Source organism: Lutra lutra, chromosome 17 (assembly GCF_902655055.1).
Source record: "Lutra lutra chromosome 17, mLutLut1.2, whole genome shotgun sequence".
NCBI lineage: Eukaryota > Metazoa > Chordata > Mammalia > Carnivora > Mustelidae > Lutra > Lutra lutra.
Genome location: NC_062294.1, coordinates 54847115 through 54991293, shown reverse-complemented (window position 1 = coordinate 54991293; position 144179 = coordinate 54847115). Strand labels below are relative to the sequence as shown.

At 40.7% G+C, this 144179-nt stretch overlaps 1 protein-coding gene, 1 long non-coding RNA gene and 1 pseudogene across 2 annotated transcripts; 2 read left to right on the top strand and 1 right to left on the bottom strand.

The window, feature by feature from the left end:
* Window positions 1–3195, top strand: part of LOC125088918 (zinc finger protein 107-like) — a 166738-nt pseudogene extending 163543 nt beyond the window's left edge.
* A 24039-nt stretch (window positions 3196–27234) lies between these two features.
* Window positions 27235–41317, top strand: LOC125088576 (zinc finger protein 43-like). The gene is given in 6 exon segments (XM_047709778.1): window positions 27235–27379; window positions 33365–33491; window positions 33978–34073; window positions 38951–39687; window positions 39807–40653; window positions 40904–41317. Coding segments are annotated over 6 exon segments (1920 nt in total). The 5' UTR covers window positions 27235–27364; the 3' UTR covers window positions 41002–41317.
* A 61629-nt stretch (window positions 41318–102946) lies between these two features.
* LOC125088927 (uncharacterized) lies at window positions 102947–136644 on the bottom strand. Its single transcript, XR_007123811.1, has 3 exons — window positions 136492–136644; window positions 134493–134595; window positions 102947–103638 (listed from the first exon to the last, which is right to left on the bottom strand). It is a non-coding gene; the product is annotated as an uncharacterized LOC125088927 (long non-coding RNA).
* Between the last annotated feature and the right edge of the window lie 7535 nt (window positions 136645–144179).

Below are 144179 nucleotides of genomic sequence, written 5' to 3'. Positions count from 1 at the left end.
CTCTCTTCCTCTCTCTCTCTGATAAATAAATAAAATCTTTAAAAAAAAAATATTCCTTCCTTCTGCTGATTTTGGGCTTATATAATGGTACTTTTCATGATTATTTGATATAGAGGAGAGTGATTTGTGTTAGACCCTGACAATACTATAGACTTTTCTATGAAGCTGTGTGGTCAGTATGTTATGTGCCAATTGATGTGTCCACAGAGGAACAAAGTCCTGATGCTTCCTACTCAGCCATAGTGCTGACGTTCTCTGATTGATTTTATGGTTGCTATGTTAGACATCCTCAGTATATTCGTCTGAAAGTAGTAAATGGAACGACTTGACTTTTCTGTTTTTCAATATCTTTCAGCTGTATCTTCACAGGGCACCCTGAACTTCCTGCCAGAGCCATGCAAAGAAGCTTCATTTCAAGATGTATCCGTGGGTCGATACAAACATAGCGTCCTTGAGAAGTTACACCTAATGATAGACTGGGATAATGATCGTAAAGGATATATCCAAATTGAGACTACTGCCCATGATAGTGAAAGATACAAAATACTTGGTAAAACCTTCCTTTTTAAGTCCATTAGTTCTGCAAGGCAGGGTGTTTCGGTCAGCAGGAGCTCCACTCAAACACTCAAACGTCCATATTTATGGATGGAGAATGTGGAACATCTGGAAAGTTACCGGGTCTGTGCTGAACATAATGATTTGAACAATTTTGAAAATAGGATTGGATTGACCATTCATTCAAATATTTCTAAACTTCAGAGATTTCAACATGGAGAAACAACTGCTAAGTGGGATCCATTTGAGAGGTCCTTCACTAAAGACTCAACCCTTCAAAATTCCCAGAGCATTTTCAGTGGAGAGGGAATTGCTCAAGGCAGTGAATCTGAGAAAAAAATTCATCCAGGCTCAAATGTTAATAAACATCTGAGGACTCATTTTGCAGAGAACCATTTCAGGCCTATTAAATGTGGGGAAGACTTTTCTCAAAGATCCATCCTTCTGTCTAACAGTATGCATATAAGAGAGAATCCTAATGAACGTGAAAGAGATTTTAACCAGTCCTCCAGTTCTGGTGATCATCCAAAAATTTATGTGGGAAAAAACCCATCCAGATATAAGAAGCCTGGGACCACGTTTAGTCAGTCATCAGGGACACATATACATAAGACAATCTGTAGTGGAGAGAAACCTTACAAAAGTAAAGAATACAGCACAGACTTTAAATTGCCATCGACCCTTACTCACCATCACGGAATTCATACTGGAGAGAAACCTTACCAATGTCAAGAATGTGGGAAGGCCTTTAAGCACAGCTCAAGTCTTACTCACCATCACAGAATTCATACTGGAGAGAAACCTTACCAATGTCAAGAATGTGGCAAGGCCTTTAACCGCAGCACAAGTTTTATTCAACATCACAGAATTCATACCGGAGAGAAACCTTACCAATGTCAAGAATGTGGGAAGGCCTTTAACAAGTCTTCATACCTTACTCAACATCACAGAATTCATACTGGAGAGAAACCTTACCAATGTCAAGAATGTGGCAAGGCCTTTAACTACAGCTCAAGTCTTACTCAACATCACAGAATTCATACTGGAGAGAAACCTTACCAATGTCAAGAATGTGGCAAGACCTTTAGCAATTCTTCACACCTTACTCAACATCACAGAATTCATACTAGAGAGAAACCTTTCCAATGTCAAGAATGTGGCAAGGCCTTTAACCGGATATCACGTCTTACTGAACATCACAGAATTCATACTGGAGAGAAACCTTACCAATGTGTAGAATGTAGCAAGGCCTTTAATGGGGAATCCAACCTTACTCGACATAACAGGATTCATACTGGAGAGAAACCTTACAAATGTGAAGAATGTGGCAAAGCCTTTAGGCAGCATTCCAAACTTACTCAACATTACAGAATTCATACTGGAGAGAAACCTTACAAATGTGAAGAATGTGGCAAGGCCTTTAGGCAGCAGTCAAACTTTATTGAACATCGCAGAATTCATTTTAGAGAGAAACCTTACAGATTTAAAGGGTGTGGGAAGGCCTTTATCCATCAGTCAGGCCTTACTACACATTACAGAGTTCATACTGAAGAGAAACCTTAGAAATATGTAGAATGTGGCAAGGCCTTTAACCAGATGTCACACCTTACTGAACATCACAGAATTCATACTGGAGAGAAACCTTACCAATGTGTAGAATGTAGCAAGGCCTTTAAGGGGGAATACAACCTTACTGAACATCACAGAATTCATACTGGACAGAAACCTTACCAATGTGAAGAATGTGGCAAGGCCTTTAGGTGGCAGTCAAACCTTATTGAACATCACACAACGCATTTTAGAGAGAAACCTTACAAATGTAAAGAGTGTGGGAAGGTCTTTAAGCAGTGCTCAGTCCTTATTCACCATCACAGAATTCATACGCGAGAGAACACTTACAAATATAAAGAATGTGGGAAGGTCTTCAAGCAGTTCTCAGCCATTGCTCACCATCACGGAATTCATACTGGAGAGAAAAACGTACAAATGTAAAGACTGTGGCAAGGACTTGAGCAGACATTCAAGCCGTAGTCAACACCACAAAATCCATACTGGAGAGAAGCCTTACAAATGTAAAGAATGTGGCAAGACATTGAAGAGGGAATCCAACCTTACTCAACATCACAGAATTCATACTGAAGAGAAACGTTATAATTGTGAAGAATGTGGCAAGGCCTTTATGTTCCATTCAGGCCTTACTTGCCATCAGAGAATTCATGTGGTAAGAAACATTACAAATGTCAAGTATGTGGCAAGGCCCTTAAGTGGCATGCATCCCATTGTGTACATCCCTTAAGTCATACTGGAGAGAAACCTTAGAAATGTAAAGAATGTGGCCAGGGCTTTATCCAGCAGTCACACCTTATGCAACATCACAGAATTCCTCCTGGAACTAGTCCTAACAAATTTGAAGACTGAGAGAATTTGGGAGGACTGCTGTTCTAATTCCACATCAGAGAATTCAATTTGGAGAGTGATTATACACTCGTAATGAATGTGGCAAGACCTTTAAGCAATGCTAAACCCTTGTTCCTTATCCAAGTATGTAGTGGAGGTGATTTTACAAATACAGAAATTCTGCAAACCCTTTCCTGGTGCTCAAGCCTCTCCCAGCATTACAGAATTCATAGTAGAGAGAAATCTTGTAAAGAATGTGGTAAAGCTTTTGGATTGCTCAACACTTAAGTCAGCATCCCAGAGTTCATACTGAGGAGAACTACTAGAAATGGAAAGAACATGGCAGGCCTCTGACTGGACGTCATAACTTGCTCAACATCATTGTTTTCATCCAGGAGCAAAACTGTAATATGTAAAGACAATGGCCAAGCCTTTAACTAGAATTCAGTCCTTACTTGGTATCCCAAAATGCAGTCTTGGGTCAAACTCTACAAACATAATGAATGAGGAAAGACTGTCTCTTACAGTTTAGGAAACATCAGAGAGTTCAGGGAAGAAAAGGAACTTGACAGAGAAAAGTCCATAGAAACGTATTTAATTGAACATCAAATGTCAGTAAATGTCATAGAATTTCCAGAACAAAGCAGTACACCAGTCACTCTCTTCTTAGATTATATCAAAAAAGTCTTTTTTTTTTTTTTAAGATTTTATTTATTTATTTGTCAGGGACAGAGGGAGAGAGAGTGAGCGAGCACAGGGAGGCAGAGAGGTAGGCAGAGGCAGAGGGAGAAGCAGGCTCCCCGCCGAGCAAGGAGCCCGATGTGGGACTGGATCCCAGGACCCTGGGATCATGACCTGAGCCCAACGCAGCCGCTCAACCAACCGAGCCACCCAGGCGTCCCTCAAAAAAGTCTTAATGCAAAATTAGTTAGATAATGTATGTGCTATTATGCTTCAAAAGATAGAAGGGATTTTCACATGAGTATAATTTCAGTGTGTTTGTGTTTCCATTGATCCTATATGAGATTTGTGACTTGCAATTATTCATGCCTTTCTACTCTTAGAACTCTTCAGAATATTCATTTATTCCTAGTGAGTGTGTGAAAGTATGTGGGTCATCGTTGTTGCATCAGGGATATGAGAAGCCCTTCTTCTTTAGGTGGGACTCATGCATATCTAATTTTCCATGGAAGATGAAGGACTGTGTAACATACAATATATGAGGAAAATCTAAATGAATATTCCTCCTGTGGTTATAACATTGATATAGATCCTCATGAAGTAGTTGTTCAGGACATCATTCTCCATTTATTAAAACTAAAAAAAAAAAAAAAAAATTGTGACCATTACCAATTACATGTTTTACTAATTGGTGTTTTTAATGAAAACAAGATGGCAGTCTTCACAGTAGTAATTGTTAGAGAGTATGAGTTGATGGGGTTGAAATGAAGAAATCCTGACAGATATCAGAGAATAGCTAACTTCTGTAAAATGACATACACTCGTACATCCACATTTTTAGAGAATTACCAGAGTCCTGAAAGTGTTTTCGTATGAAATACTAAGCTGGTAAGCAGTTAAAATAGAGTGCTACCAGATGTCTTCTCTAAGCCTCACGGTAATGACAAAATCAAAGCAATGTAGTAGATACAGAACACATAAAGAGAAAATAATCTGGGGCGCCTGGGTGGCTCAGCGGTTTAAGCCGCTGCCTTCGGCTCAGGTCATGATCTCAGGGTCCTGGGATCGAGTCCCACATCGGGCTCTCTGCTCAGCGGGGAGCCTGCTTCCCTCCCTCTCTCTGCCTGCCTCTCTACTTGTGATCTCTCTCTGTCAAATAAATAAAATCTTTAAAAAAAAAAAAAAGAAAAGAAAATAATCTAAGTATTCCCCTCTTTAAAATCATCAAATCACAATGATAGCTAATGAATAAGAAAGCGATGAATAAATCTAAACAGCCAGACTGTAACCCCATACTTGTAGTGATACTTGCTTTAAATATAAAGGACCTAAATTCTTGAATCCAAAGATACAGATTGCCTGAAAGGAAAGAAATACAAGACCCAACCGTATACAGGCTTGAAGAGAATCATTTCAGCTTTAAGAACACTCTGACTGAAAGTGCAGGTGTGAAAACGAATATTCCATGCAAATGGAATAAAAAAGCAGGTTAGCTCTGCTTACATCAGTGAAAATAAACTTTAAGCCAGAGAGTGTAGTAAAACATGGCAAAGCTCATTTAACATAACGGGCTGACTTTGTGCAGTGTTCATAATGATCTATTTTTTGGCAGAATGTCAAAAAAGACTTCCACCATTGTTTTGGTTTTGGAAGGACAGGGCAGTTTTTCTTTATATTCAGTTGCAAATGATAGGCTTCCTATGGGTCACCTTTGCCTTAGTTGTGATAGTGGATTTAGTCCAAGCTGGGGTTTTTTTGGAAATGTACATCTTCCCGTAAGAAACCCTTATATTCTGTTGCTTCAACGTTTCTAGCATTGCTTAGCTATGACCAACAGTTGTATACGTTATATATGCATTTACTAAATATAAAAGGTTCACTCCTTTAATTTTGGAGAAAGGTAGCTAACACGTGTAGTTATGATTTGTTACATTAAAGCTGTAGGTCTGTGTATTCATGTAGAGTCTGTAGTGACAAGACATTTCTCTTTATTGCTTTCTACTCCTTGAGCAAAGAACAGTCTTTTTGTGCATTGGATGGTTGTGTTGATTTGTCAAAATTTAGATACATAGGAGTCACTTAACTTTTAAAGACTAATTTTGTTTGATCTATAGTATTCTTTTATATTTTTCAAATGAATGCTTTTCCTTAAAAAGAATAAAGTAATAAAGGGGTCAATTCAACAAACAGATACAACTTTTATAATTATTTATACACTCAACATAAAAGCACATAACCTGTGAAGCAGCTATTAGCAGACAAGAACAGAGGAAGATACAGCAATACATTAGAAGGGGACCTCGAGATTGCGCCTTCAAGAATGGGTGGATTATCCAGACATCAAATGAGTGAGGGAACATCAGACTTCAATAATAAGAGGCAGGCAGACGTCCAACACTATGCAACAGCATCTGAGAACACATTCTTCTCACAGGTACATGGAGCATTCTCCAGTATAGAGTATATGTTAGACCACACAAGTCTTAATAAGTTTATGATTGAAATGATACCAAGCACCTTTTCCAACCACTATGGTGTGAAACTAGAAGTCAATTAGAAGTACAAAATGAGAAAATTCACAAATATGTGAAAAATAATCAGGCAACTTTACAATAGCCAAAAGAATGGAAGTACCTTGTACATTGCCAGGTGAGTAGATAATGGGAATATTTACAATGTATACTGGATATAATTACAATACACTTGAAAGTTGCTTAGACAATAGCTCTTAAAAATTCTTATCACATGAAAACTTGTAAGTCTCTGAGGTGATAACTTTTGCAATATATGTAAACCCTAGGGCACGTTAAAATATGTATTATATGTCAGTGAGACTGAAAAAACATTAAATAAGCCAATTAGTGGTTTCCTAGCCACAGGCATAAGAGGATAGGGATGGTGATAGTTAGAGTATGAATTCTCTTTAAGAGGAAGTTCAATACAAAATTTGACTATGGTGTGCTTGCACCGATTTGTGAGGTAGTCAAAAACCTCTTTGCACATTTGTTGTACGATTTTATTCATTTGACACTTGGGGGATAAACGGGGGGAGGCCTGGCAGAGGGAGAGGGAGAAGTAGACTCCCCAACGAGTACGGAGCCAGAGGTGGGCCTCAATCCCAGGACTCTGGAATTATGATTGAGCCACCCAGGCACCCCATCTGTTCCACTTGAACATTTTAAATGGGGGAATTCTACACTATGGAAACTGTGTGCAAATAAAACTATTACAAGGAAGCCCAAATAAGACATGCCTGCCTAAGAAGACTTAGTATTATAACCTCTCAAGACTACATAAATTCATCTATTAAACACACACACTTGTAAGAGTTCGACAGGAATTTAGGATTTAACTTTCTTGTGTGCCTTAAGATTTGTGATGATGCAAAAACAATTTTGAAAAGCACACAAGAAGGTTTGTCAACGTACACATACATAATTACTAGTATGAGTTACGTTCAATGCTTTGATGTTGGATGAAGAAAATGTAGAGATGTGAAAATCTCTCAGTTTAAGAATCAGTAGAATGGGTATCTGTGTCATTCTGTGTTTTTAATGTCTATATCTCTATAGATCTCTGTTTTTCTATATATCTCTACATATATAGAAGGAAGGAAAGCTTTCTTTATGAATTGCCTAACCTAAGTGTGACCGATGGCAAGTCTGGTGTCGGCAAGGAAGTCCAGCAGGCTAGAAAGCCAGGAAAGAGCTGATATTGAAGCTGGAGAATCTGAAGACGGTCTGGAGACAGAGTTGGGTCAGTAGGAAAAGCACCTTTGGAAGATACAGCTAATTCCTATGTTCTCCAGAATAGACTGTCTAGTAACTGGTATGGATTTTTTTGCATATAACTTTAATATAAACTCTTTAAAGTAGAAAAAATACAGATAACTTCTAGAAAGAGTTAAACATCATCTTACAATGTTTGACTGAATGTATGAGAGTATACAGCATTTCCAGGCATGAAGCATGTGGAAGCATGCCTTCCACAAAAGACAAAAGCAGAATTATGATGGATGTTACATTTAACAATAAAACTAAGAGCATATCCATTTTTCTTAGATGTTATAAGTAAAAAATTTGTATTAGCCAACGAGTAAATATTTTAATTATCACATAGGATTAAAAGACAATATCTCTGCAATTGAAACATTTTTCTTTTTTTTTTTTTAATATTCCATTTATTTATTTGACAGAAATCAAGTAGGCAGAGCAGCAGGCAGAGGAAGGGGGGAAGCAGGCTCCCTGCTGGGCAGGGAGCCTGATGTGGGGCTCAATCCCAGGATCCTGATATCAGGACCTGAGCTGAAGGCAGACGCTTAACCCAAGGAGCCATTCAGGTGCCCCGAACCTTATTTTTCTTTCTTTTCTTTTTTCTAAAAATTTTTTTTTAATATTTTACTTATTTATTTGACAGACAAAGATTATCAGTAGGCAGAGAGGCAGGCAGAGAGAGAGGAGGAAGCAGGCTCCCTGCTGAGCAGAGAGCCTGATGTAGGGCTGGATCCCAGGACCCTGAGACCATGACCTGAGCTGAAGGCAGAGGCTTAACCCACTGAGCCACCCAGGCGCCCTGTCATAGGATTTTAAAGGCAGTGTCAGTAAGTACTGATGTCAGGTTATGGAATGATTTATTCTATTCCCTATAACACCTCTCTTTGGTATTCAGAATTCAGCAATGCTCTTGTTCATCCTCTAGTGAGTTTTTCAAATGCTGGCAGAGCTAAGTACTCTGCGATTTTCAGGACTTTGCCCTTTACTGGGGTCATTGACCCCATCTGGATTACATTGCGTTTTCTTTAATCCCAGTCTCAACCGAGTAGCCCAATATCCTATGCCTACTAAGCGCTACAGGCTGTCCCTCCTCTTTGATATCCAGAACCTGACTGCCAACTCCGAAAGGAATCTTGGGTGTCAAAACTGAAACACCCCCAAAGCTAACCTTCTCAAGAGCTTTAGGTCATTCCTTCGTGGTGAGAATTGTTCAGGGCACATACACAGCCCGAGGAGAAGGAAGTGAGAACTGACAGGAGATTCTGTGATACCCGGGAGAAATATTCCGAGAGCCAGCCTTCAGTAGAGCAACAAGGAAGGAACCCAGTCAGTGAGAAGAAGCCCACTGTGGAGGACACCTCAGAGGAAGAGAGGTAAAGGGTTTCAAGCTGTAAAAAGAACAGCCTCTGAGTGAAAGTTTTAAAGATAGAAATATTCTTCTCTACCTATGGGTCAGGATGCGTGTAAGGGAGACTTTGAAACCATCCCTACTCTAACATCATTTTCTGATGATTATCAAGAGACCGTTGATGTGAGGAAGTAAGAGGTATTCAAAAAAGGCTTCGCATCGTGGGTTTCACAGAGCAGCTGTTCGGCTCAAACGCACTTTGTGATATTTCCTCTTCTTTAAAAAAGATTGTAGTACCAAGCGCAAGCTCAGCATGCAGTTCCCCCAACTTTCCACCACGCACGAGGCTTCACCCATCTCACTGTATCGGTAACAGTTTCCTTTTGCACCGGTGTGAATGGAGAAAGGTGGTCTGATGATACCAATAACTTCATTTCTCCCCAAAACTGGGTCAAAGGTTGACGTTTCACAGTGTTGGCGTCACGTGGATTGTTTCCTAATGCGAATACTCTGGACGTACTGTGATATCTCACGTCGCGCTTGGACACTGGCGCACACACAGACGAGTGTTGTCTAAGAAATAAGTCATTCTGTTTTCAGGAAATCCAAGTTGTCCTGGGGCAGGTTCCTTTTCCTATTATACTGCAGTAGTTCATCTAACATAATAAAAACCCCAAGTTTTTCTTCAGACTCCATACTGACCGGTAGAGTATTTATACCTAAGAATATTGTGAAAACAAACTAAAAAAATATGAATTTAAAATGTCAAGGTATAAGAGACAAAACTAAGCAGAGATCTAAATTAGTTGAAAACCCAGCTGTCAGGATTTATTCCTGTAGCACAATAGTTAAAGCACTTTGTGTTTGCTACAATACAGCACTCTGCCCATAAGCCATATGCGCATTTTCACATATAAATATGTGAAGTTTAAAATTCTAAAACTTTAAAAACTGGTTAAAATTTTTTTCAGATTTAAAAATTTTTTAAGTTTTTAAAATTGTGTGTCTGTATCATTTTCCTCTACAAATTAAAACTCTGTATGGGCCCATATTAGAGTCATGAAGATTTTTAAAAAGTAACACATGAGGGGCACCTGGGTGGCTGAGTGGGTTACAGCCTCTGCCTTCAGCTCAGGTCTTGATCCCATTGTCCTGGGATCAAGCCCCACATCGGGCTCTCTGTGCAGCAGGGAGCCTGCTTCCCCGTCTCTCTCTGCCTGTTTCTCTGCCTACTTGTGATCTCTCTCTCTCTCTGTCAAATAAATAAATAAAATCTTTAAAAAAACAAAAGTAACACATGAAAAAAATAAATAAAAAAAATTAAAAGTAACACATGTACATTGTTCTTTTCAGTGTTTCATGCACATTCCTATTTAAAGCCTAATATGGTTGAACATTGGAAGCCTTTTAACAAAAGGAAGTGTATTTTTCTAATTTTCTTTGAGTAGGAACTAGTAAGAAGTGCTACTTATTGACTTTCCGCTGCCATGCTCCATTGAATGCCTGCCTCATATTTCCATGGATCTCTGGCAACAAAGATGAATCGCAGGCATCTGGAAGCCAGTAGGATGGCCTTTAAACACTTGACAACAGGAGTAACATTTTTTTATTACAGGGTATAGTGGGAAACCTGAAGAAGTTCTCTCTTCTTCACCATTATACCTTCCTTTTCGCTCCCCTGGGCACAGGTAAGGTCCACAGATCTGATTCTCAAACACCCGACCATAGGCACTCCTTGCTTGTATTTTTCTAAAGGATTCACGCAGGCAATGGCAGGTTTGGCACTGAAAGACATTCTCAAAGATTTTGAATATGAACTGTGTTCTAGCTTCACAGCGTGGGCAGGGGTGTGTCTCTTAGCACCACCTGCCTCCCGAGTGTCTTTCAGGTGCTCATGCTCAGTCCCTGGAACTCCGGGTGGGCAGAGCTCCAAGTGAAGTCTCCCATGTACGTTGAGTTCAATATGGTCCTTTATTGGGTGCTATATACGCTAATCAATGTGATTTTTCCTATGTATGTGGCTCGCAATTTGAGTAGTAAACACATCAGGAAGAAGAAAGATTTGGGACACTGTTCCGCTCCATTTCAAGGAGAACTCGCGGTGCCACGGTTTGCACATGGCTGTTACTCCCTGGTGTTTCACCTTTGGGGCTCATGATCTGGGCCAGTGGCTCCCTGCTTTCCGTGCTGCCCAGACAAAAGAAGCAGGGATCCAGCACATTCCTAGAAATTGGGTTTTGCCCAGACCCTCCCAGGAGACCACAGTCACCCAGAACATCCTTGTCATGCTGGGCACCTTTGTGTCATTGAACACCCTCACCTCTGTCTTCGGGGGTGCAGTGCTCTTGTTCATAACCCCAACTGGTTGATGGGGAACATCTCTGCGCCATCTGCTGCATGTTAACCACCTGTCTGTCCCTTTCTTCTCATGAGCCCTGACTCCAGTCTATCTGGGCTCTGTTGTGACTGGATAAGGAAATCGAGTCCCTTAATATAATTAGAGATGTAAATTCTATGTTTTAACAATGTTAAAATGTTTACACTCATTCATCTCCCACTGAGTCCTACGCTCTACTATTCAGCACGTTACAGGCAAGCAGTGACCGAGACAGACTGAGCTTTGTCCCAATAATTAAAAGTAACATGTAATAGCAATTTTAAAGGAAAAGCCATGTATTTGTTGTGGCCTTGTAGAAATCAAACGATTAATGTGTACAGTGGAAAAGTTCAGAGTCTATGTGCTAATGAATTGTTAGGTGCTAAAACAAATTGCAGATTATAGACATATATTAGAGTGTGTAAATTTCAATGTGACAAATGGGAATTTAGGACAGTGTTATCCACAAGGATGCACATATGAGACGGTCATTCAAGAAATGGAAGAGAACTATGGACCCGTGGAATAATAGGCTGCGGTCCAGCTGGATGACAAATTCAGTTAGGGGCCGCAGAGAAATGGACACTTAGACGCCTTGCACAGTGGATCCTAGAGAGATGGTATTCATTTGAAATGTGAAGTTGTGTAGGAACCTTGGTATATGGAAATTCGTGTGAAAATGGGCATCTATGACCTTAAATGTGGAGGGCAAAAAAGATGTACTTGCTAATCTTTTATCCAGTGTACATGAAAAGTTTATATACACACAGTCTTCGATAAAGGTATTATTGGGGGGGATCTAGCAAAGGTAATTCTTTTTCTTTATTTAGGGATTGTATCAATTGACCATATTGGTATTATGACTTTTAGTGGTTCGCCAGCCTGGTCTTCAATGTGAACAAGTTTATAATGAAGTAGTCAGTCAATTTGGAGTAGGTGATAAATATACATAAAGGATATTCCTCCACTCTTCAGAATTATGTTGATACAGCTCTCTCGGTAATCACATTGTAAGCTGATTCAGAATATTAAGCATTCAAGAAAATAGCTCACTTCGACCTACTGATCTGTCATTTTCTAAAGATTTATATATATTTATACAAATATTTATATACATTATATACATTTCATTTATATACATATAAGATGACATAGAATATATATGATGATATATGTAAAATACATATAGGACAAAATGGTGTATATATATGGAATACATAATAATACATTTATGATCCTGTTTATTTTTTTAAAATATTTTATTTATTTATTTGTCAGAGAGAGAGAGAGTGAGCACAAGCAGGTAGAGGCAGAGAGAGAAAGAGGCTCCCCATTGAGCATGGAGCCCAATGTTGGAATCGATCCCAGGACACCGGGATCATGACCTGAGCAGAAGGCAGCGGCTTAACTGATGGAGCCACCCAGGCGTCCCTATGATCCTGTTTAAATGTGAGTTTGGTGGTTGGTGGAAGTGAGAATTTTTTTTTAAGATTTATTAATTTATTTATTTCACAGAGAGAGACACAGCGAGGGAGAGAACACAAGCAGGGGGAGTGGGAGAGGGAGAAGCAGGCTTCCCACTGAGCAGGGAGCCCGATGCGGGGCTCAATCCCAGGACCCTGGGATCATGACCTGAGCCAAAGGCAGACGCTTAATCGACTGAACCACCCAGGTGCCCCTGAAGGTGAGAATATTTTTAAAAATATTTTTCTCAGTTTCCAATTATCAATTGTAAGTTTCTGTTATGAGCTCATACACCTGCAACCAGTGTTAAGACTGTTAAAAGTGTTTCTCTTTCAACATCCCTGGAGAGCAAAAATGCTGTCATATGAGAGACAGAAGAACATGCTGAAGACTGACCCATGAGGGATGGGCACCAAGCTTGAGGATTTCACTGGATTCTATGTTTCCCTGAGAAATTCTGGAAGTGTAATCTCAGCTCCTCCTTAATCTTCAGACCATGAAGTTGTGCCTAATTCATAAGCAGAAAAAAGCAATCAAAGAACTTGATAGATTCAGTGATGGAAGAATTAAAATGAAATGACAATAATTTCGTTTTTTTCCTTAAGATTTTATTTACGTATTTGTCAGAGAGAGAGCACCAGCTAAGGGAGAGGCAGAAGGAGGGGGAGAAGTAGACTCCCTACTGAGCAGGGATCCTGATATGGGACTCCATCCCAGGACCCTGGTACCCTGAGGTGAGCCAAAGGCAGATGCTTAACTGACCGAGCCACCCAGCCCTTCCAATAGTAATTTCTACTATGTTAATTTGCATGAGTGAAAATCAGTTTGCAAAGTAAAGATTAAGGACACTTGGCAGGAAAATAGAATCTCACAAAATTGATCCCAGGATTAGTAACAATTCTAAAGAGAACAATATCCTTGAAGACCACAAATGTTATAAAAGAGCTTCTTACAACAATGAGACCAGGAAAAGAACGTTTAATGAGCAGATTGAACCATTTAAAAAAATATCAGTGAAGTCATTTCTAATTGAAGAGCACTGAGCACTGAATGGTTACCATGGTTCTTTTTCAATTTTGTAATACGCATTCATTTCCTAATTATTGAAAAAGTATGAAAACTGACGCAATCCTTTGATATTTCAAGGAAATCAATCCACATCTGACCCATCTCCTTCCCAAAGCAACCGCAATCGCCAGGGTATAGGTTAGAGCCATAACTGGGGGCAATGCACATTCTATACACACAGGTACCACGTCTACACACTCAGACATTTAAATACACGATCACATATACTCACACACAGTCTCTTCCCTACTCACACATTGAGTCCCACGTTCACAGGCACCCGTGCAGAAACAGAGACAACACTTACAGACTCCTCCAGCAGCACACACTCATAATGAAACAGCCTTCCAATGACATAAGCTCACAGAGACACTCTGGGGTTCATAAATCTCATTTAGTAACATGAGAGAGTGTATCTCCAGGAAGTATTTGTATATGGAAAAACGGGGTCAAGGATGGTACTCTGGATGCCTGAAAACCAAGGCTCTTTCCACTCTGTATACTCCTTCCAACACAGAAAAACTCCATAGGGACCATATTCACAACATGTGCCATGGAAAGAATAAGGAGCTCTGCTACTTAAGGGCAAGGTGTGTGGCAGGAAGACGAGGAGTGATACAGTGGGATAAATATGAGGGGCATGGGAATCAATGGAGTGCACAGAGTCTGGGGGCTTAGGGTAACAGAGCCACGGGAGAAGGGAGGCCAGGACCTGTGTTAGATTTCTAGGGCTGCTGTAAGAAATTAGCCCAAATGGCTAAACAACCCCCAAAATTCTGTCTCACAGATCTGGGAGCTCTTAGGTGTCTGGAGTCAAGCTGTTGGCAGAGCCACACTTCATTGAGAGAATTGAGTCTTTCCTCTCTCTAACTCCTGGAGACTGCCAGCTATCCTTGATCTTCCTCGGCTAGTAGATGCATCTCTGTCTCTTTCTTCATCATCACACAGTTTTCTGTGTGTGCCTAACCTTCCCTCTTCTCATTAGGACAGCAGTCATTGAATTCGGGTTTACCTGAACCCATGTGAGCTCATTTTCGCTTTACGTCTGCAAACATCCTATTGCCCAAAAGGGTTACAATTACAGTACTGGGGATTAAGACGAGCATATTTATCTGAGGCACTCGATGTAACCCACAACAGGGCAGAAAGGCACTGGGGAGTTAAATGTCACAGAGGGGTTAAAGTGCACAACAGGTTTAAGGTTTGGGTGGCAGTATGCAGGGATATTTAGGATATGAGGCATACGTGTGTTGAGGGAATAAGGGTGAAGGAAATCTTGGGAAGGAAGAGGATAATGGGTGATGAATTAATTGGCAAAAGGGAGTTAAAAATCAAGGTTGGGTAAAAGGCATGCAAACCTTATTGCCTAGGAAGGATTAAAGAACATAGCGGTGGAAGGGAGATAGTTGCTTGTGAATGGAGGACTGTGGTGTTCAGTGCTCCAACCAGAGATGAGCGCTAGGAAAAAGGTTGATGCCTAGGGACCTAATGGACACAGGTATTTAATGTGGGTGGAGGGGATCTTCACAGCTGGGAGACCAGTGGGCATCAGTAGGCTCAAGGGCCCATGGGAAAGTCAGGAGTGTAGGGTTGGGTATAATGGGTGTGGGGTCATGAGGAAACTAAGGGCTCCTGAGAAAGGAGGGCTGAGATATTGAAGGCAGTAGACATAAAAGGCACAATAACTGGACTGAAGTTGTTAAAATGATGTTGTGGGGAGAGGGCCATAAATGACAATGGAGGAGGAGGAGGAAACAATGGAGGATTCAGGGACAATGGAAGGGAGTTTGGACTGTGGGTTCTAGAATGAGGTGAAGAGGGGTTTATTGGTTTATAGGTCTAAAATGCACAAGATGAATGAGGAAGAGCATGAGAAAGCCTAGAAGGGTCATTTGGAGGGAGAGTACTAGGGTTCCTCGATATCTCCAGGTCATGAGAGATTCAGGCCCCCATGGGGGTTAGAGGTAGAGGGTGTAGAGGGATGGAGCAGGGGTTCTGTTGGAGTTCTGTTGGAGGTCACTAATTCCTTCTCCTCCTCATTAATTCCCTGATTTGCATTTGATTCACAATTATCAGTAGTTTCTAATTTCAGCCCATGAGGCAAAAACCTTACGTATATAAAACACTCAGGAAGCTTTTCTTTTTTTCTTTTTTTTTTTTTTAAAGATTTTATTTATTTATTTGACAGAGAGAGATCACAAGTAGACAGAGAGGCAGGCAGACAGAGAGAGAGAGGGAAGCAGGCTCCCTGCTGAGCAGAGAGCAGAGAGCCCGATGCGGGACTTGATCCCAGGACCCTGAGATCATGACCTGAGCCGAAGGCAGCGGCTTAACCCACTGAGCCACCCAGGCGCCCTCAGGAAGCTTTTCTATGGAATATACAGTAAAGGACCATAGGTAAAATTGTGAGTCAACCATGAGAGTCAATATTTTCTCTCTTCTTTGGGGATATTGTGGACAAGGGGTGACCATGGAGAAGGCATGGGTCAACAGAAGGAGATGAACGTTATCAACAAGAAATAATCCTGGAGGTAGAGTACCTGCTAGAGGCTGCAGAGAAAGTCCAGTCCCTCATAAAATCTTGATTTTGACCTTGTTGGACCCTAAACAGAAAACCCAGCCAAGCCCACTGCAATTCAGACCTTCAAGTAGCCTAACATCTTGCCCACGTTGCAAGAGGACTCAATGTTACATGTTTCCCTGTCCTGCTCTACCCATTTTGCACATGTGCACGACACAGCAGTGTGACTCTATCCTCAGTTTCCCCAGCCTTCACCCTTGGTAATGGCTCCTCACTGCTCCTGGGCAGAGAAGTTTCCACCAAATGCTGCCCATGCACACAAAGGACTTGTGACACACACAGCTCCTCTCAAGGCCAAACCCGAAGTCAAGTGCTCCTCCGTTCACCTGCTCAGGTCTCAGAGGATCCGCCTCCAATATCTCAACCAAGCACAGACCCGAGTTCACAGTTCAGGCAAGCTGGGGCCCGAGTCTATGGACAGACCAGTCAGTCTGTCAGCTGACCAACATTGTTATTACACCTACAGTTTTTGATAGCCTCTCTGGTTTCTGCCTCTCCTGGTATCAAAACATCACACAGGCACAGATAGGGAACGAGCTGAACCCTTCAAGGTCCTGAGTCAGGCACCAGCCACAATGCAGAGGACCCCAGAGTAGGTTGGGATCAGGGGCTGGATATCCACCATCACCCTGTGCAATGTGAATGCATAAGGCGCCCATCAGTCCCACCTCTCCAGTGGACCTTTGTCACCCCTAGATTTCTGTTTCCTATTTTGGGCCCTAATATTGTAGACACAGAGCTCAGCTGCCCAAGAATTTCCATTGGGAATAGTCCCTCTGGCTAAAGGTGGCTGCCAGAGCCTAACAGAGATTTGTCAGTTCAGATTCTATGGAAAATGACCTCAGACCACAAAACTGCTCTCCATGGCTCCACTGCCAATCCCTGCTCCTTCCTTCTCAGAACAGCTCTGAGAACAGAGTTTCTGGTGGGTGCATCTCCTGAGGGGCCCGAGCTGGCATTCCCACTGTCCTGAGGTTCAGACTCAGATAAAAGAGAATACAATACTTACAATTTGGTGGTCAGTTTTGCCTTTCTAGTTAAAAAAATACTTCCAAGATAACACTTACCATCCCACCTTCCTTCCGTTCCTGGGATGTCCAGTCATAGTCCATACATTAATTTTTTTTTTAAGATTTTATTTATTTATTTGACAGAGAGAGATCACAAGTAGACGGAGAGGCAGGCAGAGAGAGAGAGAGAGGGAAGCAGGCTTCCCGCCGAGCAGAGAGCCCGACGCGGGACTCGATCCCAGGACCCTGAGATCATGACCTGAGCTGAAGGCAGCGGCCCAACCCACTGAGCCACCCAGGCACCCATAGTCCATACATTAAAACTAAGCACACAAATGCAAATGATTGATGCATCCAATTTCCCTCAGAGCCTCTAATCCACTCTTTCTCTCTCCCAGTCTGCTCTCTCTATATGTGCCATCACATCCAACATTAGTTTTAAGATTACTGATAGTGTATAAGAAAGAAGGAAATTCTACTCCCAGGGTGGTATGCCAGCATCCAAATCCTCCTGGAAATAAATGAGTATAAGGAACCCAATTCCCAAGGCTTTAGAAAGATTAACTTATATAATGTCTGTAAGAGTCCCAGCCCAGTGTCCTGGGCCCAGTGTATCCTGTAGTCACACACCCAGACATCCTATACCTGGAGCATACAGTTGCTGCTCAATAAACATTGTTTTGATGCATGAGCACATACTATTTATCCCAAACAGCTTTCCTCACACACCACTGCCTTACTGAGTACCAGGAAGGAGATCAGCAGAAATTATCTTTATTGGAGGTGCTAGTAATCTTCACTGGGAATGGCAGTATTTGTGTTGACACAGGATGGTGGGATATAAGGGATTCAGGTATACTCTGCTTTTTCTAGCTCAGTGCTACTGGAAATGAAGTTTGTGAACAGTGACTTCCATGGTTATTAAAAATACAAATTAGGGATGTTTGAATAGCTCATTTGGTTAACTGTCTGACTTCGGCACAGGCCATGATGTCAGGGTCCTGGGCTCAAGCCCATGTGTGGCTCCGTGCTCTGTGGGGAGTCTGCTTTTCCCTCTCCCTCTGCCCCTCCCCAACTGGTGTACACACATGTGTGCATGTGCTCTCTCTCAAATAAATTAAATAAAATCTTTTTTAAAAAGGTTTCTGGGGCACCTGGGTGGCTCAGTGGGTTAAAGCCCCTGCCTTCAGCTCAGGTCATGATCTCAGGGTCCTGGGTTCGAGCCCCGCATCGGGCTCTCTGCTCCGCAGGGAGACTGTTTCCTCCTCTCTCTCTCTGCCTGCCTCTCTGTCTACTTGTGATCTCTGTCTGTCAAATAAATAAATAAAAGTCTTAAAAAAAAAAAAAGAAAGATAAACTCTATTTTTAAAAAAAAAGGTTTCTTTTGTTTTAAAAGATTTTTATTTATTTATTTGATAGAGAGAGCGAGAGAGCACATGCAGGCAGAGCAGCAGAGGAAGATGCAGCTCCCCACTGAACAGGGAGTCCGATGTGGGGCTCAATCTCAGGACCCTGGGACCATGACCTGAGCCAAAAGCAGTTGCTTAACCAATTGAAGTACCCAGGTATCCCTTTTTTAGAGATTTTGTTTATTTATTTGAGAGAGACTGAGCCAGAGAGAGTTAGAACATGAGTAAATAAAATCTTCAAAAAAAACCTAAAGAAAACAAAATTAATGCGTTTCATCCAGAACTAGCGATTCAGGAAATATGAGTATGGAACCACAGAATCAGTTTCTAATGGAAATCCCAACTGATTTGTAGATACATGAAACACTGGCAAACACTGTTTAGAAAAGGGGCTGGCATTTGGGAAACATGCACTGATTAAGGCTGAGTTGTTTACTTCCCGCACATAGTCTAATGAAAAAGAGAAAAATAACAATGATGGCAGAGAGGGTATAAAAAGTTACAAAGGTGCTCCCAAGGTCAAGCATGCTTGGGGTCGTAGCTGTTATCTCAGAGAGGATCTAGGTGTGATATTGTTTCTGTGAAAGTGTTGGCCCCTCAGCTTTTGCATGCACAGAATGGCAACCATAATGAGTCCTACACACAAAGTACCTGTGGTACATCTGAATTCTGTACAGAGTAAATCTAGTGTTCTTCACAGGGTATATCGGAACAAGATCCAAAGACTACAATGTTTGTGAAATATTTGTTGTTGTTCTTGTCTCATACACACAGAGGAACTGTGATATTTACCAGTTCATGTAGAATCTGGCACAGGATACTGGAGGGGCCAGTGGAATGTGGGACAGTAGCTTAATACTTCTCCCACCTGGAGTCCTAGGACTGATGATAATGGCCTAGAAGCCACTCTAGAAGCCACAGTTGCCTGTGGAAACTTTGCGATCCTGGTTGCCCTCACATCAGAAGGCTGCTGAAATCTCAAAGAAGCTATAATTAGACAAGCTATAAGGTAGAGAGTATAGGTCAGTGAGTTAGGTGTATGTTAGAAAAGTTATAGTCTGAGAAAGTCTGTAAATGGAAAATAATGTGCATACACCATTAATGCAATGTTTCTTGAACTTTTACTGGGTACACACACATGGGATCCATGGTGCTGTGTTAGGAACGTGTCAGTGAGTTAATCCTCATCATATTTGAGGACGTGGTACTAAGTGTCTCCTATTTTCTCTGAGAACATAGATGCTGAGCCCTGTCTTTCTGTTTCTTTTTCTTCCTTAACACTGATTGTATAAAATAGGAGCTAAATATTGGTTGAAGGTTATACAAAAGCATGAACTGGACCGTAAGAGGACGTTCTCACTGTTGACTAAAAATCAAATTGGCACGAGATAAACAGGAAAATCAAAATTAAATCATACATATGGAGACTCCACACAGAAAAGTTGCAAAGGCTGGCAAAGTAAGGTATATATGTCCTTGAGGAGAAGAGAAGAATGAGGAAAAAGAACAAGGTAGAAGTCTGGGAACTCCAAGGGAAGAAATGCAATTCACAGGAAGAAGAAAAAGAGGAAATATTAGGTAAGCAAATATTCTCTGGGCTGCTCAGAAACAATAGACTATAGAGAATTTTCCTCAAACAAGACTAATTAGGTTCCTCTCTGTCTCTCAAACCTGGTTATATCATAATGTAGTTACCTATGGTGATAGCTGTCATCCTAGGGCAGGTTCTCTCTCTAAATTCTTTTTAGGTAGTGAGGTGGGTGGAAAAGACTTTTGCTGCATCTGCTGGATTTTGATTGGTTTTTAAGTCAAAAAAGTCTTTCTGCCAAAGTGACCCATCATGGAGCAGCCTGGGCTTGCCCCACACAAAATTTAGGATATTTGGTTGATTTAAATAAGCCACACACAGAAGGAAAGAAAAAAAAAAAGGAGAAGGTATGAAATCACATGGAATTAAAAAAAAAAAAGGTTGCCATCATCAAAGTAAAGATTAGAATGTTCCCTTCCATCAACTGAGAGTGAAGGAAATGTTGAGATGTTGGTCAAATGGTGATTGAGTTAGCAGTCAATGGAGCCCTAACTATAATGGAGTCAGAAGGTGTCAGCAGCAGGGCTCTCAACCCTTATCATTCCTAGTCATTGGGAAGGGAAGGTCTTGACCTTACCCCAGTGTGACCTTGGAAGTAGATCATAGTCTACTGTTTCAGCCAGAGGAAGAGTATATATTCACTTCATTTCAACATCAAAAGAACCCTTCCATTAAGACATGGGGCTCAATCCATGCGTGGAGTACCTTGGACGTACAGATTGAGCCATTGGCACCAAAACAGATTTAGGTAATCTCTGTGGGGATTTTCTCTAAAGTGTGCACAAGAGGAATGCCTAAGGTGCTATGGGAGATGGTCATTCACAAGGGCAGTGGTCGAGGTGTCATTTGAGAAATTATATTAACTTGTGACTCTGTTGGGTGTGGTTTAGCGGATGCGCCTGTGAGAAGGTCTTGTATCAGTCTGAGTCCCCTGAAGACCAACTAAGTACACAAAATGGATGCCAAGTAGCACCATCACGGAGGAATTCACCTACATCACGAATAATACCCTTGATATAATCTGTAATATGTCCATCTTGATGTCCCAAGAGTTCCAAGGAGGAGAGAACGATGTGATAGATAAACTGTGGGAAATATAACTATACATCATGTAAAGTCTGAGGCCATGAAGAAAACAGATTAGTAGTTGTATCATGGCAGTTGTTACCAAATGGTGGTAGATACTGTCTGTGATCTACAGTCTTAAATAAGGTGAGGTAGGTAATTATTGGTGGCCAGATAGTACATCATTCATTACATATAGTATTAACACACTAAAAAGCATTATATTCTATTCTATTAAATAGAATTAATTAGAATATTCTAATGACACAAAGATTAAGTTAAGCATTTCAAATTCACTGTGGGATCCTTGTTCAAAATACAGATAATAAGCATTCACGAAGCATTCTTGTTCTTATCTAATGACGTAGGTGTAATAATTCCCATAATTTTCAGGCCTGCAATAATTACCACGAAATGTCAATGTACACTTCTATGCCCTTGAGGAAAGAGTTAGCTAACCGCTCCTGATATCTGGGAAGTTTTCTTTCTTTTCTTTTTTTTTTCTTTCAAAGAGTTATTTATTTATTTATTTATTTATTTATTTATTTATTTATTTATTTGACAGATACAGATCACAAGTAGGCAGAGATGCAGGCACAGAGAGAGAGGGAGAAGCAAGCTCCCTGCTGAGCAGAGATCCTGTTGCGGGGCTCGATCCCAGGACCCCGAGATCATGACCTGAGCCCAAGGCAGAGGCTTAACCCACTGATCCACCCAGGCGCACCCCCCCCTTTTTTTTTAAAGATTTTATTTATTTATTTTGACAGACAGAGATCACAAGTAGGGAGAGAGGCATGCAGAAAGAGAAGGGGAAGCAGGCTCCTTGCTGACCAGAGAGCCTGAAGTGATGTGGGGCTCCATCCCAGGACCCTGGGATCATGACCTGAGCCGAATTCAGAGGCTTTAACCCACTGAGCCACCCAGGCGCCCATGAGAAGTTTTCTTTATTTGAATCACATGAACTAATATTCTCTAATTATGGCTGTTCGTATTAGAAAGATGCATCATTATTTTCATGGATTGCCACTGCTTTGCTTTGCTGTCTTTCTTTCTTTCTTTTTTTTATGTTTTAAGATTTTATTTAAATTCCACTCAGTTAATGCACAATGTTTTCTTAGTTTTGAGTGTATACTATAAGGATTCAACAACTCCATACATCACCCAGTACTCATCAGGACAGATCCACTCCTTAATTACCCTCCCCTATTTATGCCTTCCCCCACCTCACCTACCCTCTGGTAACCCTCAGGTTGTTCTCTCTGGTTCAGCCTCTGTTTCTTGATTTGTCTCTCTTTCTCCCTACACAGTCACTTATTCACTTATTGACTGATTAAATTCCTGGTGTAGATGTGGATTATGGTCACCCTAAAGCGTCTTCTCAGTGCTCTTCTCATTTTTCATTATAATAACAACTGTAATGTGTTCTCTCTCTCTTTTGCTCTCTCTCTCTTTTAAAGATTTTATTTATTTGTTGGAGAGCATGAGACAGAGAGAGGGACTGAGAGGGAAGAGGGTCAGAGGGAGAAGCAGACTCCCTACTGAGCAGAGAGCCCAATGTGGGACTCAATCCTGGGACTCCAGGATCATGACCCAAGCTGAAGGCAGTCGTTTAACCAACTGAGCCACCCAGGCACCCAATGTGTTCTCTGTTTTGCTTTGTTCCCTCCTATCTTTGAGGCCAAGGCAAGCAGTTCCTGTCTCTTTCACCCAACCAAACAGATGATGCTTACTACACAAAACAAATTCATCCCAATCTCTGCCTGGACTCTACAAGAATAGCCTTGTGTAATAGTAACATGTAGGGACAGATAGTGACAAATTTTGGCCCACATCTAGAGACATGTCTACAACCCTGTCACCCTGAAGAAATTATAGAAAATGAGCCCTCACCTTTCAACAACCTTAAAGATTAAAGGACTAAAAATTGGTCACTGGAAAATGATGAGAGATAGAAGCAGAAAAATGTTCACCTTTAACCTTATGGATAGCCTGAATAGTTTTGATAAGGATCAAACCTGTGCTGGTTGGTACAATCTTAAAGGGTCTCACGACTGCATGTACATCTAACCACAGTTAATGCCAAACTGAGTGATAAGCACAAGAGAAATATGGTAGTGGTTTTATGAGTAGAAATTTGAAAAAACATTTATGATTGGTGCACTTGGGTGGCTCAGTGGGTGGAGCATCTGACGTGATTTCTGCTCAGGTCATGATCACAGGGTCCTTGGATCCATTACCCCATGATCCATGTGGCCTGGGCTCAGAATGGAGTCTGGTTGTCCCTCTCCCTCTGTTCCTCTCCAATAACTTTCTCACTCTCTCTCTCTCTCTCTCTCTCCCTGAGAAATAAATAAGATCTTTAAAGAAAAAAAAAAAGATGCATTTGTGATCTAATACTCCCTACATGACACCTCTGTCTTGAGTACTGAGATATAGCCACCAGCTTCATACAGCCAAAATGAAGCTCTTTTGCCCTTGGGTCCTGTCTCATGCTACTTAAATAAACTTACTACGTTGCACCATAAAACATCTCAAGAATTCTTTCCTGATGGCTGTACTCAACAATTCCACAACCATTTTGTTACCAAAAAACCCAAGTTTGGCTGCCAGTTGCCTGAAAAGCCAATTACACGAGGCATGAGTTTTGACTGAAAAGGAATATGAGGTTCGTTCAGGAGGCTGGCCATTTGGGAAGAAGGTGGAGTCTTTTCCAGAAACCAACTCTAATGTTTCTCCCTGGCCCAGAGATTTTTTTAAAAAGATTTTATTTATTTGCCAGAGAGTGAGAGTGTACACACAAGCAGGCAGAGAGGCAGGCAGAGGCAGCCGGAGAAGCAAGCTCCCCACGGAGCAAGGAACCCAATGTGGGACTCGATCCCAGAACCCCGGGATCATGACCAGAGCGGAGGGCAGAGGCCCAACCAACTGAACCACCCAGGCGTCCCTGGCCCAAAGATTTTTAAAGGAACATTAGGGCAGTTAATCAGTAAAAAGGGAGCAGAGCAATCGGTAACACTTTTTGACTGAGTGCAGACTCACAGCTGCTACCTATTAAGGAGGTGTTTGTAGGTGATGTACTGGGACCCCAGAAGGAGCTTGTGCAAGAGAGTTCAGTTCCAAGGCTTTCTAAGGAAAAAATGCATGATCTATAGATATACAAAAGAAAGATTTGATTAATCAATGACACAGGTAAAGGTGCTTGCTAAACTTTGAGGACAACTAGCTTGGGTGGAAGGGCATTGGCATGGCTTTCAAGCAACTTTAAAAAAGGTCCTCTAGGGGGCACCTGGGTGTCTCAGTCGTTAAGCCTCTGCCTTCTGCTCAGGTCAACATCCCAGGGTCCTGAGATCCAGCCCTACATCTGGCTCCCTGCTCAGCAGTAAGCCTGCTCCTCCCTCTCCCCCTCCCACTCCCTCTGCTTGTATTCCTTCTCTCTCTGTCTACGTTAAATAAATAAATAAAGTCTTAAAAAAAAAAAAAGGTCCTTTAGGTTGATTCTGTTACTGCAAATGGAAGGATCTCGTTCTTTTGTGAGGTTGATTATATACCATTAATAAATTAGATGGGGGAACTCTGTCAGGAAGAGAGCTAATGCCAGAGAATCACTCTATGCCATCAAGGGTTGCCTGCCTGGTGTGGCAAACCATTGTTGGACTAACAGTTGCTCTCTCCTTTGTCCTGTGCACATATTTCCCCCTTTCTGAAATTCTAAATCCCTACCCCCTTCTTAGGTCACTGTGCCATCGAAGCATCACTTGCCTATCTTTGAGCCTCCTCTCTCTGAGACGCCCATAATGAAAAAATTACTTTCTTTCTCTCTTATGAATCTGCCTTTCGTCAACTTAAATATTCAACTGGCCAAAGAACTGACAACAGAGGAAGAAAACAGTTTTCCTCTTCTTCGCATTCTGTCGTCAGAAACTGACCTCCATGCTCCGGAGCTGAAACAGAGCAGAAGAAAGTGAAGAAAGCTTTGGGGATAAAGAGGAACAAGAGCTCTATTGTTTTGCCAGCAAGAGAGGCTGCCCTGGGTCAGGGCCTTCAAAACTGCAAGTGCCCCGAAGGGAAGGGGTGGGATTTTGGTAGGGAAATACCTACAGGATCTAGGCGGTTTCAGGAAGAAATGTGTCTGTGGGGTCAGTGTAGTTCATCACCTGGTCAGGGTGGAACCCGGCTCCAGATACAAAAGGCTAAGAAGGAGGGAGAAGAGGGTTGCAGAAGAGAGGAAAAGGATCCTTAGTTTAATATCAAGGCTTGCTGATGTTTTAAGGTAGTCATTTTGATTTTTATTCAACTTCGTGTTTTTACAGGGTTTCGGGTAGTCACCAGGATAACTGAGGGAAGACCGCTTCCTATTTTACCACGAGAAACCACTCAGTATTTTCGAGAATGGGTAAAATAAAGAAAAGGGAGAAAACACCAAATTTTAGGGGCACCTGGGTGGCTCAGTGGGTTAAAGCCTCTGTCTTTGGCTCAGGTCAAGATCTCAGAGTCCTGGGATCGAGCCCCGCATCAAGTTCTCTGCTCAGCGGGGAGCCTGCTTCCTCTTCTCTCTCTGCCTGCCTCTCTGCCTCCTTGTGATCTCTGTCTGTCAAATAAATAAATAAATTCTATAAAAACTTAAAAAAAAACCACCAAATTTCAGGGAGTATGTTGAGGAATTAGAATTCTTATATATTGCTGATGGGATTGAAAAATGTACGTTCCCTTTGGAAAACTGTGTCGCAGGTAGTTACGAAAATAAACATTTACCTACTGAAGGAGCACATTTTCTCACCCCAAAATATATCTCTCTTAGCATAAGGATCTTTCTAGGCTGGGTATTTTAAAGAAAGAGCAGACAGGATTGCCCAGGTGGTTCACTGTTAATCACCTGTCTTCAGCTCAGGTCATGATCCCAGGGTCCTGGTGATGTGGGAAACAGAGGCAGAAGAATAATTATTCAATTTCCTTACCTACTGACAAGCCCTTGAAACAGGCAGAGTGACCCCCACCTTAAGGCTTTGCTCAGGGCAAAGGACAGTCCTAGCCTGACCAACCCCCTACCCCGAACCAGGATCCTGTAAGTCTACTTTAACAATTCTTTTAGTAAACTTTGTTTCTAAACCTCCAGGATAGTGTCCACAATGATTCCCAAGCATATGACTCACTTATAGACATCTAAAGGGTCTCACGAGAAGTTTTTTCTTACTGGTAATGAATAACCTTTTTCCCAGACAATAGCTAGTCCCTCAAGGTCCTAGATACCTTGCTTCGCAGACAAAGGAAAAGCTCTGAAACCTAGTCTGATTATTTTCGTAAGAGATATTTGTATTTCTAAGGGAAAATTCCATTTGTAAGTCTGTCACCCTTTGTGTAGCTAAAAGAGGCAGAAAGTACAAATCTCCAGAAACTCGGATCTATGGAGAATGCATGCAGTAAATCGGAATAACAACCACAGCCTTGATGACCGCTTTTGCCTGGTCACCTCACCAAATGCTTCCCAATAGGATCCTGTGTGGCGACTCAGGACAAGATGATACCCGGTGCCCCTATTTGGATACTTCATCAAGGTTATTTGGTGAAGGTGGAAATAACAGTGTTATGTGAATTAAATGCTCCAGGCAATCCTAGGTGAAGCCAGGGTTGAGGGAAAAGGCTTCCCCTGAAGAGAAGACAGCTGAGTGCTGGCTTTGGCTCAAGCAGAGGTAGCATGGGCTCCTCCCGGTGATTCTAGAAGCATCAGGTCCACACCACACACTCTTCTTCTTTCTTTCTGCTCTAGCAGAAGTTGTGTGTCCCTGGTTGGGGAGGACCCAGGAAAGAGAGAAGGAAAAAGTCAAAAATTGTTCTCCAGGGAGAAATTCCTTGTTTCTGAATAGCTCCTGACACAAAGGACTAGGAAATGGGGCCTTTTCTGCATTACGAAGTCCTACCTGCAGGCGAGCAGTTTACAGGCGAAGAGGCACTCTCTGGTGGTGTTTTTAAAAGCATTTTCTCCTGGTGCTGCTGTGGTTTCTCCTAGAATCTCTCCTGAAGACCAACACCAAAGGAGGAAGTGAAGAAGAAATGGCCCTTTCTCAGGTAAGCCTTGTGTCTGACTTCAGAGGTCTTGTCTTCTTTTTCTCCTGACATTTCTCACATGTAGAAATGGCAAATACCACAGACGAATGGATAAAGAAGATGTGGTATATATACACAATGGAATACTATGCAGCCATCAAAAGAAATGAAATCTTGCCATTTGCGACGACGTGGATGGAACTAGAGGGTATCATGCTTAGCGAAATAAGTCAATCAGAGAAAGACAACTATCATATGATCTCCCTGATATGAGGGAGAGGAGATGCAACATGGGGGGTTAAGGGGGTAGGAGAAGAATAAATGTAACAGATGGGATTGGGAGGGAGACAAACCATAAGTGACTCTTAATCTCACAAAACAAACTGAGGAATGATGGGGGGAGGGGGGTTGGGAGAGGGGGGGTGGGGTTATGGATATTGGGGAGGGTATGTGCTATGGTGAGTGCTGTGAAGTGTGTAAACCTGGCGATTCGCAGACCTGTACCCCTGGGGATAAAAATATATGTTTATAAAAAAAAAATTTAGAAATAGCAAATACCGATTTTTCTGGGACTGGGACCTGGTTCTAAGTAGCCCATTGGTTAGTTAGGGCCTATGGCAATTTGGGGGGCGGGTCATCTCATGAGACTGTCCCTGTTCAGGCAGGTAGTCACTGGGCTTTTTCCCAGTCCAGTGCTCAAGCCCGTTTGCCTAAAAGTGGCCTCAACAAAGAACACACCTTTGCAGGGTTCTTGTCTGTCTGGAGCAGAAGAAAGACTCTCGCACACAAAATGGTAAAGGGATAGTGTATCAAGTGAAGGGGAGAACAGAAAGAGAGCTTTCTAGAGTGAGAGGGGTCCCAAATGGGTTGCCACAGCACTTTTATGGTTGGTCTTTACAGAAAAGTGACCAAGGCACTTAAATCTTCTTGATGTCACCCCCCATAGCACCACGATTACTTCTTCTTTGAATATCTCATCTCTGATGTTTAAAACAAAAAGGTGGTCTGGTTCTGTTCCCTTATCTCTGGTTTCCTTCTGCCTCCTCATTCCTGGGACTTTTGGTGAGCCTGGTCACTTAACCCATGACCTATCCATCCCTACCCAGCCCCGCCAGTCCCTTACTCAACACCAATAGTCGCAGGTCCTTCAGTGTGCCTTAGGCACTCATACCAACTTGTTCCATCACAGCTGATGTTAACTTCTTTAATGGCTTGATGCTTTCTGCCAGACAACCCCCCAGTAATGCTCGTATGTTCCTTCTTACATTCATGAGGGTCTTTGATGGATTTCCTCAGTGATGTGCAGAAACCATCACGTTTCAGCTGGAAATTCCTTAGTTTGTCTTTGCTGGTAGTGTCTGATCAGGAGAACAAAGCAAAAGAAATGTAGAGGAAAATGAAATGTCCTTACAATGTGGAACCCACCAATAAATACTAGAGACAAGCAAAGTGTGACTTTCTTCAAGGAATTCACAGGTGCCTTAGTGTAATGCTTTGCTAGAGGGAAAAGCTACCTCAGGTGGACAATAGCCAGACCTCCAGGATCCTGTAAGTCTTCTTCAATATATGAAAATCCCTTTAAAATTAATTTAAGTAGCGTGGGCACAGGACCTGTAGGTAGAAGCAGCTGCAGGTCGGCCACAGGAAGCTGGTGGTTATATGCTCAGTGTTCGGGGGGCGGGGTAGGTGCACAGAGTATTAGATCACAAATGTTTGTTCGAATTTGTACATGTAAAACTACTTTCGCAAGATTTCTCTGATACTATCATTCAATTTGATATTAATATCGGTGAGATGTACAGGGAGTCAAGAGACCCTTGAAGAATATAGCAAGCAGGGGCACTGGGTGGCTCAGTGGGTTAAAGCCTCTGCCTTCAGCTCTGGTCATGATCCCAGGGTCCTGGGCTCTAGCCCTGCACTGGGCTCTCTGCTCACCAAGGAGCCTGCTCCCCGCCCCCACCTGCCTCTCTTCCTACTTGTGATCTCTGTCAAATAAATAAAATCTTTAAAAAAAAAAAAAGAATGTAGCAAGTTGTATATATTTGATTCGTAGCAGAACTAGGAAGCCTGTGGGTCAGACTTCTGAGTTAAAGGTAAACGTTTTTCTGCTTGTATTCCTCATCATACTTGCCCCATAAATAATAGCTGTTTTATCTGTATCATTCTATGTGTTTGTGTTGATAGTGGCAATAAAAGACAGAGGCAGCATCATCCGCAATGTGATTTGTAAGTCTCACGTGAATGAAAACAGTTCTTGAATTAATCACCGTGACAGTTTTCTACTCTATGACTTTTCACGTGCATATAACTACTTCCTAAATGTGTAAGTGGTGCATGATGTGTAAAAAGATAGATCTTTTCACGTGGATACCTTTTTGCTGCCATCATTCTTGTCCCGTTTGACACCTGCTACGAACATTGGTTTAGAATCCTCCTCTCTGTATATAGACCTGTGTGTCCTTTTCAATGGACTCTCAGCCCCATAACCTGGGTTAAGACATGATCCCTTTGCACATTAGGTAAATGAGGTTTATGCTTCTCCATGAGTGGAGATTTTAGTGTTACAATGAGGTAGAGTTTGAACTGTAGGTCAGTCCATGGGTTCCACGTTGGTCCCTCTGCCTCAGAGTGGGCCAGCCCAAGCACTTCTCTGTGGGCGGCCATCACCTTTTATTGTGTAGTTTCGGTTTTCACCACAGGAGGCTCTGCCTATGGGGTGTTGTGGCTGAAGTAAAAGATGAGGTGACAGGATTAGCTGTTTTGTGTGTGTTGACTTTGAGGAGTTCTTTATAGATCCTGGATATCATCCCTTTGTCTGTATTTTCATTTGGGAATATCTTCTTCCATTCCGAGGGTTGCCTTTTTGTTGTTGTTGACTGATACTCTTTGCTGTGTAGAGGCTTTTGATCTTGATGAAGTCCCCAAAATTCATTTTTGCTTTTGCTTCCTTTGCCTTTGGAGACATGTCTTGAAAGAAGTTGCTGCGGCCGATGTCGAAGAGGTTACTGCCTATGTTCTCTAGGATTCTGATGGATTCCTGCCTCACGTTGAGGTTTTTTTTTATCCATTTCGAGTTTATCTTTGTGTATGGTGTAAGAGAATGGTCGAGTTTCATTCTTCTCTACAGAGCTGTCCAATTTCCCCAGCACCATTTATTGAAGAGACTTTTTTCGACTGTATATTTTTTCCTGCTTTGTCGAAGATTACTTGACCATAGGGTTGAGGGTCCATATCTGGTCTCTCTACTCTGTTCCACTGGTGTATGTGAGACGGATAGAGACTCCTGGCTCTATCCTTTTGGGTCCCTGGCTCCCCTTTTCTCCTGCTAAGGCTAAGAAAGGGACCACTAGCCATCTGGTTTGACTAAGATAATGTAACAAGTCATTGCTCCTGCTAAGACAGAAGAAAAAGACCAGATGCCCAGTCGTGTTTGAATAAGAAAAGAAAGGGAAACAGCCCCCAGAGTGATTTAGCACTCTCCTGAGATGCCTCCACACAGATTATACTTCCACAGGAAAGGGCCATTTGGCATTGAGAGACTGGGAAAGTGCCCTGGCCTTGAGAGACTGAGAACACACCCCACTACCATCTCCCATTGCCTGTAACCATAAAAAGTCACTACCCTGTGGGGTGCTCAGTCTTTGGGAAGGATCCCACTGAGCCCGCTGGCATTAGTAAAGCTGTGTTCTCCCATCTCTCCGTGTGCCGTTTGGGTTTCCTCGGCCACCTCAGATTTTCCACAACATATGTGTCTGTTTTTATGCCAGTACCATGCTGTCTTGGTGATCACAGCTTTGTAGTAAAGCTTGACATCAGGCAACGTGATGCCCCCAGTTTTGTTTTTCTTTTTCAGCATTTCCTTAGCAATTCGGGGTCTCTTCTGATTCCATCTAAATTGTAGGATTGTTTGCTCCAGCTCTTTGCAAAATGCCGATGGAATTTTGATCAGAATGGTATTGAAAGTACAGATTACCCTAGGCAGTATAGACATTTTAACAATGTTTATCTTTACAATCCACGAGCATGGAATGGTCTTCCATCTTTTTGTGTCTGATTCAATTTCTTTCATGAGTGTTCTGTAGTTCCTCGAGTACAGATCCTTGACCTCTTTGGTTAGGTTTATTCCCAGGTATCTTATGGTTCTTGGTGCTACAGTAAATGGAATCGATTCTCTAATTTCCCTTTCTGTATTTTCATTGCTAGTGTATGAGAAAGCAACTGATTTCTGTACATCGATTTTGTATCCTGCCACACTACTGAATTGCTGAATGAGTTCTAGTAGTCTGGGGGTGGAGTCTTTTGGGTTTTCCGTATCAAGTATCATGTCATCTGTGAAGAGAGAGAGTTTGACTTCCTCATTGCCAATTGGGAATACCTTTTACTTCTCTTTGTTTTCTGATTGCTGTTTCTAGGACTTCTAATACTATGTTGAACAAGAGTGGTGAGAGTGGACATCCTTGTGGTGGTTCTGATCGCAAAGGGAAGGCTATCAGCTTCTTCCTATTGAGGATGATATTCAGTGTGGGTTTTGTTTTTTTTTTAAGATTTTATTTATTTATTTGACAGAGAGGGATCACAAGTAGGCAGAGAGGCAGAGAGAGGGGGAAACAGGCTCCCTGCTGAGCAGAGAGCCCGATGCGGGACTCGATCCCAGGACCCCGAGATGATAACCTGAGCCAAGGGCAGAGGCTTAACCCACTGAGCCACCCAGGCACCCCATCACTGTGGGTTTTTCACAGATAGATTTTATGACAATTCTCCAATGAAGACATATAAATGGCTAACAGACACATGAAAAAATGTTCATCATCACTAGCCATCAGGGAGATTCAAATGAAAACCACATTGAGATACCACCTTTCACCAGTTAGAATGGCCAAAATTAACATGACAGTAAACACCAAGTGTTGGAGAGCATGTGGAGAACAGGGAACCCTCTTACACTGTTGGTGGGAATGCAAGTTGGTGCACCCACTTTGGAAAACAGTGTGGTGAGTCCTTAAGAAATGAATAATAGGGCGCCTGGGTGGCTCAGTGGGTTAAGCCTCTGCCTTCGGCTCAGGTCATGATCACAGGGTCGTGGGATCGAGTCCCGCATCGAGCTCTCTGCTCAGCGGAGAGCCTGTTTCCCCCTCTCTCTCTGCCTGCCTCTCTGCCTACTTGTGAGTTCTCTCTCTGTCTGTCAAATAAATAAATAAAATCTTCAAAATAAAAAAAGAAAGGAAAAATAGAGCTCCCCTATGACCCTGCAATTGCATTACTGGGTATTTACCCCTGAGATACAGATATAGTGAAAAGAAGGGCCATCTGTACTCCAATGTTCATAATAGCAGCGGCCACAGTCACCAAACTGTGGAAAGAATTAAGATGCCCTTCAGTGGACAAATGGATAAGGAAGATGTGGTCCATATATACTATGAAGTATTATGCGTCCATCAGAAAGGATGAATACTCAACTTTTGTATCAAAATGGAGGGGAATGGAAGAGGTTATGCTGAGTAAAATAAGTCAAGCAGAGAGAGTCAGTTATCATATGTTTTCGCTTATTTGTGGAGCATGAGAAATAACAGGGAGGATATGGGGAGATGGAAGGGAGAAAGGATTTGGGGGAAATTGGAGGGGGAGATGAACCATGAGAGACTATGGACTCTGAAAAACAATCTGAGGGTTTTGGAAGAGCGAGGAGTGGGAGGTTGAGTGAGCCTGGTGGTGCTTATTAAGGAGTGCACGTATTGTTTGGAGCACTGGGTGTGGTGCATAAAGAATGAATTCTGGAATACTGAAAAGAAATTAAATAAATAAAAATTTTAAAAAATTTAAAAAAAAGGATAAGGTGAAAAGAAAAGGTTAAGTCAAATGTGGGATAAAGCTTGGTGGGGGACAGTCAGGTATGCAGTGAAGGTCAGGTGTTGGGGTCTAGCTGGAGACACTAACTCTTCCTCTTTGATCTTAGGGCCCATCGTGAACTGTATCAGTGGCATTTGGTGACTGTGGTATTTATTGCAGGGACAGCTGGCCTTCAGGGATGTGGCCATAGAATTCTCGGAGGAGGAGTGGGGACGCCTGACCCACACTCAGCGGCAACTGTACAGGGATGTGATGTTGGAGAACTACGGACACCTGCTCTTCTTGGGTGAGAATGACTCTTTCCAGATTTCCCAGATCACACTCAGGGTTTCATTCTCCTTTGAAGACTGTCTCTTGGATGATTCCTCTTTGCATAACTGGAGATCAGATCACTGCACTAAGGAACACAAGTAAGGATTGGTAGGTGTAGTCAAAATCCTCCTGACGATTGCTTTTCAGCTTTAGCCTCCCCTTCCTTCAGGTAACATCATTTCTATAGATCAGCGGCTGTTGAAAGCCTGGCGTGGCATAAAATGGTACTGCCTGCATTTAAACTCCAATTTTCACTCCTTATCGTTGTATCAGCAGTACTTAGAAGTGCAAGTTAGGACGTGACTCTTTGAAAGTCCTTCATGTTCTACAGGGGCTGCTGGTCAACAGTGTTTGGGAAATCATCTTTTAGAATTCTGCAGTGTTCTCTCTTCTCTGCTGAGCGCAGTGTGGACCGAGAGACTCTCCAGCAATATGCGTATTTGGTTTCTCTATTAAACAGGTCTCATTGTGTCAAAGCCTGATTTGGTCTCCTTTTTGGAGCAAAAGAAGGACCCTCGGGATGTGACGAGAAAGAAGACAGTGGTCTTTGATCCAGGTAGGTGGGAATGGATGAAGCAGATGACAGAGGTGAGGTCCAAGTCTGAAGGAGGAAGGTAAACCTTCAAATGTGGTTCCAGTAGCTCTGCTTGAATGAAAATCCGTTGGAGAAGCGCCGTCTTATGTCTCTGACTCTCCCAGAGGGACATCTGTGAGCCAACATCATCATGCTTTTATTTTCTCTAAGGATTCTGCTTCAGCTCCAGTGATGGTCCATCATGTCCACAGGGAGGACCAGGAGACTCTCCTGCGAGTGGGAGGGTCTCCATAGTCTCTTTTTTTTTTTTTTAAGATTTTATTTATTTGACAGATAGAGATCACAAGTAGGCAGAGAGGCAGGCAGAGAGAGCAAGGGAAGCAGGCTCCCTGCTGAGCAGAGAGCCCCATGTGGGGCTCGATCCCAGAACCCTGAGATCATGACCTGAGCCGAAGGCAGAGGCTTTAACCCACTGAGCCACCCAGGTGCCCCGGGTCTCCATAATCTGAGAGCTCTTCCATTGCTTAGAGAGTCTTGGGAAAATCTCCCTATTTCTGAGGGTCTCTATGCTGGGTCTCTTCTATGTTTTGCATCACACATTTGCTTCATGTGAGAAAGTGTGCCTGAGTTGTGGTGGGCATGCTGGGGATTGGTGCGGAAATCCCCGGAACACTGGGGATAGACACCGCCTGGTTTCTGGCTTATGCTTTCCAATGTTATGGAGGCTTTAATCTTAAACATATAAAACTGAGACTCAGTCAGTTCATAGGGTAACAAAGCAGTTCCCTAGGATTAGACAATATAATTCTTTATTTCACTTCAAACGTTCAAATGTTCATTTCTCTTTGTACAAAGGAGAAGTTTCCGTTCCATGTGTTCCATTCCCCAGTGGTGAACTAATGTAATGTCTCTATTTGTTTGCTAGATTTCCTACACAAATGAATGTTATAGGGGATTCAGAACTTGTAGAACCCATAGCCTGAAATAAAGTCTCGATTCTTAGCTTATTAGTAATTGCATCATTTTATAATTTTGTTTCATAATATGAGGTTCCTGTGACTTTGTCATATGTTTTCATTTTATTAGTTGTCTATGAGACTCATCTCTATATATTAGATCAAAAGTCCTGATATGACATAGGCATGTGGTTACAAGAAGTGATGTAGATAGTAAATTTCCCACATTGAAAAAAATGTTTTGTTCGTAAATGGAATTTTACTTCAGGGAAAATCAATCATAAGGCTTTTTTTTTTTTTTAACTATTTTACTCAAAATGTATCTGGATTTAATCCCTAGTGTTTTTATAAAATGATTGTCAGCATATTTTACAACTTCGATGGCCTTTGCTTATTTAGAAAGGGAAGTTATTTGCTTCTCTGCTTCGCTCTAAAGAATGGATTATACCCTTAAATTCTGTGTAAGAAGAGGAGTATATCAGTAACAGATTACATTTTTTGATGTCACTTAAATCCTTATTCATAATATTTTCATTATACCTCTTCATGACTGATTTTAATGAAGATTCCTTACAGTTTTACTGTGAGTGAATGTATACCAAAATTGAAAGTGCCTTTTTTATGGATATACAGAATTAAAATTATAGTTCTATAGAAGGTTTCCTTTAAAATCATTCATATATTTTTTCTGTAGAATTTTTTTAGTTAAAATTGGGCTTATTTTGGTTTTGCATATTCCAAATGTGCTTCCTTTGTATGGGACTTTCCAAAACATCAGTTAGTTTCGGTTTTTGTCTTTTTAATTTTTAATGTATTTTTTTAATAGGATGACAGTTTTCAACCCTTTTGAACAATGGAAATGTAAATCAAATATGAATCAGGGTTATGCCCTTTCCAAATAACATGTGTGTATTTATCTATGTAAATATTACCCATATGTTGTTCGTAACTCATCCTGTGTATTTCTGGTGGTTGTGAATGTTCTAGCATATCTAGGTGAGTTGTTATAATACTAGCATTAATTTCAACATCTCTATTGCTGAATTCATATACTCTTTGCATGAGAAGAACTTTTGGTGAATCAAAAGTAATTCTTTCGGGACGCCTGGGTGGCTCAGTTGGTTAAGCAGCTGCCTTCGGCTCAGGTCATGATCCCAGCGTCCTGGGATCGAGTCCCACATCGGGCTCCTTGCTTGGCAGCGAGCCTGCTTCTCCCTCTGCCTCTGCCTGCCACTCTGTCGCTTCTCTCTCTATGACAAATAAATAAATAAAATCTTTAAAAAAAAAAAAGTAATTCTTTCATTTTTTATACCTCTGTATGTTGTCTAGATATTATATTTTATCTTAATTTTGGTGTTATGCCCTTGATATGCTTTGACACCATTCTCATTAACTTTTCTGTCTTCTGTATGTATTTTCATTCTGGTTACCTTAGAGGTTCCTTAAAACATCTTAGAGATATAAACAAACCATTTTAAACGGATATTGTCAATTTTATAGGAAAGTTTTCTACTTAAAATTCTCCACCCCGAACCTACTTTATGTTACCACTATCAGAAATTCTGTCTTTTTTATTGTGTAGTTAATTAGGTCGATTTATGACTTTTATGCTTTTGTTTAAGAACTTCTATAGCAGAAATACAGGTGACCCATGCTACCTCATTACAGCACTATAGGTTTCTAGAATTGTGTAAATATTTATATTAGCGGGAGTTTTAGGTTGTCATGTGCTTTCCTTTCTTTTTTTTTTTTTTTTAAGACTTTATTGATTTATTTGACAGAGAGTGAGAGGGAACACAAGCTGGGGATGTGGGAGAGGAAGTAGCAGGCCCTGATAGGGGGCTCGATCCCAGGACCCTGGGATCATGACCTGAGCCACAGGCAGATGCCTAGTGACTGAACCACGCAGGCACCCCTGGAATCCTTTTATTTCAAGCAGAAAGACTTCCTTTCACCTTTCTTGGGACAGGTCTGCTGGTCAATCAGAGGGTCTTTTACTTGGCATGACTTTCATTTGCACAGTCAGGCACAACATTTCTGCCAGGTCGATTATTCTTAGTGTGGATTGTTTCCTCTGTGTGTACTTGAATACATGATCGCACTCCCTTCTACTTACACGGTCCACGGACAATTGCAGTAGTAATCTTACAGGAGCTCTCCTATAGAAGATGAGTTGTTTTTGTCATGCTTTTTCAAAATTCTCTTGTCACTTCGGATTTTTTCTTTTAGAGGTTTTATTTATTTGTATGACAGAGAGAGAGAGAACACACAAGCAGGAGGAGTGCCAGGCAAGGGAGAGGGAGAAACAGGCTCACCGCTGAGTGGGTAGCCCTGTGTGGGGCTTGATCCTGACCTGAGGCAAAGGTAGCCCCTGAACCAAACAGGGACCCTTCACATCTGATTTTTGATAGGTCTATTATGTGTCACTGTGTTCCTCTCTTGGCATTTATTGTACTATGAATTCCTGAGATGGTTGGATTTCTCTTCTTTCCACTTATGTGTGCAGTAGAAGCCTTTAGTTCTTCATGTCAACCCTCTGCCCCCTTTCACTCTCCTCTCTTTATGGAGTCCCCTTAATGTACATATCGGTCCACTTAAAGGTCTCTTACGAGTCCCAGACCATGTGTTTTTCGACATCCTTCTTTGATCTTCAAAACAAGGGTCCTTAGATTGTCTGATTCTTTCTTCTGCTTGAGCAAGTCTGTGGGTGACCCAATGGTGTGTTTTTAACTTCCGTCATCGTGTTCTTTAACTCCCTGTTGCTGCTTGGCTGATTGTTATACTTCGTCTCCTTGGGTTTACATTTTGGTCATGACCTGTTTTCTGATCTCATTGAGTTACATACCTGTTTTCTCTTCCTTTCTCCATGCGCATCTTTATGATGGTTAATTCTTTGTCATGCAAGTAAGAGTTCTTTCTTAACTGAGGGTTCGTTTGTGGGATTTATTTTGTTCTCATGATGGGAACACATTTTTCTATTTCTTTTATCACCTTGTGATTTTCTGTTGACGTTTCAGAATTTAAAAAAAAAAAAAAGCCTCTGGGACCAGGTTTTTGAACTTGCTTTGTAGAAAAGAACACAGACAATAGTAATTATGGCATCTGTCACACATAACCTGGACATTTGTCATGTCTAAATTTTTGTAATTTCCCAGATTACCAAAATGCAGTTACTTCTTTACAGCCCATGATACCTTCCTCTCTCTGTTTCCCTTCAGATTATCATCTGTCCATTGTTTGAAGAAATAGTCAACCTTTTGTCTGAGTAGCTACCACACTGCTTCTTCCAATCTTAGTTGGTCTTCTCTTTCAATCTGAACTTGATTTGGTTACAGATCTGTCAATTTTGATCTTTTTTTCCTGAAAACTAAATCTTCCTATTGATACTTTCCTATTCTTGCTAAATTCTGTTTTCTTCATTTCTGTTTTATGTTGAATTTCCTTTCTTCCATGGGTGCCAGGATGGCTTGTGTTTAAGCCTTTGACTTCAGCTCGGGTCATGATCTCAGGGTCCTGGGACTGAATCCTGTTTCAGGCTCCCTGTTCAGCAAGGAATCGACTTGCCCCTCTCCTTTTGGCCCTTACCTCACTCATGCTCTCCCTCTTTGTCTCTCTCTCTCTCATAAGTCTTCAAAAATATTCCTTCCTTCTGCTGATTTTGGGCTCATATAATGCTACTTTTCATGATTATTTGATATAGAGGAGAGTGATTTGTGTTAGACCCTGACAATACTATAGACTTTTCTTTGAAGTTGTGTGGTCAGTATGTTGTGTGCAAATTGATGTGTCCACGGAGGAACAAAGTCCTGATGCTCCCTTCTCAGGCATCTTGCTGATATTCTCTGATTGATTTTATGGTTGCTATGTTAAGACATCCTCAGTATATTCATCTGAAAGTAGTACTTAGATGAATTTTCTTTTCTGTTTTTCAATATCTTTCAGCTGTATCTTCACAGGGCACCCCGAGCTTCCTGCCACAGCCATGCAAAGAAGCTTCATTTGAAAATGTGTCAGTGGGTCGATATAAACATACTGTCCTTGAGAAGTTACACCTAATGATAGACTGGGATAATGATCGTAAAGGATATATCCAAATTGAGACTACTGCCCATGATAGTGAAAGATACAAAATACTTGGTAAAACCTTCCTTTTTAAGTCCATTAGTTCTTCAAGGCAGCGTGTTTCTGTCAGCAGGAGCTCCACTCAAACACTCAAACGTACATATTTATGGATAGAGAATGTGGAACATCTGGAAAGTTACCTAGCCTGTGCTGAACATAATGATTTGAACAATTTTGAAAATAGGATTGGATTGACCATTCATTCAAATATTTCTAAACTTCAGAGATTTCAACATGGAGAAACAACTGCTAAGTGGGATCCATTTGAGAGGTCCTTCACTAAAGACTCAACCCTTCAAAATTCCCAGAGCATTTTCAGTGGAGAGGGAATTGCTCAAGGCAGTGAATCTGAGAAAAAAATTCATCCAGGCTCAAATGTTAATAAACATCTGAGGACTCATTTTGCAGAGAACCATTTCAAGCCTATTAAATGTGGGGAAGACTTTTCTCAAAGATCCATTCTTCTTTCTAACAGTATGCATATAAGAGAGAATCCTAATGAACATGAAAGAGATTTTAACCAGTCCTCCAGTTCTGGTGATCATCCAAAAATTTATGTGGGAAAAAACCCATCCAGATATAAGAAGCCTGGGACCACGTTTAGTCAGTCATCAGGGACACATATACATAAGACAATCTGTAGTGGAGAGAAACCTTACAAAAGTAAAGAATACAGGACTTTAAATTGCCATCGACCCTTACTCACCATCATAGAATTCATACTGGAGAGAAACCTTACCAATGTCAAGAATGTGGGAAGGCCTTTAACCGCAGCTCAAGCCTTACTGAACATCACAGAATTCATACTGGAGAGAAACCTTACCAATGTCAAGAATGTGGCAAGACCTTTAACCGGATGTCACACCTTACTGAACATCACAGAATTCATACCGGAGAGAAACCTTACCAATGTCAAGAATGTGGCAAGGCCTTTAACCACAGCTCAAGCCTTACTCAACATCACAGAATTCATACAGGAGAGAAACCTTACCAATGTCAAGAATGTGGCAAGGCCTTTAACCACAGCTCAAGCCTTACTCAACATCACAGAATTCATACTGGAGAGAAACCTTACCAATGTCAGGAATGTGGGAAGGCCTTTATCCATCAGTCAGGCCTTACTACACATTACAGAGTTCATACTGGAGAGAAACCTTACAAATGTGTAGAATGTAGCAAGGCCTTTAAGCAGGTAGCCAACCTTACTCGACATCACAGAATTCATACTGGAGAAAAACCTTACCAATGTCAAGAATGTGGCAAGGCCTTTAAGCAGATATCACACCTTAATGAACATCACAGAATTCATACTGGAGAGAAACCTTACCAATGTCAAGAATGTGGCAAGGTATTTGTGTCCCATTCAGGCCTTACTCGACATCAGAGAATTCATTCTGGTGAGAAACCTTACAGATGTTAAGTATGTGGCAAGGCCTTTAAGTGGCATGCATCCCTTCGTGTACAACACTTAAGTCATATTGGAGAGAAACCTTAGAAATGTAAAGAATGTGGCCAGGGCTTTATCCAGCAGTCACACCTTATACAACATCACAGAATTCCTCCTGGAACTAGTTCTAACAGTTTTGAAGACTGAGAGAATTTGGGAGGACTGCCGAACTCTAATTCCACATCAGAGAATTCATTTTGGAGAGTGATTATACACAGAAAAAGAATGTGGCAAGACCTTTAGGCAATGCTAAACCCTTGTTCCTTATCCAAGAATGTATAGTGGAGGTGATTTTACACATAGAAAAATACAGCAAACCCTTTCCTAGTGCTCAAGCCTCTCCCAGCATTACAGAATTCATAGTAGAGAGAATCCTTGTAAGTGTAAAGAATGTGGTAAAGCTTTTGGATTGCTCAACACTTAAGTCCGCATCCCAGAGTTCATACTGAGGAGAAATACTGGAAATGGAAAGAACATGGCAGGCCTCTGACTGGATGTCATAACTTGCTCAACATCATTGTTACCATCCAGGAGCAAAACTGTAATATGTAAAGACAGTGGCCAAGCCTTTAACTAGAATTCAGTCCTTACTCGGTATCCCAAAATGCAGTCTCGGGTCAAACTCTACAAACATAATGAATGAGGAAAGACTGTCTCTTACAGTTTAGGAAACATCAGAGAGTTCAGAGAAGAAAAGGAACTTGACAGATAAAAGTCCGTAGAAATGTATTTAGTTGAACATCAAACGCCAATAAATGTCATAGAGTTTCCAGAACAGAGCAGTACACCAGTCACTCTCTTTGTAGATTAATATCAAAAAAATCTTAATGCAAAGCTAGATAACGTATGTTCTATTATGCTTCAAAAGATAAAAGGGATTTTCGCATGGATGTAATTTCAGTGTGTTTGTGTTTCCATTGCCGCTAATGAAATTTGTGACTTGCAATTATTCATGTGCTTCTACTCTGAGAACTCTTCAGAAAATTCATTTATTCTTAGTGACTGTGTGAAAGTACGTGGGTCATTGTTATGGCATCAGGATATGAGATGCCCTTCTTCTTTAGGTGGGACTCATGCATATCTAATTTTCCGTGGAAGATGAAGGACTGTGTAACATACAATATATGAGGAAAATCCAAATGAATATTCCTCTTGTGGTTATAACATTGATATAGGTCATCATGAAGTAGGTGTTCAGAACATCATTCTCCATTTGTTAAAACTAAAAAAAAAATGTGACCGTCATCAATTAAATGCTTTACTAATTGGTCTTTTTAATGAAAACAAGATGGCAGTCCAGTAATAAACTACTGAAATATCTTCACAATAGTAATTTTAGTATAAGTTGATGGGGTTGAAATGAAGAAATTCTGATAGATATCAGAGAAGAGCTAACTTCCATAAAATGACATACACTTGTACATCCACATTTTTAGAGAATTACTGGAGTCCTGAAAGTGCTTAAGTATGCAAAACCAAGCTGGTAAGAAGCTAAAATAGAGTGCTATCAGATGTCTTCTCTAAGCTTCATGGTAATCACAAAGTGAAAATAATGTAGTAGATACACAAGACATAAAGAGAAAATAACATAAGTATTCCCTTATTTAGAATCATCAAATCACAACGATAGCTAGTGAATAAGAAAGTGATGAATAATTCTAAACAGCCAGAAAACAATGACAACAGTAACTCCATACTTGTACTGATACTTGCTTTAAATATAAAGGGCCTAAATTCTTGAATCCAAAGATACAGACTGCCTGAATGGAACGAAATGCAAGACCCAACTGTATACAGTCTTCAAGAGAATCACTTCAGCTTTAAGAACACTCTGACTGGGGACGCCTGGGTCGCTCAGTTGGTTAAGCCCCTGCCTTCGGCTCAGGTCATGATCCCAGTGTCCTGGGATCGAGTCCCACATCGGGCTCCTATCCTAGCTTGGCAGGAAGCCTGCTTCTCCCTCTGCCTCTGCCTGTGCTCGCCTGCGCTGTCTCTCTCTCTCTCTCTCTCTGACAAATAAATAAAATCTTAAAAAAAAAAAGAACACTGACTGAAAGTGCAGTTGTGGAAAAGAATATTTCATGCAGGTGGAAACGAAAAGAAAGTAGGTTAGCTCTGCTTACAATAGTTAAAATAAACTTTAAGTCAGAGAGGGTAGTAAAACACGCGTGTTTTATGGAAAGCTCATTTAACATAATGGGCTCACTTTGTGCGTGTTTTTAATTATGTGGCTTTTGGCAGAAAAAAAGATTTCCCCCATTGTTTTGGTTTTGGAAGAACAGGAATAGTATGATTACGTAAGTTGTGTAATACTTTCCTCTTTTTAGAGATTTTACTTATTTGACAGAGAGATCACAAATAGGCAGAGAGGCAGGCAGGGAGAAGGGTAAATAGGCTCCCTGCTGAGTGGAGAGCCTGTTGTGGGGCTGGATCCTAGGACCCTAAGATCCTGACCTGAGCAGATGGCAGAGGCTTAACCCAGTGCCCCATACTTTACTGTTTCAAAACCAGTACCGTTTTCCATAAATGTTGGCGTTTGTCTAGGTACCTCAATTGTAGCTTGTGAAGGTATATGAACATTGACATGTTAGGAGTTTCCTAAACAAGTAGTTGATTTTCAAAAACCTTTTTCTGTGTTTTGAGGGTTGGGAGAAGAAAAACACTGAATAACAATTTGAGAAAACCTACTGCTGTCAGATTTTCATGTGTGTGTAAAAATATGGTTGCACTGAAAATCTTAGCAACTTACTGTAATAAGTAGCCAATAATTGATCAAAACTAACTTGTAGAGGCTAATCTTTTCCACAGTATTCAGTTGTCTAACCTCCTGCTAGTATACTTTGCATGTGTTTTCATGTGTTATTTAATTTACATTGATACATGCTATTTGAAGTTTTTTTTTTTTTTTAAGATTTTATTTATTTATTTGACAGAGAGAGATCACAAGTAGACGGAGAGGCAGGCAGAGAGAGAGAGAGAGAGAGAGAGAGAGAGGGAAGCAGGCTCCCTGCCGAGCAGAGAGCCCGATGTGGGACTCGATTCCAGGACCCCGAGATCATGACCTGAGCCGAAGGCAGCGGCTTAACCCACTGAGCCACCCAGGCGCCCTGAAGTTTTTTTTTTGTTTGTTTTTGTTTTTTGTTTTTTTTGTTTTTTTTTTTTGACAGTGAGCAGGAGCAGGGGGAGCAGCAGGCAGAAGGAGCGCAGGGAGCCCCACACAGGGTTTGATCCTAGGACCCTGTGATCATGACCTGAGCTGATGGCAGACACTTCACCAACTGAGCCATGCGTGTTATCTGCTATTTAAAATCCCTAAATAAATGACTTGTACTTTTGGGCAGGTTACCATAATGCTCTTCAGTAAGATTTCTGGTATTATTTTTGGGCATTATTGGGTATTATTATTATTATTATTATGGGTGTTATTTTTTTTTTTTTAAGATTTTATTTATTTACTTGATAGAGATCACAAGTAGGCAGAGAGAGAGAGAGAGAGGAGGAAGCAGGCTCCCTGCCGAGCAGAGAGCCCGATGCAGGACTCGATCCCAGGACCCTGGGATCATGACCCGAGCCGAAGGCAGAGGCTTAACCCACTGAGCCACCCAGGCACCCGGGTATTATTTCTTTATATACAGTTGCAAATGATAGGCTCTGTACAGGTCACCTTTGCTTTAGCTGTGATAGTGGATTTAGTTCATGCTGGGTGTTGTGTTTTTTTTTTTGAAATGTACATCTTCCCATTAGAAAACCCTTACATTCTAGTTGGTTCAATGTCTTTAGCATGGCTTACATATGATTAACAGTTGTATATGTTATACATGCATTTACTGAATAGCAAACATTTACTTTAATGTTGGAGAAAGGTAGCCAACACATGTACTTAACAATTTGTTTGTGTTACTTTAAAGCTGTAGGTCTGTCTATTCATGTAGTGTCTGTATTGAGAAGACATTTTTTATTGCTTTCTTTTCCTTGAACTAATAATCATCATTTCATGCATTGGATTGTTGTGTTTATTCTTTCAAATTTGGATACATAGCAGTCACTTACTTTTAAAAACTTATTTTGTGGGGTAGCTGGGTGGCTTAGTTTGGTAAGCAGCTGCCTTAGACTCAGGTCATTATCCCAGGGTCCTAGAATCGAGCCCCATGCCAGACTCCCTGCTCAGCAGAGAGTCTGTTTCTCCCTCTCCCTCTGGCTGCCATTCTGCTTCCGTGTGTTCTCTCTGTATTTCTCTGTCAAATAAATAAATAAAATCTTTTAAAAAAAATTTTGTTTGATCTATAGTAATCTTTTGTACTTTTTCAAATATATATAATCTGTTATTCCTTAAAAAAATAAAAGGTCAATTCAATGAACAGATAGAACTTTTATAATTATTCGTGTATGCAACATAAAAGCGCTTAACACATAAAACAACTATTAACAGACAAGAATAATGGAAGAAACAGCAATACATTAGAAGGGGACTTCAATACTATGCCTTTAGTATGGGTAGATGTATCCAAACAGAAAATAAAGGGACATCAGACTTCAATGATACGAAGCAGACAGACTTCCAACACTGCATCCAATAGTATCAGAAAACACATTCTCACATACACCTGGATCATTCTCCAGTATAGAGTATATGTTGGGCCACAAAACAAGTTTGTGGGTTTTTTAAAAAAACATTTTATTTGACATCGAGACGGTGAGAGAAGGAACACAAGCAGGGGAAGCAGAAGAGGGAAAAGCAGGCTTCCCGCCGGGCAGGGAGCCTGATGTGGGACTCCATCCGGGGACCCTGAAATCATGACCTGAGCTGAAGACAGACACTTAATGACTGAACCTCCCAGAAAAAGCATCTTAATGAATTTATGATTGTAGGGTGCCTGGGTGGCTCAGTTGGTTAAGTGACTGCCTTCGGCTCAGGTCATGATCTCAGGGACCTGGGATCGAGCCCCGCACTGGGCTCTCTGCTCAGCAAGGAGCCTGCTTCCCCGCGCCCCCACCTCTGGCCCCCCGCCTGCCTGTCTGCCTACTTGTGCTCACTCCCTCGCTCTCTGTCAAATAATTAAATAAAATCTTTAAAAAAAGTGTATGATTGAAATCACACCAAGAATCTTTTCCAACCACTGTGGCATGAAACTAGAAGTCAGAAGTACAAAACTAGAAAATTCACAAATATGTGTAAAATAAACATGCAACATTATTCAGAATGGCCAACGTAATGGGAATACCTTGTCCATTGTCAGATGAGTAGATAATGTGATGCATATGTACAATGTATACTGGATGTAATTGATAATACATTTTAAAGTTGCTAAGAGAATAGCTCTTAAAAATTCTTACCACATGAAAACTTGTAACTCGGGTGATAACTATGTTTTGCAATATAAATATATATCAAATCATAATGCACCTTAGAATAATATAATGTTATAAGTTAATTACATCTCAACGAGACTGATAAAAGTGAAATGAGCAAATTAGTGGTTTCCTAGGCACAGGGATAAGACGGTGGGGATGGTGATGGTTAGAGTATGAAGTCTCAAAAAAAAGTACGAAGTCTCTTTAAGATGTAATTCAATGTAAAACTGACCATGGTTTGCTTGTACTGATATGTGAATCAGGTAAAAACCTACTGTTTTGCATTTTATTTTATTTTATTATTATTTTTAAAGATTTTATTTATTTATTTGACAGAGAGAGATCACAAGCAGGCAGAGAGAGAGGAGGAAGCAGGCTCCCTGCCGAGCAGAGAGCCCCATGCGGGACTCGATCCGAGGACTCCGAGATCATGACCTGAGCCGAAGGCAGCGGCTTAACCCACTGAGCCACCCAGGCGCCCCCTGTTTTGCATTTTAAATGGGTAAATTATACAGCATGTTCATTCTATGCAAATAAAGCTGTTTAAAACGAACCTCAAATAAGAAATGCCTATATAAGAAGACCTAGTATTAAATAATTTAACAACAAAAAAAAGACCTAGTATTACAACATCTCAAGACTACTTAAATTGAACTAGTAAATACACATACACATGTACGATTTCAAGGGAGTTATGATTTAACTTTCTCCTGTGTTTTAAATTTTGTGATACTACAAAAACAATTTATTTTTAAAAAATTTTTAAAGACTTTATTTCACAGAGAGAGACACAGTCAGAGAGGGAACACAAGCAGGGGGAGTGGGAGAGGGAGAAGCCCACTTCCTGCAGAGCAGGGAGCCCAATGTGGGGCTCGATCCCAGGACCCTGGGATCATGACCCAAGCCAAGGGCAGATGCTTAACTGAGATGCTTGACTGAGCCACCCAGGCACCCCTAAAAGACTTAAAGTTATAGGGGCGCCTGGGTGGCTCAGTGGGTTAAGCCTCTGCCTTCCTCAGGGTCCTGGGATTGAGCCCTGCATTGGGCTCCCTGCAGCAGGGAGCCTGCTTCCTCCTCTCTCTCTCTCTCTCTCTCTCTCTGCCTGCCTCTCTGCCTACTTGTGATCTCTCTCTCTGTGTGTCAGATAAATAAATAAAATCTTTAAAAAAAAAAGACTTAAAGTTATACAGCTAGAAAATCTGAGTGTATGTTCCTGTAGAGAAGGAGTTATAATGCATATATAACAGTAAAGGATATAACTTCTTTCTCGTTCAGAAGTATTTGAAATATTTGCCCAAAAAAGAAATGTTGCATTGGTAACAACTGTTGGAGCCACACTTGAAACCGCCCATCTGATCACAAAGCAAAAGTTCTAGGCTGAATTGTAAGCATTTTTGTCTCATTTATAATGAATGCTCCAGAACGATTATTCAATATACAACTGGCCTTCAGTTCTATGCATGTAGCGTATATTGTTTGATAGACCTCCAGTTTTTAGGTGTCTAGGTTGATTCTAGTTTTTTTTTTTAAAGATTTTATTTATTTATTTGACAGAGAGAAATCACAAGTAGGCAGAGAAGCAGGCAGAGAGAGAGGAGGAAGCAGGCTCCCTGCTGAGCAGAAAGCCCGATGTGGGGCTCGAACCCAGGACCTAGGATCATGACCTGAGCCGGAGGCAGTGGCTTAATCCACTGAGCCACCCAGGCGCCCCGATTCTAGTTTTTAAAAACAAATTTTTTAGTAAATCAAGTTTGTCATATGATTATAAAGGCAGTGTTGATAATATCTGATTTCAGGTTATGGGATGATTTATTCTATTCCCTCTAACACCTCTATTTGGTATTTAGTAATGTTCTCATTCATTCTCCAAAGAGCATTTTAAAATCTGGAGAAAATTCCCCCTTAGAACTTTGCTTTTTTCAGGACTTTGCTCTCTATTGAGGCCCTTGACCCCATCTGGATTACATGTGCACTTTCTTTAATCCTGGTCTACACAGAGTAGCACAAGTGTGCAACGTCCACTGAGCACTACAGGCTGTCCCTCCTCTTTGATATTTGGAACTTGACTGCCAACTCCAAAAGGAATCTTGGGCATCAACATTGATCCACCCCAAAGCAAACCTTCTCAAAAGCTTTAGGTCATTACGTCTTGGTGAGAATTGTTCAGGGCATGTAAACAGCCCGAGGAGAAAGAAGTGAGAACTGACAGGAGATTCTGTGATACAGGAGAGAAATATTCAGAGATCCAGCCTTCAGTAGAACAAGCAAATAAGGAAACAAGTTGATGAAAAGAAGCCCATTGGGCAGGACACCTCAGAGGTTGAGAAGTAAAGGGTTTCAAGCCGTAAAAGGATGGAATTGTGCCAAGACAGAAAACACCATGGACCGGAGACGTCCCATCACTGAAAACCAGTGGGGAGTCTCCTTCTCCCGCTGCCTGCCGCTCCCCTTGCTTGTGCTCTCTCTCTAGCTCTCAAATAAATAAATAAAATCTTAAAAAAAAAATTCAAACATTTCTCCATCCTATTACAAAAAATGTAAACACAACAACAAAAACTCTCAGAACTACTAATCTACCCTTCCTTTCTATATTTTTCTCTATGTCCATATTTCACTACTATAGATTATGAACATTTTGGTTTTTTAATCAATGGAAACAGAAGATGAAGCAGGTAGGTCTGGCCCAGTATCTACATCTTCATGGTTATTATAGGACACCTAGTGCTTTACCAGCTCGCAGGGTATTATGGGGATGAAATCATATCATATATGTGGGCAGTTGCCCACCATGTTGCCCAACATGTCGCACCATAACTTCCTTGTGAACACAAAATCAGTGCTCAGTCAACACTGCAGTAATCATTGTATATACGTTGTTTTCCAAATAGAGACTTGCTCAGACATTCGTGCATTCACTGGTCTTTCTGTAAACTTTAGTGCAATATAAGCATGTGGTCCTTCAGGATGGTGATGGTGGTCTTTGCTGGGAACCAACAGTAAACTCCCAACTGTGAAAGTAAGTAAAACTCTTTCCCGGGAACTCACCAGGAGTTTTTTGTGTTGACATAAGATGGTGGGTGTGGGGGGCTCAGGTGTGCTGTCCCTGCATTCTCCAGTGTAGCCACTAAACATGGGTCCCCAGGGACAGCATCAGCACTAACGAGTAACTTGTGAAAGATGCCGATTCCCGGACCCCATTCCAAACCTTCAGAATCACCATCTCGTCTATGGAACTTGGAACACCAGGTGATTTCTATGCACATTGAAACGTGAAAGCACATCATTGCTTACCAGCCTGTGTTTACAGTAAGGATCCCACGGTGCGTTTTAAGAACCACCATCACCTGTGGGCTCTGCCAGAGTCTGTCTGTGGGTCAGGGGGAGAGCATCAGTGCTGCTTTAACTACGTGCTCCAAGTGATTCTCAGGGAGACGGGGGAAGCACAAGGATTTGAAGGTGTATCTGTGAGAGCTGAGCTGGCTTTCTGGTGGAGACAAGGTAACAGTCTGTTCTGTCTGCAGTTGGAAGGGGCAGGTCAAGGCAGCCCACATTCCCTGTGCTATGGCAGGATTTGCGGCTGTCTGTGGGAGGCGAGGACATCTGAAACCAAGGAAGGAGAAGCGCACATGCAAATGTCCAAGTGAAAGCTCTTTTTTTCCTGAGTCTTTCCTGTGACAAAGGAGAGAGTGACTTTTTGTGCATTTCGAGATCCTTCTATAAGCTGGTGATAGCAGGTGAGGAGGCTGTGCCGAGGCCTTCAAAGGCAAACAGGTGTGATTTCTCTATGTGATCCCATCCAAGAAAACAATCAAGAGCAGGAGGGAGAGAGGAAAGGGCCGCTTCTCAGGTAGGTCTTGCTTGTGTTGACTTAGCTCAGGGTGAGGTCCCCGTTTCTTACCACAATGCCATGTATTTAGAATTTGCACATTTATTTCTCTACCCTTGGTTGTCCTTCCTAGCAAATTTGTTTGGACTACTATTTATCCTTTTAATGATAGTCAAAGTGAACTCTTAAGGATATTCCTTACATCGCTGGGGCCGTCTCTCCATTTTCCCCAACTGGGCTTTCCAAGCAGCCTGAAGCATTCGTTCCTACCATGAATTCATGACCCGGTACTTTTTTTTTTTTTAAGTTTTTATTTATTTATTTGACAGAGACACAGTGAGAGAGGGAACACAAGCGGGAGCAGCAGGCTTCCTGCCGAGCGGGAACCGGATGAGGGACTCCCATCTCGGGACCCTGGGATCACAACCCCAGCCGAAGGCAGGCACCTAACGACTGAGCCCCTCAGGCGCCCTGACCTGTTCTATAGAAAATATTCCCGCTGTGACAGATCCATAAGGGGATGTGTTGATACCCAAGATCCTCACTTGGGGATGTGTTGGGTTTCAGGATCCCAGTGAAGGGGGAAAATATATATAATATGTAGGTTCTGTCTTTTACTGTTTGAAAAACGTTAAAGATTACAGGACACGAGGGTAATCTGTGCCTTGAATTTCATAACTGCTATAGTTTCACAATTGGAATCCTATTATGATTTTGGGGGAGGTGGTTTGTTTTTTAGTAAATAACATCACAGCAGTGATGAGTCCTACGTGCTTCAGGCCCATAATTGCAATTTTTCTCATTACAGCTGATGTTAACTTTGTTCACCTTGGTCGGGGTCTCTCTGCCAGATTCCCCCAGAAAACGAAACCAAAGTAAACTTTTGTTTACTGGAGATTCTGGCCTGTACACATAAAGGTTCTAAATTTGTCCTGGACCTTTAAGTTTCCATTTTATTCTGCGCAATGTCACACATATTTTCTTTATGACTTTTTTTTTTCCACAAAAGGAAACCAGTATCCTATAATTACTATATGTTCACACGTCTTAAAGTTCTATAGTGTAACTCAGTAATGACATCATTTCAAGGAAATAATCAGGAGTTTCGTGGTGTAAGGAAGGAATTATTCATGATGTTTTATCTCCGCTTTAACATTGCCCTTTCGTGAGGTTATCTGCAACCTTCCCTCCACATTTGTGATAATTCTAGAAACTAAATAGCATAGAATATTGTCACCCACATCTTAGAATCAGATATCTATTCCTTATATATTTTTTAAAGATTTTATTTACTTGACAGATCACAAGTAGGCAGAGAGGCCGGTAGAGAGAGAGGAGGAAGCAGGCTCCCCGCTGAGCAGAGAGCCTGATGCAGGGCTCAATCCCAGGACCCTGGGATCATAATCTGAGCTGAAGGCAGAGGCTTTAACCCACTGAGCCACCCAGGCGCCCCTCTATTCCTTATTTTTGATTCAGTGGTACTTGGAAGCTCCTTAAGCTTAACATTGAAATAACTTCCTAAGTATTCTATTTTTTTTTTAAGATTTTATTTGTTTGAGAGAGAGATCACAAGTAGGCAGAGAGGCAGGGGGTGGGTGGGGGCAGGGTGGGAGCAGGCTCCCTGCTGAGCCAAAATCCCGATGCAGGGCTCAATCCCAGGACACTGAAATCATGACCTGAGCCAAAGGCAGAGGCTCACCCACTGAGCTACCCAGGCGCCCCAAAGCATGAGAATGGGGAAGGTCAGAGGGGGAAGCAGATTCCCCGCTGAGCAGGGAGCCTGATGCAGGACTTGATCCCAGGGCTCCAGGATCACAACCAGAGCCAAAGGCAGTTGTCCATCCAACTGAGCCACCCAGATTCCCTGCCTTCCTAAGTATTCTAAAGAGGCCATTAGAAAATAGCATTTTGAGAAATAATTTTCATCTAATATGCTCTCTTCTCTACTGAGCATAGTACTGGATTTGAAATTGTATATTCTCCATCAAGTCATGTTTTCTTTTCTTATAAACAGGGCTTGCTGACTCCAGACTGTGTCTGGTCAACTTTGGAAAAGGAAAGAGCGTGGGCACATTAAGAGAAAGGAGACAGTGGCCACACACCCAGGTAGGGGGAAATGAATGAAGCAGATGACATAGGTTGGGGGGTGGGGCAAAGGCGAAACCTGAACCTTAAAATATGTTTCAGGATGCTCTGCTTGAAAGGGATGATTCTGGAAGCCTAGGTTTAATTCTCTGGTGCTCACAGAGGGACATCTCCTGTCTCACTCTCTCGACATGTTCCTATATCCTCAAAGGACTTACTTCTCTTCCAATGTCTTCCCTGGCATTCACAGTGAAATCCAAAAGTCTCTCCATGGCCACTAAGGGTTTATGTGATCTGGTTACTATTCCATTGTTTGGATGTGAAAATCTGTGTACATAGGTAGTTCCAAAGTGGAGGCACCAATGTGATTTACTCCTCTCTAATTTTTGGGTGCATTTGTCTCCTGCAGACATACACAAAGTCTGGTACAAAATCAGGAATGTTGGGTAGACTGACCCTCCCTTATCAAATCTTATGCAGAACAGCCCTCCGCATGGAGGCTTCCCACTGACTAGACCCTGTGCTCTGCTTGAGGGGGTGGTAGTGCTGACAGGTGTGCGTCCAACCCTTGGTTTCAGCTCAGGTTTTGATCTCAGGGTCTGGGATCAATCTCCATGTTGGGCTCCGCACTCACTGTGGAGTCTGCGTAAGACTCTCTCTGCCCCCTCTTCAAAATAAATGAATAGATTTTAAAAAGAAAAAGAAAAAAAAAAAGGAAAGATATGTACTTGAGAACCTCAATGTTTATGTTGGTGTCACAGTGAAATGAGTTGGGCTACTCCATTAAGACCTAATTAATGCTGGGCTCAATCAAGGGCAAAGTGCCTGAATCTTTGGGGCTGGGACATTGGAAATGGTAGTTCTAAAAACTACACAGGGAATCCCAATGTGAAGCAAAACCTGAGACCAACTTTTCTAAACATTGCTTGTCATTTTCATGTATCTACAAATCATTTGAGGTTTCCATTAAAAGCAGACTCTGGGGACCCACACTCCGATATCATGAATCCCTAGGTCTGTATGGAGCCCATTAATGTGTACTTTTATTTTTTTAAAGATTTTATTCATTTATTTATTTGACAGAGATCACAAGTAGGCAGAGAGAGCGGGGGAAGCAGCCTCCCTGCTGAGCAGAGAGCCCGATGCCGGGCTCAATCCCAGGACCCTGAGACCATGACCTGGGCTGAAAGCAGAGGCCCAACCCACTGAGCTACCCAGGTGCCCCTAATGTGTATTTTTTTAAGTTAATTTTAAAATTTTTTATAAACATATAATGTATTTTTATCCTCAGGGGTATAGGTCTGTGAATTGCCAGGTTTACACATTTCACAGCAATCACCATAGCACATACCCTCCCCAATGTCCATATCCCCACCACATTCTCCTGAACCCCTCCCCCCAGCAACCCTCAGTCTGTTTTTTGAGATTGAGTCTTTTATGGTTTGTCCCTAATGTGTATTTTTAACAACCATTGAGGTTGCTGTTCCCAGACTTTGTTTCCAGTAGCCCTAATCCAGAGAAAGCAGAAGAGCATAACTGAGTCCCTTATACCAAACCATTCTATGTCCACACAAATACTGCCATTCCCAATGAAGACTGCTAGTAGCTTTCACAAAGACGAGATCTTCTGTGCATCCCCTGCACGTTGGGAAGAGACTAGACAATGCCGTGGTGTCTGACCAAGGCTGTTTGAGATAAATAGTATGTGCTCATTCATGAAAGGAATGTTTATTGAGCATCTACCACATTCTCCAGTTATAGGAGGATGCACTGGGCCCCAGACACTGTGCTGGGAATCTTACATTATACATGTTAATCGTTCTAAAGCCCTGGGAATTGGGTACTATATGATCATTTTCCAAGGAGGATTTTGATCCTAGGTGTGCCTTCTTGGGAGTAGAGATTCTTCCTCTTCTTTTTCATGCTCAGTCATCTTAAAAATAATGTTGGATGCAATGGCACATATATATGGAGAGCAGATGGGAAGACAGGAAGGAAAAGTGGATTCGAGGCTCTGAGGGAAATCTGAAGGGTCAATCATTTGTATTTTTGTATTGGGTTGACTTTAATGTGCAGACTAGGAGTGTACATCCTAGCAGTGGAAGGTGGGATGCCATGTGTTCTCTTGGAAGCAGTGTTTTAACCAGAAAGGTGAATCTGACTTACAAAATTCTAAGTCCTTTGCTCTCCTTTATCTGAGTCTGAGCCTCAGGAAAGTGTGAGTGGCCACTTGGGCCCCCCAGGAGACGGAGAGGACAGGGATTCTGTTTTCTGAACTGTTCTGAGAAGGAAGGATCAGGGACTGGCATAGGAGTGTGGAGGGCAGTTTTGTGGTCTCAGGTTATTATTGGCAGAATTTGAACTAACAGTTTTCTTGGGCTCTGCAAGCCCTGTTTAGGCAGAGGAGCTATCCCCTATGGAAATTCAGGGGCAGCTGAGTTCTGTGCCCACAATATTAGGCCCAAAGTTTGAAACAGGAATCCGGGGCATGAGAAGGTCTGCTGGAGAGGTAGGACTGATGGGTGCCTTAGGTGTTCATATTGCATAGGGGAATCAGGGACGACTAATCCCTGCTCTCCCTCCATTCTGATGTCCTCTGATGTCAGGTGCCTGACTCAGGACCTTGAGGGGTTTGCCTGTGTTCTTTCTCTCTGCACTGTGAAGTTTTGGCCCTAGGAAGGTCAGAGATGGGAGAGGGCATCAAAAACTCAATTATGATAACACCATCAGAGGGAGGACTGGTCTGTGATAGATCTGGTCCCAGCTTCTCTGAAGTGTGATCTCAGATGTGTGGGCTTGGTTGAGATGGGAATCAAGGCCTGTGCTCTGGAGACCCCGACAGGTAAAGGGAGGAGCACATGACTGCAGGTTTTGGCCCTGAGAAGGGCAGTGTGTGCCGCAAGTCCTCCGTGCGCATGTGTAGCACTCGATGGGAAACTTGTGGGGAGCCATGACCAGGAGTGAAATTGGGCAAGTGAGATGGAGTTGTGTTAGTTTCTTGTGCACATGTGTGAAAGTGAGTGAGGAGAGGCACGGAAAGATGTCACACTGAGTCCTGAGCCTACATTGCAAGTGGGTGACACATGTAGGCTACATCAGAAAAGTACTACAGGGGCACCTGGGTGGCTCAGTGGGTTAAGCCTCTGCCTTCGGCTCTGGTCATGATCTCAGGGTCCTGGGATTGAGCCCAATATTGGGCTCTCTGTTCAGCGGGGAATCTGCTTCCCCCTGCCTCTCTGCCTACTTGTGATCTCTATCTGTCAAATAAATAAAATCTTAAAAAAAAAAAAACTCCAAATGAAAGGTGGTAGTGTTTGCTGTTAAAAGATGAAGTGATATGGGCACATTGGTGACTCAGTCAGTTAAGTGTGGGACTCTGAATTTGGCTAAGGTCAAGACTAGTGAGATCAAGCCCCCAGTGTGCGCTCCGTGCAGTCGGCTTGAGACTCTGTTGTTTCCTCTCCATCTGCCACTCCCCCTGCTCATACTCTCTCTCTCTCTCTCTCTCTCTCTCTCAGTAAGTAAATCTTTCAAAAGGAGATAAAGTGATACACATTCAAATTTTCAGGAGGGCATCCTCCACCTGTAGGACCTAGCAATGAGGTTCTTTAGAGGGGATATGGAAGGAAAGCAAGGACATTGATTGGATATACCTAAATCAGTTGCCTTATTTTTGGAAGGTTAGTTGACAGTAATTTTTTGTTCTCAAGTTCATTTTCTTCCATTCCAGTGCACTGGCTGTGAATTAAGTTGTGATTTGTTTACAGAGGCTCCCAAGGCATTAAAGTCACTGGAGTCTAATGGTTTCCCTGTTTAATTTAACAGTGGGATTACCATGGTTGTTGTTGTTGTTATCTATTTGCAAGGTTGGTTCAGCATTTGTCCCCTCATCATAAGAATGCACACTCATGATGGTTCAACAATCTTATGCCCAGAACCCCCCAGTTAAGGCACATGTGTACACATGTGTACATGCATGTGCACACATGTACAAATCAGAGATCCACATTTCATAATGTGTGTGATAGCAGGAGAGTGTTCCATTTAACTATATAAGTGTATAAACAGGAGGTGTTTCAACAAGGGTGTTATATTTACAATTACTGTGGGGTATGCTGTTTTAAGAATGCAGTCGATCAATTTCTACTGGTGTGAAACCACCACGTTCATATTGCATTGGTTAAGGAAAGCAATTTGATTCATAGTAAGTTCGATATGACTATGTAAACATTGAACCAAGTGCAAAATATTTTGGTTTGTGTGTGTGTTATACAATTTCAAGTGAAACCTTACATGCACTCTGAAATTGCACCAGAAAGCAGATACACCTCAAACTGATGAGCTCTTACGTCTGAAGATGAAACTATTACTGATTGGGGGCAATTAGTTAAAAGATTTTTACTTTATTTTATTTAAATATTTTGAACATTTATATGATTTTTATTTTACAGTTGTGCCTATGTGTAGATGTCTTCTATCTCTACTGTAACCAATTTCCACACATTCAGGAGCTAAAAAACAACATGCTGCTGTTTATATGTCTGAATCACAGTGGGCTTGGCTGGGTTTTCTGTTTAAGGTCCAACAAGGTCAAAATCAAGGTTTCATGAGGATTTGGACTTTCTCTGCAGCCTCTCGTGGGGAATCTACTTCCAGGACCATTCAGATTGTTAACAGCATTCATCTCTATCTCCTATTCCTGTTGACCCATGCCTTCTCTAGGGTCACACCTTGTTCATAGTATACCCAAAGGAGAGAGAAAATATTGACTCTCATGGTTGACTCACAATTTTACCTGTTGCCCTTTACTATATATTCCACTGAAAAGCTTACTGAGTGTTGTTTTTTTTTTAAGATTTTATTTATTTATTTGACAGACAAAGATCACTAGCAGGCAGAGAGGCAGGCAGAGAGAGGGGGAAGTGGGCTCCCTGCTGAGCAGAGAGCCCGATGCGATGCGATGCGGGGCTTATTGTTTTATATAAGTAAGCCTGATGGGCTAAAATTAGAAACTGTTGACAATTGTGAATCACACACAAATCAGGGAACTAATGAGGAAGAGAAGGAATTAGTGACCTCCAATAGAACTCCTGGAACTCCATCACCCCTGCTCCACCCATCCCCACCCTCCACCTCCAACCCCTGTGGTGACCTGAATCTCTGCATGACCTGCAGATATCCATGAACCCTAGCACTCTCCCTCCAAATGACCCTTTTAGACTTCCTCATGCTCTTCTACATTCATCTTGTGCATTTTAGACCTGTATACGAATAAACCCCTCTTCACCTAGAGGGGTTCGTTCTAGAACCCTCAGTCCAAACTCCCTTCCATTGTCCCTGAATCCTCCATTTTTTTTCTCCTCCTTTGTCATTTATCACCCTCCCCCCACAACATCATTCTAACAACTTCGGCCCATGTATTATGTCTTTGATGTCCTCAATATCTCTGCCATTATCAGGAATCCTTAGTTTCCTCATGACCCCACAGTCCTTATACCCAACCCTACACTCCCTAACTCTTTCCCATGGGCCCTTGAGCCTACTGATGCCCACTGCTCTCCCAGCTGTGAAGATCCCCTCCACCCACATTAAATACCTCTGTCCATTAGGTCCCTAGGCATCAGCTTTTTTCCCAGCACTCCACTCTGGTTGGAGCACTGAACACCTCAGGCCTCCATTCAAAAGCAACTATCCCCCTTCCACCCCTATGTTCTTTAATCCTTCCTAAGCAATAAGGTTTGCATGCCTTTTACCCAACCTTGCTTTTTAACTCCCTTTGGCCAGTTAACTTATCATCCATTATCCCCTTCCTTCCCATGATTTCCTTCACGCTCTTATTCCCTCAACACACATATGCCTTCTATCATTTTTTTGAGACATTAAAAAAAATTTTTATTCATTTATTTGAGAGACAATGCATGCAAGAGAGCACAAGCAGGGGGAACAGCAGAGGGAGAGGAAGAAGCAAGTTCCCTGCTGAGGGACTGTTTTCCAGGATTCGGGGATTGTGACCTGAGCTGAAGGCAGATGTTTACCTGACTGAGCCACCCAGCTGCCCATGCTTCATATCCTAAATATCCCTGCATACACCCATCCCCAACCTTAAAACCTGTAGTGCACTTTAATCCCTCAGGGACATTTAACTCCCTAGTGCCTTTCAGCTCTGTTGTGGGTTATATAGTTGTATCTCCAACAAATATGCTCAAGTCCTAGTCCTCAGTACCTGTAATTGTAACTTTATTGTGCCATAGGATCTTGGCAGATGTAGTCAAGCTAAAATGAGGTTCTACTAGATTTAGGTAAACCCAAATTCAATGACTGCTGTCCTAATGACAAGAGGGAAATTTAGACACACACAAAACAGTGTGTGATGATGGGGGCAGAGACTGAGCGATGCATCTACCAGCCGAGGAAGGCCAAGGGTAGCTGACCGTCCCCAGAAATTAGGAAAAGAGAAGACTCCATTCTTGAGGAAAAACTGTGGCCCTACCAGTAGGTTGGCTTCAGATTTCTAAGAGCCTCCAGAACTGTGAGACAGAAATTTTAGGGATTGTTTAGCTTCCATAGAAATCCCACAATCACAAACTCTCCATGAACAAACAAAAACTTACCTGTACCCCTGGGGATAAAAATATATGTTTATAAAAAATAAAAAAAAATTTAAAGAAAAGAATGTTGACCAAAAAAAAAACAAACAAAAACTTCCTCTCCCTAAATGACTTTTTTTTTTTAAAGATTTTATTTATTTATTTGTCATAGAGAGAGAAGCGAGAGTGAGCACAGGCAGACAGAGTGGCAGGCAGAGGCAGAGGGAGAAGCAGGCTCGCTGCCAAGCAAGGAGCCCGATGTGGGACTCGATCCCAGGACGCTGGGATCATGACCTGAGCCGAAGGCAGCTGCTTAACCAACTGAGCCACCCAGGCGTCCCCTCTAAATGACTTTTTATAACCTGCTCCAAATTTAATGACTGCTCCATTATAAACTTTGAAAACCATGAGGGTGAACCACTAAAGGTCATAATACGAAGAGGGTCATTTGATATAATCACTAAATAAAGAAAAAGAATTGCCTTTTATAGATCCCCAAATTATGCCTTTATCCAAGACTGTGTGTGTATAAGCTTTTCATATTCACGGGAGATCTTTAAAACATCAGCAAGTACATCTTTCTTTGCCCTCCGTTAACATACATTCAGGTTCATATATGCCCATTTCCACACGAATTTAAATAAACTAAGCTTCCTCCATAACTTGATATTTCAAATGAATACTATCTAAGCTGGATTGTGCAAAGTTTATAAGTTGACCCACCATTTCTCTGCTCCCCCAAACTGAATTTGCCACCCAGGTACACCATAGCCTACTTTATTATTCTGTGCATCCATTGTTTTCTTCAGCCTCTTGAATGACCATCATATGTGCCTCCTTATTGATAAAATTGTCCTAAATTCCCATGCCTACTTAACATCTGGGAAATTTTGATTTGTCACATTGAAAGTTACACACTCAAATATTTCTCTATAATCTACAGATTGTTTTAGCACTTAACATTTCATTAATACATAGACTCTAAACTTTCCACTGTAAAGATTAACAAATTTGAATTATGCAAGTCCACAATAAATACATAGTAATTCCCTTATATTCCCTTAAATTGCTATTAAAGTTCACTTTTAATTATTAGGGCAGGGCCCCATCTGTCTTGGTCACTATTTGCCTGTAATGTGTTGACTTGGTGGAAGATGAATGAATAGACATACACTGTTAAAACATAGGATTTACATCTCTAATTATATTAAGGGACTCGATTTCCTTATCCAGTCACAACAGAGCCCAGATAGACTGGAGTCAGGGCTCATGAGAAGAAAGGGACAAACAGGTGGTTAACATGCAGCAGATGGCGCAGAGATGTTCCCCATCAACCAGTTGGGGTTATGAACAAGAGCACTGCACCCCCGAAGACAGAGGTGAGGGTGTTCAATGACACAAAGGTGCCCAGCATGACAAGGATGTTCTGGGTGACTGTGGTCTCCTGGGAGGGTCTGGGCAAAACCCAATCTCTACGAATGTGCTGGATCCCTGCTTCTTTTGTCTGGGCAGCACGGAAAGCAGGGAGCCACTGGCCCAGATCTTGAGCCCCAAAGGTGAAACACCAGGGAGTAACAGCCATGTGCAAACCGTGGCACCGCGAGTTCTCCTTGAAATGGAGCGGAACAGTGTCCCAAATCTTTCTTCTTCCTGATGTGTTTACTACTCAAATTGCCAGCCACATACATAGGAAAAATCACATTGATTAGCGTATATAGCACCCAATAAAGGAACATGTTGAACTCAACGTACATGGGAGACTTCACTTGGAGCTCTGCCCACCCGGAGTTCCAGGGACTGAGCATGAGCACCTGAAAGACACTCGGGAGGCAGGTGGTGCCAACAGACACACCCCTGCCCACGCTGTGAATATAGAACACAAGTTTGCATCCAAAATCATTAAGAACATTTTTCAAACCCAAACCTGTCATTGTCTGGGTGACTCCTTTACAAAGAATAAGCAAGGAGTTGGCTGTGGTCAGGTGTTTCAGAATCAGATCTGTGGACCTGAAACTGAAAGCCGTTTCAGTGGAAAGAAAAGGAAGATGTAATGGTGAACAAGAGAAAAATTCTTCAGGATTTCAACTATTATAGATATGTTACTCCTAGATTCAAGTGTCTGGAGGCCATCCTACTCCTTTCCAGATGGTAGCTGTTCACCTTTGTCACCAGAGTGTCCTACTGGAAATATGAGGCAGGAGTTCTATGGATCATGTCAGTTGAAAGCCAATAGTTGCATTTCTTCCCAATTCCTACTCAAAGAACATTACAAAAATATACTTCCTTTTGTTAACAGGCTTCCAATCCTTTACCGTACTAGCCTTTATTTTTTTATTTTATTTATTTATTTTTAAAGATTTTATTTATTTATTTGACAGAGAGAGATCACAAGTAGACAGAGAGGCGGGCAGAGAGAGAGAGAGGGAAGCAGGCTTCCCGGTGAGCAGAAAGCCCCCATGCGGGGCTCGATCCCAGGACCCCGAGATCATGACCCGAGCCGAAGGAAGCGGCTTAACCCACTGAGCCACCCAGGCGCCCCATACTAGCCTTTATATAACAATTTGAATGAATCACTGGTATGAACACTATTAATTTTTTAAAAATTATTTATTTACTTGACAGATCACAAGTAGGCAGAGAGGCAGGCAGAGAGAGAGAGGAGGAAGCAGGCTCCCTGCTGAGCAGAGAGCCCGATGCGATGTGGGGCTCCATCCCAGGACCCTGAGACCATGACCTGAGCCAAAGGCAGAGGCTTTAACCCACTGAGCCATCCAGGTGCCCCAAACACTGTTAATTTTTAAAAACAACTCTTTAGTAAGGGCCCATGCATAGTTTTTATTTTCAGAGGAAAACGAAGTAGGCATAGAATGGTTCGCCAATATGTGAAAATGCTCCCACTGCTTAGAGGCAGAGGGCTGAGGTTGTAGCCAAGATGATGTTCTTAGCTACTGTGCTATACTAATAAATTATGACACCTGGCTTTTCAAATAAATTAGATCTATATTTAGTTTTGCTTTCTATACCTTGATTTTTTTAATTTTTAAAAGATTTTATTTATTTATTTGACCGATCACAAGCAGGCAGAGAGGCAGGCAGAGAGAGGAGGAAGCAGGCTCCCCACTGAGCAGAGGGCCCAATGTGGGGCTCAATCCCAGGACCCTGAGATCATGACCTGAGCCCAAGGCAGATGCTTAACCCACTGAGCCACTCAGGCGCCCCATACCTTGATATTTTAATTTAGGTTGATAGTTTGTTTTGTTTCCAAAAAGTATGGTTCTCACAGGTTCGGTTTTTTGTGTGTAAATATTCTCCAGGTCAATATCAATTATGAAAAAAGATTTGGGATTCTTATTATATTAGGTATCTGTTGAGTGTAATAGGACAAAGAATCCCCCCAGTGACCAATCTGGATTTAATGGAAACAGAATGATTCCGTTATTAGACAAGACTTCTTTGCTTGTGTGCTAGTATCAAAGTGCAATATCGGATATCACAGTAAGCAAACAGTAATATCACATTATGAAACAGTTGGCATGATACCCGAACTATGAAACTTCAGTCTTTGACATCCTAATGTGTAGAAATGCATGTATACTATTTTCAGATCCTGTATTTCTCTATGCACACCTGAGTTAAATGAAACTATTACTGACAAAGTGAGGTGTGTGAAATCTCAGGCACAGTAGAAAGTTGTGGAGAAATGCATGTTGAACTTGGGCTTGAAACTAAAATATTTATAAACCAAAGGAGATGTCACAAAATGCATTTGAGCCTGACCGCTGCTCTATAAATCACACAGTGCAAAGTTGGTTTTGCTTTTTTTTTAATACTCTTTACTTCCTCAGTTAAACAGCCTCTCCATAATCATCAGAAAAACCAAAGTTCTAGGAGAGACGGAATCAACGTCTCCCTTGCGTACATCATAACTCATAGTTAAGAAAAAATATCTTATTAGAAACTGTCACTCAGACTGTTCTTGCGTGGGGTTATGTGATTCCAAGAGCACCACCTTGCCCTGGTCAGTATTACAAGGACGGATATATTGCACGCACCCCGCAGTTACCCTGGAAAGTTAGTCTGGGTAAACGGAAGAGATTGATTTAAGAATTTAAGAATCTAAGCTAAGAACTAAGCTAAGATGCTTAATCCTTAAGCATCTTAAGTCAGGTTTCGTTATTACTTGGATCCAGCACCAACAAACACTGCCAGTGAGGAGTGCGATAAATTACGTCGGGAGCCATCAGGGAATGGTGTAGTGTCAAAAGCCCCATTTCTCTCTACCAGCTCAGCTCACGCCTCGAGAATTTTCCTCATTCCATGTAGCTTTTTTTTTTTTAAAATGTCATCATCAATTTTTTTTTTTTAATTTATTTGACAGAGATCATAGGTAGGCAGAGAGGCAGGCAGAGAGAGAGGAAGGAAAGCAGGCTCCCCGCTGTGCAGAGAGCCCGATGCGGGGCTCGATCCCAGGATTCTGGGATCATGACCTGAGCCAAAAGCAGAGGCTTTAACCCACTGAGCCCCCCAGGCGCCCCTCCATGTAGCTTTTGAACTAGGCCACAATCCACCGCAGAATTCCATTTACTCACACGATCACTTACCTAGACTCCCTCACAGACTCTGTCTCACGCTGAAACAGGAAATACATGATGCTTTTCTGCTTTCAGGACAGTGGATTGAGTGTGAGGGTTGTAACCGCTGTTGCACGTGTGACAGGGAGGCAGCCAGACCCTGAGGTTTCGATCTGTGTCTCGATCTCCCGATTTTTTAACCTCACCTCCCTTCAGAACTGTGAGTTATTATTTCACCTGTATTTGCAATGACCATGCAGGCTTGGGGAACTGGGAATCTTTATGGGGAATCCCTGTGGGGAATCTTTATGGGGAGGTGGGGAATCACAACCTTCTATTAGCATCTCTGAAGAGACTATCTTCATGGAGTTTAGGAGAAGCTCACCTTTTGTGTAATCCCTGGATGCAAATAGGCTCTCCTATAGAGGAAGCAGGAAATTCTGAGGTCTAATTCGTGATGGACTGACAATGTAGCAATAAAGTTCATTGGCTGTGGAATCTCTCTTTGCTAAATTGTTATTCTGCCTGAAAATGAATTTTCTACTAATCTGTAGGCACGGAGATATACCATCCCTTAATTTATGAGCAGAGATTTGGAATCTGATAACATACTTGCTAAGGATATTCAATGAGTGAATACAAGTGAAAAAGAACATGAAGCCACTAATGTGCATTAGAAATGATTAGATTCAGGGGCGCCTGGGTGGCTCAGTGGGTTAAGCCGCTGCCTTCGGCTCGGGTCATGATCCCAGGTCCTGGGTTCGAGCCCCGCATCGGGCTTTCTGCTCAGCAGGGAGCCTGCTTCCTCCTCTCTCTCTGCCTGCCTCTCTGCCTACTTGTGATTTCTCTCTGTCAAATAAATAAATAAAATCTTTAAAAAAAAAAAAAAGAAAGAAATGATTAGATTCATGGCACAACTCAATTCCAATGAATTTGAAAGTTAGATGATAAGGAATTTTTGTGGGAAAATGTGATTGAGCAATATTGGCCCCAGTCATACAGGAAGTCTCAATAACAATAACAAGATTTGTAAATAAACAAAAGCATCAACATTGGATGGTTTCCCAGGCAGATTCTCCCCTTTAAAAAAATGTCAGGGATGCCTGGGGGGCTCAGTTGTTTCAGCGGCTGCCTTTAGCTCAGGTCATGACCCTAGGGTCATGGGATCTTGCCCTGCATTGGACACCCTGCTCAGCAGGGAATCTGCTGCTCCCTCTGCCTGCCCCGCACCCCCTACCTCCCCCCCCTCCCCCCGGTTAAGCTTGAGTCCTCTCTCAGAAATAAATCTTTTTAAAAAATGTCAAATAATTCAATTTTCCTCACTCAGTTCAAGATCATTGATAACTACCACACTCCTCTACTCTTGTTGTCAAGGGCACTCATTACTTTTGTAAGAAATGAAGGAATATAAAATTTGAGTATACACCAACTCTTGATATTTCTAATTAACAATTCCAAACTTTGATTCTGGCCCACTATCTAATTATCCTCCATTTCTAAGTGAGGAATTAGAGCTATGATGATGGAGAAACCACACATCCACACATCACGCACAGAGGCAAACTCAGACATGCACGCGTACAAACACTGCCATGTACACATTTATACTTGCAACCATAAGCTATCACGAGCACAATCATCTACACATTTATTACAACCTCATCTTGAGTCATTCACACAACAGCACACACACTCCTATGATCACAGTCCCATTCACATAATCCCATGCTACAACCACAATCATATGTATTATGATAGCATGTTCATATGTGGAAGAATACTAATGCTTCTGGAACTCAGGATTATTGAAAAATGGGACCTTTTGCAACTTTTATACTTTCCTAACCCTCAATCCCTCAGGAACGTGTGTGCAAGTGCACCATTTAAAGAGGTGCAGTGACCATTGTCTCCTCAGGAGAGGTGCCTGGCGGGAAAGCTGGAGTATTTGTGGAACAGTGTAAGTGTAAGAATGTGCAGAGTAAGACACAGGAAGGAGAGCATAGGGATAAATGAGATGCAGGGAGCATGGGGGTATCAGGAGAGAGGATGCAAGGGGAGAGTGCAGACAAAGAATGAGGTTGAAGGTCACAGACAATAAAATCTATTGTGGGTCTAATGTTTGCAAAGAATGCATACTTCTTTGCAACATGTGCAAAGAAGTTAAGGGGTTGGGGGATTGTGGATACAAAGAGCTTGAAAAAAAATGCAGAGTCATGGTAGAAAAGGGGATAACTGGAAGTAATTCAATAGCATGAAAGACCACTGCATCCCCTTCATCTGTGCAAGCTAAGTTTTGCCACATAACCACATCTTCCTCTCTGTGTGGTTTTGTGATTTCACGTGAGAATAATGTTGACCTTTGTAAAGTTTTTCCGGCGAGATAAGCACAACACCAAGCAAAGTGGGTGCAAGACAAGATTCATTAAAGGCACTCTCTGGCGCAACATCAGGGCTCAGGAGGAGGAGAGCCAGGAAAATTGTGACGGGAGGAAGGCGCAACTCTGGGAGCAGAGTGGGGGAAGTCGCCCCTAAGGCAGGGAGGAGGGGGCTTTTAAGGGGTCTCGAGGGGGAGCTCAGGGGTCTTTTGGCAAGTTTCCCTTATTCGGATTTTCGCCTGCTCGTCGGGGTCCCATTGGTCCACCAGGGCCCGCTTGTCAGGGTCCCATTGGTCCATAGGAGGCCGGGGCGGGGGGTCTCAGATTCCTGCTTGGGTCTTTGTTCTCCTGTCCGAGCTCAGGTCTTGTGGCGGGAACTTTCGCCATCTTAAGTAGCCCTTTCTGCCAGCCCAACAACCTTAAAATTAAAAGTTATTTTGCCAGCAAAAATGGGTTTATTTGGGAATAGCAGAGAATTGCAACTAGGGACAAGCAAGCGATGGCAAAACAATAGCTTGCCTGGAGTACAAAGCACGGGAACACCCTTTTCTAGTTTGGAAGGGCTGCCATAAAAAAAAGCCCCCTGGAGTAAAATGGGTTTTGAAGTTGGCTTCTCATTGGCTCCAGTGTTGCCAGGCAAGGAGAATACCTGTCTTCATCCTGCTGGGGAGTCTAGCAGAAAGGCTCCTCCTGTTGACGTCTGCGATCAGAGCGGTAGGGCACGGGAGCGCCCCCTTCTGGCTTCCCCAATCCATTCGGTGAGGCTTCTGGCCTCAGCTTCCGGTAACAGGCAGGTATCCTGACACGTTGCCCCTTTCAGTATCAGAATATTTATTCCCTAACAAGATCATTGTCCTACATAACCACAGTATACTTGTTACACTTTGTACACTACTGCTATTATTTTTGTTTAAAGATTTATCAGGGAGGCCGAGTGAGTGTGCACAAGCAGGGGAGCCCAGAGAGGGGAAGCCAGTGTGGGACTCAATCCCAGGACGTTGAGATCATGACCAGGGCCAAAGGCAGACACTTAACGAACTGAGCCACCCAGGTGTCCCATCACTGTTATTTTATATTCATCTAGTAGAGAGTCCATATACACATTTCCTCCAGTGATGCAATCATGGCTTTCTCCAAGTTTTCATCTCCAAGATTCAAGCATATTACAAGGATTGCATTAGTCATCTTGACCCTTTTGTCTCTAGTTTCTTTCCCCTGGAACAGTTGTCTCCATTTTTAAAAATTTTCATCTGGTATGACATGATTTTGTGGAATGCATCTCAGGATGTCCTGTAGTGTGAATTTCTATTCTCTTCAGAATCCAGTTCCAAGGATGTGTCACACTGAGATACACACAATTGTATAACCCTCTTTGGATGTCACAGCACAGGTGAGTGTTATAGTTACTTCCCATTTTTGGTGATATTTGGTTATAGTAGAGACAGCCCAAGTCTGCAGGGCTTAACAGAAAACTGTCAGATCAAGTTTCCTCTAGAAAAACTCTGAGACCAGGCAGTGGCACCACCTTGGCTCCTCTCCCACTCCCATCCACTACTCTCTCTTTCTGGAACAATTCCAAGAACCCCAGAGTTCAGGGTAGCCCCTGTCCTGCTGGTCCAGAGCTGGTACTCACTATTTCCTGACACCCAGACTCAGAGAGATTACTTTAATTTGGTGAGCCAATTTCTATCTTTTGGGTTAAAACCTGTGCTTCAAGAGTAACTTGCAGCATCTCACCTCCTATTTCTGGGGAGTGTACTGATTGTCTTTCATGGTGAAAGCAAACAAAATACATGAATGCAAGTGAATAATCTATCCAAATCTGTCAAGATCTCTATTCTCTCTTTTTCTCTTCTCATAAAGGCCTTTCTCTATCCCTCTCTTCTTACTTAGTTGTGCTCTCATGCAGGATTATTCTTAGGCTCATTAATACAAGCAAAGAGACACAGAGAATCTTTGTTCCTAGAATTACAAGGCCCAGCATCTAGAAGCCCCTGGGAAAGATGTAATCAACTCCCAGGGTATTTTCAGAATTGGCTCACACAATGTGAAGTTCCTAGCACAGGGCCCCGTGCTGTATGCCCCCTACCGTGCATGTGAGTACATAGTAGGTGTTCTAGAAACATCGATTCTTCTGAAATTTAGATGACACACGATGTTACGTTAGTTTCAGTCATACAACATAGTGATTGTACAAGTCTATATGTTATCTTATGCTCAGCATAAGTGTAACTATTATCTGTCATCCTACAACACTATTATGATATCATTGCCTCGATTCCCTGTGCTGAACCTTTCATCTTCACAACTTTTTCATTCTGTAACTGGAAGACTGCATGTCCTACTCCCTTCACCCATTTTGTAACTCCCCACTCTGTTCCATGCTCGCAATCACCAGTTTGTTCCTAGAGACATTTATTTAATAAATGATTGAATGTTATTTCCCCAAAACAGCCTTGTTCAAAGACTACTATTGTCTCTAGTCCCCTCCCAGGTTACAAAGAGACAACTGAAAACGTGATCTCTCAGGGAAGTCCATACTTGGAACAAATAATATTTGTATTGCAATATGTGAGTTGGTGAAAGAGGTTCTAGCTTTCTCTGCCTTCTCTTACTAAATCATAGCAACTAAAAGTGGGGTCTGAGGGGTCCAGCACCAGAACCATCTGAGGATGTGTACAAGTTCATTAGATCTACTCCCTTAATAAATTTAAGTATGCAGTGCATTACTAAGTATAGTCACCGTGCTGTACATTAGATCTCCATAACTTATGAATGTTTGTACCCTTGACAAACATTTCCCATTTCCCCCCATCTCCCCCACCACAAAAAAAAACAAAACATCTTTTTACAGTGATGGATATGATAATTAGCTTGGTGTCATAATCCTATCATAGTGTGTACATATACAAAAAAATCATTTGGGGGCGCCTCAGTGACTCAGTGTGTTAAGCCTCTGCCTTCGGCTCAGGTCATGGTCTCAGGGTCCTGGGATCAAGCCCCGCATGGGGCTCTCTGCTCAGCAGGGAGCCTGCTTCCCCCTTTCTCTCTGCCTGCCTCTCTGCCTACTTGTGATCGCTCTCTCTGTCAAATAAATAAAATATTTTTAAAAAATCATTTGTATGGCTTACATGTATCCAATTTTTCTGTTCATAGTTCGGTAGAGCTGAAAATAAATTGGTTTCAAAATTGCAACAGGAAAAAATATAAATTCATGGGCCCCACCCTGGATTCTGAATCAGAATTTTTCTTTTTTTGGGAGGGAGGTAAAGATTTATTTATTTGAAAGAGAGAGAGCGCGAGAGAGCAAGAAAGAGAACATGTAAGTGGGGGTAAGGGAGGGAAAGGGGAGTGGCAGAGGGAGGGAGAGAAGCAGAGTCTCTGGTGAGTGTGGAACTGGATGCTTAGGAACCTGAGATTATGACCTGAACTGAAATCAAGAGCCAGATGTTCAACCACCTGGGCCACTCAGGCCCCCCTGAATCATAATTTCTAATTATGGACTCTTATAACTTGTTTTATCAAAATCTCCAAGTGACTAGCGTGCATATTATAGGTTGAGAAGCAGTATATAAATACATGCTTTTCAGTCTTGGTTTCTCTGAGAATCACCTGGGTGGTTTTAAAAATTACCCTCATCTGTGACCATCACTAAAAACATCAGTCTTTGCATCTGCCGTGAAGTCCAGTTTCAATGTTGTTTTAATGTCCCTGGGGCACCTGGTGGCTCAGTCAGTTGAGCATCTGCTTTCGGCTCAGGTCATGATCCCAGGGTCCTGGGACGGAGCCGCTGCTCAGCGAGAAGCTTGCTTGGCCCTCTCCCCACTACCCCTGCTTGTGTTCCCTTTCTCTCCGTCAAATAAAATCTTAAAAAAACAAAACACAAAAAAACTAATGATGTACTATATGGTGACTAGCATAACATAATAAAAAATAATAAAAATAAAAATCGTATCCCCCCCCCAAAAACAAAAACAAAGAGCCTGTAGTGCTTAGTGAGCACTGGCTATTTGGGCTACTCTGTGTAGACCGGGATTCAAGAAACTGTACATGTAATCCAGATGGGGTTAGTGGGCCTCAAGAAAGTGCAAAGTCCTGAAAAATGCAGTGTACTAAAGGGGAATTAGGTCTGCCAGAATTTAAAAAGCTCATTAGAGGATGAACAAGAGCATTACTGAATATAAAATAGAGGTGTTATAGGGAATAGAATAAATCATTCCATAACCTGAAATCCGTTATTATCAACACTGTCCTTAAAATCTTATAACAGGGGCGCCTGGGTGGCTCAGTGGGTTAAGACCTCTGCCTTTGGCTCAGGTCATGGTCCCAGGGTCCTGGGATCGAGCCCCGCATGGGGGCTCTCTGCTCAGCAGGGAGCCTGCTTCCTCCTCTCTCTCTCTCTGCCTGCCTCTCTGCCTACTTGTGATCTCCATCTGTCAAATAAATAAAATCTTTAAAAAAAAATCATATAACAATTTTTAAAGAATTAAATTTGGGGGGCGCCTGGGTGGCTCAGTGGGTTAGGCCTCTGCCTTCAGCTCGGGTCATGATCCCAGGGTCCTGGGATCAAGCCCCGCATCGGGCTCTCTGCTCAGCAGGGAGTCTGCTTCCTCCTCTCTCTCTCTGCCTGCCTACTCGTGATCTCTCTCTCTGTCAAATAAATAAATAAAATCTTTAAAAAAAAAAAAAGAATTAAATTTGGGGGGTACCTGGGTGGCTCAGATGGTTAAGCATCTGCTTTTGGCTCAGGTCATGATCTCCAGATCCTGGGATCGAACCCCATGTTGGGCTCCCAGTTCAGCAGGGAGTCTGCTTCTCCCTCTCCCTCTGTCCCTCCCCTTGCTCATGCTCTCTCTCTCTCTCTTTGTATCTCTTTGTCTCAAATGAATAAATGAAATCTTTTTTAAAAAAGAATTTTTAAAAAACAAAATCAACCTAAATATCCAAAAATTAGAGGTCTGTGAAATAATCCATGCCTCATCCATTGAACTGAAGTCTAGTTAAATATTGAGAAACTGGTTCCTGGGTGGCTTGGCTGATTGATTAGATGTCTGACTCTTGATTTCAGCTCAGGTCATGATCTCAGGGTGCGGAGATCAAGATTGCATCTGGCTCTGCACTGAGTATGAAACCTGCTTGAGATTCTCTCTCTTCCTCTCTCTGTGCCTTTCCCCTCTCCCCTCCCCCGCCCCTTTTGCACTCTCTCTCCCTAAAAAAAAAAAAAAAGGGGAAAGAAAGAAGGAAAAAATGCTTACAATTCAACTGAAAAAATTGAATAGATGTTTGGCTTTTTGATCAGACAGTTTCAAGTGTGATTCCAATATTTGTTACCAATGTAACATTTCTTTTTTGGGTAAATATCTTAAAGACTTCTGAACAAGATGTAAGTTATATCTCCTTCACTTGTATGTAGCCGATATAAATCCCTCTCTACAGAAACATGCATTCACATTTGTCCCTGGCTGTATAATTTTAAATCTCTTATAAATATATGTATTGATACTAAATTAAATGTTTGCATGTCAAGGCACCTGCTTGACTCAGTTGGTTAAGTGTCTGCCTTTGGCTCAGGTCATGATTCCAGGGTCCTGGGATGGAGCCCCACATCATTGGGCTCCCTGCTCAGCGGGGAGTCAGCTTCTCTAGGCTTGTTGGGCTGCTCTCCCCTGCTTGTGGGCTTGCTCTCTGTCTGTCAAATAAATAAATTCTTTAAAAAAAAAAACAAACAAAGGAGTGACTCTTAATCTCACAAAACAAACTGAGGGTTGATGGGGGGAGGGGGGTTGGGAGGGGGGGGTGGGGTTATGGATATTGGGGAGGGTATGTGCTATGGTGAGTGCTGTGAAGTGTGTAAACCTGGCGATTCGCAGACCTGTACCCCTGGGGACAAAAATATATGTTTATAAAAAATAAAATTTAAAATAGTAACAAAAAAAAACAACAAAAAAAAGGAAGTTGGAATGTCATTTTATGTTCATATTGTGTTTTAGATAATGTGCAGCTTTTCTCAATATTTATGTGATATGTTATAGAGATGTTTTATTAGTAGTAAAAACAGAATTAGTATATACTTAAAATGGTCATGTAATCATTTGCTTATTAATCACATGTACATTGTTTAAGGTTTCTTTCATATTAAGAATGCTATATTTGTTTCAAACAGCTTTGTGTATGTTGATTTCCATGGAGTATAGAATGTGAACTGTCATCACTAGTTCAAATGTCTATATATGTAACAATTTGATGGATGCTTTAAGGAATCCTTGAATTGATGCTGTCTTTGATATTTATCACAATACTGAGTCCAAAAAACAAAGGTTTTTTGTTTGTTTTCTTAAAAACAGCTTTATTGGAGAGGCACCTGGGTGGTTCAGTTTGTTAAGTAGCTGCCTTCAGCTCAGGTCATGGTCCCAGTGTTCTGCTTCTCAATCTTCCATGACCCCTCCCCTACTCCCGCCCCCACCTAGTTCGGTCATGTGTGCGCTCTCTCTCTCTCTCTTTCTCAAATACATAAATAAAATACTTTAAAACGGCTTTAGGGGTGCCTGAGTGGCTCAGTTGGTCAAGTATCTACCTTTGGCTTAGGTCATGATCTCAGGGTCCTGGTATCAGGCCCCACATCGGGCTCCCTGTTCAAGAGAGAGCCTGTTTTTCCCTCTCCCTCTGCTGCAACCCCTGCTTGTGCTCTCATATTCTCTGAAAAATAAACTCTTTTTTAAAGCTTTATTGGAATATAATTTACATGCCATACAATTTACCTATTTAAGTGTGTAATTCATAGCTTTTTAATATATTCACCTGTTTGTCCAACCAAACCCTAGTAAGTTTCAGAACATTGTATCACCTGCTAATGAAACCCCATACTCTTTTTTTTTTTTTTTAACTTATTTGACAGAGAGATCACAGGTAGGCAGAGAGGCAGGCAGAGAGAGAGAGGGAGGAAGCACGCTCCCTGCTGAGCAGAGAGTCTGACGCAGGGCTCAATCCCAGGACCCTGAGATCATGACCTGAGCCGAAGGCAGAGGTTTAACTCACTGAGCCACCCAGGCGCCCCTCCATACTCTTTCTATCACCACACCTAAGCAAATACTAATCTTTTTATTTAATTTTTTACAGTTTTATTGATATATAATTGACATGTAAGATATTAGTTAAGGTGTACAATGGAATTATTTATATGTATATTTAGAAATGTTTACCACAATACGTTTAGCTAACATCCATTACCTCACAGAATATTTTTTTCCTGTGATGAGAACTTTTTAATTAAGATATATTCTCTTTGCAGTTCTCAATTATGCAATACAGTACTGTTAACTATAGTCATTATATACTCTATATACCCCATTTTCTTTATTGACTTGTCTTACAATAGACACTTAGGTTGTACCCATGTTTTGGTATTGTAGATGCAATGAACATAGTGGTGTGCAGATATTTCTTAAATATAGTGATTCCCTTTTCTTTATATATATATATCCAGAAGTAGGATTGCCTGATGTATTTTAAATCTTTGAGGGGCCTTCATACTGTTTTCCACAGTGGCTATACCAATTTACATTCCCATCAGCTGTGTACAAGTGTTCTATTTTCTCCACATCCTTGCCAACGTTTGTCATCTCTTATTTTTTTTTTTTATAACAATCTAACAGAGTGAGTATTTAGGGTTCTCTATATATGATATCATGCCATCTATAAGTAGAGACAACTTTACTTCTTCCTTTCCAATATGTCTTTTAATTTCTTTTCTTTACATAATTTTTCTGGCTAAAACTTCCAATAATTTTTTAAAAGATTTTATTTATTTATTTGACAGAGATCACAAGTAGGCATAGAGGCAGGCAGAGAGAAAGGAAGGGAAGCAGGCTCCCAGCTGAGCAGAGAGCCTGATGCGATGTGGGGCTCGATCTCAGGATCCTGGGATCATGACCTGAGCCAAAGTCAGAGGCTTTAACCTACTGAGCCACCCAGGTGCCTCAAAACTTCCAGTAATTTGACTGAAAGGGGCAAGAGTGGGCATCCTTGTTTTGTTCTTAATCTTAGATGGAATGACTTTCAGCTTTTCACCATTGAGTATTACATTAGCAGTGGTCTTGTCATAGATGGCCTTTATTATATTGAGGTACATTCTCTCTAAACCAAGTTTGTTCCGAGTTTTTATCATGAATAGATGTTGAAAACTGTCAGAGGCTTTTCCCTGTATCTATTGAGGTGATATGATTTTCATCCTTTGTATTAATGAGGTCTATCACACAGGCTGATTTATGGATATTGAACCATCCTTGCATCCTGGAAATAAATCCCATTTGATCATGTTGCATGCTCCTTTTAATGCCCTGTTGAATTTGACATGCTAATATTTTGTTAAATGTTTTTAAAAATTTTATTCATTTATTAGACACAGAGAGATCACAAGTAGGCAGAGAGGCAGACAGAGAGGGGGAAGCAGGCTCCCCACTGAGCAGAGAGCCAGGTGTGGGGCTCAATCCCAGGAGCCTGAGATCATGACCTGAGCTGAAAGCAGAGGCTTAACCCACTGAGCCACCCAGGTGCCCCTGTTAAATATTTTTTTGTAGCTATGTGTATCAGCTATGTAATTTTATTTTCTTGTAGTATCCTTGTCTTGTTTTGGCATCAGGGTAATGCTGGCCCTGAAAATGAGTTTGGAAGTGTTCTGTCCTCTGTGATATTTTGGAAGAGTTGGAAAAGAGTTGGTATTCTCTAAATGTTTTTTTTTTTTTATTTAAAGATTTTTATTTATTTATTTGACAGAGAGAGATCACAAGCAGGCAGAGAGGCAGGTAGAGAGAGAGGAGGAAGCAGGCTCCCTGCCAAGCAGAGAGCCCGATGCGGGCCTCGATCCCAGGACCCTGAGATCATGACCTGAGCCGAAGGCAGCGGCTTAACCCACTGAGCCACCCAGGTGCCCGGTATTCTCTAAATGTTTGATTGAATTTACTAATGAGCCATCTAGTCCTTTGGGCTTTTCATTTGTTGAGAGGTTTTTGATTACTCTTTCAATAGTTTTATTAGTAACTAGTCCATTTAGATTTTTCTTTTGTGGGGTGCCTGTGTGGCTTAGTGGGTTAAGCCTCTGCCTTCGGCTCAGGTCATGATCTCAGGGTCCTGGGATCAAGCCCCACATTGGGCTCTCTGCTCAGCAGGGAGCCTGCTTCTCCCTTCTCTCTGCCTCTCTGCCTGCTTGTGGTCTCTGTCTGTCAAATAAATAAATAAAATCTTAAAAAAAAAGTCTCATAGATTTTTCTTTTGTTGTTCATGATTCAGCCTTGGTAGGTTGTAGGGTTTTTGGAATTTATTTTTTTTAAAGATTTTATTCATTTATTTAACAGAGATCACAAGCAGGCAGAGAGGCAGGCAGAGAGAGAGGAGGAAGCAGGCTCCCTGCCGAGCAGAGAGCCCGATGCGGGGCTCGATCCCAGAACCCCGGGATCATGGGGCTCGATCCCAGAACCCCGGGATCATGACCTGAGCCGAAGGCAGAGGCTTTAACCCACTGAGCCAGCCAGGTGCCCCTTGGAATTTATTTCTTATAGATTCTCCAGTTTTTTGACATAATTGTCCATAGTAGTCTCTTTTGATCATTTGAGTGCTATCAGTTGTAACGTTTCTTCCATTTCAAATTTTATTTAAGTTCTCTCTCCCTCCCATCCCCCCTCTGGTTAGGCTAGCTTAAGTTATATCAACTTAGTTCTTTTTTTTTTTTTTTTAAGATTTTATTTATTTATCTGACAGAAATCACAAGTAGGCAGAGAGGCAGGCAGAGAGAGAGGAGGAAGCAGGCTCCCCGCTGAGCAGAGAGCCCAACGCGGGGCTCGATCCCAGGACCCTGAGAACATGACCTGAGCCGAAGGCAGCGGCTTAACCCACTGAGCCACCCCGGCGCCCCATATCAACTTAGTTCTTAAAAACAAAAACAAAACAAAACAAACAAAAAAACTAACTCAGGTTTTCTTTTCTATTGTCTTTTTAATGTCTATTTCATTTCCTCTTGCTCTGATCTTTGTTATTTTTTTTTCCTTATGCTATCTTTGGGCTCTGTTTTTTTTTCTAGTTCCTTGAAGTATAAATTGTTTGAGATCTATCTTTTTTCTTAATGTAGACATTTGTTGCTATGATAGTTCTTTTGTTATATCCCATAAGTTTTGGCATTTTTTGTTTCCATTTTCATTTGTCTCAGGCTATTTTTTTTTTAATATTTTTTTACCTATTTTTAAAAAAGATTTTCTTTATTTATTTGAAAGAGAGAGTAAGAGAGAACATGAGAGGGGAGAAGTTCAGAGGGAGAAGCAGACTCCCCATGGAGCTGGGAGCCCGACATGGGACTTGATCCTGGGACTCCGGGATCATGACCTGATCCAAAGGCAGTTGCTTAACCAACTGAGCAACCCAGGCACCCCTTTGCTACCTACTTTTTAAAAAATTTATTTACTTATTTGAGAGAGAGAGAGTGCACGCATGCAGGCAGGGGAGGGGTAGAGAGAGCAGGGGAGAAAGAATCCCAAGCAGACGCTGTGTTCAGTGCAGAGCCTGATGTGGGGCTTGATCCCATGACCCTGAGATCCTAACCTGAGCTGAAACCAGAAGTTGGACACTTAACCAACTGAGCTACCCAGGCACCCCTTCTTTGACCTGTTGATTGTTCAGTGGCATGTTTGTTTAATTCCCACCAATTTATGAATTTTCTAGGGGCACTTGGGTAGCTCAGTGGATTAAGCCTCAGTCTTGACCCCAAGTCATGATCTCAGCATCCTGTGATCGAGCCCTGGGTTGGGCTCTCTGCTCGGTAGTGAACGTGTTTCCCCCTCTCTCTCTGCCTGCCAGTCTGCCTACTTGTGTTATCTGCCTGTCAAATAAATAAGTAAAATCTTTTAAAAAAATTTATGAATTTTCTAGTTTTCTTCTGCAATTGATTTCTAGTTTCATGCCATGATGGTGAAAAAACATGCTTTGTAGGACTCCAATCTTCTTAAATTTCTTGAGACTTGTTTTGTGATCTATAGAGAAAGTGTCCCGTGCTCATGTGACAAGAACATGTTTTCTGCTGCTGTTGGTTGGGATGTTCTAAGTCCATCTTCTCAACGTGTAGTTTAAGTCCAATGTTTCTTTATTGATTTTTCCATCTAGATGATCTATCCATTGGGTTAGGGTTAGAGGTTAGGGTTACAATCCTTTTTATTTATCTTTTATGTATCTAAAATAGGTTTTTGCTTTGTGATTATCTTATAGCTTAAGTAAAATATCTTATTCTTTTTTATACCATGCATTTGCTTTTTAAAATTTTAATTCCAGTATAGTTAACATAGAGGGTTATATTATTTTTTTAAAATATTTTATTTGAGGGCTCCTGGGTGGCTCAGTTGGTTAATCATCTGCCTTCAGCTCAGGTCATGATCCCGGGGTCCTGGGATAGAGTCCCACATTGGGCTCTCTGCTTGGCAGGGAGCCTGCTTCTCCCTCTCCCTCTGCCTGCCACCCCTCCTGCTTGTGCTTGCTTGCTCTCTCTCTCTGTGTCAAATAAATAAATAAAATCTTTAAAAAAAATCTTTTTTAAAAAAGATTTTCTTGTAGTATCCTTTAAAATATTTTTTAAAAAAGATTTATTTGAGGGGCGCCTGGGTGGCTCAGTGGGTGAAAGCCTCTGCCTTCGGCTCAGGTCATGATCCCGGGGTCCTGGGATCGAGCCCCGCATCGGGCTCTCTCCTCAGCGGGAAGCCTGCTTCTCCCTCTCTCTCTCTGCCTGCCTCTCTGCCTACTTGTGATTTCTGTCTGTCAAATAAATAAATAAAATCTTTAAAAAAAAAAAAAAAGATTTATTTGAGAGAGAGACCGTAGTGAAAGAGAGAGAGAGCAAGCAGGGGGAGAGACAGAGGTAGAGGAAGAGGCAGACTCCCCTGCTGAGCAGGAAGCCTGACACGGGGCTCAATCCTAGGACCCTGGGATCATGACCTGAGCCAAGGGAGACCCTCAACCAACTGAACCCAGGTGTTCCATTGAGTGTTATACTAGTTTCAGGTATGCAATATAATGATTCAACACTTCCATACAACACCCAGTGCTCATCAGGACAAGTATACTCCTTAATCCCTATCACTTATTTTACCCATTACCCCACCCACCCACCTCCAGTCCGTTAACCATCAGTTTGTTCTCTGTAGTTGAGTCTATTTCTTGGTTTGCCTCTCTCTTTTTCTACTTGCTCATCTATTTTGTTTCTTAAATCCCACATATGAGTGAAATCATATGGTATTTGTCTTTCGCTAATGTATATCACTTAATATATATCCATTGAATATATTTACCACATCTTCTCTATCCCTTCATCACTTGGGCTGTTTGCACAATTTGATTATTGTAGAAAATGCTGCTAAAAACATCAGGATGCATGTATCCCTTTGAATTAGTATTTATGTTTTCTTTGGGTAAATACCTAGTAGTGCGATTGTTGGATCATAAGGTAATTCTATTTTTGACCTTTTGAGGTGCCCCCATACTGATTTTCATAGTGACTCAGTTCCCACCAGTAATGCCAAAAGTTTCCTTTTCTCCACATTCTCACCAGCACTTACGGTTTCTTTCTTTTTTAAAAAAATCTCTTTTTAAAAGATTTTATTTATTTATTTGACAGAGATCACAAGTAGGCAGAAAGGCAGGTTGGGGGAAGGCAGGCTCCCCACTGAGCAGAGAGCCCAATGCGGGGCTCAATCCCAGGACCCTGAGATCATGACTTGAGCCGAAAGCAGAGGCACTCATTGTTTTCTTACGTTTTTTTTTTATTTTAGCCATTCTGAGCAATGTGAGGTGCTATCTCATGGTAGTTTTGATTTGTGTGTCCCTGATGATGAGTGATGTAAAACATCTTTGCATGTGTATGTGGGCCATTTGGATGTCTTTGGAGAGATGTCTATTCATGTTTTCTCCCCATTTTTTAAGTGGCTTGTTTTTTGGGCACTGAGTTCTAGAATTCCTTTTATATTTTGGATACTAACCCTTTATCAGATAATGTCATTTGCAAATATTGTCCCCCATTCCATAGGTTACCTATTAGTTTTGCTGATAGTTTCCATTGCTGTGCAGAAGTTTTTTTCTTTTGATAAAGTCCTAATAGTTCATTTTAGCTTTTATTTCCCTTGGTTCAAGAAACAGATGTAGAAAAATGTTGCTAAGGTAGAAGTCAGAGATATTGCTGCCTGTGTTCTCTTCTAGGAAATTTATGGTATCAGGTCTCACGTTGAGGTCTTTAATCCATTTTGAGATTGTTTTGGTGTATAGTATAAAAAAGTGGTCCACTTACATTTTTTTACATGTCCATGATCAGTTTTTCCAACACCATTTGTTGAAGAGACTCTTTTTCCCATTGGATATTCTTTCCTGCTTTGTCAAAGATTAATTGATCATACAGTTCTGCATTCATTGCATGGTTTTCTGATCCGTTCCATTGATCTATATGTCTGTTTTTGTGCCAGTACCAAAACGTTTTGATTACTATAGCTTCGTAATAGGACTTGAACTCTGGAATTGTGATACCTCCATCCAGCATCGCTTTTATTTTTCAAAATTGCTTTAGCTACTTAGGGTCTTTGGTGGTTCCAAATTTTAGAATTACTTGGTCTGGTTCTGTGAAAAATGCTTTGGTATTTATTATTTTTTTAAAGATTTTGTTCATCCATTTGACAGAGACACAGTGAGAGAGGGAACACAAGCAGGGGGAGTGAGAGAGGGAGAAGCAGGCTTCCTGCTGAGCAGGGAGCCCAATGTGGGTCTCCATCCCAGGACCCTGGGATCATGACCTGAGCTGAAGGCAGATGCTTAATGACTGAGCCACACAGGTACCCCGGCTGCTGGTATTTTGATAGGGATTGTATTAAATGTATAGATTGCTTTGGATAGTATAGACATTTAACAATATTTGTTCTTCCAATCCATGCGCATGGAGTATCTTTTCATTTCTTTGTGTCCTCTTTAGTTTGTTCTTGTTTTATTTTTTTATTTTTTTAAAGATTTTATTTATTTATTTGACAGAGATCACAAGTAGGCAGAGAGGCAGGCAGAAAGAGAGAGGAGGAAGCAGGCTCCCCGCTGAGCAGAGAGCCTGATGCGGGGCTCGATCCCAGGACCCTGAGATCACGACCCGAGTCGAAGACAAAAGCTTTAACCCACTGAGACACCCAGGTGCCCCATGTTCTTGTTTTTTTAATCAATGTTTTACAGTTTTCAGGTTTCAGAGTTTCATCTCTTTGGTTATGTTTATTCCTAGGGATCTTATACTTTGGTGCAATTAAAAAAATTTTTTTTAAATTTTTATTTATTTATTTGACAGAGAGAGAGCACAAGCAGGGGGAGCTGTAGGCAGAGGGAGAGGAAGAAGCAGGCTCCCCACTGAGCAGGGATCCCGATGTGGGTCTTGATTGCAGGACCCCAGGATCATGACCTGAGCCAAAGGCAGATGCCTAACTGACTGAGACACCCAGACTCCCCTTGGGTGCAATTTTATTTTATTTTATTTTTAAAGATATTTATTTATTTATTCATTCATTCATTCATTCATTCATTTATTTGACAGAGATCACAAGTAGGCAGAGAGGCAGGCAGAGAGAGAGGAGGAAGCAGGCTCCCCACTGAGTAGAGAGCCCAATGCGGGGCTCGATCCCAGGATACTGGGATCATGACCCGAGCCGAAGGCAGAGGCTTTAACCCACTGAGCCACCCAGGTGCCCCTTGGGTGCAATTTTAAATGGGATACTTTCCTTAGGTTCTCTTTCTGCTGCTTCATTATTAGTGTATAGAAATGCAATAGATTTCTGCACATTGATTTTGTATCCTCTGACTATATAGAATTCATTTAGCAGATCTCATATTTTTTTTTCCCCATGGAGTCTTAGGGTTTTTGAAATACAGCACCATCTGCAAATAATGAAAGTTTTACTTCTTCCTTACCAATTGGGATGTCTTTTATATCCTTTTTCTTGTCTAATTTTTGTGGCTAGGACTTCAGGTACTATGTTGAATTAAAGTGTGGGAAAAGCTCTCAGTTTTCCCCCACTGAGTGTGATGTTCATTGTGGGTTTTTCATATATAGCCTTTATTATATTGAAGTATGTTCCCTCTAAGCTTATGTTATTGAGGTCTTTTATCATGAATGGATGTCCTACTTTCTCATATGCTTTTTCTGTGTCTATTGAAATTATCATATGGCTTTAATCCTTTCTCTTATTGATATGATATATCACGTTGATTGATTTGCGTATTGAGCACCCTTGTGACCCAGAAATAAATTCCCCCTAGATCATGGTAAATGATTTTTTAATGTATTGTTGGATTTGGTTTGCTAATATTTTGTTGAGGATTTTTACGTCTGTGTTCATCAGGGATGTTGGCCTATGGTTCTCTTTCTCTGTGGTGTTTTGATTTGGTATCAGGCTAATGCTGGCCTGATAGAATGAAGAAAATTTTCCTTCCTTTTCTATTTTTTGGAATAGTCTGAGAATAGATATTAACTCTTCTTTCTGTGTTTGGTAGAATTCATCCATGGAGCCATCTAGTCTTGGACTTTTGCTAGTTGGGAGGTTTCTTTTGTTTGTTTGATTTTTTTTTTTTTTTAAAGATTTTATTTATTTGACAGAGAGTGAGCGATCACAAGTAGGCAGAGAGGCAGGGTAGGGGCGAGGGAAGCAGGCTGCCTGCTGAGCAGAGAGCCTGATTCCGGGCTTGATCCCCAGGACCCTGAGACCATGACCTGAGCCGAAGGCAGAGGCTTAACCCACTGAGCCACCCAGGCGCCCCCACCATCGCCCTTTCTTTTGTTTTTAATGACTGATTCATTCTCCTTTATGGTAATTGGTCTGTAAATTTTCTATGTCTTCAGACTTCAATTTTAGTAGGTTGTATGTTTCTAGGAATTGATCCATTTTTTCTAGGTTATCTAATTTGTTGGCATATAGTTTTTCATAATACTCTCAAAATTGTTTGTATTCCTGTAGCATTGGTTGTTATTTCTCTTATTTGTGATTTTGTTTGATTTCTCTCAATTTCTCTCTCTGGTGAGTCTATCTAGAAGTTTATCAGTTTTGTTGCTCTTTTCAAACAACCAGCACCTGGTTTCATTGATCTGTTTGATTTTTTAAAAAAGATTATTTATTTATTTATTTATTTATTTGACAGACAGAGATCACAAGCAGGCAGAGGCAGGCAGAGAGAGAGGGGGAAGTAGGCTTTCCACTGAGCAGAGAGCCCGATATGGGGCTTGATCCCAGGACCCTGGGATCATGACCTGAGCCAAAGGCAGAGGCTTTGATCCACTGAGCCTCCCAGGCACCCTGATTTTTTTTGTTGTTGTTTTTAAGTTATTATTCACCTCTGCTCTAATCTTTATTTTTTCCTTTCTTCTGCTTTTTGGGTTTTGTTTTTCTTATTCCATGTCCTATAGGTAAGTTTGGGTTGTCTGACATACTTCTTGTGTGTTGAAGTTGGCTTGTATTGTGATAAACTTCCCTCTTAGAACCCTTTTTGCTGCATCCCAAAGATTTGGGACCATTGTGTTTTCAATGTAATTTGTTTCCATGTACTTTTTAATTTCTTCTTTGATTTCTTGGTTGAACCATTCATTGTTTAGTCGCTTGTTATTTAACCTCTATGTATTTATGTATTTGTGGTATTCCTAGATTTTTTTCTTGCTCTTGACTTCGAGTTTCAAAGCACTGAGGTTAGAAAAGATGCATGGTATGATTTCAGTCTTTTTTAATTTGTTGAGCTTGTTTTGTGGCCTAATATGTCCTCTATTCTGGAGAATATTCTGTATGTACTTGAAGAGAGTATGTATTCTGCTGCCTTAAGATGGAATATTCTGAATATATCTGTCAAATCCATCTAGTCCAATGTGTCATTCAAAACCACTGTTTGTTGATTTTCTGTTTGGATGATCTGTCTGTCGATGTTAATGAGGTATTAAAGTCCTCTACTATGATTGTACAACTACTGAACAGTCCTTTTATGTTTGTTATTAACTGTTTTATGTATCTGCATGTGCCCATACTGGTGCATAAGTATTTACAATTGTTTTATCTTTTTGTTGGATTATCCCCGTTGTTATTATATAGTGTCCTTCTTTGTTACTTTTTGCAGACTTTGCTTTAACATCTAGTTTTTCCAATATAAGATTGCTACTCCAGTTTTGACATCCATTTGCATTAAAAATGTTTCTCCATCCCTTCACTTTCAATCTGCAGGTGTCTTTAGGTCTGAAATGAATCCGTGTAGACAGCATATAGTTGGGTCTTTTTTTTTTTTAATGCACTATGTCACACTATGTCTTTTTTTTTTTTTATATTTATTTATTTGACAGAGATCACAAGTAGGCAGAGAAGCAGGTAGAGAGAGAGAGAGAGAGAGGGAAGCAGGCTCCCCGCTGAGCAGAGAGCCCGATGCGGGACTCAATCTCAGGACCCTGAGATCATGACCTGAGCCGAAGGCAGCGGCTCAACCCACTGAGCCACCCAGGCGCCCCACACTATGTCTTTGATTAGAGCATTTACTCCATTTAGATTCAAAGTAATTATTGACAGAGATGTTTTTTATTGCCATCTTGTTACTAGTTTTCTGGTTGTTTTAGTTTTTCTCTAATCTTTTCTTCTCTGTCTTGCATGTTTTGCTGGTTTTCTTTAGTGCTGTACTTGGATTCCTTACTCTTTATTTTTGCACGTCTATGACTTTTTTTTAAGTGATTTTTTTAAGATATTTATTTATTTGACAGAGAGCGAGTGATCACGAGTAGGCAGAGGGGCAGGCAGAAAGAGAGGGTGAAGCAGGCTCCCTGCTGAGCAGAGAGCCCAATTCAGGGCTCAGTCCCAGGACCTTGGGATCATGACCTAAGCTGAAGGCAGAGGCTTAACCCACTGAGTCACCCAGGTGACCCTATGACTGTTTACTGATTTGTTGTTACCATTCAGTTTATATAACATCTTCTGCAGTCTATATTAGCTATATGGCAGTCTATAGTAAGCTAAAACATCTTATATTAATATAACAATCTATTTCAAGCTGATAAAAACTTTGAATGCATACTAAAACTTTGCTTTCTGTTCCCCCAACATTTTTTTTAAGATTTTATTTATTTGACAGAGATCACAAGTAGATAGAGAAGCAAGCAGAGGGTAGGGGGAAGCAGGCTCCCTGCTGAGCAGAGAGCCCAATGTGGGGCTCGATCCCAGGACCCTGAGATTATTACCTGAGCTGAAGGCAGAGGATTAACCCACTGAGCCACCCAGGCACCCCTACATTTTGTTTTTGATGTCACAATTTACATCTTTTTACCTTGTGTATCAATTTACAAAGTAGTATACTTCTAGTTACAGAAATACATTTGTCTTTCATCTTTTTTTTTTTTAAAGATTTTATTTATTTATTTGACAGAGATCATAAGTAGGCAGAGAGGCAGGCAGAGAGAGAGGAGGAAGCAGGCTCCCTGCTGAGCAGGGAGCCTGATGTGAGGCTCAATCCCAGGACTCTGGAATCATGACCCGAGCTGAAGGCAGAGGCTTTAACCCACTGAGCCACCCAGGTGCCCCTGTCTTTTATCTTTTATGCTAGAGTTTAACATAGCATTAGAGTTTACCAACATTTTAGAGTCTTCTGAATTTAGCAATATATGTACCTTTAACAGTGAGATTTATAACAGTGAGTTTTACTGTACTAACATCCTTTTGTTTCAATTTGAAGTGCCTTTAATATTTCTTTAAGGCAAGTTTAGTACTCATGAGCTCCTTCAGTTTCTTCTTGTATGGAGAACTCATTATGTTTCCTTCAATTTTGAAGGACAATTTTTCCAGGTAGGAGATTCTTGGTTTGCAGTTTTGTTTGTTGGTTCAGCAGTTTGATTATACCATGCTGTCTACTTCTGGCCTGTGAAATTTCTGTTGAAAATCTAATAGTCTTATGGGGGTTTCCTTGTATGTAGCAAGCTGCATTTCTCTTGTTCTCCTTTTCCTTAATTTTGACAATTATAGTATCAATGTGGTTCTATTTGGATTCATCTTCTTGGAACCTCTCCAGACTTTTGAAATGGATGTCTATTTCTTTCCCCAGATTAAGTATGTTTTCAGCCATTATTTCTTTGAGAAATCTTCGTATCCATTTTTTCCCCCATCTTGGATGCCTGTAGTGCATATATTGGTCCATTTGATGGTATTCCATGAATTCCTTAAGCTAGCTTCACTGTTTCATGCTTTTCCCTTTTTGCTTCTCTGAGTGGTTGAATTCTTCTGCCCTGCCTTCAAATTCATTGATCCTTTCTTCTGTTTGTTCTAGTCTATTAGGACCCCTCCATTAAACTTTTCCTATTAGCTATTGTATTCTTTATCTCTGTGATTTTTGCTTGGAACTTCTGTTCATTTTCTATCTGTTGTTGAAATTCTCACTTAGGGGTGCCTGGGTGGTTCAGATGATTAAGCACCTAGGTGCCTTTGGCTCAGGTCGTGATCTCCGGGTCCTCAAAGCAAGCCTCAAGCCCCACGTTGGGCTCCCAGATCAGTAGGGAGTCTGCTTCTCCCTCTCCATCTGCCCCTCCCCCTGCTTGGGCTCTCTTTGTCTCTGTCTCTCTCTCTCTCAAATGAATAAATAAAATCTTAAAAAAAAATTCTCACTTAGTTCAGGTATTGTTTTCCCTGGCTTGGTGAACATATTTATGAACATTATTTGGAATCTCTATTTCATTATAGTTTGTTTTGCGGTTTTTGTCATGTCCTTTGTAGTCATGTCCTTCTCTGTCTTTTCATTTTCCTTGCCTCTCTGTGTTATTGTCTGTGCATTAGATAAAACAGCTACCCTCCCAGTCTTAATGGAGTGGTCTCAGGAGAATAATTTTTAAAAAGATTTTATTTATTTATTTGACAGAGTGAGAGAGCACAAGCAGGCAGAGCAGTAGAGGGAGAGGGAGAAGCAGGCTCCTCACCGAGCAGGGAGCCCGATGTGGGGCTGGATCCCAGGACCCTGGGATCATGACCTGAGCTGAAGGCAGTCACTTAACCAACTGAGCCACCCAGGCACCCCAGGAGAATAATCTTTATTGTTCAGCTCTACTGAAGCTCTTGATTGTCCCTCAAATGTTTGGGGTATTTTTGTTCTTTTTGCATAAGAACAAAAGCTTTTTTTTTTTTTTTTTTTTTTTTTTCAAATTTTTGTGATTGTCTGAGCTACCTTCTTTGTTCTAAATGTCTCTACATAGTGGAGGGCATGCCAGATCCCATTTTAATGTGAGTATGAGCTACCTTCTTTGTTCTAAATGTCTCTACATAGTGGAGGGCATGCCAGATCCCATTTTAATGTGAGTATTTTCTCGTTTATTTGACTAGTTTCTGGAATTCTCTCTGGAGAGAGTTGCTCCATGTGTAGCAGTAGATTCACTATGTCTGCGGGAAGAGATGAGTTCAGGAGCCATTCATTCTGCAATGAAACATGCACAAACACTTTTAACTTCCTACATACATAGCCCCATCAGAGCCCAGGAGTCCTGTGTGGAAAGTCCCCCAAAGGATTTTCCCTCAATTCCCCTAAGGAATTTATTTCTGTGGCTGGTGGTGGGAAGAAATATAGGAAGTTAAATGGGAGAGAGGTGTCTGCTGTTTTCTGCACATGAGGGTCAGTGCAGAGCTGTTCAGAGAAGGAGAAAAGGAGAACAACCCAAGCTGTGCAAGTGGGCATGGACAGAGAAGGCAGTGGTGACCTGGATACCGTCCCCAGTCCTGCTTATTCAACTTTTTAAAAATTATTTACATACATCCCAAATGAGCAGGGATAGAAATCTTAAATTACACATTTTCTTTCTTTCTTTCTTTCTTTTTTCAAAAAAGGGGAGAAGATGGAAGTCTCTTTCCCTTTTTGTACTAGAGGATTTGTTGTTTGTAGTTACTCTTTTATGAGTCAGAATAGTTTAGATTATAAAACATGTTTTGGGGACATCTCAGTGGCTCAGTCAGTTAAGTGTTTGACTCTTGATCTCAGCTCAGGTCTTGATCTCCAGTTCATGAGTTCAAGTCCTATGTTGGGCTCCATGCTGGGTATGGAGCCTACTTAAGATGTTTTTGGAATTTTGTGTCATAACACAACAAGGATGCATGTGTTAAGATTTGTTCCCAGTGTAATTTATCTAATGCTAATTTAGGGATGAATTCTGACTTAGAGCTGTTGTTCTCAAACTAAGCCTGCAACAGCCCCAGAGAGGGTTTTTAAATTCATTATTTCTGGGCCCCTTCTGGGATTATGCCAGAAATTCTCCTTTTTTAGAGCCCAGGTTAATGCTACTCATGCTGTTCAAGAGATTACACTTTGAGAGCCTAGGGGCATATTTATTGTTGTCTTCTCCAGTAAGAGTGTAGAACCATATGGATACAGACAGGTGGTATACAAGTACTCTGGTTAACCTGGATGCTGGGAGTGACTATCCAGATCTCTATGTGGGATTAATTGTGGGCTGGGTTGGTTTTCTTCCCTTTCCAGCTTTAAGTCTGAGGACTGATCCTGGTCCAGTAAGATCAGAGAAGGGTCCACTCAAATTCTGTATGGGTAGGCTAAACCAAAACCCTAAATTCAAGGCACATGCCATGATGGTCTTGTCTGTGTCATCACTGCAACCCTGTCTTACATATATTAACTAATTTGGGTCTCAGCACAGTCCTGAAAACACTGAGGTAGTGTGATTTAGCCAATGTCAATAAATCTGTTTCTGTGAATTTGTTTTTTTTTAAATATTCTATGTATAAGTGACATCACATAATATGTATGTTTCTCAAGTTATTTCATTTAGAATAATGCCCTCAATTTCCATCCATGTTGTTGCAAATGACAGGGTGTCTTTCTTACTCATGGCAGAATAATGTTCTCTATCTATGTGTATTCTAAATCTTCTTTAACCATTCATGCATAGATAGATACTTAGATTGTTTCCATGTCTTGGCTATTGTAAATAATGCCGCAACATACACATGGGTGCAGAGATCTCTTTGAAATCTTGATATTATTTTCACTGGAAATATACTCAGAAGTAGCATTGGGGAATCCTATGGTAATTCTATTTTTATGCTTTAGAAAGTCTCCATATTATTTTCCACAGTGGCTGCACCAATTTGTGTTCTTGCTATCAGTGCACATTTCCATTTTCTCCCCAACCTCCTCCACACTTGTAATCTCTTGACTTTTTGAAAGTAATCATCTATCATGCATGAAGTGATATCTCACTGTGGTTTTCATCTGCATCTTTTAAAAAAAAATTTAAGTTATACATCCAGCACGAGGTCCAAACTCATGATCCCAAGATCAAGTTGCATACTCTACCAACTGAACAAGCCAGTTGTCCCTCATTTGCATTTTTGATTTGTATTGTTGAACATTTTTTCATATACCATTTTCATATATGTATGTTGGCAATTCATATTTCTGCTTTGGAACGTGTTTATTCAGTTCCTCTGACCATTTTTAGCCAAATTGTTTGGTTGATGCTATTGAGTTGTATGTGTTGCTCATATATTTTGGATAATAATGCCTTTGCTGATGTGTTTTGCAAATATTTTCTTCCATTCCATATGTCACCTTTTCATTTTGTTGTTTCTTTCACTGTGTAGAAGCTTTTTAGTTTGATGTAGTTATGCTTATTATTATTTTTGCTTTAGTCGCTTCTGCTTTTGTATTCATATGTAAAAAATCATTGCCACAACCAATGTAAAGGAGTTTTATTCCTGTATTTTCTTCCAGTAGCTTTATAGTTCCAGGTCTTATGTTTACATCTTTAATATATTTTGAGTTAATTTTTGTTAATGGTGTAGGATAGGGTTCCAATTTCATTTTTCTGCATGTGGTTAGCCAGTGTGGTTCTGAGAAGAATCATTTATTGAAGACACTGTTCTTTCTTCATTGAGTATTCTTGATTCCCTTATCAAATATTAGTATACGCAAGTGCTTACTTCTGTTTCTTCATTCTGTTCCATTTGTCTATGTGCCTGTTTTGATGCCAGTACCATACTGTGTTAATTCACAGCTTTGTAGTGGAATTTGAAATCAGAAAGTGTAATGCCTCCATCTTTTTTCTTCATTCCCAAGGTTGCTTTGGCAACTGGTGTTCATGCGTGTGTGTTTGTGTGTGTGTGTTTTTTTTTTTTCCTATGCAAAATGCCATTGCAATTTTGATAGGGATTGCACTGAACCTACAAATTGCTTTGGACTTTTTTTTTTTTTTTAAGATTTATTTATTTTAGGGAGAGAGAAAGAGTGTGTATGGGGGAGGGCCAGATGGAAAGAATCTCAAGCAGACTCTCCACTGAATGTGAGGTCCGACAAGAGGCTTGATCTCATGACCCCAAGATCATGACCCAAAGCTGAAACCAAGAGTTGGGTACCTAACCAACTGAACCACCCAAGTGCTCCACATAATATGGACATGTTAACAGTATTAATTCTGGTCCATTAACATCGAATTGATTTCTTCTTATTTGTACCTTGTCTAGTTTTTTTTTGTCAGCCTTCTCCTTTTCAGTGTACAGATACTTCACCTCCTGGGTTACATTTATTCCTAAGAATTTTACTCTTTTTCATGATATTGTATATGAGGTTAATTTACCTCTTTCAGATATTTTGCTAGTAGTGTATGGAAATACAACTGATTTTTGTTTGTTGAGATTATATCCTCAACTTTGCTAAATTTTTTGGTTAATTTGAACGGTGTTTTTGTGGTGTCTTTAGAATTTTTTATATGTACGATCATAGCATATGGTTTTACTTATACGTGGGATCTGAGTGAGCAAACAAATGAAAAGGAGAATCAGCCATATAAGTACAGTAAACAAATTGATGGTTGCCAAAAGGAATGAAGGTGGAGGGATGGACTGTGGGACATACAGTCTTCCAGCTATGGAATGAACAAATAATGGGAATAAAAGATATAGCTATACACTTGTGGTGAGCATAGCATAATGTATAGAGATACTGAATCACTACGTTGTACACTTGAAGCTAATGTAACATTGTGTGTCAACTATACTCAAAAATATGAAAAGATCATATCTTCAACCAAAGAAAATTTACTCCTTTGTTTCTGATTTTGATGACTTTTCTCTTTTTCTCAGATACTTGGTCTGTTTCAGACTTCCAGTACTATATTGAATAGGAGTGGTAAGATTGGCTACTCTTGTTTTTCTCCTGATATTAGAGGAAAATATTTCAAACTTTCAGCTTTAAATATGATGGCTACTGGGGGTTTATTGTATATGGCCTTGACTATGTTGAGATACATCCATTCTATAACCAATCTCCTGATGGTTTTTATCATGAAAGCATGTTTTGTCAGATGCTTTTTCTAATCTCTTGAGACAATCATATAATTCTTTTCTTTCATTCTATGAATGTGGGGTATCACATTTATTGATTTATGTGTGTTAAAGCATAAATGGGATTTGGTCATGGTGTATAATGTTTTTAATGTGCTGTTGAATCTACTTTGTGAATTTTTTTAAAAAGATTTTATTTATTTATTTGACAGACAGAGATCACAAGTAGGCAGAGACACAGACAGAGAGAGGAGGAAGCAGGCTCCCCACAGAGCAGAGAGCCCGATGTGGGACTTGATCCCAGAACCCTGGGATCATGACCCGAGCTGAAGGCAGAGGCTTTAACCCACTGAGCCACCAGGAGCCTACTTTGTGAATTTGCTGTTGAGAATTTTTGTATTTATACTCATCACAGGTATTAGCCAGTAGCTTAGTTTTCTTGTTCTTACCTGGTTTGGGTATCATATGATGTTTGCTTCATAAAATGAATTTGGGAGTGTTCCTTCCTCTTGAGATTTTCAGAAGAGTTTGAGAAGAATTACTGTCAGTCCTTTGCCTGGTAGAATTCATCAGGGAAACCAACTGGTGCTTTGGTTTCCTTTGTTGGAAGATTTTGATTGCTGATTTGGTCTCCTTATTCATTACTGGTTCAGATTTTCTACTTTTTCATGATTCAGTCTTGGTTGATTGTTTGTTTCTAGGAATGTATCTATTTCTTCTCGGTTGTCAAACTAGTTGGCATATCATTATTCATTGTTGTCTCTTCTGATCCTTTATATTTCTTTGGTAAGTGTTATGTTTCCCCTTTCATTTCTGACTTTATTTAGATCTTCTCTTTTAGTCTAGCTAAAGACTTGTCAATTTTATTTATCTTTGCAAAAAGCCATCTCTGAATTTCATTGATCCTTTCTATTTTTTTTTTTTTTAAGATTTTATTTATTTATTTGACAGACAGAGATCACAAGTAGGCAGAGAGGCAGGCAGAGAGAGAGGAGGAAGCAGGCTCTCTAGGCTCCCTGCTGAGCAGAGAGCCCGATGCGGGGCTCGATCCTAGGACCCTGGGATCATGACCTGAGCCGAATGCAGAGGCTTAACCCACTGAGCCACCCAGGCGCCCCTCTATTGTTTTTCCTTCTCAATTTAATTTGTCTTTAATTTATTCCTGCTCTGATCATTGCCCTTCCTTTTTTTTGTTGACTTTTGGCTTAGGTTGTTGTTTTTCCAGTTCTTTCATGTATAATGTTAAATTCTTTATTTGAGATCTTTTTTGTTAATGTAGGCATTTATTGTTATTACCTTTTCTTTTAGAACAGCTTTTAATATGTTTCTATTTTTGTCTTGATGTTTTATTTTATTTTTAAATTTCTTCTTTGGCCATTGGTTCTTCAGGAGTATGTTGTTTGGTTTCCAAATATTTGTAAATTTTCCCCAGAATCTCTCTTATTACTGATATCTGGTTTCATACCATTGTGACTGAAAAATACTTATGATATCAACCTTCTTAAATTCGCTAATGCTTTTGTGGCCCATCATATGTTCTATCTTGGAGAATATTCAGTGTGAACTTAAGAGAATATATATTCTACTGCTGTGAAATGAACTGTACTGTTTAGGTCTCTTAGGTACATTTGGTCTAAAGTATAGTTCAAGTCCAAAAGTTCCTTACTGATTTTCTGTCTTGATGATTTATTTTTTAAAATCTTTTTGTATTGTCTCTTTCTCCTTTCAACTCTGTTGGTATTTGCTTAATATACTGAGGTCCCCCAATACTCAGGGCATGTCTGTGATTATTGTCTTCTTGATGAGTTGACAACTTTATCATATAATAGTTTTATATTTCCCCTGTTGCAGCTTTTGGCTTAAAGTCTACTTTTCCTAATAAAAGTGTAGCTAACACTGCTTTCTCTTGGTTTCTTTTTGCATGAAATGTCCTTTTCTAAGGCTTCATTTTGAGCTTATGTGAATCTGGAGCGAGTCTTTTGTAGGCAAGATATAGTTGGTCTTGTATCTTTATCCATCTAACTACTCTGTGACTTATGGAAGGTGTAATCTACTTATATGTAATTACTGACAAGTAAGGACTTGCCAATGTCCTTTTATTTATTTTCTGGCTATTTTGTTGTCTCTTGTTATCTTTCTCCTTCTCTTGTTGTTTTTCAATTGATTTTCTGTAGTGGTATGCTATGATTCTCTTCTCTTTATATTTTTTTAATCTAATGTAGGTTTATTGTGGATCCATGAGGCTTACATAAAACATCTTATAGATGTAATAGTCTATTTTATGCTGACAAAAATATAGCTTTGGTTAGACACAAAGATTCTACCCTTTTATTCCTCCTCTCCCCATTTTTGGTATATAATCACAATTTAACAACGTTAAATTTAATGTTAAAATATTAAAAATTATTATAGCTATTGTTATGTTTTAGCTATATTTATTTTTAATAATCTTGTCCTTTAACCTTTATACTGTTTTTTTTTTTTAAAGATTTTATTTATTAAACAGAGATCACAAGTAGGCAGAGAGGCAGACGGGGCTTGATCCCAGGACCCTGACCCTGAGATCATGACCTGAGCCTAAGGCAGAGGCTTAACCTACTGAGTCACCTAGATGCCCCTATACTGCTGTTAACTGGTTAATGTACCACCTTATTACTAGAATACTCTTAATTTAACTATATATTTATCTCCATAAGTCTGCTGTTTATTCTCATGTTATTCTCATGTACTAGTTGTCTTTTTTTTATTTCAGCTTGAGGAACTCCTTTTAGCATTTCCTGTAAGGCAGCTCTAGTGATGAAGTCCCTAAGCTTTTGATTTTGGGGGAAAAGTCTTTATCATCCCCTCATCGTGAAGGACTATTCTGCTGAATATTCTTGATTGGCAGTTTTTTTCTTTGAGCACTTTGATTAGATCATCCTGTTCTCTGCTGTTCTGAAGGTTTCTGTTGATACTTTATGAGGTTTTGCTTGTAAGTTAAAAGCTTCTTTTCTCTTACCGCTTTTAGTAATCTGATTTTTCATAGTAATCTATATTGGCAAAGACCTCTGAGTTTGTCTGGTGACCAATGAGCTTCATGAATTTGGATACTGAAATCTCTGCCCAGATTTGGGAAATCCTCAGCTATCATTTCCTTAAATAAGCTGTCTGCCCTTTCCTTTCTATGAATCCTCTGAGACTCCAGTAATTTGCCTTTTTTTTTTTTTTTTAATGGTATCACATAGTCTTTCTTCACTCTTATTTTTTCTTTGTTCTCTGACTGGATATTTTCAAGTTCTTATCTTCTAATTCACAGATTAATTCTTTTATTTATTCCTGCTGATATTGTTCTCTATTACTTTTCTTGAAATATATTTGACATATGTGTAAATTTAAGCTGTACAATGTGTCAATTTGATATACTTATATATTGTAATGTGATTGCCATTGTAGTAAATAGCACCTCTATCATGTCACCTCATGATGTCTTTTTTGTGGTTAGGAAAACTAAGATGTAGTCCTTTTTTAAAAAAAATATTTATTTATTTGAGAGAGAGAGAGAGTGAGTGAGTGAGCATGAGAGGGAAGAAGGTCAGAGGGAGTAGCAGCCCCTCTGTGGAGCCAGGAGCCCAATGTGGAACTTGATCCTGGGACTCCAGAATCATGACCTGAGCCAAGGGCAGTTGCTTAGCCAACTGAGCAATGCAGGTGCCCAAGATGTGGTCTTTTAAGAAGTTTATTATAGTACAATGTTGTTGTCTATATTTACTACACTGTGCATTAGATCTCCAGGACTTATTTACTTCTAGCTTCAAGTTTCTACCCTTGAACAACATCAGTCCTATTCCCCAACCCCTGCAACTGCAACTGGTAATTACCATTCTGCTCTTGTTTTTATTTAAGATTTTATTTACTTATTTGACAGATCACAAGTAGGCAGAGAGGCAGGCAGAGAGAGAGGGGGAAGCAGGCCCCCTACCAAGCAGAGAGCGTGATGCAGGGCTTGATCCCAGGACCCTGAGATCATGACCTGAGCCGAATGCAGAAGCTCAGGTGGGTTACACTGAGCCACCCAGGCACCCCTGCTCTTTGTTTTTATGAGACTGTTGTTTTTGTTTTTTTTTTTTTAGATGCCACATGTAAGTGATACCATAAAGCATTTCTTTTTTTCTATCTGACTTATATCACTCAGCATAATACCCTTGGGTCCAGCAATGTCACAAATGGCAGGATTTCCTTTTTTATGGCTGAATAATATTCCATTACAAATGTACACTGCATTTTCTTTAATCATTCATCTGCCAGTGTACACTTTAACAGTTTCCATATCTTAGCTATTATAAGTAATGCTGGAATGAACATGGGATGCAGATATCCTTTGAAGATAGCAATTTCATTACCTTTGGAAAAATACCCGATAGCACAGCTGCTGTGTTCTATGATAGTTCAATTTTTAATGTTTTGAGGAACCTCCATATTGTTTCCCATGGAAGCTGTACCTATTACCTTTGCACAAACAGTGTAAGAGTGTTTTTTGTGTGTGTGTGTGTTTTTTTCCACATCCTCAGCAATACTTGTTATTTCTGGTGTTTCAGTAATAGCCATTATAATTGGCATGAGGTGATCTCATTGTGGCTTTTAATTGCATTTCCCTTATGATTAGGAATGTTGAGCACCTTTTCATGTACCTGCTGGCCATTTGTATGTCTCCTCAGAAAAAATTTTATTCACATTTTCTGTCCATTTTTTAATTGGCTTTTTGAGGGGGATTGAGATTTATAAATTTTTCATGTATTTTAGATATTACCCACTCATTAGATATATGATTTACAAATATTTTCTCTCATTTCACAGATTGTGTTTTCATTCCATTGATGGTTTCCTTTGCTGTGCAGAAGCATTTTCTAGGTTTCAATATTTGAGGTATTCTGAAAATTTTAATTTTGCAATAATTTACTTTTAAAAAACCACAATGACCTTTATTATTAGTTTAGTTATTTAGTTATTATTGATGATAACTAAATCTTTAGTTATTATTGTGTAATTGACAACAAATTACATATATTTAAAATGAACGATGTGATGTTTTGATATACATATACAGTGTGAAAAGATTTTCACAATTAGGCTAATATATTCAGCATCTCACATACTTACCCTCTGCGGGGAGGCCAGGAGGGTAGGCAAGAACAATTAAAATTTCTTCCTTTTTTTTTTTTTTAAGATTTTATTTATTTATTTGAGAGAGAGAGGGAGCACAAGCAGGGAGAGAGGGAGAAGTAGGCTTCACCCCAAGGGCTGATCCCAGAACCCCTGGCATCACGACCTGAGCCAAAGGCAGAGGCCTAACTGACTGAGTTATCCAGGTACCCCCAAATCTGCTCTCTTAACAAATATCAAGTATGCAATGTAGCACTGTTAACTATAGTCAAGACGTTGAACATTAGAGCTCCAGAACTTATTCAGCCTGTATACTGAAACTTGGTCACAGGTTTCAAGCATCTCCCCATATCCCTCACCTCTATCTCTTGATAACCATTCTATTCTCTACTTCTAAAACTGTCACTGTTTTAGAGTCTACATATGAGTGAAGTCATCTAGTATTTTTCTGTGTTTGGCTTATTTCATTAGCATAATGTCTTCCATGATGATTCATATAGTTGCAAGTAAGAAGATTACCCCATTTTTTTAAGGCTGAGTAATATCTTAGGGGGTGTGTGTGTGTGTTCAGGAACCTCTATATTGTTTTTCATAGTGGCAATACCCATTTGCATTCTTACCAAAAGTACACAAAGACTTTCTTCCTTTCCCTACACCTTTGAGAACATTTATTATCTTTTGTCTTTCTGATAATAGCCATTTTCACAAGTGTGAAGTGATTTCTCATTCTGGTTTTAATTTACATTTTCACAATGATTAGTGGTGCTGAGCACTTTTCATATATCTGTTTGCCATTTGTAGGTCTTCTTTTGAGAAATGTCTATTGAGGTCTTTGCCCATTTTTAAAACAGGTTGTTTTTTTACTATTGAGCTCCTTTTATGTTTGGATATTAGTCCTATATCAGATATTGGTTTAGAGATATTTCCTCCCATTACACAGTCTCTTCCCTCTGTTGATTTTCTCCTTTGCTGTTGAGAAACATGTTAGTCACATCCAATATATGTTTTTTTCAATCTACTTTTATTTGCTTTTGTTTCCTGTGATTTTGGGGTTGTATCCAAAAATACATTGCCCATACCAATGTCAACAATTTTTCCCTATATCTTCTAATAATTTTTGCGTTTCAGCCTGGCATTTAAGCCTTTAATCCATTTTGAGTTGATTTTCTGTATGTAGTGTGAGATAAGGGCCAATTTCTTTCTTGTGCATGTGGATATCCAGCTTCCCTCATTTATCAAAGAGACTATCCTTTTCCCATTGTATTTTTCTGGAATCATTGTCAAAGATCAGTTGACCATAAATGCGTAGATTTATGTCTAATCTCTTTATTATGATCCATTGTTCAAATGTCTGTTTTTGTGCTGCTACCATACCGCTTTGATTACTCTCTTTGTATTATAATTTGAAACCCTACAGTGTGATGCTTCAGCTCTGCTCTTTATGCTCAGGATTGCTTTAGGTATTTAGGTCTTTTGTGGTTCCACCTGAATTTGATTTTTTTGATATGAGTTTTAGGACTGCTTTTTCTATTTCATGTGAAAACTACCAATGGAATGTTCCTCAGGATTACACTGAATTTATAAATTGTTTAGGGTAGTATGGACAGGTTGACAGTATTTTTTCTTTTTAAGATTTATTTTATTTTTAGAGGGAGTGTGTGAGTGTGCACACATGTGCATGGTGGGGGGAGGGGCAGAGGGAGAGAATCTTCAAGGAGACTCCCCGATGAGTGCAGAGCCTGATGTAAGTAAGGTTCCATCTCACAACCCATGAGTCAGATGCTTAATTGAGCCACCTAGGCACCACTTAACAATATATATATTTTTCCATTTCATTAACAGGTTATCTTTCTATTCATTTGTGTCTTCAATTTCTTTCAATATTTTATAGTTTTCTGGGTACACATTTTTTTTAGTCTTTTTTTCCTAATTTTTTGGGGGTACTATTATAAATAGGTGTTTTTTTTCTTTTTCTGAGAGTTTGTTGTCAGTGTGTAGAATCACAACTGACTTTTTTTTTTTAAGATTGTATTCATTTGTTTGACAGCACGCAGGCAGAGGGAAGTGAGTAGCAGGCTCCCTGTAGAGCAGGGGAAGCCCGACATCGGACTCGATCCTAGGACCATGACCTGAGCCACAGGCAGTCACTTAACCAACTGAGCCAACCAGGTGCCCCACAACTGATTTCTGAATGTTCATTTTTTTATCCTGCAACTTACTGAATTCATTTATTAGTTTTAACAGTTTCTTGGTTTGCGATGCAGGTTTAGAATTTTCTGAATATGGGATGATGTCATCTGCAAACAGGGACAATTTAACTTCTTCCTTTATGATTTGGATTTTATTTCTTTTTCTTGCTGTTCTGCTCTGGCTAGGATTTCAAGTACTATGTTGAATGGAAGTGGCAAAAATAGGCAACCTTGGCTTGTTCCTCAACTTAGAAGAAAAGCTTTCCACTTTCACTATTCAATAGGACGTTAGTTTTGGGCTTGTGATAGATGGCTTCTATTACACGAGGGAAATTCCTTCTATATCTAATTTGTTGAGTGTCTTTATCGTGAAAGGAAATTTTATTTTATTAAATAATTTTTCTTTATTAATATGATTGTATGATTTTTCACCTTCATTCTGATAATGTGGATCACATTTCTGGATTTGTATATGGTGAGCTATCCTTGAACCTCACAGATAAATTCCACTCAATCATGGTGTATGATCCATTTAATGTGATGTGGAATTTTGTTTGCCAGTATTTTTTGAAGATACTTGCATCTATGTTTTTCAGGGCTATTGACCTGTAGTGTTTTGTAGTACCCTTGTCTGGTTTTGCTATCGGGAATGATGGCCTCATGAGTTTCGAAACGTCCACTCCTCCAATGTTTTAAAAGAGTGAGAAATTTTGACTTTATTTTTTTTTTTTAAGATTTTATTTATTTATTTATTTGACAGGTAGAGATCACAAGTAGGCAGAGAGGCAGGCAGAGAGAGAGAGAGAGGGAAGCAGGCTCTCCGCTGAGCAGAGAGCCCGATGCGGGGCTTGATCCCAGGACTCTGAGATCATGACCTGAGCTGAAGGCAGAGGCTTTAACCCACTGAGCCACCCAGGTGCCCCGAAATTTTGACTTTAATTCCTCAAATATTTGGTATAATTCACCAGTAAAGCATCTGGTTCTGGGATCTCCCTTATTGAGAGGTCTTTTGAATACTAATTCAGTATCTTTACTCACTATTGATCTGTTCAGATTTTCTGTTTATTCACTATTAAGTCTTGGTAGGTTGTATGTTTCTAGGAATTTGACCATTGTTTTCTAGGTAATCCAGTTTGTTGGCATGTGATGGTTAATATTTGTCTCTTTTGGTCCTTTATATTTCTGTGGTATTGTAAGGATATGCCTTTATTATTAGTAGTCTTTTTTCTTATTTATTCTAGCTAATTATCAGTTTGGGTTCTTTTCTTTTTTTTTTCAAATATTTTATTTATTTATTTGACACAGAGAGATCACAAGTAGGTAGAGGCAGGCAGAGAGAGGGGGGGAAGCAGGCTCCCCGCCGAGCAGAGAGCCCGACGCGGGGCTCGATCCCAGGACCCTGAGATCACGACCCGAGCCGAAGGCAGCAGCTTAACCCACTGAGCCACCCAGGCGCCCCAGTTTGGGTTATTTTCAAAGTAACCATTTTATTGATCTTTTCTACTACCTTTATGGTCTCTATTGCTTTAACTTCTCTCATCTTTATGATTGCCTTCTGCTAACTTTGGTCTTCTTTAATGGAGATCTTTTCTTATTTGACATATAGTATATAAGTTAACATAGTGTATGGTTAATTTCAGGGGTAGAGTTTAGTGATTCATCAGTTGCATGTAACAGCCAGTGCTCATTCCATCAAGTGCCCTCCTTAATGCCCATCACTCAATTATCCCAGCAACCCTCAGTTTGTTCCCTATAGTTTAGAGTCTCTTATGGTTTGCCTCCCTGTTTTGTTTTTCCTTCCCTTCCCCTAGGTCCATATGTTTTGTTTCTTAAATTCCACTTATGAGATCTTTTTTCTTTATGTATTTATCACTTTCAAGATCCCTCTTTTAATTGCTTTTGCTGCATTCCCTAAGTTTTGGTGTACTGTGTTTCCATTTTCATGATCTCTCTCGATTCTCCCTAGGACTACTTCAGAACTGTTGTTCAATTCCCACATATTTGCGAATTTTTCAGTGTTCTTGATATTGATTTCTGGTTAGGAACCAGAACATGGTTAGGAACAATCCTTGGATATGATTTCAATCCTTTTGAATTTCTGAAGGCTTGTTTTGTGGCTTAACATATGGGCATTTTACTGCTGTTGGGTGGAATGTATTATATATGTCTATTAAGTACACTTGACCTAAAGTGTAATTTCAAGTCCAGTGTACTTGACAGATGGTCTGTTTGAGGACCTACCCAATGTTGAAAACTGGGTATTGAAGTTCCCTACTCTTATTGTAGATCTGTGTATTTCTCCCTTTATAATTGTTAATTTTTTTTTTTAAGATTTATTTATTTGACAGAGATCACAAGTAGGCAGAGAGGCAGGCAGAGAGAGGAGGAGGAAGCAGGCTCCCTGCTGAGCAGAGAGCCTGATGCAGGGCTCAATCCCAGGACCCTGAGACCATGACCAGAGCTGAAGGCAGAGGCTTTAACCCACTGAGCCACCCAGGCGCCCCATAATTGTTAATATTTGTTCTATATATTTAGGGATTCCAATACCGGGTGCATACAAATTTATAATTGTTATCTTCTCTTAAAGAATTAACCCATTTATCATTATAATAACCTTCTCTGTTCCTTTGATAGGTTTTCACTTAAAGTCTAATTGTCTGAGACTAGTCAGGCTTGCTCTATTTTGATAATCATCTGTGTGGAATAACATTTTCCAACGCTTCAACCTTCTCCTATATATGTCCTCAAAGTTAACATGAGTTGTATACATAGTACAGGACTGGAGTTAGAAAATCATTCAACCACTCTATGTGTTTTATTTGGGAAGTTTCATCGATTTAATTATTGATAGATGAAGACTCATCATTGCCATTTTGTTAGTAACAAAGGAACTACACACAATACAGGTAGAAAGCAACTTCCTCCTGTCTTCCTATCTTCCTATCTTACAATCTTTGTAAATCTTTGTGATTTAATCTTTTAGTGGTATCCTTTGATTCCTTTTTCTTGGTATATTGTGTATTTACAAGATTTTTTATTTCCCATGAGGCTTACATAAAACTACTTGTAACAGTCTAGTTTAACCTGAAAATAACTTAATTTTGATTACATACTAAAATTTTACAGTTGTACTTCTCCCAACATTTTGTTATTGATGTTACAACTTACATATTTTTAGTGTGTATCCACTAACAAATTATTATAGTTGTCATTTAAAATTCTTTTCACTTTTATATTAGAGTAGAAAGTGGCTTATGCACCACCATTAAAGTATAAGAATATTTTGCATTTGACTATGTACTTACCTTCACTAATGAGTTTTTATGTTTTCATGCTGCTGATTTGTGTCCTTTTGCTTCAGTATGAATAACTCCTTTTAACATTTCTTGTATGGCAGCTCTAGTAGTTAAAGAAATCCCTCAACATTTACTTGTCTGGGAACATCTTTATCTCTCCTTTATTTCTAAAGGATGGCTTTGATGATAAGGTATTTTTTGTTTGTAATTTTTCACTTTCACATTATCCTACTCTTTTAATCTGCAAGGTTCTAGTTGGGCTCCTTTGTATATTATAGGCCTCTTCTTTTGCTGCTAACGAAAATTTTACTTTGACTTTTTAATGTGTCTTGCTGTAGATCTCAACTTGCAAATTATCTGGGGATCCTTTGGACTTCATGAATATGCGCTTGGATTTTTTTTACCAGATATGGGAAGTTTTCAAGCCATTATTTGTTCACATACATTTTCTGTCCCTTTCTCATTCTCTTCTCCTTCTGAGACTACAAGTGAAATAATGTACAAGATTCTTTTTGCTCCTCTGAGTAGATATCTAATGTTTTGCTCAAGTTTGCTGATTCTTGGTTCAGTTTGCTCAAGTCTGCTTTTGAAAGCCTATATTAAAATTTTCAGTTCAGGGATGCCTGGGTGGCTCAGTTAAGCATCTGACTTTGGCTCAGGTCATGATCTCAGGGTCATACTCAGTAGGGAATCTGCTTGCCCTTCTGCCCCTCCTCCAAATCATGCTAGCCCTCCCTCTCAAATAAAATCTTTATCAGGAAAAAAAAATCAGAATAAATGAAAGGGTTATATGGTTTAATCTAAGACCAGCTGCAATTTGCTCCCAGTTGCAAAAGCTGAAAAAATTTGAGCAACAAAATAAGTATCACAGTGTTGAATTAAAAATATGTTACAATGTAAGATTTTATATATATATACACATATTTAAATCATGTAAACTCTCTCTCCATATATATATAGAGAGAGACAAATCTTCCTGGTAGAAAAATACAAAATAATAGGGGAGGATATTCCTGTTCCCAGGAGGTGATTAATTTATCCCTTCCTCTGGGACTGGGCTAGACACAGACACATAGTAACTTTATAATACAGAGACCTGGTAAACACTACCTTAACCAAGTGTTCAAGGTTAACACCTCCAGTGATAGATCATTTATCATGAATCTAATCCTGAGAAAAACAGACATTTATCTGACCAGGTTTCCTCAAAATTTTTACTTCTCAATTATTCTGGCAAGGACATTTGGTGCTATATTGAAGAAAAGTGGTCAGAGTGGGAGACATCCTTGTCTCGTTCCTCATCTTAGATGAAAAGCAGTCACCTTTTCACTGTTGAGTATGCTGTGGGCTATGTTGAGGTTCTTCCCCCTTACAAACATTTTGAGTGTTTTCTGTCATGAATGGGTATGGAATTCTGTCAAAGGCTTTTCCTGCATCTATCAAGATTCTTATAGGACTTTAATCCATTATTTTGTTAATGTACTGTATCACATTGATTGATTTGTGGATATTGTGGATATCGAACCATCCTGCATCCCTGGAATAAATCCCATTTGGTAATACTGTGTAATCCTTTTAATGCCCTGTTGAATTCAATTTGCTACTATTTTCATGAGGATTTTTACACCTCTGTTCATCAGGTAATTGGCCAGTAGTTTCCATTTCTTGTAGTGTCCTTGTCTGGTTTTGGTATCAGGGTAAGGCTGGCCTCATGAAATGAGTTTGGAAGTGTTCCCTCCTCTTCCATTTCTTGGGAATACTTGGAGAAGAATTGGTAATTTTTAAATGTTTGGTAGAATTTGCTATTGAAAACTTCTGATTCTCAACTTTTGTTAGGTTTTTGATTACTGTTTCAGTCTCCTTATTAGTAACTGGTCTCTTCAGGTTTTCTATTTCTTTATGATTCAATCTTGGTAGGTTGACTATTTCTAGGAAAGTTCCATTGCTAGCTTGCCCAGTTTGTTGGGATATAATTGTAGCAGTCTTTTAGATCCTTTGTACTTGTGTGATGTCAGTTGTAATGTCTCCTATTTCCAATTTTATTCATGCTCAAATTTTCTTCTGACTTTGGGCTTGGTTTGAATTTCCATTTTCATTTGCCTCAAGATATTTTTTATTTCCTTTGATGGCTTCCTTATCCTATCAGTTGTTCAATTACAAACTGTTCAATCCACAAATATTAAGGAAATTAACCAGCTTTCTTCTTATCCTTGATTTCTAGTTTTAACCACTATGTTTAGAGAAGAGGCTTGATATGGTTTTCTGGCCTAGCATATGCTATATTCTGGAGAATGCTCCATGTTTGCTTGAGGAGAATTTGTATTCTGATGCTGTTGTATAGAATGTTCTATAAATGTCTGTTGATGCCATCTGGTCTAATGTATAATTTAAGTCCAAAGTTTTCTTATTGATTTTCTGTCCTAATAAAGTCCCCTACTATTATCCCTGTCCCTGTATTTAGGTATTCCTACCATGGGTGCCTAAGTATTTATAAATGTTATATGTTCTGGTTTGATGCCTTTATCATTATAAAATGACCCTCTTTATCTTATAACTCTAGCCACACTTGCATGGAAGATCTTTTTCCAACCCTTCATTTTCAGTCTGTATGTGTCCTTAAAGCTGAAGTCAGTCTCTTATAGGTAATGTATACTTGGGTCTTGTATTTATACCCATTTAGCCACTCTGTCTTTTGATGGGAGAATTCAGTCCATTTACATTCAATGTAATTATTAATAGGTGTGTGCTTACTACTACTGCCATTTTGTTCATTATTTTGTCCCTTTATGACTTGCTGTCTGGCATACATAGATCTACTGCAAGTTTTTCTTTGTGGTTACCATGAAGATTCATAAGCTGAGAAAACTTTCTATTTTTTACTTTCCCCACTCATGTTTTGGTTTTGATATCACAATTTACATATTTTTACCTTGCATATCCATTAACAAATTATTTGTTATAATTATTTTTAATACTTGTAATTTCCATGCTAGAGTTAGGTGATTTACCCACCACCAACACATGAGAATATTCTGAATTTAACCAACAATTTACTAGTTGGTAACAGGAAAACATGTCAAAGTATAAATCGAATTACATGTCCTTTCATTTCAGCTTGAAGAAGTTGCCAGCTTGAAGAAGAAGGCCAGTCAACTCCTTCAGCCTACACCTGCCTGGGAAACTTCTCTCCACTTTGAAGGACAACTGTGCCAGGTAGAGTATTCTTGGCAGTTTTCTGCTTTCAGCACTTTTGGAGACTTTGGGTTTGTGATTCTGTGACCTCAACTCCAGGCAGAAATGCAGTCATCACTTCACCTGTAGTTTAAGAGATACTAAACATCAAAAACTAAAAAACAAAACCAACTTTCCCAATCCCCATAAATGATTAGATTTCCTACTATGTACTCAAGTTTGAGTGTATGGGAAAAGCTATTCTTTTTCCATAATAAGCAGACAGGGTCCCACATGATGGAAGCAGAAAATATTTACATGCTGTGATCTGCTAGATGAGGGAACCACAGCAAGGCATGTGCATTTAATTGAGAAGTTCACGGTCTCCAACATATAATTACCTGTTCCTCCTCAGGCTCCTGAACTTAAGTTAGCAACAGAAACAAGGAAGGATACAAAAGGGCTTGAGGAAAAAAGAGGGGAGCATGCCGTGAACTTTAAGTCATTAGAGATGATTTATACAACTGCTACAACTAGGAAAAATCCATTTGACATAGCTATTCTCTAAGAATAGAAATTTCCCAAATCTTACAAAGATTCTCAAAAATATATTTAACAAGTCTCATATATGCCTTGATATCCAAAATTTTTGAGTATAATTTAGCAAATATTGGCAAATTTAAGAATTTAAGTGAATCTTATGCCAAAACTATAATAGTTAAGAAATGACTCTTAAATTTATAAAACTGAGATATGGATGAATATATATTCAACTTAAAGCTGTCACTGACCCCCCCAATGCTAGTTTCCCTATTGAGAAACAGACCGATTCCCTCTAAGGTCAACAAGAACATTAGGAAATGCCAACACCCTATATTATTTAGCACCTTGAGGTATTAGTAAAGAATTAACCACTGGAAAAGAACGTGCAGAGTATGGCCAAAGAATTAACAGGAAAATATTATAAAAAAATCGGACAAAATATTATAAAGATTATGAGTTTGTGCACATTCCAAGCAGCTAGAAGAGATTTTAGAAGTCGAGCTGCAGTATAAAATAGGAGTAAATCTAACAAGACATGTGAAAAGCCTTTATTAATAAAATTGAACACTTCCCCATTTAGGTAGTACAGATTTGAAGAAAAGGAAAATCTAACCATTTCCTTGGGGAGAATAATAAATATTACATAGAGATACATATAAACACATGTATATTATACAGAAGAATAAAAAGTGGTAACCTTCAGGAGTTATTTACATCTGCACAAAGATATAGCAAAAGGGAGGTTGCCAACAAAAAAATGTTCAACCTAACTAATCACTAATGAGCTATCACCTCACATTTAAAACACACATGAAATAAAAAAGATGTAAAGATGTGGAAAAATTGGAGCCTTGTGCATTGTTTATAGGAATGTAAGTTGGTATTGCTGCTATAGAAAACAGTATAGAAGCCCAAAATAATTGAATGCAGGGTCTCAAAGAGGTATTTGTAAACCTATGTTCTTAGCGGCATTATTCGTAACAGCCAAAAGGTAGGAAAAAATCTAAGTGTCATTGTTTCATAAATATTGTGATATATACTTATAATAAATTATTGAGCCTTAAATAGGAAGAAATTCTGGCACCTGCCACAACCTGGATGAAGCTTGAAGACCTTAAGCCAAGGGAAATATACCAGTCACAAAAATCACTCTACTGGTATGAGATACCTAGACTAATCAAAGTAATGGAGGCAGTAAATAGAATAATGGTTGACAGGGAAGAATAGGAAATGGAGTTATTGTTTAACAGGTACAGAGTTTTGGTTTTTTAAATGATTAGGTTCAGCCTTTTCTAGAAGTCAAATCATTCCTTAATGTTTTAAAAACAGGTATCCTGGAGTGATGTCAGCACATAGCCCAATAAGGTGTCACCCCTGTATTTCGCCGCATTAACAATAATAATTCGGCATCCATCTACCTATGATAGTGCATTCCTGGGAGCTTTGGGATCCAGGTAGGAAAGTGTGAAATCCCTGAGCAGTCTAAGACCAAGGAGAGACCTTTTAAGAAGGCAGGCTTTCACCCAGGCAGCTCAATGACAGACGAGGGTCTCAGATACAGAAACATTTCCACACTCCTGAGGACTTACCAACAGCCCCACTTGGCTCTGGGGCTGTCACCAGTACCATACACCAAGGACCTTGGTAGCAGTCACACCTATCTGTATGTTCAATAATAGACATAGAGACCTTGGTCTTGGCTGTAGACTCTAAAGTAGTCATGAACAATGGAGCTCTTTAAGATAAGCCCACCAGCTTCCATCCAACTATAGATTCTGAAAGGGCCCTGTAAATTGGGTCCAGCCCATCCTAGTTGTAGTCAACTAGTTTTTCCTGGCACAGGGACATAGTAGGAAAGTCTCATTTCTCAGGCCCCATCTACAGATCTGAAAATAGCTCTGTAGCCTTGAGGACTTGGCTGTAGTCCTGTTTGGCTTAGTTTTGTCATTTGTGCATTGGATAATAGACATTCAGACCTTGGTGCAGGCTGTAGACCCTGAAGCTGCCCTACCTGGCTCCAGCACCTCTCAGCCACAGTCCTGGGGCCTCTTGAGGCAAGTCTGCCAAAGGTTAAACTGTAGATTCCCCAGCATTGTGTATAAATAGTCTTGTTGATACAGAGAGCAGGCAGGAGAAATGCTCATCCATGCCTCCTGAGAAACTGAACGGGTCCGATTAATGATTGCAGCTTCCTCACAGCCATAGTCCGCTAGCAGTATGAGGGCCTGGGTGGAAGACACTCCTACCTGGAACACTGGAGATCCTGAAAGTGCCCTGTATTTGAAACTGGTAACCAAAGGTTAACAGCACTGCTAAGTACAACTGTAACTTTCACCCAAATTCTGTTTGTTCCCCGCATACACTATGAGCTAACACAGGCTCTATGCCCTGCGGTGACACAATGTTTCCACAGAGATGATTATGCCAGCAAGAATGTTAACAAGACCTTGATTTAATTGTTTTTGCAGAGACTCAAAATTTCACCAAGGACCTGGCCAGAACCACCAACCTTCTTGGTAAGCATGTGTGAGTGTCCAGTAGATGAACTTTAATATAGAAGGACCTAAAATTCCACCCTTGGATCATGCTAGGGACCCAACTTTCTAGTCATGCACTTCATGACAACATATACAGAAGCCCCACACAAGTCCAGATAACAAAATGACCTTGGTCCTTCCCTTAGAAACCTCTTTTAAGTAATGTGGCTTCTTTTCCTAGACCACTTCTAAATATTATCTCTGACTATCCCCCTTTGGGGAGGCAGATTTGAGGCCTGCCTTCCCATCTCTTTGTTTGGCTGCCTCTTGAATAAATCTTTTCCTGGCCACATACTCCATGTCTCAGTGATAGGCTTTGCTACACATCAAGCATAGGAACTCAGGTTCAGTAACATCCTCAACTCCAACCCCTTCATACTCATAGTCTGCCAGCAGTCCTGAGGGGCCAAGGTCCCAGCAGATGTACCCACCTGTAATTCCTGAAATTCTGAAAGGGCCCTATATTCAGTTCCCCATATGTCACAGCTGCAGTGCAGTGCACTAGCAGATACCCAGTAGGAAACATACCCACGCCTCAGGAATCTAGAAAGGGCCCTATATTCAGTTCCAGGCCGTCCCAACACTGTCCATGGACAATCCTGCATGCACAGGGATGAGGCAGGAGACACATTTGCAATTAAGGAGATGTTGAAAGGGCCCTATGGTCAGGGACCAGCCCACCCAAGCCCTACCAAGAAACATCCATTTGTGTCTCCAGAGTTAGGTCTGCTGACAACAAACATGATTGTAGAAATTGTAACAGACCTGGAGCACAGTCCAGTCCCTCTCAACTATGGCCCAAGGCCTGTCCTATCTACCTAAGACCCCATCCAGTGACAAGACAGCAGTCCCTCTCAGAAACCATGTGGGAACCACAGTTGCCATGCACCTGGTAATGGGCTCACTGTTGGAGGACCCAGCTGTGGTCGCATAGTGTAAGCTCATCCAAGTGCCACTCTACTGAGCAAGGTAGTAGAGGCAGTCACACCCACCAGGGACCAGACAGAACCCATACCCACCCAAGTCCCTGATAACATACCCACCAGCAGCACATAACTGGCTCCATCCTAGATGATTGTGATTTTGAAGGCAATCCCATCAACCCAGAGAAGAGACAGGAATATACAGAAATCCTGGGGCTGAGGAACACAATGACAGAAGTAAAACATTCAGTAGATTGCACAACAGATTTGATCATGTAGAATAAAGTGTAAGTGAATTTAAAGACAGATTAATTGAAGTTAGCAAGCTAGAAGAACCAAAAGAAAAAGTGTTAAGAAAGACTGCATGAATTGTGGGACACTGTCATGTTAATGAATATTAACATCATGGAAGTTCCCGAAGGAGATGAGAGAAAGGAGAACAAATAATAGCAAGAACCCTCCTAAATCTAGGGAGAGATATAGGCATTCGGGTACAGAAGGCTGAAAGGACCCCAATGAAAATCAACATAAGATTACTCTAAGGCACATTGTAATAAACATATTAAAAGGCAAAGAATTATTAATGCAGCAAGAAAAAAACAACTTGCTGTATTTAAGGGAATCCCTGAAAGGATAACAGTGGATTTCTTTGCAGAAACCTCGTAAACAAGGAGGAAGTGGATAATATATTCAAAATGTTGAAAGAAAAAAAAAAAAAACACCTGCCAACTGAGAATACTATCTACAAGTCAAGCCTCCAGAAATGAAAGAGCTATCCAGAAAAACAAAAGCTAAGAGAGCTCATCACCACAAGACCCTCCTTACAAAACTGCTGAAGAGAGCTCTTCAGGCTGAAATAAAAGGATGTTAACTGACATGAAATAGGAAAGTGTAAAACTCACTGGCAAAGGTATATATAGTTAAATTCATAATACTCTGGCACTATAATAGTGGTGTGTAGATCACTTGTTTCTCTACTATAAAAGTTAAATAATATTAAAAATTACTAACTCCGGGCGCCTGGGTGGCTCAGTGAGTTAAGCCGCTGCCTTCGGCTCAGGTCATGATCTCAGGGTCCTGGGATCGAGTCCCGCATCGGGCTCTCTGCTCGGCAGGGACCCTGCTTCCTCCTCTCTCTCTGCTTGCCTCTCTGTCTACTTGTGATCTCTCTCTGTCAAATAAATAAATAGAAAAAAAATCTAAAAAAAAAAAAAATTACTAACTCCACAGGTGTTGGCAAGGATGCGGAGAAAGGGGAACCTCCTACACTGTTGGTGGGAATACAAGCTGGTGCAACCACTCTGGGAAATAGCATGGAGGTTGCTCAAAAAGTTGAGCTACCCTACGACCCAGCAATTACACTACTGGGTATCTACCCTAAAGATACAAATGTAGTGATCGAAGGGGCACGTGCACCCAAATGTTTATAGCAACAATGTCCACAATAGCCGAACTATGGAAAGAACCTAGATGTCTATCAAGAGATGAATAGAGGGGCGCCTGGGTGGCTCAGTGGGTTAAAGCCTCTGCCTTCGGCTCAGGTCATGATCCCAGGGTTCTGGGATCAAGCCCCGCATCGGGCTCTCTGCTCAGCAGGGAGCCTGCTTCCTCCTCTCTCTCTGCCTGCCTCTCTGCCTACTTGTGATCTCTGTCAAATAAATAAAATATTTAAAAAGAAGATGAATAGATAAAGAAGATGTGGTATATATATATATATAGATACACACACACACAATGGAATACTATGCAGCCATCAACCCCCCCCCCCACCAAATCTTGCCATTTGCAATGACATGGATGGAACTAGAGGGTATTATGCTAAGCAAAATAAGTCTGTCAGAGAAAGACAATTATCATACGATCTCACTAGTATGAGGAATATGAGAAACAAGACAGAGGAGCACAGAGGAAGGGAAGAAAAGATGAAACCAGCAAGGGAGACAAACCATAAGAGACTCAATCTCAGCATTAAACAGAGGGTTGCTGGAGGGGAGAGGGTGGGAGGGATGGGTGGCTGGGTGATGGACACTGGGGAGGATATGTGCTATGGTGAGTGCTGTGAATTGTGTAAGACTGATGAATCACAGACCTGTACTCCTGAAACAAATAATACATATGTTAATTTAAAAAATGACTACAACTCCAATAGAGGCACTTCCTGGCTCAGTCAGAAGAGCATGATTTTTGATCTCAGAGCCATGAGTTCAAGCACTACACTGGGCATAGAGCTTACTTAAAAATAAAAATAAGCAATACACAAATGACTATAACTACAATGATTTACTAATGGCTGCACAATATACAAAGAAGTGTGACCAACAGTATAAAACATGAAAGTAAAAGTGTAGAATTATTCTACAAAATTGAAAGTTATCAATTTAAAGAACCTTTTATGCATGCAAGATATTTTAAGTATGTCTCATAGAAACCACAAATAAGAAACCTAGTATAGTTTCCACAAAGATAAAGAAAAGGAATTCAGGGGCGCCTGGGTGGCTCAGTGGGTTAAAGCCTCTGCAGACTTCGGCTCAGGTCATGATCTCAGGGTCCTGGGATAGAGCCCTGCATCCGGCATCCGGCTCTCTGCTCAGCGGGGAGCCTGCTTCCTCCTCTCTCTCTGGCTGCCTCTCTGCCTACTTGTGATCTCTGTCAAATAAATAAAATCTTAAAAAAAAAAAAAAGAAAAGGAACGCATTTGTACCACATGGCTGGGGGTGGGGGGACCCACAAAGGAACACTGCAAGAGAAGGGAGAGGAAAAAAAGCAAGTAAAACAGCAGCAACAACAACAACAACCAGAGAACAATGAAAGGGCAAGTTTAAGTCCTTATCAATAAGTTAAACAAATGGTCTAAACTCTCATAAAGTAATTGAATACATTTTAAAAAATCCAACCAGGGGCGCCTGGGTGGCTCAGTGGGTTAAGCCTCTGCCTTCCGCTCAGGTCATGATCCCGGGGTCCTGGGATCGAGCCCCGCAGGGGCTCTCTGCTCAGCGGGGAGCCTGCTTCCCTTCCTCTCTCTCTGCCTGCCTCTCTGCCTACTTGTGATCTCTCTCTGTCAAATAAATAAATAAAAATATTTATTTAAAAAAAAAAATCCAAACATATGGGGCACCTGGGTGGCTCAGGTAATGATCTCAGGATCCTGGGATCAAGCCCTACATCAGGCTCTCTGCTCAGCGGGGAGCCTGCATTCCACCCCCCTACTTGTGACCTCTCTCTCCCTGCCAAATAAATAATCTTAAAAAAAAAAAAAATCCAACAATATGCTACCTAAAATATACTCTAACTTTAAAAACACATAAGAGGATGAAAGTGAGGGAGTAAGAAAAAATGTTCCATGCAATTGGTAACCCAAAGAGAGTTGAAGTGACCACACTCATCAGATAAAACAGACTTTCAGTCAAACTTGGTAACAAGAGACAAAGGCCACTCTACATTGATAAAGGATCATTTCATCAAGAGACTATAACAATAAATTTATATGCACTTACTATAAGAGGACCTAGATATTTAAACCAAATCTTAGCAAAACTAAAGTAAGGAATAATAATAAAAGTAGGGAATGTCAGTATTCCACTTTCAACATTGGACAGATCATCCAGACAGAAAATTAATAACAGTGGACTACATAACACTATAGACAAATGGATCTAACAAATATATACAGAAAATTCCATCCAACAGCACCAGAAAACACATTCTTCAAGTGCACATAAAACTATCTCCAGAACAGATCCTATGCTGAGCCACAAAGTCAACCTTAACACATACAATATTAAAACTGTAACTCAAAACTCTCTAACCGAAATGGTACAGAACTAGAGTAAAATTAGAGTACTAATTACTAGAGTAAAATTAAATTCATAAATATGTAGAAACAAATAGCCTGAAATTAGAAACAGAAAATAAACAGAAATTTAAAAAAAAGAACTGAAAACAAAATTAAAGCTAAATACTGTTTCTTAAAAGAAATCTATAAAACTGATAAACATTTAGCCGGACTAACCAAGGGTGGGGGGAAAGGACCCAAATCAACAAAATTATGGATGAAAAAGGGAGATTACAACTGATACCACAGAAATACAAAAGACCGTAAGAAAGTACTATTAAAACCACATACCAACAAACTGGACAACCAAGAAGTAGAACAATCCCTAGAAACACTCAACATTCTAACTGAATCAGAAAAAATAGAAATCTGAACAGCCCAACTACTAAAAAGGAGATTAAATCCATTAAAAAAAAAAATCTCATAACAAAGAAAAGCACGGGATCAGATGGCTTCACTAGTGAATTTTACCAAATATTTAATGAAGAATTCTCAAATTTTATGAAAAATATCAAAAAAGAGCAAGTATTCCCAACTCATTTCACAAGGCCAGCATTACTCTGATACCAAAGGCAGAAAGGGACACCATAAGAAAACTACAGCAAGAAAATAATAAATTGAATACAGCAACATATTAAAAGAATCATTGGGCACAATCAGTTGGATTTATCCCTGGGATGCAAGGATAATTCAATGTACACAGGTGAATCAATGTGATACATCACATTAATAGAATAAAAAAATCTTATGATCATCTCAATACAGGCAGAAAAAACAATTCACCCATTCATGATAAAAATTCAACAAAGGGTAGGGCGCCTGGGTGGCTCAGTGGTTTAAGCCGCTGCCTTCGGCTCAGGTCATGATCTCAGGGTCCTGGGATCGAGTCCCACATCGGGCTCTCTGCTCAGCAGGGAGCCTGCTTCCCTCCGTCTCTCTGCCTGCCTCTCTGTCTACTTGTGATCTCTCTCTGTCAAATAAATAAATAAAATCTTTAAAAAAAAAATTCAACAAAGGGTATAGAAGTAATATACATAAACATAATAAAGACCATATGTACAAGCGTACCAGCAACCATATACTCAATGATGAAAGGATAAAAGCTTTTCCTCAAAGACTGGGAACAAAACAAGACCATCCCCTTTACCAATCCTATTCAACATAGCCCTGGGCATCCTACCAAGCTCAATCAGGTAAGAAAAAGAAATAAAAGGTAACAATACGAATGGAACTAGAAGGTATTATGCTTAAGTGAAATAAGAAAAACATACCATAAGATTTCACTTATATGTGAAATCTAAAAAACAAAACAGAAACAGACTCACAGATACAGAAAAGAAACTATTGGCTGCCAGAGTGGAGAGGTTTTAGGGGCTGAAATAGGGGTGGGTGAAATAGTTGAAGGAGATTAAGAGGTAAAAACTTCCAGTTATAAAATAAGTTAATCATGGGTGTGTAGCGTATTGCATAGGAAATATAGTCAATAATATTGTAGTAACTTTGTATGAAGAAAGAAGGTAACTAGACTTATTGTGGAGATGTCATAATGTATAAAATATTGAATCACTATGATGTACACCTGAAACTCATAGGATTTGATCTGTCAAATATACTCTAATTTTTTTAAAGATTTATTTGAGACAGAGAGTACAAGCATGAGCAGGGGGAGGGGCAGAGGAAGGGGAAGAAGGAGAAGCAGGCTCCCTGTGCTTGATCCCAAGAATCATGACCTGAGATCATGACCTAAGCCCACGGCAGACACGTAACTAACTGGCCACCTAGGCACCCCAAATATAATTTTTTAAAAAGATTTTATTTATTTATTTGACAGACAGAGATCACAAGTAGGCAGTGAGGGAAGCAGAGGCAGTGGGGGGGGGGCGCGGGGGGCAGGTGGGAAGCAAGCTCCCTGCTGAGCAGAGAGCCCGAATTGGAGCTCCATCCCAGGACCCTGAGATCATGACCTGAGCCGAAGGCAGAGGCTTAACCCACTGAGCAACCCAGGCGCCCCCCCAAATATAATTTTTAAAAAGCATTAAAATTACAAAGGAAGAAGTAAAATTGTCTCTATTTGCAATCTGATTTTACGTATAGAAAATCCTATAAACTGTGCATGCATGTATGCACACATGCACACACACACACAAAGCCTGCTAGATATAATCAACAAATTTAGTAGTTACAGGACACAAAATTAACATACAAAACCTAGTAGGAACATTTCTATATACTAACAGTGATTATCAGTAAAGAATAAAGAAAAACAATCTCATTTACATTAGCATTTTTTAAGGCTTTATTTATTTGACAGAGAGAGAGCACAAGAAGGGGAAGCAGCAGGCAGAGGGAGAGGGACAAACAGGCTCACTGCTGAGGAGGGAGCCCAAAGTAGGCTCAGGACTTGAGCCAAAGGCAGATGATTAACAACTAAACTACCCAGGTGCCCCTACATTAGCATTTTAAAAACAATAAAATACTTATGAATTTAATGAAGAAAGAGAAAGACATCTAGAGACCTTAAGAAATTGATGAAGAGGGGCTGCCTGGGTGGCTCAGTGGGTTAAAGCCTCTGCCTTCGGCTCAGGTCATGATCTCAGGGTCCTGGGATCGAGTCCCGCATTGGGATCTCTGCTAGGCAGGGACCCTGCTTCCTCCTCCCTCTCTCTCTCTCTCTGCTTGCCTCTCTGCCTGCTTATGATATCTGTCAAATAAATAAAATCTTTAAAAAAAAATTGATGAAGAACTGAAAATAACACAAAAAAATGAAAAGATACACTCACTATGTTCAGGAATTGGAAAAATTAATACTATTAAAATGCCCGTACTACCCCAAACCACCTATAGATTCAATGCAATCCCTATCAAGATCCCAATGGCAGGAGTGGCTGGGTCACTCAGTTGGCTAAGAACCTAACTCTTGATTTTGACTCAGGTCATGATCTCAGGGTTATGAGATCAAGTCACACATTGGGCTCTGGGCTGAATGTGGGGCCTGATTAAGATTCGCTCCCTCTCCCTCTCCCTCTGTCCCTTCCTCCGCTCATGGGCATGCTCTCTTTCCAAAAAAAAAAAAAAATTCCAATGGTACTAAATCTATATGTATCCTTAATGGAAGTATAATTATCATGCAGTATTATTAGTTTCAGGTAGACAACATAAGGATTCAACACCTCTACCATCGGAGACTGTGAAGATGGCAGAAGTGGAGGACCTCAGGCTCACTTCCTCCCATGGACACAACTAGATAAAAGTCACTCAGTGTAAATAATCCAGAAAATAACCCAAAGATTGGCCTAAGAAATTCCACAATTAATATAGAGAAGAGGCCACATCTAAGAGGGTAGGAAGGGTGGAGACACAGAGGAGAGCTGAATAGATCCACAGAGTCAACTGTAAGAGAAAAGGACCCATAGGCATGGAGAAGGGACAGAAACAGACTATCACAAAGGGGAGTCCACATGGGGAAGATGAATCCCCTTAAAATTTGGCTTGGAAAACTAGAGGGGCCAAATTTCATGAGTTCTTATAACCAGCAGGACTTAAAGCCTGGTACCTTAAAAATCAGTGGGCTCAGTTCTGGGAGATCCTGGAAGGTGATAAGGATAGAGAGACAGGACAACAAACAGTTCATGAAGATACAGCACAGAAATAGTTAGAAAAATGCCTGCAGTATACCAGAGGCATTTTGTTTATGAATCTCTAGTGTGTGCTGGAGGAGCAGAGAACAGTGGGAGACTTCCTCGGGAACACAGGAACTTGTGGGCAGTATTTTCCTCCCCTGCCCTCACCCTACACACAGCCACCTATGGGAACCAGTGCAGAATTAACACTCAATACCTAACTTGCTCATACCGTGTATCCTGTGCATCTCTTCCCCCGTGCTTCTGTGGATCTGCCTCCTACTGCCAGGCCTGCCTCAGTCACAGCAGATGCACGTACCCTCCTGCAGAGGACTAGCACACATCATGCTAACAACATACCTCCTGCCCCACTCTCTTGCAGATCTTCCCCCTATAGTGTGCTCTTGTGTGGAGTCCATCCAAAGGGATGCCACAAGCCTGCTAGTGTGCAAGAAGACTGAACAGGGACCAGCACCACACCAAAGTAACTCCTGACCTGGGGGGAAAAAAACCGTACACATGAATCCAACTGCGGCTCCTATAGTGGGCTGAGGACAAACAGCTGGTCTGACTGAATGTCCCACCCACCAATGAGAGTTTCTCAAGGGACAACACAGGGAAAGCACCCAGAAGACTGATGCTCCTACCTCTCTGCCAAATGCCTAGTCTGACTCAACTCGATCTTAATGCAGTCCCAGACTGGCCAGCTAATACCACAGGTACAAATCCCCACCCATGACAAAGAGAGCCACTGCCGATGACTAGACTGAAGGAAAAAGTGGCTCAGTCACAAGAGCAAGGGACATGCAACACATGTAAGACACCCCTGAAACACCAGGTTCTGGTGAACAAAAGACGTTGTACTTTAGGACACTACAGAATCTCTTTTTCATAAAACTATTACTTACAAGAACAGGAGACATAGCTGACTTTCTTAACACATAGAAAAAGACACAGAGAATTAGACAAAATGAGGGGACAGAGGAATAGGTCCCAAATGAAAGAGGAGGACAAAATCACAGCAAGAGAGGTAAGCAAAATGGAGAAAAGTAATATGCCTGATAGAGAATTTAAAGTAATGATCATAAGGAGGCTCAACCAATTTGAGAAAAGAGTGGAGGACATCAGTAACAGCCTTAACAAAAAGGTAAGAAAACATTAAAAAGTGCCAATCAGAAAAGAAGAACTCAATAAGTGAAATTTAATATATGCTAAATGGTATAAGTAGTAGACTAAAAGCAGAAAAATGAAACAGCAACCTGGAGGACAGAGTAATAGAAAGCAATCAAACTGAGCAGGTGAGAGAAAAAAAAAATAACAAATGAGAATGAGGCACTTGGCTGCCTCAATCAGTAGAGAATGTGACTCTTGACCTCAGGGTTATGAGTTTGAGCCTCATACTGGGTGTGGAAATTGCTTAAATAAATGAAACTAAAAAAAAGTAACAAATGAGAATAGACTTAGGGAACTCAGTGACACGTTCAAATGTAGTGACATTTCCATTACAGAGATTTCAGGAGAAAATAGGGAAAGGGGGGCAGAAAATTTATTTGAAGAAATACTGAAAACTACCCAAACTAGGTCCACACCAAAAAACTAGTAATTAAAATGTCAAAAAGTAGTGATAAAGAGAATTTTTTACAAGATTTTATTTATTTATTTGACAGAGATCACAAGTAGGCAGAGAGAGAGGAGGAAGCAGGCTTCCTGCTGAGCAGAGAGCCTGATGTGGGGCTCAATCCCAGGACCCTGAGATCATGACCTGAGCCAAAGGCAGAGGCTTTAACCTACTGAGCCACCCAGGTGCCCGGATAAAGAGAATTTTTAAAGGCAGCAAGAGAAAACAGCTATGTATTAGAGAAACCCTGTAAGTTTATCAGCTGATTTTTCAGCAGAAACTCTGAAAGCCAGAAGAAAGTGACAGGTATATTCCAGGTACTAAAAAGAAAAAATGTGCAGCCAAGAATACTCTATCCAGCAAGGCTGTCATTTATAATGGAAGGAGAGTCAGTGAGTTTCCCAGACAAACAAAAGATTTATTTACCACTAAACCAGCCCTACAAGAAATGTTAAAAGAGGTAGACTGGGAAGATAGCCAAGTAGGAGGACACTATGCTCACCTCATCCCACAGCGTAGAACTAGGAACACTCACAACAGCATAAGTAACCCAGAAAACAGTCTGAAATTTGGCAGGACAAACTCCACAACTAAACATAGACAATAGGCCACATCAAAGAAGATAAGAAAGGCAAAGATGCAGTCTGGGAGCAAAATGGACCCTGGCCATGGTGGTAGGGAGGGAGCTAGCGGCACAGAGAAGGGCAAAATACACTTTCACACCAGGGAGCCCATACATGGGGAGGACAAATCCTCATAATATTTGCCACTGAAAGCAAGCGAGGTCGGGGGTGCCTAGGTGGCTCAGTCGGTTAAGGATGTGACTCTTGGTTTCAGCTCAGGTCATGATCCCAGGGTTCTGGAATCCAGCCCCATTTCAGGTTCCTCACTCAGCAGGGAGTCGGCTTGAGGGTTCTCTCTCACCTTCTGCCCCTAACCATGCCCTCTAGCTCTCTCTCAAATACATACATAAATCTCTTTTAAAAAAATGATGCAGGGGCGCCTGGGTGGCTCAGTGGGTTAAGCCGCTGCCTTCGGCTCAGGTCATGATCTCAGGGTCCTGGGATCGAGTCCCGCATCGGGCTCTCTGCTAGGCAGGGAGCCTGCTTCCCTCTCTCTCTCTCTCTCTGCCTGCCTCTCTGCCTACTTGTGATCTGTCCCTGTCAAATAAATAAATAAAATCTTAAAAAAAAAAAATGATGCACTTCACAAACACTGTCCTGGTGGGTTGCTACAGATTTGGAAAGAGTATAAAAGGTGCAAAGAGTCCCATTTTTCCAGTGTTCCTGAGGTGCGCAGGCACTAATATTCTTCCACATAGGAACGTGTGATCATAAAGCATACACTGATGTGGCTGAGTAATGTGACCATATGGACGTTGTAGAGGCCACTTTTAGGCAACAGGGTTGGGCAGTGGAAACCTGAGTAAAGGCAAAAGGCCCAGAGTGACCAACAAGTTAAATGCAAATAGGTTCATTACGTTTTCCACCTTGAAATAACCATAGGCCCTAACTGACCAATTAGAAGCAGGCAAAATAACCAAAAAAGGGAACATTAGGGGCGCCTGGGTGGCTCGGTGGGTTAAGCCGCTGCCTTCGGCTCAGGTCATGATCCCAGGTCCTGGGTTCGAGCCCCACATCGGGCTCTCTGCTCAGCAGGGAGCCTGCTTCCTCCTCTCTCTCTGCCTGCCTCTCTGCTTACTTGTGATTTCTCTCTGTCAAATAAATAAATAAAATCTTTGGGGCGCCTGGGTGGCTCAGTGGGTTAAGCTGCTGCCTTCGGCTCAGGTCATGATCTCAGGGTCTTGGGATCGAGCCCCGCGTCGGGCTCTCTGCTCGAAGCAGGGAGTCTGCTTCCTCCTCTCTCTCTGCCTGCCTCTCTGCCTGCTTGTGATCTCTCTCTGTCAAATAAATAAATAAAATCTTTAAAAAAAAAAAAAAAAGGGAACATTTCATATATCCCCATACCCCCTCCCCCCCACCCTGTAACTGCAACCTCTCACCACTGCCTCCTCACAGACAGTCTCTCCTTTACTGTCCTGACCACCACTCCCTTGCGGTGTATTCAATAAACTTCTCCACTATTCTTACTTGAGTGAATTCTTTCATCACTCATACCCGCGGTCTTCACCCAACTGGGACACTCCACGTTGGGTGGACCCCATCTAGCTGGAGTGCCCCACAAATGTGACTATGATTGCATGAGATTGTGTGTGTTGTCATGTGAATGAACCCAGTCAAGTTTGCAGTAAATGTGTGGATGACCGTGCTTATGAAAGACAACATGAGGTTGTAAGTATGTATATGTATGTAAATGTGATTGTGTGTGTGCACGTCCCTGAGTATTTACTCTGTGCATGGTGTGTGTGTTTTCTCCACCATCATGACTCTAATCCCTTAGAAATCAAGGATAATTAGTGAACCCAGATCAAATTTTGAAATTGTTAATGGGAACTATCAAGGATTGGCATGTACTCCTATTTTGTATTTCTTCATTTCTTACAAAAGTAATGAGTGCTCATGACAGAAGATTCAACAACAAGTGTAGATTTGGTAATTATTCAGTGCTCTTGAACTGAGAGAGAATCTTAAAATTTCTAAAGGGGAGAATCTGCCTGTGAAACCATGTGATGACAGTCCTTTGTATAGTTATTTTCAAATCTCTCTTCTAATGATACTATTTTATTTAGACTTTCTATCACTATTGGGGTCAATATTGTTCAACCACATCTTCCCACAAAAATTGCTTATCATTTAACCTTCAAATTCATTAGAATGGAGTTGTGCAATTAACCTAATAATTTCTCTTCTTAAAAAAGAAAAAAATCTATTTATTTACCCCAGAGAGAGAGAGAGAGCACACAAGCAGGGGGAGCAGCAGGCAGAGGGAGAAGCGGGCCCCCTACGGAGCAAGGAGCCTGATGTGGGACTACATCTCTGGGCCCTCGGATCATAACCCGAGCCAAAGGCAGACCCCTAACCAACTGAGCCACCCAGGCATCCTGAATCTAGTAATTGCTAATGCACATTAGTGGCTTCATGAGCAGGGTGGATCTCTTGGAATGACAGTTCTAAAATATAAATATTTTTCTCCAATTATGGGTTAGGATGCACATAATAGAGACATTGATTCTTTACTAGAACATCTGTTTTGATTATTATAGAGAAACTATTGAAAGTAGGAAATTAGAGTAAAAGTATTTTAAAAAGTAGACTTGGTGTTGTGTGTTTCATGGAGCAGTTTCCAGGCTCAAATTCATCTTGAGATATTTTCTCTGGTTTAAAAATATTTTGGCATCAAACCTAAGCGCAATATGTATTTCTCTACAACTCTGTACCATGCACAAGATTTCACAGACCTCACTTTACTGGTACTAGTTTCATTTAACTCAGGTGTGAATAAAGAAATAGGTGCACTATTTGCTGCATGTTTCCTATCTGTCCCTTTCTTCTCATGAGTCATTGCTCCAGTCTATCTGGGCTCTCCTGGGACTGGATAAGGAATAAAAATCCCCTAATATAATCAGAGAGATGTACATTCTGTTTTACACAATGTTCACATGTCTATTTATTCATCTCCCGTTGAGTCCTAAGCTCTATTATTGAACACATTACAAATGAGTACTGACCAAGGTGGAGTGAGCTTTGCTTCAATAACTAAAGTAAACTGAAACAGCAATTCTAAAGGAAAATGCTATTTATTATGGACTTATAGCATTCAAATTTTATTAATGTTTACCGTGGAAAAGTTCAGAGCCTATGCATTAATAAAACAGACCCTAAAACAATCTGGAAAATATATAGAAATACTTGAGCACTATAACTCTCAATGTGACAAATGAAAAATTTCCCAATGTTAACTAGGCATGAGAATTTAAGACAATTCTATCAATAAAAAGACACATATGAGATAGTCGTTTAAACAACTGAAGAAAACAACAGAGACATGGAACAATGATGTAAATAGGCTGAGATTCAGCTAGATGGCAAATTCAGAATTGCCCACCACAGAATTGTGGGTCAACAACAACTTCTGCACAATCCATCTACACTTGATCTTAGCCAAAAGGCTGAAAAGTGACTGCACAATCCTTCTTGGAAAGATAATATTTATTTGAAATATAAAGTTATGATAAAATATCATTAGGTGTTTAAATTATACTCATGTGAAAATGGCCAAATATAAACTTATGTCAAGGAGAACATCAAAAAGATGTGCTTGCTGATCTTTCAAAGATATCGAATGACTACCAAAAATTTAATAAATGCACAGTCTTGGGTCAAATGGTATAATTCAGGGATCTATAAAAGGTTATTTTTTTCCCTTTAGTGATATGTCTATTGACCGTAATGGCTTTATGACTCTTGGGATACACCCTCATCGTCTTCACACTGATAGAGTTTGTAATGAAGTTTGTCATTAAACTTGGAGTAGGTTCTAAGTACCACTTTCCCTCAAGTAGGCAGATACATAAATAAATAAACTCTCTAAAAAATAAAAAATAAATAAACTTGGAGTAGGTTCTAAATAGCCATTTAACTACAGAACATTTTCTTTGTTTATGGGGAGCTTGTGACTTTTGGATTTCTATGAGAGCAAAATGGGTATCCCTTCAATCCTAGGGAATATTTTTTTTTAACATTTTTTTTAAGATTTTATTTATTTATTTGACAAAGATCACAAGTAGGCAGAGAGAGAGAGAGAGAGGAGGAAGCAGGCTCCCCGCTGAGCAGGGAGCCCGATGCGGGCTTCGATCCCAGGACCCTGGGATCATGACCTGAGCCGAAGGCAGAGGCTTTAACCCACTGAGCCACCCAGGCGCCCGGGAATATTTTTTTTTTTTTAAGATTTTTAAAATTTATTTATTTGACAGACAGAGATCACAGGTAGGCAGAGAGGCAGGCAGAGAGAGGACGGGAAGCAGGCTCCTTGCTGAGCAGAGAGCCTAGGGAATATTTTAACATTGCTCTCTCTGTGATAACATTATAAACCTGAATCAAAATATAAGCACTAGAGTTGGAAGGAAGATGGCAGAGGAGTAGGGGACACTATTTCAACCAGTACCCTGAATTTAGCTGGATATCTATTTATCTGGTATCTACAAAATCAGTCTGAGATGTAAGAATATATATCTGGGGGGCACCTGGGTGGCTCAGTGGGTTAAAGCCTCTGCCTTTGGCTCAGGTCATGATCTCAGGGTCCTGGGATTGAGCCCCATGTTGGGTTCTCTACTCCGTGGGGAGTCTGCTTCCCCCTCTCTCTCTGCCTGCCTCTCTGCCTACTTGTGATCTCTGTCTGTCAAATGAATAAATAAAATCTTTAAAAAAAAAAAGAAGAATATATATCTGGATCTCTACAAACACACTATCTCTGGTAGTCTCAAGGACTGAAGGATGGAACTGGGATTCTGTGGGCAAGTATTGGAAGATAAACAGAAGGGAAGCAGCCACCATAAGCTGGCCCTGGGAAGGTGATATAATACCAGAGTGCAAAAGCATTCCACACCCAGGACTAGGCATAGCCTTGCAAACTGGTAGTAGCAGGGAAAAGACCTTAGTCCAAACTCCAGACAGTATCCAGGAATTTCAGGTACATGTGTGAACTGGGGCCGCTCATGGTTTTAGAAGCACAAAGGGCAGAGACACCCTGGATCAACTCTGGGAGAGTTGTTGTGGGACGCACAACTGGGGAGGCTGTGGTTTTTAGCAGCACAGACAGAAATGGAGACTGTATGTCCTGGAGAGTTCAGTGAAGAGCAGACTGCAACTTCTCTGTTCTGGGACAGAGGTTTCTGTGCAGTCACTTCTGCTCGGACTCTCAGAAGAGACTTGGAAAGCCGCCAGAGTACAAAAGCTAAAAAAAAAACCCCAGGTTTCACTGAGACTACCACCCCCCTGCCCAGGGTGGGGGATGGCAGGGCAACTCTGCACAGGCAAGGTGGCCTGAATAACAGTGCAGCAGGCCCTTCCCCCAGAAGATAGGCTGGAAGAACAAGAGGAAGAAAACCCTAAGGTCCCTATAAACAGGTACATCTTGCTTGGGTCATGGTTAATACTTTGGACTCTGAGCATTCCCTCAACCACCCCCCAACAGAAGGACTAAGAGGAGGAACACCCAACAAAGAAAAGAATCAGAGACTATGGCCCCTGCCACAGATCTAATAGATATGTCTATCCATGTCCAGAGATGTCAGAGATGGACTTCAGAGCAACAATTATGAAGTCGATATCAAGGCTTGAGAAAAATATTAGCAATAATATAGAATCTCTAAGGGCAGAAATGAGATCTAATCAGGCCAAATTTAAAAATGTTATGAATGAAGTGCAGTCTAAACTGGATACTCTGACTGTCAGGGCAAACAAGGCAGAAGAATGAATTAGCGAGCTAAAAGATGATAGAAAAGAAGGAGAATGAGGTGGCCTTGGGAAAACAGCTTAAAGCCTAAGAGATCAGACTGAGAGAGATTAATGATGCCATGAAATATTCCAATATCAGAATTATTGGTATCCCTGAGGGGGTGGAGAGAGAGAGACATCTAGAATATATATTTGAGCAAATCATGGCTGATAACTTCCCTATTCTGGGGAAGGAAACAAGCATTCATGTCCGAAAGGCAGAGAGGACCCCTCCCAAGATCAATGAGAACAGATCAATACCTTGACATGTAATAGTAAAACTTAGATCCAAGGAAATCTTAGATCCAAGGAAACGATCCTTAGAGAAGCTAGGGGGAAGAGACTTTTAAATGTTCTCAATGAGAACAGATCGATGCCTTGACATGTAATAGTAAAACTTAGATCCAAGGAAATCTTAGATCCAAGGAAACGATCCTTAGAGAAGCTAGGGGGAAGAGACTTTTAAATGTTCTCAATGAGAACAGATCGATGCCTTGACATGTAATAGTAAAACTTAGATCCAAGGAAATCTTACACCCAAGGAAACAATCCTTAGAGAAGCTAGGGGAAAGAGATTTCTAAAGTACAGAGGGAGGAACATCAGAATAATGTCAGACCTATCCACAGAGACCTCACAAGCCAGAAAGGACTGGCAAGGCATATTCAGGATACTAAATGAGAAGAATATGCAACCAACGATACTTTATCCAGCAAGGCTGTCATTCAGAAAGGATGGAGAGAAAAGGAGTTCCAGGACCAGCAGAAACTAAAAGAATATGTGACCACCAAGCCAGCCCTGCAAGAAATATAAAGGGGAGGGTGTGTTCTATAAAAGAAGAAAGAACCCAAGAGTAGTACAGAACAGAGATTTACAGAGACAATCTATAGAAACAGGGACTTAACAGGCAACATTAAGGCACTAAAATCATATCTTTCAATAGTCACTCTCAATGTGAATGGCCTAAATGCTCCCATGAAATGGCACATGGTTGCAGACTGGATAAAAAGACAGGACAGGGACGCCTGGATGGCTCAGTTGGTTGAGCAGCTGCCTTCGGTTCAGGTCATGGTCCCAGCATCCTGGGATCGAGTCCCACATTGGGCTCCTTGCTCGGCAGGGAGCCTGCTTCTCCTTCTGACTCTGCCTGCCTCTCTGTCTGCCTGTGCTCGCTCGCTCACTCTCTCTCTCTGACCAAAAAAAAAAAAAAAAAAAAAAAAAAAAGACAGGACATATCCATATGCTGGCTACAAGAGACTCATTTTGAACCTAGATATATCCAGACTGAAAGTGAGGGGATGGGGAATTATTTTTCACATGAACGGACCTCAAAATAAAGCTGGGGAAGCAATGTTCATATCAGACAGATTAGTTTTTTTTTTTTTAACGTTTTGTTGTTGTTGTTTTTATTCACTTTACAGACAGAGTTCACAAATAGGCAGAGAGGCAGGCAGAGAGAGAGAGAGAGAGAGGAGGAAGCGGGATCCCTGCTGAGCAGAGAGCCCAATGCGGGGCTTGATCCTAGGACCCTGAGATCATGACCCGAGCTGAAAGCAGAGGCTCAACCCATGGAGCCACCTGAGCACCCCCAGACAAATTAGCTTTTAAACCAAAGACTGTAGTAAAAGATACAGAGGGACACTACATCATGTTTAAAGGGTATATCCCCAACAAGAAGATCTAATGATTATAAATATCTATGCCCCCAACATGGGAGCAGCCAACTACATAAGTCAACTGTTACCAAAATAAAGAATAATACTGATAATAATACTTTAATAGTATTATTAAACTCTCAGCAACAGACAGATCATCTAAACAGAAAATCAACAAAGAAACAAGAGCTTTGAATGACACACTGGACCAGATGGACTTCATAAATATATATAGAACATTCCATTCTAAACAACAGACTGTTCATTCTTCTTGAGTGCACATGGAACTTTCTCCAGAATAGACCACATACTGGGTCACAAATCAGGTCTCAATCAATATGAAAAGATTGAGATTCTTCTCAGACATATTCTCCTACATATTTTCAGACCACAGTGCTTTGAAACAGGAACTCAACCACAAGAAAAAAATTTGGAAGCAATTCAAACACATGAAATCTAAAGACCATCCTGCTAAAGAATGTTTGGGTCAACCAGGAAATTAAAGAAGAACTTAAACAATTCATGGAAACCAATGAGAACAAAAACACATTGGTTCAAAACCTACTGGACACTGCAAAGATGGTCCTAAGCGGGAAACATATAGCCCTCCAAGCCTCATTAAAAAAAAAAAAAATAGAAAAATGCTGAATGCTGAATGCATAATGGAACTGGAGAAATAATGGAAAATAAAACCAAAACCAAGCAGAAGAAAAGAAATAATAAAGACTAGAGCAGGATCAATGAAATAGAAACCAGAAAAACAGTAGAGAGAATCAATGAAACTAGAAGCCAGTTCTCTGAAAGGATTAACAAGATCAATAAACCTCTGGCCAGACTTATCCAAAAGAAAAGAGAAAGGACCCAAATTAATAAAATAATGAACAAAAGGAGAGAGATCACAACTAACATCAAGGAAATAGAAAAAATTATTAGAAATTAACAGCAACTATATGCCAATAAATTAAACAACCTGGAAGAAATGGATGCCTTCCTGGAAACCTATAAACTACCAAGACTGAAACAAGAAGAAACTGACAATCTGAAGAGACTAATGACCAGTAACAAACTGAAGCAGTGATCAAAAACCTTCCAAAAAAACAAGAGTCCAAACCTGGCAATTCACAGACCTGTACCCCTGGGGATAAAAATACATTATATGTTTATTAAAAAATAAAATAAAAATAAAACAAAACACAAAAAAACAAGAGTCCAGACCCAGATGGATTCCTAGGGGAATTCTACCAAACATTTAAAGAAGAAATAACACCAATTCTCCTGAAGCTGTTTCAAAAACAGAAACAGAAGGGGCGCCTGGGTGGCTCGGTTGGTTAAGCCTCTGCCTTACGCTCAGGTCATTGTCTCAGGGTCTTGGGATCAAGGCCCACATCGGGCTCTCTGCTCAGGAGGGAGCCTGCTTACCCATCTCTCTCCATCTGCCTCTGCCTACTTGTGATTTCTCTGTCAAATAAATAAATTCTTAAAAAAAAAAAAGAAAAAGAAAAAAGAAACAGAAGGAAAACTTCCAAACTCATTCTATGATGTCAGCATTACCCTGATTCCAAAACCAGGCAAAGACCCCATCAAAAAGGAGAATTACCAATATCCCTGATGAATATGGATGCCAAAATTCTCAAGATCCTAGCCAATAGGATCCAACAGGGCATTAAAAGGATTATCCATCATAACCAGATGGGATTTATTGCTGGTATGCAAGTATGGCTCAACATTTGCAAATCAATGTGATAGACTATATTAGTGAAAGAAAAGACAAGGAGCCATATATTCCTCTCAATTGATGCTGAAAAATCATTTGACAAAATATGGCATCCTTTCCTGATTAAAACTCTCCAGAGTATAGAGATAAAGGGAACATCTCTCAATTTCACTAAAACCATCTATGAAAAGCCCACTGCAAATATCATTCTCAATGGGGAACAATGGAGAGCTTTTCTCCTAAGGTCAGGAACACAGCAGGGATGCCCATTCTCACCACTATTGTTCAACACAGCACTAGAAGTCCTAGCATCAACAATCGGACAACAAAAAAAAACAAAAGGCATTCAAATTGGCAAAGAAATCAAACTCTCTCGTGGCAGATGACATGACACTTTGTGGAAAACTCCAAAGACTCCACCCCCAAATTACTAGAACTCATACAGTAATTCAGTATGTGGTGAGATACAAAAATCAACACACAGAAATCAGTTGCTTTTGTATACACTAATGGTGTAACTGTAGAAAAAGAAATCAGGGAATCAATTCCATTTACAATAGCACCCAAACTTATAAGATACCTAGGAATAAACCTAATCAATAAAGTATGTGTACTCTCGAAACTACAGAACACTTATGAAAGAAATCAAAGAAGACACAAAAAGATGCAAAAAAAAAAAATCCATGCTTATGGGCTAGAATAAACATTGTTAAAATGTCTATACTGCCCAGTGCACTCTACACTTTCAAAAACATCCCTATCAAAATACCACTGGCATTTTTCAAAGAGCTGAAACAAACAATCCTAAAATTTGTATGGAACCAAAAAAGACCCTGCATTGCCAAGGAAATTTTGAAAAGAAAAACAAAGCTGGGACATCATGTTGCCTGATTTTACGCTATATTACAAAGCTGTGATCACCAAGACAGCATGGTATTGACACAAAAACAGACACATAGAGCAATGGAACAGAATAGAGAGCCCAGATATGGAACCTCGACTCTATGGTCAACTAGTCTTCGAAAAGTCAGGAAAAAATATCCAATGGAAAAAAGAGAATCTCTTCAATAAATGGTGCTGGGAAAATTGGACAGCTATATGCAGAAGAATGAAGCCGAATCATTCTCTTACATCATACACAAAGATAAACTCTAAATGGATTAAAGACCTCAATGTGAGACAGGAATCCATCAAAATCCTAGAGGAGAACATAGGCAGTAACTTCTCGAACATCGGCCACACCAACTTCTTTCAGGACATACCTCCAAAGGCAAGGGAAACAAAAGCAAATATAAACTTTTGGAACTTCATCAAGATAAAAAGCTTCTGCACAGCAAAGGAAATGGTCAACAAAACTAAGAGGCAGCCCACAGAATGGGAGAAGGTATTTGTAAATGCCAGTACACATAAAGGGCTGGTATCCAAGATCTATAAAGAACCTTTCAACCTCAACACCCAAAAAACAAAGAATACAGTTAAGAAATGGGCAGAAGACATGAACACTCTTCCAAAGAAGACATACAGATAGCTAACAGACACATGAAAAAATGTTCAACTTCATTAGCCATCAGGGAAATTCAAATCAAAACCACACTGAGATACCACCTTACACCAGTCAGAATGGCCAAAATCAACAAGACAGGAAACACATTGGAGAGGATGTGGAGAAAGGGGAACCCTCTTACACTGTTGGTGGGAATTAAAACGGTACAGCTGCTCTGGGAAACAGTATGGAGGTTCCTCATAAAGTTCAAAGTAGAGCAACCCTATGACCCAGGAATTACACTACTGGGTATTCACCCCAAAGATACAGACGTAGTGAAAAGAAGGGTCACGTGCACCCCATTGTTCATAGCAGCAATGTCCACAATAGCTAAACTGTGGAAGGAGCCGAGATGCCCTTCAATAGATGAATGGATAAAGAAGATGTGGTCCATATATACAATGGAGTATTACTCAGCCATCAGAAAGAATACCTACCAGTTACATGGACATGGATGGTACTGGAGGGTATTACATTAAGTGAAGTCAGTCAGTCAGAGAAAGACAACTGTCTTATGTTTTCACTCATATGTGGAACATAAGGAACAGCATTGAGGACATTAAGGAAAGGAAGGGAAAACTGAAAGGGGTGGAAATCAGAGAGGGAGACTAACCACAAGAGACTATGGACTCTGGGAAACAATCTGAAGGTTTTAGAGGGGAGAGAGGTAGGGGCATGGTGTAGCCCAGTGATGGGTATTAAGGAGGGTATGAGTTGCAATTAGCACTGGGTATATTATATGCAAATAATGAATCACTGAATACTACACCAAAAACTAATCACATACTATATGGTGATTAATAAAAAAATAAAAAAATATAAGCACTAAAGAAAGTAGACAAAAAAATTTCACATAATGATAATCATATGTCATTATAAGTATATATGAATATATGTACATCTGTATATACAGATGTATACATGTACATGCAGTATATGTCTATTTATATCATCCTGTGCATGAAAGGAAAAACACAAAATGAGGTTGGAGACTTGTAGAGCCAAAAATATTATCTAAAATATTTTTCTTGGTTGCTAATTAACAATTACAAGTTTCTATTACGAAGGCATACACATCTCATCAGATTGTTCGGGTTTGCACAGAAACTCCATCCTTTCTATCATCCCTGGAGAGCTAAAAATCTCTCATATGAAGGGGAGCAGATCATAGAGAGTGACACATGATGGATAGGCAAAAAGCTTGTGTTTTACTGGATTCTAGGTTTCCCTGATAAATTCTTCTACTGCAACTTGAGTTCTTCCTCATTTTCAAACCACTTAACTGCGCCGGGGTTCTTTAACAGAGAAAAGCCACCAGACAAACATCCTGACCAGGAATTTTAGTACCAAAACAATTAAAATGAAATGACAATAATTTGTTATACTGATTTGCATGACTGCATGAAAAATCAGTTTGGAAATTAAATAATATGGACATCTGGTGGGAAAATATAATCTAACAATATTGTTCCCAGGATTAATAGCAATTCTAAACAGAGCAATATCTATGAAGACAGCAAGTGTTATAAAAGAGCCTCTCACAAAAACAAAAAACCAGGAAAAAGCAGTTTAATAAGCAAATTCTGAAGGGGGGGGGAAGCAGATTCTGCTATTTTAAAAAATAATCAAGTTATTTCTACTGAGTTTAAGAGGACTGAATGGTTACCATAGTTCTCACGTTTTTGTAACAGGCTTTAGTTCTCTAATTATTAAAGAAACATTGAAAAAGTAGCTTTAATCCTTTCAAATTTCAAGGAAACATATCCATATTTGGTCCCTGTCTCCTTCCCAAAGCCACCACAATTGCCAAGGCATGGATTAGAACCATTAATAGGAGACAACTTACATTCTATACACACATAGAGAGAGACCACATCTACACACAGGTGCAAACACAAGCTGTATTAGCACTCAAACATTCAAATACAGAATCACATATACTCACACACAATCACTTGAATACTCACACACTCAGTTTCACATTCACCAATATCCATGCAGACACACACACCACATACTGGTTTCCTTTCAACATACTCATAGTGAAACACACTTACCAGGGCATAAACTCACAGTCACTCTCAGGTTCCCAAAAATCTCATTCAGTCACACAAGTGTTTGTATATGGGAAAAATAGGATTAACTACAGTCCCCTGGACACCTGAAAACAAAAGCTCTTTCCACTCTTTCCAACATAGCAAAGCTCTACAAGGACTGTATTCACAACACGTGCCACCAAAAGACTAAGGAGCACTGCCACTTTTGGTCGACATGTGTGACATGAAGATGGGGAGTGATACGGTGGGAGAAGAATGAGGGCACAGGGATAAATGGAGTGCACAGAATCTGGGGGCTTGGGGTAACAGAGCCACAGGGGAAGAAAGGACAGAACCTGTGTTAGTTTCCTAGGGCTGGTTTAACAAGCTAGCACAACTGGGTAGCTAAACAAACCAAAAAATTACAATTCTGGGGGTTCCTAGATGTCTGAAGTCAAGTCATTGACAGGGCCACACTTTATCTCAAGAATTGAGTCTTCCCTCTAACTCCTGGGAACTGTCAGCTATCCTTGGCCTTCCCTCAGCTAGGAGATGCATCTCTCAGTCCCTGCCTTCATCATCACACACTGTTTTGTGTATGTGTAAATTTCCCTCTTGTCATTAGGATAGTAGTCATTGAACTCGGGTTTACCCAAAACCGTATGACCTCATATCAATTTTTTTTTTTTATTTGTCAGAGAGAGAGAGGGAGAGAGAGCAAGCACAAGCAGACAGAATGGCAGGCAGAGGCAGAGGGAGAAGCAGGCTCCCCGATGAGCAAGGAGCCCGATGTGGGACTCGATCCCAGGACGCTGGGATCACGACCCGAGCCGAAGGCAGCTGCCCAACCAACTGAGCCACCCAGGCATCCCTGACCACATATCAATTTAACTACATCTGCAAAGATCCTATTTGCCCAATATGGTTACAATTACAGGTACTGTGGATTAGGCCTTGAGCATATTTATTTGAGGTACAACTATATAACAGGGCTGAAAAGCATTAGGGAGTTAAAAGTCCCTGAGGGATTAAAGTGCACTACAGGTTTTAAGGTTGGCAGTGGATGTATGCAGGGATATTAAGGATATGAGGGACATGTATGTTGAGTGAGTAAGAGGGTGAAGGAAATCATGGGAATGAAGGGGATAATGGATAAGAAATTAATCTGTAAAAGGGAATTAAGAGGCAAGATTGGGTAAAAGGCACGCAAACCTTATTACATATGTGCAAGGAGGATAGTTGCTTGTGAACAGAGGCTTGGGGTATTCAGTGCTCTAACCAGAGTTAAGGATAGGAAGAAAAGCTGAGGCCTGGGGAACATAATGGGCACAGGTAGTTAATGTGGGTGGAGGGGGATCATCAGAGGTGGGAGAACAGCAGGTATGTAGGTGAAAGGCCCCATGAGAAAGAGTTAGGGAGTGTAGGGCTGGGGGTAATGGGTGGGCATCATGAGGAAACTAAGGACTCCTGATAAATGATGGCAGTTGACATAAAAAAACCCAATAAATGGGCTGAAGTTATGGAATGGGGGGAAGATAAATGGCAGTGGAGAAGGAGGAAAGAATGGGGGATGGAAGATTTGGGCACAACAGAAGGGGAGGAAGTTTGGGCTAAGGGCTCTGAGATCAGGTGAAAAGGAGTTTTTTGGTATAGAGGTCTAAAATGCACCTGATAGAAGAGCAACAAAGACTGGAAGGATTATCTGCAGGAAAAGACTGAGGTCCTCTGGATATCTAAAGGTCAGAAGGGTGGAGATATTGAGGTCACAATGGGGGGTAGGGGAGAGGGGTGGAGCTGGGGATGACGGAAGTTACAGGGGTTCAACTGGAAATCATTAATTCATTGTCCTACTCATTAATTCTCAGATTTGCACTCGATTCACATTGTCAACAGTTCCTAATTTTAGCCCATGAGACAATAACTTACTTATATAAAATACCCAGAAGTCCTTTCAATTAAATATACAATAAAGGACCATAGGTCAAATTTTGAGTAAACAATGAGTCAACATTTTCTCTCTTCTTCAGGGATGCCATGCACAAGGTGTGACCATGGAGGGGGTCACCTGGCAACCATGAGAAAGAAGTGGATTTTACTAACAACCTGAATGGTCCTGGAAGTGACTGCTGACCCAGAGGTTCCTGAGAAGATCCGGTGCCTCATGAACCACTGATTTCACCCTTATAGGATCCTAACCAGAAAGCCCAGCCAAACCCAGTGAAATTCAGACATATAAACAACAAAATTACGTTTCTTTCATCTCTTAAATACCTGCAAGTGGTTATGGTAGTGATAGAAAACAACCTGGGCATATTATTGATTATAAACAAAAAATTAAAAAATATATAAACTTATAAAATATTTAAAGTAAAAATCCCCACTAATTACCCCTAATCAGTAACAGTTTGATATTCAGACAACCCTTTGTCAGGTTGAGGTGGAACCTCCCACTTATGCAATTTCAGAGGATAACACACAGATACTAAAATATTTTGAACTTTGTTCAATGTTTACATAAATACTGTCATATCAAACTTACTGTCAATCAAACTGCTTTCCTTAATCAAAGCTGCATGAAGGTGGCATTTTCACACCAGTATAAATAGATCTACAGCAACACAAAAACACATCATATCCCATGGTAATTGTAAATATAACACCCTGGTTGAACCACTCTTGTTTATACAATTACAGAGTTGAATGTTATCTCTCTCCTGTTATTACACATTTATACACATGTGACTTAACGAGGTGGTTCTGGGACATGAGCACCATCATGACTGTGCGTTCTTATAATGGGTGTACAATTGCTAAACTACCCTTGCAAATGGATTTAAAAATGTTTAATAACCTAACAATCATGTTTCCACTGTTAGATAAGCTTTTTGTTTGTTTTTCTTTTTTAAGATTTTATTTATTTGGGAGGGACAGCACAGGGTGGGAGACAGACAGATGGAGAGGGAGAGGCACCCTCCCCACCAAACAGGAGCCCTACGAGGGCTTGATCCCATGATCCTGGGATCATGACCTGAGCTGAAGACGGTGCTTAACTGACTGAGCCACCCAGGCGCCCCACTGTTAAAGAAATTAAACAGGGAAGCCATTAGACTCAGGTGACTCTAATGCCTTGGTATCCTCTGTCAGCAAATCACAATTTATTCTACAGTCACTGCACTGGAATGGAAGAAAATGAACTTAAGAACAAACAATTACAGCCAACTAGGCCTTCCAAAAATTAGTCAACTGCCTAAGGTATATCCAATCAGACACTGTCTTTGCTTTTTAATTTTCCTCCTGGAAAAACCTTGCTGCTATCTCCTACAGATGGACCACGCCTAACCATTTGAATAGACAGATTAACTGACCAAATTAATTCTTAAGAATCTGAATGTAGGGGCGCCTGGGTGGCTCAGTGGGTTAAAGCCTCTGCCTTCAGCTCAGGTCATGATCCCAGGGTCCTGGGATCGAGCCCCACATCTGGCTCTCTGCTCAGCAGGGAGCCTGCTTCCTCCTCTCTCTCTCTGCCTCTGCCTACTTGTGATCTCTGTCAAATAAATAAATAAAATCTTAAAAAAAAAAAAAGAATCTGAATGTACATCATCAGCTCACCATCCAGCAACACCACCTTTCATTCCGAACACTTTGCTCGTCTGGCCTAAACATCTCGCCCCCTTGGGAAGTGGAAACAAAACTCTGTGAGGTATCTTCCCGGGACCCTCCCCACCCACTTTTGCACATGCGCACAACCCACCAACATAACTGCCCTTACTTGCTCAGACTTCACTCTTCCTAATGACCTGCCAGAGCGCCTGCTCACCAAGAGCTGCACATGCGCACATAGGACTTCCAGCGCATAGATGATACTGCTGTTTTCAAAACCAGAGCCTGCGGTCGTGTGTTCCTCCCTTCACGAGCTCAGGTGTCCAGAGCACCAGCTTTGAATCCCATCTTAACCAGGCCCACACACCTGATTCTCAGTTCATGCAAGCTAGGACCAGAGTCTGTGGATGAACCAGACCTCCCTTTGACCAACGCTGTTATCATAGCCAAAGTTTTTGATGCCCTCTCCCATTTCTGCCTTCCTAGTGCCAGAACATCCCACATGTACGGACAGAGGACAGGGGTAAATCCATCAAGGACAAGAATTCCACACCTCCCACAATGCAGGGGACCTCAAAGCAGATGGGGATCGGGGGCTGGCCACCCAGGGTCAACTTGTGCAATATAAACGCATAACGCACCCATCAATTTCATCTCCCGGGGGACCTTCTGACGATCCTGGATTCGTTTCATACTTCAGGCCTAACATTGTGGGCACAGAGCTCAGCTGCCCAGAATTTGCGTCCACCCCTGTGTGAAAATAGGGCTTGCAGAGCCTACCAAAGAATTGTCAGTTCAGATTCCGTTGAAAATGACAGACCACAAAATTGCCCTCCACAGGGCCACTGGCAGTCCCTGATCCTCCCTTCTCAGAAGAGCTCAGAGAAATAGGAGTTCCTGGCAGGTCCACCTCCTGGGGGTTCTGAGTTCGCATTCACACGTATCAGAGGCTCATACTGAGATAAATGTGAACAAAGGACTTACAATTTGGTGAGTCGGCTTCAACTTTCTTGTGAAAACAAAGCTCCCTAGGTATTTGGTATCATCCTGTCTTCCATGATGGGTGTGTCCAATGAAAGTCCACACACTGAAAACTGGCAAAAATATATACATACAAATGAATGACCTATCAAATTTCCTCAAAACCTCTAAATCCACCCTTTGTCTCTCAGTCTAACAATCTGTATTTCTGACATCAAATACAATATTATTTTTATAATTACTGATAATGAAAAAAGAAGAGACAGACTCTCTATTCCCAGGAAGGCAAATCCAGTATGCAAATCTTCCTGGGAAAAATGAACATATAGTATCCAATTCCCAGGGGATTTCAGGGGATTTCCTGATGGCCTCTTTAGGATACTTAAGAGGCATTTTCAATTTTTACTTCCTTAACTCCACTTTCAAGAACTACTTAATCAAAATTAGGAACAGATATCTAATTTTAGGATGTGAGCAACAATATTCTAGGCCATTTAGAGAATTATCACTAATCTAGAGTAATGGTTAGAGATAACCTTAGAAAAGGGGAAGATTCATGGTGTTTCATCTTAACATTTCCTTTTTTTCCAACATTTTATTATTTTATTGTTTACCTAATATTTTTATTAACATATAATGGATTATTTGTTTCAGGGGTACAGGTCTATGATTAACATTTCTTTCTTTACACCAACAAATCCCTAGTTATTTCCTTGGAATGATTTTATTTATCATTTGTGCTGAGATACGCTATAGAATTTAAGATACTTGAACATACGGAAATTACACAATGCTTGTTTCCTTTTGCTGAAAATAAAAACAAAATAATAAGAAAGTATGTGTGACATTTCAGGGAATAAAATGGAACCTCACAGGACCAAGGACGAATTTAGAACCTCTGCTTACAAAAGCCAGGATCTCCACAAATCAGAGGGACTTCATTTTCCAAAACAAACTACAAGAGAGAGAAACTAGAAGATGGGAGTTTCCACATTAAATATGATGGTTTATGCACATCTTTCAGCAAATCCCTTCCAGATACTTATTAAGGATAATGGGAACAATACTAACTTTATAGAGGGGGAATCTGGCAGAGGGATCCTGAACCAAATTAGCAAAATTAACAGCTGTAATGAGACAAAGTGGTTTCACCTGCCTGATACACTGACAAGGACTCATCGCTGCTGTGATACAAAATAAAAAAATATTAATTTAGAGCAGGATTTTAATCAGGAGAAAATAGCAGTTTTATGCACATTCAAGTGACAGCTCCCATATCCTGTAGTCTTCAATGTATTTTAAAATAGCAAGTCTTTCTTTGAAGCAATCTAGACAGTAAGGCTTTTTCAAAATATTGAGTTATTCTGGGGACCCAACAGCCACCTTGTTGATCATTTCCTCAATGTAGTTTCCACAGACTCATGCCACACCCAGACAGACCCTCAATATTATATATTCTCCTCCTTCTCTGGGGATCCCCAAACCCAACCCATCTCCAGTGAGAATCTTGGGTATCAACACATCCCCATGTTGATCTGTCACAGAAGGAATATTTTCAGTAGTTACAGGTCATGAATTTACCGTAGGAAATTCCTCAGGCTGTATAGAAAACCTGGTTCAAGAGAACGGAGAGATGGCCCCAGGATATAAAAAAGGAGCATCTAGGGGCACCTGGGTGGCTCACTCATTAGGCGTCTGCCTTCGGCTCAGGTCATAACCCCAGGGTCCTGGGATTGAGCCCCATGTCAGGCTCCCTGCTCAGTGGGGAGCCTGCTTCTCCCTCACCCTCTGCTGCTCCCCCTGCTTGCGCTGTCAAATATATAAATAAAATCTTTAATAATAAATAAAAAAAGACTATCTAAAGAGCTTACTGTTCTAAAAAACAAATTTCCTAGGCAAGAACCCCAGAGGTAGAAAAATCAATTTTTACAACTTCTAACTACATGACATTTCTGTAAGAAATGAGGACACAGTCCCTAAGCTAAGTCAAGACAAGATTTACCTGAAAAGCAACCATTTCTTCCACTCTCTTCTTTTCTAGGTTTCTTTCCCCGGTGAGATTATATAGAGAAATCACACCTGTTTGCCTTTAAAGATCTCAGCATAGTCTCTTCACTTGCTAACATCACCTCAGAGGCAGAAGGATCTTGAAATGCACAAAAGGCTACCCTCTCCTTTGCTTTGGCACAGGAAAGATGCAGAAAAAAAAGCTTACGTGGACGCTTGCGTGTGAGTTTCTCCTTTCTGGTTTCAGATGTCCTCCCCTCCCACAAACAACCACAGATCCCGCCACAGCACGGGGAACGTGAGCTGCCCTGACCTGCCCCTTGCAGAACAGGGAAGGCAGAACACTCTGATACCTTCTCTTCAACTGAAAGCTGCTCTTACAAATATATCTGTGAATCCTTGTGCTTCCCCCTGGCCTACTGAGAATCACCTGGAGCACATCGTTAAAGCAACACTGATGTTTTCACCCTGACAGACTCTGGCAGAGGGCCCAGGTGATGGTGGCTCAGTGGGTTAAGCCTCTGCCTTCAGCTCAGGTCATGATCTCAGGGTCCTGGGACTGAGTCCCACATGGGGCTCTCTGCTTGCCTCTCTGCCTACTTGTGATCTCTCTCTGTCAAATAAATAAAATCTTAAAAAAAAAAAAATTCACCGTGGGATCTTTACTGTAAATCCAGGCTGATAAGCAATGGTGTGCTTTCAAATTTTAATGTGCATAGAAATCACTTGGTGTTCCAGGTTCCCCAGAGGAAATGGTGATTCTGCAGGTTTGGAATGGAGTCCAGGAATTGGCATCTTTCACAAGTTCCTTGTTAGTGCTGATGCTGCTCCTGGGGACCCACGTTTCTCGTGGCTACACTGGAGAATGCAGGGACCGCATACCTGAGCCCCCCACGCCCACTATTTTATGTCAACACAAACATTTCCTGGTGAGTTCCCAGAAAAGACTATAATCACCATCCTGAGGGACCACAAGCTTTCAGAGCACTTTAAAGATTAAAGAAAGAAGGCCAGTGAATGCACTAATGTCTGAGTAAGTCTCTTTTTGGAAGAGAACATGTATACATTGATCACTGCAATGTTGATTGAGCACTTACTTGTGTTTCCAAGGAGGTTATGGTGCACAGCGTTGGGAACTTCACACATAGGATTTCATCCCCATATATACCCTTCGAGCTGGGCATTAAGTGTCCTGTAATAACCATAAGGATGTAGATACTAAGCCCCATCTATCTGCCTTGTCCTCACTTTCCCTACTGATTAAAAAAAAAAAAAAAAGCTTATATACAGTAAGAACTAAATAAACATCAATAGAAGAATATAAAAAGAAAGGGAAGATTAGAAGTTCAGAGTTTTCATTATTGTGATTACATTTTGAAACATTTTTTTAAAAGACTATTTGACGGGGGGGGGGGGGGGGGGGGGGGGAGAGAGGGAGGGAGGGGAGGGAGGGAGCACAAGCAGGGGAGCAGTAAGCAGCGGGAGAGGGAGAAGCAGGCTCCCTGCTGAGCAAGGAGCCTGACTTGGGGCTGGATCTCAGGACTCTGGGATTATGACCTGAGCCAAAGGCAGGTGCTCAACCAACTGATCCACACAGGTGCCTCTGCATTTTTTTTTTTTTAAGATTTTATTTATTTAAGTCAGACAGAGAGAGAGTGCACGAGGCAGGGGAGGGGCAAGGGAGAAGCAGACTACGGGCTGAGCAGGGAGCCTGATGCTGGGCCCCATCCCAAGACCTAGAGATTATGACCTGAGCTGAACACAGAAGCCCAACCGACTGAGCCACCCAGATGCCCTGTGATTACATTTTTTAATAGGATAGAAAGATGTTTGAGTTCATAAATAAGAGCAGTTTTCTTAACTGGATGTACTTTGGACACTTCCATCAACACTATATGATCATTTTAATTCCTACATTCTCCCCAAAATTTGGTGTTACCAATTTTTTTTTTTCAAATTTAGCTGTTCTAGAAAATGCAATGTGGCATCTCCTTGTTTCCCTGCTTTCTAGAAGAAATGGCTAAAGAAAATGTGAGATTATATGTATATATAAAATTCAGCCTTAAAAAAAAAAAAAAGAGGGGCGCCTAGGTGGCTCAGTGGGTTAAGCCACTGCCTTCGGCTCAGGTCATGATCTCGGGGTCCTGGGATTGAGCCCCGCATCGGGCTCTCTGCTCAGCAGGGAGCCTGCTTCCTCCTCTCTCTCTGACTGCCTCTCTGCCTGCTTGTGATCTCTGTCAAATAAATAAATAAAATCTTAAAAAAAAAAAAAAGAAAAAGGACATCCTTCCATTTGGGACAACGTTGGTGAGCCTGGAAGTTATGCTATGTGGAATAAGCCAACACTCAAAGGCAATTATTGTATTATCTCATTATATCTGGAATCTAGTAAAGAAGGACTCATCACAAAAGCAGAGTAAACTGTGAGTGCCATGAGCTGTCTGTGGGGGAAGTGAGAGATAATGGTCAAAGAGTACAAAGATTCAGCTCTTCAGGATGAATACATTCTGGAGATCTAAAGTACAGCGTGGAGAAATCAGTTATGTCTATTATATTTGAAATTTGTTAAGAGAGTGTTTCTTAGATGTTCCCAACAAAAATTAATTAAAAATTAAAAATCTTAACCATATCAAGTGATGGACATATTAATTAGCTAGGTTATTATCATGTCATAATGTACACATATATATTTATACTTTATAACTTGAGCAACAGCTCAATCTGCAGGAATGGAAAACAGGATTATGGGTAAAATGCTCCTGAAACACAAGATTTAATGGCAAAAAGAAAAATTAGGGAGCTAATATATATAATAATATATATAAAATATGTAATCTTTTTCCGCATTCATCTGATTCTGGGTTTCAGGAGTTGTGAACACCAGCCCTGGAGAGGTCAAAGCAGCAGCCACTCAGAATCTGATCTCCTCTAATCTGTTCTGCTAAGGGAGGAGATCCCAGAGCCCTACCATACCTCAATACAGGCTCAGAAGGGGATTTCGTCTGGTCTGGGGTATGAGAGAGCTCGTTATAGGCTCTGATCTCCTGGCCTCTGGGATAACTCCAGCTCTGTTATTCCTAAGCCTACCCAACAGAAATTTAACTCCCAGAGTTCATATTATTTTAATCTGTTTAGTCACTTTCCTGTCTACTTCATAAACTAAAATAAAAACCAGCTTAACACTAACATTTAGAATTTCTGGGACAATTATGTTAGAAACATTTTATTTTTTTTTTTAAGCTTTATTTATTTGAGAGAAAGAGAGAGAGAGAATGAGTGTACACAAGTGAAGGGAGGGGAAAAGGTAAAGGGAGAGGGAGAGAGAATCTCCATCAGACTCCACACTGAACATAGGGCCCAACACAGGGCTCAATCCCATGACTCCGAGATCATGACCTGAGCTGAAACCAAGAGTCAGATGCCCAACCAACTGAGCCACCCAGACATCCCAGAAAACTTTTATTCTTAACAAGAATGTAAGATAAATGCTACTACTACTGCTAAAAATATGCTTTGGTTCATGGATGATCCATCAGGGGTGAAGCGGAAACTCACACAACACAGAAAGGGAACTGTCCCAACTGAAGCAAAGTCCCCTGTATACTGCCTCTTCCTTGCACTGACCCTACAATCCTGAATTCAACAATGTATCCATTTGCTCTAGATTAAAGGTTCCCGGATGTAGGGATCGTTACTCTTCATCTTTTTTCTAATGACCCGATGCCATGGAAGCAATCAGTTTCTATCTGTTTGCATCTCTACACTTGCTCAGTGTTCTTTACCACAGCATGAAGAACCTGCAGAAACTCCCATCTGGGTACCTAAGTCATGAACAAAGAATGTATGGGTAATATTTATAGAAACAAATGCACACATAATTTTATTGGTAATTGATACTTAGCTGATTCCTATTTGAATGAAACCTGACAGTGTCTTCAAGTGTACTGAATTGAAAATTGTTATCCAGGGGCGCCTGGGTGGCTCAGTGGGTTAAAGCCTCTGCCTTCGGCTCAGGTCATGATCCCAGGGTCCTGGGATCGAGCCCCGCGTCGGGCTCTCTGCTCGGCGGGGAGCCTGCTTCCTCTTCCCTCTCTCTCTGCCTGCCTCTCTGCCTACTTGTGATCTCTATCTGTCAAATAAAATAAATAAAATCTTTAAAAAAAAAAAAAAAGAAAATTGTTATCCAAAAACATAAAACATAGAAAAGAAACCAAAAACACAGTAAATTAGTATTATGGTAACTATCATACAATGGGAAGCATTGTTATGGAATTGCAAAACAAGCATAGGAAAAAAATTAACCCCCCAAATCCTGAATAAAACGTACAGCCTTATAATGATGTTTCCACATCGTGAAAAGCAAGCAAAGCAAGGGCAAAAATGAACTATTGGGACTTCATCAAGATCAAAAGCTTTTGCACAGCAAAGGAAACAGTTAACAAAACCAAAAGACAACGGACTGAATGGGAGAAGACAGTTGCAAATGACATATCAGATAAAGGCCTAGTATCCAAAATCTATAAAGAACTTGTCAAACTCAACACCCAAAGAACAAATAATCCAATCAAGAAATGGGCAGAAGACATGAACAGACATTTCTGCAAAGAAGACATCCAAATGGCCAACAGACACATGAAAAAGTGCTCCATATCACTCGGCATCAGGGAAATACAAATCAAAACCACAATGAGATATCACCTCACACCAGTCAGAATGGCTAAAATTAACAAGTCAGGAAATGACAGAGGTTGGCGAGGATGCAGAGAAAAGGGGAACCCTCCTACACTGTTGGTGGGAGTGCAAGCTGGTGCAGCCACTCTGGAAAACAGTATGGAGGTTCCTCAAAAAAGTTGAAGATAGAGCTACCCTACAACCCAGCAATTGCACAACTGGGTATTTACCCTAAAAATACAAATGGAGTGATCCGAAGGGGCATGTGCACCCAAATGTTTATAGCAGCAATGTCCACAACAACCAAACTATGGAAAGAACCTAGATGTCCATCAAAAGATGAATGGATAAAGAAGATGTGGTTCATATATACAATGGAATATTATACAGCCATCAAAACCTGCAAAATCTTGCCATTTGTAACAACGTGGATAGAACTAGGGGGTAATTAAGCTAAGCAAAATAAGTTAATTAGAGAAAAACAATTATCATATGATCCCTCTGATATGAGGAATTTGAGAGGCAGGGCAGGGGGTCATGAGGGCTAAGGAGGGAGAAAATGAAACAAGATGGGACCAGGGAGGGAGACAAACCATAAGAGACTCTTAATCTCAGGAAACAAACTGAGGGTTGCTGGAAGACCAGGGGGCGGGAGATATGGGGAGGCTGGGTGATGGACACTGGGGAGGGTATGTGCTATGGTGAGTGCTATGAAATGTGTTAAGACTGATGATTCACAGACCTGTACCCCTGAAGCAAATAATATATTATATGTTAATTTAAAAAAAGAAAAGCCAAAAAAAAAAAAAAGAAAAGAAAAGAAAAACCAGAAGAATTTAAAATGGAAAAATAAATGATGTTTCTTTATAGCTACAATTTTAAACTGGGATTGTGCATCCATGAAAAGCAAGTATTTGAAGCACCAGTATGTGTTATATGGCAGTAAAATTGCTCAGAAAATTCATTATAGTAAAAAAAATGCCCAAATAAAAATTTTATGAATAAAATTTTATGAGGAATTTGTTATTAACAGAATATTCCCAGTTTTACACAGACTGCAAAGGCTGCAATTCATCCTTTAGAAGCAACAAAAGAAAACAAAACACCATGAGTTGTAAAATATGCTGCTTGTCACAAGTATCTAAATAAACATTTAGGTATTAATTATACATTTCAGATACATCTTGAGGAAAGTGGCCGAAAATACTGATGATTACATTTATATTTATGAATAAAACATTTTAATAAATATGGGGATTTTTACTAATTATCTAACTTACTTTTTATAAAACACATGTACATTGAAGCATGTTCTATCAGAAATTGAGAATCTCAAATTGCAGCTGAATTTCAGAGGAAACTAACCAAAAACTGAAAACATAGAGGACACAGTCACAGGAAATTTATATAAATAAGACCAAACTAGAAAATCATAGTTTTTAAGAAATATGGTAACTACTGATGTCTGTTGTGATGCAAAAATAGAACTTAAAAACTGCCTTACCACAGAGCTCCTCAGAAAGATGTACAGATTTCCCTAGGCACCCAAAAGTCATAGAAAAGCATCCAGATCACATAGGTCCTCACGGCTATGGAAGAGTCTTTGGCCCTCCCTGTGAATATGATGGAAGACCAGAGGGGCAGAAGCAGAATCTTAGAGGTGTAGGAGCATGGCGAGTGTTAGACAGTATTGTCCCTCTGCAACAGCGAGGGAAATGAGCTGAAGATTCTGAGAAATTATTTCCATTCAACCAGAGCTTTCCAAACTACATTTTAAGTTTTGGCTTCCTCCTTGACCTTTGGACGTCACGTGTGTCATCTGCTTCATTCCTTTCCACCTACCTGGTTGTACAACTACTGTCTTCCTCTACTTCACATCCCAGGACTTCTTCTTCTGCTCCAAAAAGGTACGTAGGTCTGGCTTAGATATAGCAAGACCTGTTTTTTACAAAAAAAAAAAAGGAATATGAGTTTTGCTGGAGATTCTCTAATTTGGAGTCTGGTATTGTCCTCAGTAAAAAAGAGGGGATATTACAGAATTCTAGAAAATGACTTCCCAAAATACTGTTGATAAGATTGAATGGAACTGAATGGATTAATTTTTTATGGCAATTACAGGTTCTGCTAGAACACTAAGAATGACCAATGACAATAATTTTAAACATTTACTAGTCACTAGATAGCATTACAACAGTTTTTCATAAGTTAATGTGAAAAACACACACACTCAAAAATAATTTATGAGATCAAACATATTATTCTTCCTCTTTTATGAGTGTCTTTTGTCAAACATCCAGTAAATGGAAAAAACTAGGTTTTAACCAAGGTCATCTGACCTAGAGTTTATGTGACACAACATACAGGTCTATATACAGAGACTACCTTAAAGCAACGTTCCCTAGGGGCCAAGGGCAGGCTGTCCCATGAAGTGTTTTTGGGATGAAGTGTTTTTTGGGTTAAAGGCGACGGACATCCTATAAGCCCAAGAGAAATTTTGCTCCTCCTTTAACTATGCAGAAGGATCTACACTGGGGGGTCTTTCCCAGAATAAGGGTTGTTATCAGAGATGAATTTTATCTGGATCACCCATCTGTGTGCCAGGCCAAATATCTAATTACCAAACATCTGTTCTTCTTATTGCTTTGCCAGAACATTCCTTTCTTCAAAGTACCAGACCATTCTTAGTCCAGGATGCCATAAATACTTTTGCCTGACTGACTTTGGGATTTCCGTGTCTGTAGGGCTCCTTTCACTTATGATATTAAATTTGATTTTTCTCCTCTTCATCTGTCTCATGTCAGTTTTGTTCTTAGTCCAGCTAGAAGGACCTAGAAGGCAACAGAAATTCTTGCTCCTTGAAAGTATCAACATAAAATATGTCTAATGAAGCCAGCACTGATCTTGTCAGTTCAGAGAGGATGTCCCCTGGCACAGCTAGGAACATAGAGCCTAGGCTCAAGAGATGGGAATGGAAGCCACTAGATAACAAGCAGTTAATCAGCTCTATCCTCC